Genomic DNA, 118,593 nt, shown 5'->3' with positions numbered 1-118,593 from the left:
CCTTCACCAAAGCACTTTCATCCCCAGCATCATGCGGCTCCTACCTCCTCAGCTTTCAGCCTTGTGCCAGCAAATCATTCACCAGCATTATGCTTTGTCCTGTATTGTTTTTCCTCCCCCAGCATCCTTTCAAGTCCTGTTCCTCAAGCACACTGTAAGCCTGACAGAACTCCAGTGTGCCATCCCTATGCCCCCCCCACATGAGCACCTGGGCACCGCACTCCATGCAGTCAGTCGTTCAAAGGGGTTTTAAGGAGGAACAGTCACAGTTCCTCCTTTGAAGTGCTTAGAGAAGAGCACAGAGTGGTTCCAGCCATATTCTTTTGCCTTTAACACCCAACAATAAAAAACATTCAGGATAGGGTTTTGCCATGATCTTAAAATATTTTATTGGTAGTACAAAGGTAGAAACATTAAAAGTCAGTAGATTTAAGCTGCAATACCGTGACTTCTGCATTCTGACCAAGACTGCATTTCTCACTTCTGCAGAAGGGGTACAGATTCCATTAATGCTACCACCGTGACAAGAGCAAACCATCATTTCATCACCTTGTTTAATACTGACAACAAACCAGGGACTATGAGCTGCACACGAGGGGTATGCAGGGAGGTAGCTCAAACATGTGGTTATTTCCAGGCAGCAAAGGAAGAAACTCTTGACCTCACAGAAAACATCTGACTGGGCTGGATTAAAGGAGCATTTGTCTTCTCCATTCCCAGACTCTTAAGAGATGGAACATCATGCCTCACTGGGGGAATGCAGTGCCCAACATCACCACTGTGAACTCACAGCTGAAGTGAATCTCTTCTCTCCCAGTAGGGCATGATCTCCTGAAAAACAGCTGCTGGAAAGAGGAAGAACTGGAACTGCATCTCAGCTGGAATTCAGGAGAAGATACGAAACATCTACTACTATCACCTATCTGTTTAGCAAGACTGCTCTCAGAAGTCAAAAACATCTTACAAAATCCCAATTCAACAGTTTGAGTTGCTTCCTATGGCTGAAATTCCTCAAGGCAAGTGCATCACGCTCGCCACTGAACACATGTTTGACAGCAGGCCATTCCATCTTCAGGTCTCTCAGGCTTCAACATTCTCAGCTTCTCTTTCTCCACTACTCCCAGGCTCCTCAGACAGTGAGGGGGTCACATTTAGGAAGCCAGCATCTTGCTTTACAGGTATCTGAACACAAGTTACTGGCTCTGCTGGAAGCTCTGCTTGTTGCTGTGGCTTTGCCTCACTTGCTGCAGTTTCTGTATCACATCCCCTGTGCTCATCTTCCAGTTCATGGAAGCACGAAACCCCGCTCTGTTCCACAGGCTGTGCACAGCACAAGCTCTCCATCCCCTCTGCAGTTCCCATAGTAGACTGGGTCTCTTGCTCTAGGAAGTCAAGCAGCTGGTTTGCTGGCTCAAGAGATGCCCCCTCTGGACACAGGGACTCCCAAGGCATTGCAGAAGCAGAGTTCATCTCAGCTGGGATTGCCAAAGCATCCACAGTCTCCCTGGCCGCCTGCATAGGCAGGGGAGATGCTGTCTCTACCTCTACCAGAGGTGGAAGCTCAGCTCTCTCAGCTGTCTGAGGACTTACTTCAGCAAGCTTAGTCCTTTCTGGCTCCTCCACATGCTCAGCAGAAAGGTCGGTGTCAGTCTCCTCCGCCATCCGCACAGCACATGGTGGCAAGTTTCTTTCTATGAGGCTCTCTGCAGTCCCTGCAGGAGGTTTGGGCTCACAGTCTTGGCCAGTTGCCGTCTCACTTAGGATTTCTTTGAAGCTGAGGACAAAGGGGAGACTATTTCCTGGGAGAGCACTTGGGCTAACCTTACTGCCAGCCCCTGCCTGCTCATCAGGCTGCTCTCTGGCTCCAACCAGCTCAGCATCCCGAGTGGTGGGTGCAACAACCTGGAGCTCAGAAGCACCAGGAACAGGTTTCATTTTCTCTTCCCTGTTCCCCACTTGCTCTCCCTCTTTCTGGTTGCCTGCTTGGGTTAAGACTTCAGCTTCTCCTTTGCTCTCCCCATCTTCAAGGGCTACCAAGAAGCCTGTGGAGCCCCAGGCTGCCTCCCACCCCTCAGTCATTCCCATGGCATCCGCAGCAGAGGAGGGCTCCGTGTTTTCCTCCACAGCATCAGCTGATGGCTGTGCATCCTGGCTCAGTGACTGCACCTCCTCAGAGCCTTGCTTAGACACTTGCAGGGCTGGTGCGGGAGGTGGTGTACCAACACACAGCGACGGTCCCCCTGAGGCCTGCAGAATTGGCTTGGTCTCACTGATCTCTTCGTTTGCTTCCTCCTGTTTCAGACATCTCCCACAAGGCACGCAGAACATCTGCCTGCTGAAGCTGCTCCCCATGTTGGCACTCGGCTCAACCTGCAAGAGAGAACAACTGGGTATCACAGCTGTCTGTCTGCAAGCAACACTGTGGGCTTGCAGGACAGGCCACCCTCTACAGAAGCAGCTGAGTATCACACACCAGGGAGCATCAGTAAGGTAGAAGTAACAACAGCACCACTGTACATTCTTAATTGTCACTTGTCTGCTTCTCTGCATTTGCAGAGCTAAGGCAGTTCAAAGCTTTGAACTCTGCCCTCCATCAGGGACTATCAGTCACTCAGGCATGGTTACTAACTGGCAAGGTGGAAATCAACACCAAGGAGTAGCTGGTGTTAATCCTGCCAAGTAACATAGCTCAGGTGCAGCCTATTGACAAGAGCAACTCCTTCAACTTGAAGGGGAAATGGCATTGTAACTTCCCGTGGGAATCCCTACTAAATGACAGCAAACCCAACCAAGCAAACACCCTTTGTTAAGTAGAATTAAGAGACTTCCACTGCCCAGGCTTATTCTGCACAGAGAAAAGTAGTTCCTTCTAGTTGAAACCACATGAGCTTGTTTTACTTTCCAGGGCTGGTACAGAAAAAGTCAGTGTCAGACCATGGAACCTTCTCAACACATAAGCCCACACCAGAATGCTCAATGGAAAGTTAAACCCATGAGTGTACTTTCATTAGAAGAAGCCTCAGTTTTGAATAACGCTGCCAGCATTTGGATACTACCACAAATACTACCACTTCAGGAGCCAAATTGAGCTAAAAACCACAGGATGATCCCAGCCTCTTCAAATTTACCCATCTTCCCAACACATTTGTTCTGGCAGCATCATTAACTTATTGAAACCAACAAACAAAAGACCTTATGTTCACATAGCTACTTACCAGCCTAGAGCAGAAAAGCACAAACAGAACACAAGAGAAAACATCCCAAGTGCCTTCTAGACCTCAAGCTCAACTTAAATAGCACTGGGGGGGGGTCACACAAAATCCCTTCCCCCAATTCTTTGAGCATCAATTCCCTGAATCTTTAGTTCCCTCCCATTCTCATTCCCTTCTGTTTCAGTTACATCCTTTATTTTCCAGCTGAAGGGCTTTTATTGGCCATTTTGTGTTGTTTTTCACCAGAGGGTAAAGTAAAAGTAAAACACAGACTCTGTTTATTGCAAATGAGTAGTCACTGCAATATAGTGTAGCAGCTTGCTGTTGTAAAGCAGTGTAATAGGCCAGAGAATGGTTTTCAGGGCACAGGCTGGGTCAGGCACCTTGGTATTTGCCTTGGCACCATCTGCCACCCTCAAAGGGAGTCACTTCCAAAGTGTTGCTGGCTTTGCCACAGTTGGGCATCCTATTAAACGCCTCTGGACTGATCCCACAGCGTTAGGAGGCTCTGAAACACTGGTACGAGGGTGATGTGTGAGACAGAAGGGCTGACTTCCCCAACAGAGCCCTGCTGTACTCGAGCCCCAGCGCCTGATGCACATTTTCCTTCTGCATGTTTGTATTTCCCAGGTGGGTCCCTGCGTGTTGTGCTTCCCCTTGTTGTGACTACAGGCAAATGGACAGTGTCTGAGGGCTTCTCTCCACCCCAGTGATCAGAAGGCTTGAAATCAGGGCTGTGGCTGCACTTTGAGTCCATGTGGAATGCTTCCCCTGCTCTAACATCTACTGCCTGCTAAGAAATAAAGACCAAATCTGTGTCTTCAGCGTTAGTCATGTCCTCAGAGACGCTGCCTGAATTACACACCCTTAGTAAGCGAGGAGAGGGCACCCTTGAGGCTTTTCTAGAGCTCCTCCTCACATATAGAACTGTTCCTCACATACTTTTATGCGTTTTCATAGTTCTTTGCTCAGGGAAGAACTTAACTACCCTGAGATGACCCTGACTGGGCTCCGCAAAGCTCTGGCTCGGTTCTTCCCCCCTTGTCTCTCAGGACAGCCTTTGTCTGTTACAAGTTTGGCTGAGCACAGCTCTCAGACTGTGCTCAGAGACTTCTGGGTGAGCAGGCATTCTGCCTCTTCTCATAATGCCTTTTTGCTCCCTCCGCAGGGCAAAGACACAGACATTTCCGAAGAAGCAGGTTTGGCCAGGCCAAAGCCAGCGCAGGACAGCACTGGTGATGTGCACAGTGATGGTGTAAGTGTACTCAGCACGTGAGACCTTAATCCTAAAACCAGATATATCCCACTGACACTAACCAGTTGCTAAAATAGACATAAAAGGTGGCCTTTAAAGTATGGTTCGCCCTCGATCTTGGTTCATAGGGGATGGGTAAATGAGCTTTTCCAGTGGGAAGTAAATGAGGCAGCTTCTGGCTATTTTACTGGGGTACCATCAACCTCCTTGCACATAAAACCACCAATAGCTTGGCCCTTGTCCCACATCACATTCACCAGCTATGATACAGGCTGCATGTTTGATGGGGATACCAGTTTGCATCTTGAACTAAATAGGAAATGGAAGCAAAAAGCTTTCACAAAGTACTGGTTTAATGTCAGCTGTGCTTAACATTGAACAGTGATGCTGTAGAAATAGAACAAGAGTATGAGAAAGCTTTTCTGTTGCAGGATTGGAAAACTCCCTGTCCTTTGGTCATTGATGCACAATGAGACTTCCTTGCCTTCAAAGAGCTTGGGTTTATTCAGAGGAGATGGGGACATGGCACACGTGGAGAGCTAAAAAATGCTTGTCAAAGGAAAATGAATCCTCATCTCAGTAAAGGCTAAAGCACTGAAGTTAAAACCACCTGGAACTGAGGGCAGATTCAGTTTGTGAACAGAAGCATCCACAGAACATATACCAGTGGGTTTATGTACAGTTACACCTTTAGTAACTTGGAAATAACCATGTCCTGCAGTTGCACATGCAAACACTGCTGTTCCTACAGGAGAAGCAAGGTGGGCATGGTTACAGATTTATTATAACCAACTCTGTTTCCTTCTTGACTGCAGAAATCCTTTGGCACTTTACACATAGACATGTATTGTCACCACTTATTTCTGCTGCACATGGGATGTGCTGTTTTCAATGAGTCTATCACATTTTATGTTCCTCCATCAAGATGAAGGTTCAAGGCTCTCGCTCATCACACTGGACTACTCCTGAGTGCTGTCTTTAGTCTCAGCACAGCTTCCTCAGGCAGGGGGCATTGCCAAGGCTCCTGGCACTCATTTTCACATCTCTCTGAGCCCCCCTGCAGCAGCCCAGACCGCTGGAGTCTCCTCTTCAGCCTCCATCACAGGCTCAGCTTCACAGTTTTTGACTTCAGTGCAGTCTCAGGCTCACACAGGAGACTGCTCAGTGCACTGACCACTGCAGCAGTTATACACCTTTGATGTCTCAGAGAACAGCAAAAATCCTGTTTTATTGTGTCGGCTCCCCACACTTTCAATACCACAACAGCCACATGCCTAGATGCTGAATCAGTTACAATATCATAGTGCACTTCACAGCAGAGAAATGGGTCTTTGGCTGAAGCAAAGCAGTTTCTGGTGACTAGACCAAGACTTATTTGCCCCACACAGATAAACAGGGCTTCACGAGCATCCCCATTCCCAAACCACTTCTGAAGAACCAGTTGCCTGGTTCCTTTGGGAAAGGTTCTGCTACCCGAGCCTGGACAATGCACACGTTTTGAAGTGGTACATGGGTTTTCCCTTTGTGGGGTGAGTAACAGCTTGAGAACTCACCTACTCCAGAACTGCCCTAACATTGAATTTTGAGAGGCGCTTAATGACAGCAGTGCTTCACCAAGCATTTCCCCTTGGCTGTTATATAGCAGGTGGCACAGGAATATACACCATGCCTATCACATAGACCACCACCACCACCACAGGCAGGATGTCGTGTAACGGCACTGAAAAGTGTTTACACATCTCTGTTTGGGACTTTATTTAAATCCTGTGACTTTGCTTTAGGAGTCTTGACATGTTAAAACTAAAACAAACAAGAGAAGCCTCATTTTACACGTTTCCTTACTCTTTGCATTTCCAGCACTGCAGGATACACTGACCCTGTCTGGTTAGCTGAATGGTTTGTCTTAAGCTTGGTTTGACAAAAGCTTAATGGCTTGACTCAACAGGCCCCCTGAAAGCACATCTGTTCCAGCAGCGTATGGAGAGATCCAGATGGATTTGACAGCCCCAGGCAGGGCCTGGTCACCTGCCAGGGTACTGCAGCTGAGTTCCTTGCCACGCAGCCAACCAGGTTGCCCACAGGCACTATGAGGAGGCTGGATCAGCAGAGAATCAGCTCCCAGCTCCCATGCCTTCTCACTCCACCTCTTCCTCCAAGTGTGCCCATGTACCCAGAATTTAGTGACCATAATCAATATTCCAGAGCTTTCAATAAGACAGAAGAAGTCCAAGAGCTTGATTAAATTGCAAACCGAGCCCCACTGCTCACCTTTGCTGTGAGATGTCTGCCTTAGGTCTTGACCTCGGTTCATTCTTTAACAGCTCCGAGATAAGATTCTGCCTTTTCCTCTCACAGAGCTCATATCAGACCCTGTTCTCACTCCTCTGTTCAAGTCCCCAGGATGTTTTGCATACACATAGTTCACTTGAGACCTGACAAAGCTTGGAAGCCAGGTCTGGCTGGAGGAACAGCAGGGGTGAAAGCAGACATCACTGTCTCTTTACACCAGTGACAATTATGGGTGACAGCGTGGTTTTCCCCCATCATAGTGATGAACTGGACTGAGCATGAAGAGGCTTAGCAACTAGATGAAACGCCTTTGAGATGATTTAGCAGCACATTAAGTGAAAGAAGATCTTTTTCAAGGAAGAGCCTGCTTTCAACAGAAATTAAGCTTGAGAGTATGTGGTTCAAAAGGCTCTGGAGAATGCAAGCTGCAAGCATCTTTTCAAGTTACAAAGTCAAGGCGCAGGTTTGACAGCCTCAATTAGAGAGCAAGACCTTTTCTCACCTTATTGCAGTGATTACCAAGGACTTTGTTGTTCCATCACTGCAAAGAGGCCACGGTAATTGCAGGAGAGCCGCATTAGCTCAGCTTTTGGACTGATCTTTTCTACCCTCATCCATTATCCAATGGGACTGCTTAGATCTCATTACAGCATCGCAGAAGAAACACTACACTGTTGTTACTGGGATGACTGAGGATGAAAACACTCCAAGTGGAGTGTCAGCCGCAGGGCTCAGGTTCCCTCAGGTCCCACACTGGTTTTCAGGACACTCAAGCTAACCCTGGCCTTCAAACCACTGAGTTCACATTAAAGCTGCAACACTGCTGAGTATCTAAGTGCCTGTAACTGAGTCTCAGTAGTACAGGGCTCGGTGCATTAAGGAACTTCACTGGCGGTCTGGAAATCTGTTCATTTTAAACTCAGTCATATCTTCAGCTTTCAGCAGACACGTGAGGTATTTACAGTTACATTAACAGGAGACAGAACAGAATCAGCCCTGTTACATCACACATCTATCATCAGGAGGAAGTGGCTCAAGTCACTGGAGAGGACATCCAGTCCAGGCAGGTGACATTGGCAATGCTATTTATGAGCAACGAGACACACATCCGCTCTCCTCCATGAGGCATGATGCAGAAGCATAAAGCATAATGCAGAAGGCCAACATATGGCTAAGGGGAAAGCCCAGCCCGCAGCTGAAGGCTACACAGTTGGTGTGAACCCCCTTTCTCCTCCAGAAATCAGTTCATCGAGCAGGCATGGCAAGGCAGGTGCCGAGAGACCGTTCAGTGACACCCATCATAAGCAGCTGCATCTTTCCCACTGCCTGATCTGCAACAGGAACAGAGCACAGACACTGCCTGCATGTCTCAGGCCAGCAGAGAACAGACTTGTACAGAAAATGACATCAGTTGGTTGAATCCCGAGCTTTCCTAAGAACACTTACCAGTTCAGGGCCCCTCCTCTGTTCCAGTTCAGCAGCCAGCAGCACTTGGAAGCAGCATTGCTGGCAGATGATTCCTGTTGTTCCCAAGCCTAAACGCACAACAAGTAGGTAGGTCTCCATCTGGGAAAGCAGCTATTGCCTTCTGCATGGTGGATATAAGATACCATGGGAAAACATATACAACAGCGTGGCCATTTCATAGAGTGGGGCAGAGTGGACGAACAAAATGAGCTGTCTGAGATCTGGTAAGACACTCAGAATGCTATTGCACACAACTGACTCATTTAATCCAACTGGGATCATCTTATAATTGTTGGAGAAGCTGCCTCTGGAGAACAATTGCAAACACCCATCAAGATCATCTTCATCTAAGTGAATGATGTTGGCAGCAGTACAAATCACCACCTACCAGTGCAGTTGCTAAATCTGTTAAGGGAATATACATCCTACTGCTGACAATAAAGGAAGTGCTAAATGCAGTTAGGCTTCTTTATTATTTATTTGTTTCTCCCTAATTACACTTATTTCTATACAACACTGATGGCAGTCCATCAGCATTTGTTCATTCACTAGAGCATTTCAAGATGCCAAGTCAGGCTTAAAAATAGACTCCTATGTGTTATAGAACTCAGTTTGGGTATGATTTCTTGCACAGTATGAATGGTTATATGGATGAATTTGTCTTACAGCTCTCCAGCTTGCTCTTAAGTTTCCCAACCCATCTAAAGCTGCATCTGTAATCATGCAGTCGATTGCAACAGGCTGTTTAGTTTAGGGGATAATCTGTTTATACAGTTCAGCATGCCAGGCCAACTTCCATGTGCATGCAGGATGAGAAATGATGCATACTGACCCAAAGCTCTGTTTAGCTCCTTCTGTTTGGCTCCTTTTCATTCACAGGCTTATGGACAACAATACTCCAGTTTGAGCTCTGACCCTAGAAAGGCAAAACTCCAGCTTTCAGCAAGGCAGAATCTCACAGCTGGATTAAGAACACATTAAGGCCATTTTGGGGGGTCAAGAAGAGGTTAAACTGCCTGCCCAAGATACAGCCACAACTAAGCAGCTCCACCACCGGTGTGGTCACTGTGCTGTGACCTACATTTAATTAAGAGCTGCTTCTGCAGGGACAAAGATGCTCCTGAAGTGAGGGTCCTGCCCTTTCACTGCTGAGAGGGCAGTGGTGCTATGTCAGAAAACAGCTTTATCCCAAATTTCAGACTCCTCTCCTCTTAGCAGCTGTCAAGTGTCAAGAAGGGCCATAAAGAAGTTGTCTCCATTAGTGAGATAGCAGCCTATGTAGTCTGTAGAAAGGATGACAAACCTCAAGCTGGGAATAGGATACTTATGCAGTGACATTTGGAAGTAATAATTATGTATATTTCCAGATTTGGGGAATAATTCTTCTTCCAGGCTAAGAAGAACCCTAGTCAAGTTCCCAAGTTTCAAAGACAAGGCAATACACAAGCTCTCCTCTCTGCGATGAGGCTGAAATCCCTTCTATTATCTTACCACTCATTTCAGGGCTGGAGAGTCAGACTCAGCATATGATGGCTAAGACCTGTACAACTCCATGAATTACACTTCCCAGAACATCCCACTTGCCTGGATCCATCTCCTGCCTCTCCAAGGGCTGCTGTTCCTCTGTTAACTGCCACTTTGCAACCACAGGAGCAGGATATTTTAAGGTAACTACTGCAGATGCATTTACATTGCTTGATTTCAGATTGATGGACCTATATTCCAATCCATTTAAAAACTCCAAACAGCTGTCACTTCAAATTAACCCAATCAAAAAGTTGATAAAAATCCTAATGCTGCCAAGAAAACATCTTGTGCCTTCTGTCTTCCGTAATGATTACTACTAATTCAGAAAGCCCATTTTCCCCTCGCTTAGAGTGATTACCTACATGGTAAATACCATTCCACCAAGTTGTAGAGCTTAGAGAGCAAGGAGCTAAGTGATAGACCCTTAAATGTGGTTGTCACTCAGTTGCCGCAGAGCCTGCACCCTCAGAACTCAGGTACATTGAGACCCAACATGGTGATAGGAATCACTACCTGATCAAGCGGCTTCTAGCAAGCTGAAGAGCCCAGCAGCCTTCTAGTATTGTCCCATCCCTCCAATATGTTTACCTTGCCAGATTGTTGCTTCTTCTAAATTTGGTCTAACACAGGTTAGTCAAAACAAGAGCATCTCTTCACAGCAGCACTGAATTCGACAGCCACTGGTTTCATGATCAAGTGGTTGTATCCTTCATATGCTTAACTCAAGTCAGAACAAGAAGAAAAATCAAGAGCTCAGACTCCTATATTCTTGTATATGGTGCTCCTGGGCAGCTAGGCTGTGACCAAGCCTTTGCTGCTTGTGATTTATGATGGAGGAATATTCCTTACTGGATGAGCACATGCTCAATGTATTCTTGGGAAACCACTGAACCACTGTGTTCCAATGTCAAATGGTAATAAAACCAAAGAGGAATCCTAAAATCCCCGTGATGGACATAAATGCACTCTGTGTTCCAGCAGCAGTAACACATCCAGCAGAAACCCCACAGCGTCCTACTATTGAGCTCTAAAATGTAACTGAGTTTAGGACTGCAGTGCTTGAATGCATGAAATCAAGCTGGAGGCATTGCCATTTCTGTCAGGCTAGAGCCTACCAGTGCCTGCTCACTCCTGCTCAAGTGTCACAACTTGCTTTAGTACAAGAGATGATACACATGATTTACACCAGAGCCAGGGTGGCACTTGCCCTATGAAAGCTGCAGTGAGTTCTCTGGAGAGCTGCACATCCAACCAGTATCACCTTGATAACGGGCAACCACCACTTGCAGCAATAGAAACATCTTCTCAGGTAGCCCCTAAAGTGACAGGGGATTACATGAACTGACAGTGCTTTATTTTGCTTTTCCCAAACTACAGTTATTACCATCCAGTACAAAATGCAAGGCAATTCATGAATGATTGATGGCTCTAGTAAGCTTTACAGAGCAAAACACCCAACTGAATTATGCCAGTGATTTTAAAAGAAAGACCAAAGAGAATGCCTACAAATACAGTGATCCCTCTGAGTCACTAACATTGGAAATCATTCCATAGCCTGCAGAGTCCCAGATCCTAATGAAAAATAGGAATTATTCAGCACAAACACATCTATCACTGACTCTGTTGCAGAATTGCTCCTGTGTCATGCCCAGAGATGACAGTTCTTGTTCATAAGCAGCATCTGAAAATGATCCTGCAGGAAGAGCCTCTCAGCAGGAAGAGCAGCAGGGAACAGAGAGAAGTATGAAGCAATTAGGCAGGGCTGTGAATATGCACCATAACACACAGCTTTGGATTCCACGTACCTGGAAGTGACAGCTTCAGGGAAGGAGGCTGAGGAAGCGGCTGCTCTTCTCAGCGCTGTCACAGCGAAGGAAGTTCATTGCATCTCTTTGAAGTCATTCATTCACTGTTCAGAGCAAAACTGCTGCAGCAGAGGTGGAAACAGGCATGATACAGAAGATTCTGCTATCAGGTAGAAAACACTCTTGTGATAAGAAAGATTGGGCTGTACTCGCCCAGAATCAAAACTTGAAGTTAACAAAATAAGCTAAGCTGACAGTCTTAAAGCAATAGGAAGTTCACGATCTACTCCAACCAGGCCAGAATGGTACCAACGGTTCTATTTTGGTGCAGTAAAATCAGCCATGCTTTTTACAAGAGGCAAAACCAACAGTAAAGCTGCATGTTGTCACGCAGAAGAGGGACATAGGATCTTTGCAGATAAAAGAAAGGTTACAGAGTATGCAGAAGCGGCTGCAGCAAGAAAGGAGACACCAAGGAAGACAGATTGCACAGAGGGGGTAATAACAACCAGTAGTCAAAGGATTGGGAAGCACAAACGGTGCTGAGGGAAGAGAGGAAAGAGCCAGCTCGCTGTTCTAGATAATATTAAAGGTAGAGGAAGAACAAAGGGAGGGAAGCACAGCTAGTGAGCAGACATTAAAGAGGTGGGACCTGCACTGTGAATGGCCTCCCGAGGACAGCACCGCTATCTTGGACTTTCAGTTGCCAACTTTCACATCCTTCTGATGCTTCGCCCACTTCATCTGCTGCCATTGAAACTGAATCTGAAGAAAGAGATTAAAACTCTAATGGGGAATGCATTGGTGAAAGGACCACTAGAAACAGTCGGATGGGAGGAGCCCAGAAACACAAAGGCTCCCAATTAACTGAGCACAAGAGTAATTGCCAGAACAAAGGCACAAAGGAGCCCGGATGCCTTCCCCCTTCTCTAGCAAACCAAATGAAAGCTGGCTTAGGAGAAATAATGACACAACTGCCAAGCACCTCTGGGAAGGAGAGTTGGTAGGGTGAATAGCGCTTCAAAAGGTAAAATGAAAGGGCTGTCATTCCCAAAGCAGAGAAAAACTGACTTTGAGGTCAGTGTGGAAACAAGGGGAGAATATGGTGACAAAGCTTTTAAAGCTAACTGATCAGTTATCATCGAACACCAAGCTCGCCTTTCCATCTCACATTGTTTGCAGGAAAGAGCTTCTTTCCGCTTAACTAATCTACAAACACTGAGCATCAAAAGTGGTCGGTCACTGTGAGCTCCGGCCTCAGTTCAGGATGGGTTCAGAGGCAGCGCAGGGCACCCAGTTACACAGCACTGCTCGAACAACACAGCGGCTTGACTGAAACAGCTCAACGAATGGTTGAAGTCTCCTGCAGTGACTGGTTAGTGAAGGCATCCCCAGACACCTCAGAAAGCCCTGGGATGCCTCTTCCCCGTATTTTTTAGCGTTTCTAACTGAAAGCATCCCATTCCAGCTCAAGAAAGCAGGGCTTTGCAGGCACCATTTAAAGCAACAGACACATACTTAGCTGCTAATTCAACGACTCCTCACCCGTAACTGCCCTTTAAAGAACAAGCACTTCATGTAGTTTATATACAGTTGTTAAAGAGATTGCTCTGAGCAGCAGCTGCATGCGGCTAAGCTCTGTTTTGTGTGATGAGGGGAAGCATTAACCAGCAGCTGGTATGGAAGGGACCGGATCTGTGTGTGCAGTTAAGAAGTTGTCTTTTTTTCTGTTGGAAACTCATTATTTTAGTGCATGGGGGGGTTGCAAGCCTTAGTTGGACTTTTAAGAGTTTTACTGCTTGCTTGAGGCATCTGGGGTAGTGTGAGGGGGTAAAAGCTTCTACTGAAGTAGTTCTGAGCTGGTAGGATTGGCTGTGATGAGCTGGCTTGCCCTATAGAGGAGAGCAAAGGGGGAGTATGCAAAACAGGAGAGTGTCTTAGAAGTAAGAATGTATTGATTTGATTGCGATATTTGCTGGTAGTTCTGTGGGTGGTGTGTATCTTTGTGTGTGTGGCTCTGCCTTGCTGAGCTCTCTAACGTGTCTGCTTTTGTTTCAGATGGAAGTAGGGCTCCTCTTTGTGAAAAAGGGAGGTCTGGGTTGTTTGAAGACTGGACAGGGTCAAGTGAGCAAGCAGGTAGGCAGGCAGATGGCTCATAGAAATATGTCCTGTGGCTGTGGAGTGATGCTAAGAATGAGCAGTTTGAAGTCAGGCAGGAGAGTGGAAGACAGGAGGCTCTTCTTGTCCAGGAGAGAAAACAAGTTCCCTGTTGCTGGTTAAGTTGTACTGGGCAAAAGTCAGTATATTCAGTTTAAGTGTAAGCATGAGAGCACTGTTCAAGGATTGGAAGCTCAAGTGTGACTAACTTTAGCTGAGGCATGAAGTGAAGATACTAAAACTGGTAAATGCCAAGATATGGCTGGTGAAAAAGTATGTTCCAAGTGTTATTAGAGACAGCTCTGCTCAGACCTTGAGCCTTGCAGTTCTGTGAACTCAATGTGCCTGCTGAATTCTGGCTTTAGCTTCCACCTGTGTGCAGGGTGAGGAGTAAAAAGTGCAAGGTGCTTGATTTTAGCTCTTCAACTTACAGGTTTATGGAGTCCCTGTGTGAAACTGCTGATGAAGTGGACTTGCTGTGTGTGCTCTTAACACAGATAGGCCTGGAACGGAGATCAAAGGTTTCGCCATGACAGTAACTCTTCCTCTTCTTCATGTGAGCCATAATTGAGGCTTATTTGGTGAAATGAGTTTAAAGACTCTTTTGTTCTGATTTGCAAACATACATTGAAATAAATCCTGTGTACCTGTCAGGAACTTAATCCTTCCCTAAGCCACAAGTATTTGTGCTAAGCAACCAGCCTATGTGCAGATAAAGCGTTATGCAGTGTAAGCAGTTACTCTGCTGGAGAAGGGGAGACTGACATCTCAAAAATGGACTTTAGATTGAATTACCATATGCTAAAGCCAGCCATAGATCAGGGTGCAAAATCAATACAGCTTGTAGGACAAAAAGCCAGTACTGATGTGCAGTTCTAGCCAGCCAGGAAAATCAAATTTCATCTCAAAGAAGAGTTGCTTGTGCCTAAATAGGCAAATGTATAGAAATCTGTGAAATACTGCCTGGTTTTTATGAGGTAGAAACTACTCCAAGTGGAAAGCGTCCTGTCATCTAGAAGGGACTGCAAAGTGCACTAAAATAACAGGCTTGGATAGATGAAGCTCTTGTGTAACTGAGAGAGCACTTTGTGCCAAGTAAGTGAGCTCTGTGCTGATTTGTGCCCCCTCTTTTGCAGCTTTCACCGCAGGCTGTGAGGTTGCTTTGGCTGTTGGTCAGAAATGATACCCTGCAGCTTCCAGATCACCTTTCTGCAGATGTAAACTGTGCACTGACTGCTCTGCTCCCCAGAAATACAGTGAAATTACCCAGCTTCCTGTCAGAAGGGGTTTGGGTTGGAGCAGTGACTAAGAACAGGATTCCTGACAAGCCACAGGTGAAAGGTTTTGCCCATGGTACATTGCTGCTCTGGTTCTTGGGCCTATTTGTATTTACTTAAAAGCAACTTGCCATGCATGCAGCTCCGTTTTCAGTCTTAGTCTGCTCCAGTGTGGGCAATGTGACAGAGCTCCTTTCCTTAGGACTTGGGAGGCTGAGTTTGGTGGAGTCACTCTTCCCTCTCAATCCTTGCTTCTTTTCTTGTGAGCACTGAGCCGAGTGTTCCATGTAAATCTAGTGAAAAACCAGTGAGGCTCTTCTTATTTCTAACTCCCTTGACTCTCCCTATTGTCCATAGAAGTTATAAGTTGGGAAGCTTCCAAACGCTTGGCTTAACAATGTATTCTGTGTGGGTGACAAGCTTATGCCCTTGCTTTTCAGTTTCCAGTTTGAATACAGATTAGTCACTTGTGCAGAGCCTTTAATGAAGTCCTGGTCCTGTAGGGAATTTGGGAGGCATGCTGCATGTGATTTCGGCTATCCCTGCTGGAACTGCAACAAAGATGTCAAGGTCTTTGTGGAGGTCCATAGAGGAGGCTGAAATGGCTGGTGGAAGGACCTTTTCCTTTAAGGCTGCTTTCTTGCAGAGAGGGAGTTTGGGATTTGTCACAAATGGAGATCCTGGTGCATCTCTGCAGCCTTTTCTGGGATGTAGAAACCTTGTCTTAATTCATGCTCCTTGTTCTTTGTGCTTGCAGAGACAAGGACCCATGTGCCAAGGAAGCTTGCAAGCCTGAGTGCTAGGGACGTTGGAACTCTTTTGTAGGTCATGACAACTGTTTCCTTGCTGTTAGTAGCTGTAATTATGACTGTCGTACTACAATGGCAGGTAGGTAACAGCCCCTAAGTTAAGGCTCAGCTATAGGAATCGAGTAAAACATGAGAAATACCTATAGAAGCCTCCAAATAAGACTCCAGAGGGAATCTTCAGTTTCTTTCTTGGCCTTTCAGAAGCCCCTTAGGAAGCAGAATTTAGGTACTTGATTTTAGGAGCCAGATTTTGATTTTTGTAGCCCTTTAAGCAATAATCAAAGCGTGCTCATGTTGCAGAACAGCAGCTGCGGATGGAACTGTTGAGATGAATGTTGCGTGCAAGTGTGGCACTTACTGACGGGTTTTAATTGCCTTTTGAAGGACAGTAAAGGTGGGGACCTGCATTTTCTCCTTCAGGGCACTTCATGAATAAATGCACATAACTCTCGAGGCTCTATACCTTAAGCAGCCACAGCTTCAGTAAATGCATTGTATACTTTGTTCATCTGTGAATAGTAATTGAGTCCTGGACTGCATTTGTAGTGCTGAGAGTAATACAACTACCATGATGTATAATAATGCTTAAGAGCTCCAGGGAGGCTCATTTACATGATAGTGAGGGAAATGGTCTTGCCAGGAATAAGAATTAAGAGGCTGGTATTGTGTGAATTATAAAGTGGTTTTCAGGTGGGGAAGGGTATATGGGAAAAGGGTGAATAATGGCATTGAAAATCGTTGTTAGGAAGATGGGTTGGCTTTTATTTCCCCTTTGACTGACTTGGAATAAGGAGGGATCTATTCCTCTATAGTCTTTGGAGAGCTGGGTGCTGCTTCTGGCTCTGCAAATCCCGACCATCGAGTCCTACTGAAGGGAAGTGTAACTCCAGTGGGAAATGCAGGCTGTTTGCAAGGCTCCCTGTGGTCACATGAAACTCTAAAACTCCAGGATCTTCTCCTGCAGAACCTGCCCTCACCCAGCTTTCACCTGCTGAAAGATGAGTTCAGTCACTGCTGGCCTGAGTTGGAGGGGCTTCATTAGTGGCATAGTCCTTCGGGTGGCAGTGTTGCCTCTTCTGTACTGGGGTGCAAACCCTTTCTAGGGACCCTTTGTGTCCTGTTTGAGTTCTAAACGCTCTGTGAACTCTTTTGTTTCGATAAAGAAGTGTGAAACTTGGGTAGTTAAACCTTCCCAAAGGTAAAGTTGTGTGGGGCTCCCTGTTTAGTCCTCGTTTTAGCGTAAGAGTGCCACAGGAAGGTTTCATGGCTTGCAGGCTATGGGATGGAGGAAAAACTTGGCTGGAGAAGAACTTGGTGAATTGAAGCGCCAGTGTGAGAAGCTCTCTGAGGAGTTGAAATTTGGGAATCTAAAGGTAGCTATTTGCTCATGCTGATTTTTTCCAAATGGCCCTGAAGAGACAAGCCCCTACAGGGAATGATTTGCACCAGTCCTGCTTCAGCTTCAGTCTCTGACTGCAGAGTTTGGCTTCCTTAGCTGCAGTTAGCCCCTGTGAATGCTCCCAGAGGGCTGCTGAGTGGCTCTGAGCCTCTGGTCCATCATATTCATAAAACAGACTGAGATTCTGGGTAAGAGATGCTACTGGAAAGCTAAGTATTACTATTGCCATAAAGCTGATGTTAGCACATCTGTGTGTGAGGGGAATGTGCTCTGAGAGCATAAAGTGACTTTGCCACCCTTACAAGATTGCAGCTTTTACAGCTGCACTCCCTGTGTTTATAAAACATATAGGGCCAGCACCAGCATCATCTTGAGCTATGACTTGTCCCAGCCAGCAGCTGGAAGCTGCTGTAGTGATCCAGTGAATTAGGGTGAGCACAGAGGTAGGAATTGCCATCTGGCCTGGCAAGTGGCTGATTCGGAGGTGGATGTGGGTATATTATGATGCCAGAACACCATGTGCTTTAATCGGGCTGCTTGCCCGCAGGCATTTAAACCTTTCGTTTACAAGTTGTGGGGCAAAGCAGTAACTGAGAAACCAGGCAGACACTCAGAGATGCTCTAGGAATCCCCAAGTGGCTTCAAACCCCAGAAGAGCAGGGGCAGACCTGATCTGAGACCTGCTTCTCTGTGCAGGTTTTGTTTCAGCTGTGAAGATGATCAAATATAATGAGGTTCAGCAGCTCAACGATGGGCTGCTTCGAGTGAGGGGTCACTTCCTAACGCCTGCTGTCACAAAAGCTCTTCATGCTGTTGCTGTCCCCGCTGACTGCAAGGGGGGGAAGCAGCAGGCTCACAGCTTGTGAAGGTGCTCAGCTCTGCAGAGGCTGTACCCAGCAGGGAGGCAGGGATGCAGCCACACGTGCAAATGCCCGAGCAGCTTAGAGACACGTGAAGCATTTGTCACTCCTTGCAGCCATCCATGTCACTCCCAACAGGTTTATATCCTTGCCATCCTTTTCATGCCAGGAATAAATAGGTGGAGACAAGTGAGGGCAGCTTCCTTGTCTTTTCAGAAAGCATTGTGGGGTGGGAGGAGGAAAGGCATCTTTGATCCTGGCTGTATCTGCTGCCTGGTGTGAGCTGGTACCCCAAGGTAACTGTTCTGCTCTTGGGGCTGCTAGCAAAAGTGCAGCAGGCTATAATAAGACCTTCCCCTCATCCCTGGGAGCTGAATGCTGGTGAGGCCCTACCTGAGCTGGTCCTGGTGCATCCTGTGCCACAAGCTAATGCCTCCGGTGCTGCCTGCAAAGGGCAGCAAACAGCCTCCTTGGGAAAAGGAGATGGGGATGTGGAAGGTCAGTCAGGCACTGCCGAGATGAATGAAACAACCCAGGCAATGGTAGGTCTCTAAACTTGGGTTACCATGTGTCTAGGCTAAAATGGTGCTGTCCCCACATCAGCTTTGTACTGGTGTGAGTTGGGATGCTGATGTGACGATGGGGCAGGACTGATGATGCTGGGTGCCTTCCAGCTGAAACAACTACACTATTGCATCTGAACACCTCTCCAGCTGAGAGCCTGCCAGCCCTGTACCTCTCTTCAGGATTTATGGATACTTGGAGTTGGCTGGGAGACCTTGTGCTGCTCTGGCAGCCAGCCCTGCCATAGGCTGCAGGTGCCAGGCTGGCACAGAGCTTGTGCCTGAGGGAATGGGGGTTTAAAATCCAATCTCCTCCAGCTGACAAGTGCCTGCTTAAGCCAATTGCTTTACAAGGACCAGCGGGCATCCCCATTGCCTTCCCTCTGTACTGTGCTAATGGGGTTGTACAAACATCCCCTCATTTGCAAGAGCTGTTTTCCTACTTGGGTTCTCTCTCTTCAGCTCCTTGTTTTCATTCTTCTTCTCTGCAACTGTAATATGCTGGGATTTAGATCCCTTTGGACCTGAGTGCATGAGACCTAAATTCTTCCCGGGATTTCCATGAGGTGAAGCTGGGTAGCAGTTACATTGACATTAGCATGGCCTGTTCTTTGTTTTAACTAATTTATGGTTAAGGCCAGTAGTAAATTGGACCCCTGTGCTCCAGGAATATGGAATATACAGGTGTGATGTGTACGATGAGGCTCAGAAACGGTGGCAAACGTGGCTGGTGTGCAACTCGAGTGGGTCGGTACTTGCATGGATGCTGAATGTTCCTTCTCTGCTGTGCTGGAGCAGACCTGGCTTGAGCCAAAGCTCCTCTTTAAGGCCTTGCGTGTCCCTAGGTTGTGGGCAGTAGTTTTGCAGGGAATAGCCAGTTTTGCCTACTACATGCTGAAACACCTTCTGCCCCAATGGTGTAAGGACAGGGAATGCCAGTCTCCTTGTTAGCTGGGTCACGAGTAGCTTCTAGACAGAACTGAAAACCTGCAGACGCTGCACCTTCATTCTTATGCACGCAAACCTGTCTTTCCTGCTGCTCCACACTGAATGGTCCAGTGAGCAGGACAGCAGCATCCCAGGAAGAAGGCAGAGTCATCCCAGCCCTCTGTTCTGTATGCTCTGATGAAGTGTTTCTGTCACTAGAGAGGACAAGGGCTCTTGTCCCAGTCTCCTGCTCTCTCAGCATCATGCTTTGAGTTTTCCAGCAGAGCTGCCTAATGTGCTCCTTGGACCTTGAAGGATTTGTTCCATGTCAGATGCAAGAATAAGCACAAGCTATGCCTTAGACTTCCCGAAGGATTCTCACAGGGATGATGGTGAAAAGCAGCTCAAGGTAGGTTGGTGTCCCTGCTTTGCATGCCGGAGGGATATAGCCCTTGTCATGGAGTTCCTGCTGGGATAACAGTGTTTCCAGGCAGATCAGACGATCTCCTCTTCAGTCTTTCAGCGTCAGTGGTAGTAATGCTGCTGTTTGAGATCAGAACAACAGAAATGGCCAACGCTGTGGAGGTGAAAAGATTGAAGATCGTCTGTAGCAGTTCCTGTAACTTCTGTTGTTCTATGGAGGAGGAGGAATCATTGCTCAGTACTGGCAGTGGTGCAGAGGCATGAAAAGGAATTAACCTGAGTGCTTTATTGTGCTGATCTTCATCCAAGCACCCAGCCAAAGGTGGCTTAGGAATATGTCTGTTTCTAACTGAGGAACCAAAGGGACATTACACTCCTAGATCTCTGGGGAGGAGAAGGTTTGAAGTGAGTGTGAGGACTAACCTGCTATGTAAGAACAAGTTGGCCTCATGTAGTACCCCGCAGGAGGGCTCTGCATGGGGAAGGGCTTGTTTAGGAGCTGCAGGTCTGATGCTATGGCAGGTCTCTTGTCTTCACTCCTCAAATGATGCACAAACGCCTCCCACACTGATCTAAGCACAGGCTCATGCATGGTTTTTGCAGTGAATGGCCAGAGCAGGTGAGTCCCTGTAGCAGAAGGGGCTGGCTTTTATTTAGAGCACAAAAAGAAACAATTCTCAGGCAAACGAGTCCCTTTGCTGGACAAGCTTTATAGTTCTGTCACCTGAAGGTGGGTCTGTTTCTGGTCCATAGCTGCCAAATGGAGGTGATGTGTGCTTAACTCTCTGGGATGTATCACATGGATATAGCTAGACTTCGAGGAATGCTTGGTGCTGCAAGCAGCATTGTAACTGCTTCATAAGCTTTTGTGGTGATCTAGTTGGAAGTGCTCAGAAAGCTTCCAACACAGTTGTGATTTTATATGGCCTTGTATCCAAAGGTTCATTGCTTTTATATAGGCTTGTAGCCTCAACTCTGTGCAATGCAGTCGCTCTAACAACATGAAGCTCTCTCTAGACCTGTATTTCCTCTTGAGCTGGCCAAGGAATGATGCCTTTAAAGGGGGTAGCTGACACCAAGCAAGCAGATAGTAGCAAAGTGGGTCACTATAGGTGAGGGGCTCCGTTGTTTACCCCTAAGGTGAACCTCTGGTAATCTCTTGCTCCTCTGTCCTCATCGCTCACGGTCCAGCTGCTGCACGTAGTAAATGGAAACTACAACTCACTGTATTGCCGGGCCTCTGCTCGCCCTCGGAAGTGAAACAGTGGAGAGGAAGCTCCACTCCGAGCTGTTCCACCGTGTTCCTATGGAAACTGCCAGCTCTCCAGCAGGTTTTCCAAAGGGCACAAGCTGTGGATGCCTTGGAGTAATTGCTACGTTCACATGCTTCTGAAGCTTATCCCTGAGCACCAGCAGGTCTCTCCAGCAGTTGCCTTGGTGACTGCTTTTTCCATGCTGTTGGACTGTAATACGCATGTTAGCAATGCTGAGGAGTGCTGCTGCTCTTGATGGAGTCTGCTCAAACCTTGGGGGCCACAGGTCCGGGGGTAGGGGGGGCAGGTTTTCTTCCTAAGGGAAGTTTTTAATGTCTGTAGCACACCTTGGAGGCTTGATGTGCTGAGAGAGTTCTCCTGATGGACGAGGGCTTAAGGAATTGCTTCATGTCCTGAAGATGAGACACCTCATAGGACATCAGTAGTTTCTCTGGTGCCTTAAAAGAGTTAAATGCTTGTCTGGGTACCTGAAGCCTTATTTTGTCATTGTCACAAATGCTGCCCCATAAGGGCTTTGCATTGGTATGCAACAAATCTTTCCACTTTGATCCAATAAACTGCTTTTGGGCTGTTAGTTTTCCTCGGCTGGAGTTGGTTGCATGGTGTTAAGGAGTAGTGTAGGTGGTGGGTCTGAAACACTTGGAGGTGGTCCTAAATGAAATGAACTTGTGTTCCTGCAGCTGCTGAATGGGAGCTTGAGCGTGGAGCAGGCAGATGGTCAGCAGTGCTTGGGCAGGATGAACCCATGATGCGCTCGATGCAAGCTAATACCCGTGCTTTTGTGGACTTCCAGACTGCAGCAGCGCTCCTGATGGGGCGGGCTCTGCATGGAAATGCATGGAGAAACATATCCAGAGGTGCCATAGATTGTGCTAACCACAACAGTCACCACTAAGACTTCCTGCTCTTCACAGGCTGTTTGATGCCATCTCTTCTGTATGGATAGAATTGTATACTGAAGTGTAGCATCCAGTAGGATAAATTATACTCATTGCAAGCATCAATTTTTAACTGAAGTGAAGGGGAAGAAAGTGAAAAGACAGCTTTTCCCTTAAGACTACAGCAACAGCTTAGGGAGAGTGCATGGCTTGGAGCTCTTGAGCTGCCATCTTCATTTAGTGACTGGGTAGTCAGGTGCGCACTGACCGGTCATTCTGTACTTCCAGCAAGGAAGGGACACCATGGGTTTAATGCTGTGTTACCGTTTGGGTTCCTGGGAAGGAAAAGCAGGAGGGAGGGAGGGTGCAAAGCTGCTGAGTCAGGAAGCACAGGTTGTGTAATTCACACATATCCCCCCATGAGAGCTCCCACAACTTCCTGGGAGGCTGCAGAGCACGTTGAGATACAAGGGAGCAGAGAGAGAATGAAGACAGCTTGTCTTGGTACTGCATGGAAGACTATGGCATTTCTCCAGGTAATTCCTGCTGCCCTGTGCCTTGTGTCTGGTGGAAGTGCCCGAGGGCAGCTGGATCAAGATAAAGCTTCCTTCCCTTTGAAAAGCTCCAGAGGGTTCCAGTCTCAGGCTGCATGTGCATGGTCTGGTGCTGAACAGGAGCAGAGCTTCTGGTGTGAGATGAATCTGACAACAGAAGTAAGAAATGGCTGTACTCTAATGTACGAAGAGTGTATGGTGGAATGTTTTTCCCATTGATGCCATGGTGCAAGGTAGGAATATTGCTTGAAGGGGCTTCTGCTGATTAACTACACTGTAGAATCGGACCGGGCTATATGCTTTTGGTGGAGTGGTCGTGAGTTACGCTGCTGAGTAGCTTTGGAGTGTAAGTTGCAAGAGGTTGGAATGCTATTAAAAGGTAGCGAAGAGAAAGCTGTATCTATCTGAGCATGAGTTCTGTTGTTAAGAATGGGGAAAACCAGGGTTAGGTAGAAATGAAGAAGGTTGCGGGAGCTCAGGGGTGGCTTCTGGATCTTATGCACGGTAGCAAACTGGGGCTTGCTTCACTGGGTTCTTCCCTTAAGGGGTTCTTTGTAAGTGTCCTTCTGCTGCCCATCCTGTGCCACCAATCACTGCTGAAGTGACAGTGGCTGGAGCAGAGCTGGCTGTTCAACCTGGGGCAGGGAAGGGTATCCTTGGTGGTGGTGTACAAGAGGACTTGTACTTGGAGGGAGGAATGTCCTTCTGCCTTTTACTGGCTCTGAGAAAGCTTAATACTGGCAGGGCCCATTAATTTTTAATTTAGGTCTCTCTGCTGCACTGCTGTTGTGCTTTACGAGGATATTACACCAAAATAAAGGCCTGTAAAACAGTGTTTGAAGGTTTGCAAAAGGCCCAGTCATTATGGATAATGTGCATGCTGAAGGAGAAATGAGGGGGTATTTATAGCACACCTCACAATTGTTGTTTTATTGGGATGTCACCCTTACAGGCTGACTGCAAGCTAAGGTGATTCCTAAGCCAGGAATCCTCAGACATTAATGTATCTGCATGAAATTTTCAAACATGCTTTGTTTCTACTGCTGCTTTTGTGTTTGAAATGGTTTCTTGTATCCCATCATTGATACGGCTTTATACATTATTGTGGGGAAGGGGATCATTCAGTACCACTGCCACAGAACCCCACGTACCTCACCAAAGGCAGAGCTGGGAGGTCTCTTCAAACCACCCTTTGTGCTTCGCAGGGCTGCTGTTAATCCATGCAGTTACTCCGGGTTTGTGCAGATACAGCAAATGCTAAAAGCATTTCCCTGCCTTGACTCTTTGCCAGCAGTTGGCAGTGGAGGTGAGCTGCAGCCTCTGTGCTTTGGGGGCAAAAGGAATTCTGGGCTCAAAATATTGCCTAAGAGGAGGGAGCTGAGACTCTCAGGCCTGCAGCTTGAAGTATGCTCCCCATAGGGAGCACTGGAGCGGGTTTTGGTCTGAAGCATGAATTCTGCTCCGTGAAGCACAGCAGCAAACCTCTTGCTGCAGCCTTGCTAGAGATAACACGATGCCTTCTGGCTACTCTTACCTTGTCCAGACTGAATAGCAGGAGCTTTTTAAAGGATCTGTAAGCTGGGGAAAAGGAAGCTGTGCCATGGGGAAGAAGCGTTTTCCCATCCTGATTTGATGTGTCTGATGGAGAGGTCAAGAGATAGCTCTGCAGACACAGATGGGCTCCAAAGAGCTGTTGCTGCAGCAGCTTTGATGTGAAGGTATTTACTTTCTGGGCACTCCTGACTGTTGCTTGCTCTCTACAGTTCATTTCCTTTATTCATCTTGGACTCAGATGCTTCTGGGAATGCGGTGGTTTAACTTTCAGCTTCATTGGCTTTGGTTTGCAGTGGGATAATTCAGGGTGGAAGGGACCTCAGGAGTTCTCTAGCCCAAACTCCTGCTCAAAGCTTTGTAGAGATTTCAGGATTTATCTTAGTAAAGAAGAAACCTTAAAGGTTGCTGGCGATATCAAAACCTCTGTCTTCTACCCTTCATAGGGCTCAGGTTTCTCAAAGGGACATTTTTGATTCCCTCTGCTTCGTTACAAACTGTGAGGGCAAAGTGTCAGTAAAATACTTGCTCAGATAGTTTTAAGCTTTGGGGAAGGGAGCTTTGTAAGACCAGGAGGAAAACTCTTACAGTCTTTGGAGTTATCTTGTACCTCCTGTGTGCCTATGTCCTGCAGGACGCAGCCTCTTGTGCAGAGAGCATGCAGGCTGACAAACAGCTTGTTATATGGATACATGCTTCTGAGCTAATCCCCTCTCTTCACATGAGGAGCTATAGTTTGTGTCAACGCTGAGGTTTGCCTTCTTCACCTCAAGGTGAGAAAACAGCCGAGTGTGGAAATGAGGAGCATTGGAACCGATGCTGTACAACTGGCTTACATGTTTGTAGGCAGACTGAGGAACAAGTAACATAACTCGTGGCAAGCCTTGATCTGTCTCGTGTGCTACCTTGAAGAGCTTGGTATAAGAGCCAGCTCCAGCTGACTTGGTTCTCACAAAGGTTGCTGCCAGAGGGTGACTGATCTGAGAGGTTCCTGCAGCATCTTAAATCCCTGAAGCTTCCTTCCCTCCCTCCAGACCCCACAGGAAGATAATGAAAAGTTGATGAAGCACAGGAGGAAGTTTCTAGTCAGCAGACTGCAGTGGTGGGGAATCGGCTCTTCACAGCTCACTAACCTCTCCAGTGCTTAATAAATCCAGGAGATCTGTTCCAGGGTGCCCCTGCTGTCGAAGCAGCCAGGCTGTACCCACTGTCATCCTCCTTACAAGTGACCCTGCACAGCAGGACCAATTACCCAGCTAACAAAGTGGAGACAAGTGCTTCCTTTCAGCTATCCTGGCCCCTGAGCTAAAGGTACCGTGGCGGTGTTGCTTTGCATGACAGCAGGAGCGGTGTGATGAACTGAGGATTGGGTCTGTAGGCTTTTCTCCTCCTTTTTCTATAGATTTTCTTGGTTAATCATGTAACCTTGCATTGACAGCTTGAGGAACAGGCTTCTCTGAGCAGTCTCCCATGCTGTGGGAAATTGGCAAGTGGAAAACAGAGTAGGATCCTAAAGACACCTTGGTAAAGGAGTTGTTGTGCGTAGATACCTGGAGAACAAAGCGATGCCTTTTACAGGGGATGAACTCCTTGGGCTTTCCTATAAGCTTGCTTTTGAAGCTGTCCCACCTTCTCTGTGCAGGTGACTTCGTGTTTCAGTCCAAGAATTCACCTTTCAGCTGCTCCTTTGGTGATTGTCCCTGGCCACGAAGCTGTGGATGTGTGCAGAGGAGGAGGTACAGAGCTGAGGCCCTTGCCAGCAAGGGGTACCTGGGGAGCTGCTGCAATCAGACAACTGATGTCCTAATCGGCCAGCTGGTGGCAGGAGGCCCAGTTGGCACCTCAGAAGTGATCTTGTGCATGAGTTGTTTGCTTCTCCAGTGAGAAGACTCCCTGTGGGGTATGTGTACTAAAGAGTACTAAAGGTCTGCTAAAGAGAAGTAAAGGTCTGGACAAGTTGGCTGCTTGTCCCTTTGGCTGGTGACCAGTATTCCAAGTTTGGAGTCCTTGGGGTTGAGCTCTTGTTTTCACAGCCTGGCCGTGTGCATACAATGATGAAAAGTGTGTCACCTTATCTGCGGCCACGTTGACTTGCATATATGACCAAGTCATATTTGAGGGAAGAGCTTAGAAATGAGGCCGTGGTGCAGGACTGGCAGCTGAACACCTTTATCCATACTGACTTGCTCAGGGATCTTGGGGAAATAGTGCTCCAGCTTCTTGCCTTGATTTGCTTAGTCTTGAATCACTGAAGTCTTTTTGATATGTTACAAGCTAGGGAGGGTTCAGAGGATGGCTTTTCTCCTTGTCCTAACCCAGGATGATTTTCTCTCCACAGAATGGGCACATTTAGTTGTGCGCTTTGCCTGTCAGGCTGGTGATTGATGACCATCTCTGTTCAAGCCCTCGTTTCCCATGGCTCAGCAGCTACAGGTCAGAACAAAGCCACCTGAGCACCCATATTTGGTAGGACTGGATCCAAAGTGATTTATTAACTTGTGTAGGAAATGGCATTTGTGCCCTTCAGTGAGGTGAACTGTAACTTAGTAGAGCTGTGTGAGGGCATGTACCTTGAATGACAGCAGGGAGACACTGATTAGCATATAGAAGGCAAAAGCCTTTACACAGTGCAGATAATGCACATTGTAAACCAGTTACAATAACATTCACTGCAGCCATGAAAACAATTTTACAGCAGATTAAACACACTTAAGGAAAGGGAGAAGATGAGTGAGAAAGCAATACTGACACTAAATTAAGGTTCAGACAGCAGCAGAAAGAACAGGAGAAAATGTTCCACCTGTCCTAATGCTTCGCTTTCTCCTAGGCCAACTCTGTTTGGCGTTAAGCTTTGGGGTGCAGTTTGAATTGAGAGGTTTTACTGCTTTCTAAGATTGTGCCGCTTCGTGAAAAACACTGGAACTGAGCTGTGCATTCACTTAAAATACTTGCATTGCTCTTGGACAGTGTGTTCTGTGGGTTTGGTCTCCCTTCTCTGTCGTGTCAAATAAACTGGGAGTGCTTGGGAGCGTTGGAGTCTGTGAAGCAAAAATGCCCTGATCACAGACATTTCAGTGGGACCATTGTCACCAGGATTGTGTGGTGGTTTTGAGGTGCATTATCAGCTGTGTGTGGTTTGGAATCTGTCAGTCCCATGCTCTTTGTGTCTATTATAGAAGTTCAGGCCAGTGCTGGGTTTTGGTTCAAATAGGATGGTAACAGACTGTAGGAGCAAAAGTATCCTGTGCTTAAAGGTGTTATAACTGTAGGGGATTGTAAACCACAGCCTGTTTCCCAGACGATGCACCAACTGCTGTTATCCTCCCTAATGGCTGAACCACGCAGGAATCAGGGGCTGTGATGCTAGTGGAGCACGTGCAGGTGATGGAGGCCTATGCTTTGCTGAAGGCTTTGAGCAAGTCCCCACTGTTGATTAAACTTGGGAGGTCAAACCTGTTTGCTTGAGCTGCTTGGCTGTGTCTATAGAATTCCCATTACTGAGCAATGCTTCTTGGCTTTCCATGTGTGCACGGGCCGATGGTGCAGGATTATCCATCTTCTGCAGCACAAACACCCTTGCTGAAAGGAGTAATCTCTTTAGGAGTGGAAGCTCATCTGATCATTAAACATGGTGTGCTTACAACCCACTTGGCAGCTCTGCTTAATTCAGCATGCAGGGGTCTGTCAGAACCTGTATTGATCCACTGGGATTCTTGGCATCCCTGTAGATATTAATCTTGTACATCTGACAAGCTCCTGGGCTGTTGCAGAAGTTGTGAATGCTACAGGCTATGTGGCCTGCTTGACTCTGTGTAGATGTCCTGACTCTTCTCCTGTGAGCCTTTCCAGGTGGGTATCAGTACTACGACTAAGGTGTCTGCTCCAGTCTCTGCTAGGCAGATATGTAGCTCTTGTGTTAAGAACTCTTTCTGTAGCTCCTGAATCTTTGGTGCCTATTCAGAGAACTCTGTGCCCCTGCTGCCCTGTGGCACTCGTTTGTGGAAGGAATGCTTGGAACGGTTTGGATATACATCAGTGCCACCAAAAATTCCTAAGAGAAGTGAAGATGTCAGGGAGTGCCTGCGGAAGACTTTAGTTCAGAGGCTTGCTTGTGAGTACCAGAATACAGGAGGCAAAGGGTCCTCTGAGCTGCAAGAAGGTGCATCCCTGGGAAGTGTAGAGGAGAGGTACTCCTTGCTGTAAGCATGTTGGCTTGTAACTGCATGACAGTGTTAATCAGCAGAGAAGCTCTCTGTGACAGGCCAGCCTCTGTCTTTATGTTTGCATGCGTTTATGTGGGGATGGCCCTGATGGAGCATTGCTCAAGTTCTAACTGGTGGAGGGGGAGAGGAGGTTAAATGGAAGCCAAGGAGCTGATTCGATCGAGATATCGTGGGGTTTTCCAGTCTGACAGGTTCATTTCCTTGCACATCGATAACTGAGTGTATCTGAAGAGGTGAGGGGAAGAGTGATTTAGATCGTGTCCATTACCTGTCAGCAAGCAGTGCTGCATGCAGCAGCAGGGGGTGAAAGCAGTGCATCTGACACCATCCGTATCTCTCCTGTGTGATTCCCAATGAGAGCTACTACTTGTGCTTGGATTTGACTCATGGGAGCTTCAGGAAACCTGGTAGGGAGAGGAACCTGTGGAATGTGTGCAGTGGTGCTTGTGGGTAAGGGTGCCCAGTAGAACACTTAGTTACACAGTACATTTTACTGCAGATACCAGTCCCTGCAGCGGCTGACAGAACTGGCATGGTCCAATATCCCAGTATTAATCTCTATATGGCAAAGAGTTGTCTGAGTTATCAGCTCCTAGCTCAAAGCAAATACCTGTATTTTTAAATTGGAAAATAGATGATAAAATAATTCCAAGTTTAGGGAACTTCTGTTTCTCTGTTAACAGAGTCATATGTCTGTAATGAGTCATGGGGAGAGATTTAATATTTATTTGAGGGGATAATTTACTCTAATTCCCCTTCCTTGCTTCTAAACACCTTCTATAGGTGTTTAGGACCTGGTGTTGGAGGGGAGGCATAGAAGTTGGGAATAGTGCGGTTCTTGTAGCTTATCTTCTTCTGACTTGCCCTCAGGATGTTGGCAAACCAGCTAAATCCTGGCTGGAAGAGCTATGGAAAGCACAGAATTCCCAGTGGCATGTGTGTATCAGATCGGCCACATTGGGATGTGCAAGTCTGCTGCTGGGTCTGGGTTCAGTTGATGGTGGGAACAGGAAAGCCAGTGCTGCTGTAACCAGTCCTTCAGCTGGTGAAGGTCCATGCTGTGGTGTGACTTGGTTATAACTTCTCTGCAGTTCACTTTGGGGTTCTGGTGCTCTCTTCCCGTCCCTGTCTTGCCTTTGCTGCTTGACCTTTACTTGCCAGGCCTTAGGAATTCCATTTATTGTGTGGGAATAGACTTTTAATCTTGCCATGTTAACCCACGTGCACTGAGCTCCATGGGAGATGCGGCGACAGCCTTCAGCCTGAGCGCAGTTAGGCTGGGGCTTAGATGCAGCCCTAAACGCTGCCCTGTCATCTTGCAGGACTCGCATTGGAGCTGATCCATTCTGTTCTGTCTGAATGCATGGAACTTGCCTCCCAGCTCTTTGGCAAGCCAGAGCTGTGGCAGTGCTGGGAGGCTGATTAATAAGTAGGGCTTGAAGTATTTTTCCAGGACTATTTTATGGGAATAGCTCTCAGCAATCAAGATATAAAGAGATCGTCTTGGTTGATTTCCTGATGAAATAAAATGCATCTTGTGCTCGGTGTTCTGAGGATGTAAAACTTGTTTACAGTGGGTGGAGGTTGTATGTGCAGCTTTACTTCTACAGTGTTTAGGGACTGAATGTTAATAGAAAACCAGCTTTAAATAGTCAATGGCATAATACAAATCAGTGTCAGGGTTTGGAGGGGTGTGCATGGGACTTATATTGAAGATGCCATAAAAAAAGACATCTTAGAGGGTTATGGATTGCGTCAGCCTACTAAAATGCCCAGAATTTGGGGTAGAGACTATCTCAGTGCAGGTTAGCAGGAGATTTCTCTTTTAGTAGTCTCTTATGGAATGAGCCCTGTAGCAAACCAGCCCTTCCACTGGGATCATAGAACAGTTAGGGTTGGAAAGGACATTAAGATCATCTAGTTCCCAGGGAATGTAGTGTTGAAGAACTGTTCCCTGCTGCATTTGGGTGCTGCTAGCACCACGTGGGCTAAGGAGAGAATGTGGCATATGAGGAATATGTAAGTAAGAAGCAGTTGTTCTCTTGCCTCGGGAGTCTTTGCTAAGCACAGCTGTGAGCCCACAGGGATTTCTTAGCTGACAACCTATTTTGCAGTTGTTCTCCCGTAGCATGTGCTTACAGTTCATGAGTGATGGTGAGAACTCCCGTTTCATCTGGTGATCTCAAATACTGGAATCGTGGACTAACCTTACCTCCAGAGTAATGTTCCCAATTCAGTGGCAAAAAATGGCATTGCAGAAAGAAATTGGCTGGTAAGAAGGTGGTGGCTGAGGTGGGAAAGGTGTTCCCATGCTCTTTAGCTTGTCCTATGGCTGTTACTGTCCTGTGCTGTAGAACGATGCTGTGTCTGTGCACAAAGGATGTTACGTAGCCTGTGTATGTCTCCAAAGCAGATGTTGAACAATTGTCCTGTTTTCCTAGTGAGGTTTAGATTCTTTCTTGTTCAACCCCAACTTTTCCAATGAGGAGACCAGAAATGAGACCATCTGAGGGGCTATGGGTTAAGAGCAAATAAAAAAGCAGAACACACGTATCTGGTTTTATCCTCTGAGTATCTGAAGGATGTTATGGTGCAAAGGTACCAAGTAGCACAAAAATGGAGGGTGGAATTTAGGGTTTGGGGGCACAGGACAAGATGGTCTGTGCTGGTGGCTCCTTCCAGCATGGCAAAGAAAAGTCAGTCTGGCCATGTATGGCTAGAAGGGGGCTCTCTCTGGTATCTGATGTATATGGTGTATATATATACATATGGCACCGCTTTGTAGTTAGTGAGCCTGAGCTGTTTGGCAGAGCTGAGGGGGAATTATTTACATGCAGTTTTATTTTCAGCCTTCTTCCTGTTTTGACACCTCTTGGCAATTTTCCTAAGTGCTTAAACCGCCTGTTACTGTGAAGCAGGTTTTTAAGCAGCTCCACCTTTAAATTGGGTAACGCTTATTTACTGTTTGACTCCTGGCTCTGACAGCATTCCTTTCTCTGACGGATTTCTGCTAAATGAGTTATTTCCCACACTTGCATCTTCTTTTCCATTTCCCTCCCTTTCTGTGGGTGTCAGTCACAGCTCATGAGGTAAAGGATGCTTTTAGAAGGCAGATGTTGCTCGACACTGTGTGTGTGATGGAAGGGGCAGAAAGCAGAAGGTGGCTGAGGAGAACCTCGCAGCTTTCAGTGGCTGACTGGCACAGGCAGCTGAATGAGAACTCTATTTCGTTTACCCTCTTGTTTTCCAATAGGAGAGACTGCAATGATAGGCATGTGCCCAAGTAATGGTACCTCTAGGAAGAGGCTTCAGGTTGCCAATGATAAATAGCTCTAACGCAAGGGGCTTCTCCATACTTGCAGTCTACACTGCTCATCCACAGGTTTGCTTGTCCCCTGCTCTATCAGTAGACTAGTTTTTATGTAAGGAAAACTGGTTGCATTGCTTGGAGATGATTTCTCCCCAGAGTGCTATGAGGACTTAATCTTCATGCCAACCTCTTGCTTATTGTGAAATAGCTTATTTTGCACTGCCTGAACTGAATTCCTCTAATCTTAATTCAAAGATGTGTGTTACCTAGCTCAGGCAAAAGTACACACATAGTAAGTCATGTTTGTTAAATGGATGAAATAAAATGAGCTGGAGTTCCCAGTGCTGTGTGAGACTTTGCCTCTAAATTGCTTCCTTCTGCCTGCGTAGTTCCAAATGCTAAGTGAAAAATACTGTATATTGACTTCTGGAGCACAGACTGTCTCATCTGAGTCCTGTCTTTATTCTCAGCTCTTTCTGCTCCTATGAAACACTTAGAAAGTCATTGTCAGGCTCAGAAACATCTTGAGATAAGGCTGGGTCTCTCGGAGCAGCAGACAGATGACATCCCTGTGCCTGAGAATGAAAGCTGGCTGACATGAAATTTGACCTGCTGTCCCCTTTTGGGCTGATACTGTCTGCTGGTGGCTGAGGTGTACTTAGAATTGTAACTCAAGTGATGCCTGGCTTGTGTTCTTGCCCACAATATCTTTATAGCCTAAGCACCGCTCGAGTGTTGCTTAGCAATGTGTTTCTAGAGTGTTGCATGGACCTGGCATCTTGTAAAGCTTTCTAGGCCTCCAGAAGCAAAAACCTGAGCAGAAAGAAAAGCTTTAAACCAGCTCCACAAACCCCAGATTTGAGTTCTTTAAGTTTGGTGGAACAGAGCTTAACCTTCGTACTTGAGGTTGGGATGTTTCCAAGCAGAGCGTGGAGAGCAGGGGTGAGGGTGATGCTCCTTTGTATGGTGATGCTGTTGCGATCGAAAGCTTGGAATTGGTGAGTGGCGACCCTGAGAACTCCCCTCTTAGATCTCCTGGTGACAAAGGGCTCTCTGTGTGGGCTGTGAGGCCAGGTCAGAGCAGCGCAGCTACTCCCTTCCTCCTGCTGAGCTGCTGCGGTGTGAGGAGCTGGTTCCATCAGTGAGCTGCCTGGTGTCGGGATGGGCAGCAGAAAACCCTCCAAGAATTGGACCTTGCCTGGATCTGGGTGAGGACAGTGCCTTCTTTCCATCGAAAGGAGTTTTGTCTCTTTAACACTGCTTTGCTGAGCAGAAAACTATTCCAAGCCAAGGAAAACAGGGCTCCTTTGGTAATTGGAAGTTTGCTTCCAAACAATCCATAACAAATGCCATAAAGTACCAATCTATTCAGAGAATTAATTGGAGACACTTAGGGGAAATTAATAATGAATGCTCAAGTGAGAGTTTCCTTTTGAGCTTTGCATCAAGAACACCAAGGCAAAGTAAACAGCAGAGGAATTAGAGTAAAGCAGACAAACTGTGTGGGGAAAATTAGGTATGCAAAGTAGGAAAGTACATAAATCTGCATGTTATTAATAGGGGGAGAGTTCCTGAAATTATCATATGGGCTGAATATTAAGCGTAATCAACACAAAAACGAAATGGAGAGGTGCTATTTGGGGGAAGATGGTACAGCAAAAGCAACTTTGGATTAGAAACCTCTTAAACATACACCTGTTGTTTTGCCTCCTACAACCCAGGGTTTGTCATAAGGTATTTTTAGCGTAGAAACAAGCAATTCACCTTCTGGCTTATTTCTGTGCATGCTGAAAACAGCTTCTTCAGGCCATGGTATCTCTGCTGCTGGAATCTGAGGTCTGTTTTTCAGGTGTTTAAAGCACTTGGAAGGAGATGATGTGAACAGTGCATTTTACAGAGGATCTCCTCTTAGAATTAGTGATGAACAAAGGACTAGAGGATGTTTTGAAGGTTTTGGGTAAACCTGTGTCTAAATCTGGATGTGTAACACTCACCGCTTCATCCCAGGGCTTGGGTAGTACTGTCAGATGGGGGACACCTGAAGCACAGGCTATAGCCTTCCTATATGCTGCTGTTACCTTGACTGATGTCATTGGGTGTCCTGGAAACGCTGGAGAACATAGTTGGTGACACTAAAATCAGCTGAATCTTAACTGATGGCTCTTAAATGAGTTGTAAAATTGCTCTGTCAGTTGTTAGTGCAGTAAAGTCATTTGATCTTCATCAGCCTGGCTGAGGAGTTAGCTACAAAAGCACCAGCTTAGGAGCTGTTCCTGCATTTTCTTCTCTTCTTCTTTTCTTCCTCCTTCAGGCACAAAGGTGTTTACTGAAATGCCCAAGGACTTGGATTTATTTCCAACCCATCACTTGGTGATAAACTTCCATTATTCATAAGGTAGCTTCTTCTACTCTATCTTTTGCAAATACTGCTCTTCAGGAGCATGTTATGAGCTATCCAGTAATGAAACTCTCGTGCTCAGAATTACTTGCAGCTTGCTGCTGTTAGGAAGAGTCTGTGAAATTGGTCCTACCTTAATTCTTGTGTGCTGAAGTTTGGCGAGGGTTTAGCTTTGCCCTCTGGAAATGCAACAGAGGGGTTCTGTGTTACTGCTCATAATACAGGGCATCTAAAACTGGGAGTCATACCAAGGTCTTCCGTGCATCCAGAGCCAAAAGTCTCTCCAGAGTGGCCAGAAAGTTTGGAGAGAGCTGTCTCACCAGTGCTTTTAGTGCTGGGATGCAAAGCTGTGCTGGTTCTCTGTGGCCTGGAGACATGCATCCTGCATGTATCTGAAGCATCTTGAGTCCTGTATTGTCAGCTTGGGGTGGGGGGAAGACGTGGAGTGTTACCTTCAGAGCAACTGGTGTCTGAAAGGATAACATTGGCCTGTAGCTGTTGGAGCTGTAATGACTTTGAAATCATGTCCTAGTTTATATTCTATGATTTTGAGTGTCCTTCTCCTGTGTTGCATTTGAGAGAATACCCTTGAGATGCTGCTGACCAGATCCTTGTTGTGCTGTTCTTGATTAACGGCATCATCTCCTTCCCTTGATGTCAATGTATGTTTGTGTTGCACAGCTTGCCAGTCTCAGTGCTGGGGCTGGAATTGTCACAAGGAATGCAATGTAAGTAAGAAGCTATTTAAGGAGCTATAGTGCAGCAAAGCAAACGGCAAATGCCTGCTTCTGTGCTCTCTCATACTGGTATTAAATCCCCACATAGTCTGTGTTTTTTCCAATTAAGTTTGAAGAATCACTTACATTATTCTCAAGCACGGATCTAAAAACTAAACTTGCCAAATACACGGCTTGACTGAACTGTTAAAGGAAAATCTTTGGGGCTTTCTGCATTTCCCTGGAAAAATTGCTCTGGAGAAGTATTATAATGGATGAAACAGGAAATTAATGTGTGGCTGTGTTAGTGTGAAGAGATGAAATTCCTGCTGCCTCACATTTTATTATGAGCTTGAAATATGACAACGTTAAGATGTTAAGGCAAATGACAACAGGATTTCTGAACAGGCTTCAGGGAGGATGGGGAATAGAGATGGGAAAGAATCCAAAAGGGACCTTTCTTATTAGCATCATTCAGTTGTGCACTTGCTCTCCCCTTTTCCAGCCCTCTCTGTCTGGTTCAGAATGGGTATCCTGCCTGTTGCTCCATCTCCTTATGGGCGTCCAAGAGCTGTGGGGAGGCATTCAAAGTGGTGATTATTTATGCAAGGAGAAGTCTCTAATCGGATACCTTGTTGGGCAGCAACTCCTCTTAAAAGAAACGATGGGGACTGCTAATGGAAAGAAGTTACAATCCCTTTACAAATCAATCCACTTGAACCACAGCACCTCTGATAGAATTGTTCTTCCTGGAAGGGCTTTATGTACATCCAACAGGAATGGCAGCACCAGCTGATGTGAGTCATGTTTGCAGGCTTGTGAGAGCTACCTGGCATCTCTTGAGTCAAGCTTTCACTTAGACCAGCCCTGCTTTGTCTCTACACACAGCACCAAATTGGCACAAGGTATGATAGTACCTATTCCTACTGAGGTTCCCAAGTGCTTCAGTGTCACTCTAAAATGTAAAACATCATGTGTGAGGACAGGGAGAGGAGACAATGTGTGCAGAAGACATGCTGGAACAAAGACAGGGCCTGGTAAGCAGCTGGCAGTGATGTCAAGTCATCACTCTATCAGCATAACTAGTTGCTGGTGACACCCGTGGATAAATGTCCCCCCCGAGGGACTGTGCCTTGCTAGTGGCACCTACCAGCTGGTGGTGTATAACCAAGATGGGAATCCTGACAAACCTCACCCTGTAAGTTCACAGTGAGCTGTAAAACCCCACTGCAGAGATGCCTTTCATCTTCTGAGGTTCACCTGAATTCCAGGCATGAAGAACAACGCAAAGGCAGAAGTTGAGCTGTCGTCATGCTGGCAGCACAGCTTTAAGACACCTCTGAGCCTTTAGAGGCTGTGGACCTGGAACCTCTCTTTACAGTCTTCTGAGGGAATGAAGGAATACTGCCACAGCACAGGCTTATGGAAGAGTGGATGCATAAGAGGTAAAACGTGTTATGTACAGCCTGCTCTAAGGCTTTGTGAGATGAGTGTTGGAAGCTCAAGTGCTCTCTCCATGTGCCCTATTTTTTGACCAGAGGCAGGAAGAAAGAATAAAGTAGGACTTTCCAAGAGTGATGCTTTCCTGCAGTTCCAAGAACTGGGTCATGAGTTGAGTTTCAAGCTTGCACCTGAGCATGTGATACAGTCAGAGCTGTACAGCTGCAAGCCTGGCTTTCACAAGAAAAAAAGCCTGTTTCCACTGTGGGGGATTGTATTTCCTTACATAAAAGATGAGATCCCATGCTACTCGTCTGGGAGATAAATCCTCTCGTGGCTCTGCTTTGACACTGATTGGGTATGGCAAGGCTTAACCTTTCTGTCTTGCCTCCAAAAGTGACTCTTAAATTGTTTGCCTTGGTATTGACTTTGTGGAGACTCAGTTACAAATGGGCTAAAGAATTTGCACAGTATCAGTGTGTGCTGCTTCTTGCCTTCAAATAGGAGCTTTTTTGCATGCTTTAGCTGGCTAACATGTCTCTTTTATTCTTGAACTAGAGATGTTGCATGTTAGTTGAGCCCTTCAGGCTCCAGCTTGCTTGAGATCTGCCCTCTGGTTTCTCTCTGCTGGGTCTGAAGGTAGTTTTTAATTTAGTGTTAGAGGTGAATGGGTCTTTCTGGTTTTGTTAGAATCACAGAATCAGCCAGGTTGGAAAGGACCTTTAGGATCATTGAGTCCAACCTTTACCTCAGCACTGCCAAAGCCACCACTAATCCATGTCAATGAGGGCCTCATCTGCACAGTTAGGGTTCTGTTTTCTGGCTGTGCCAGAGACCTGTTTACAGTGGGGAGATGCAGCATAAATATGCTGGTTGTGAGCTTCCTTCCTGCTGCAGTGTGGTCCCTTTGGCATGGGATTGCCCCTATGGAAGCAGGTGACCTATTAGCAAGTCCTGCAAGACTGTTTCAGAGCATCTCATCCGGTGTTGTGCCCAAGTCCCTTTGCTGCAATGCTGGAGTGTGTAATGCATCTGTGGGCTGCCTTGCCAGAGGTGGAACAAGGAAACAAAAAGCTTTGAATGTGTTGAGCACACTGCTTCTGTCCCCCTGTGGCCCTACAGCAGCATCTAATGTGTTTGTAGAGAGCTGAGCTGGGGCTTGTTCATTGGTGTCCCTGCTTGATCCCAATGGCTGGTGCCTGCTTGTCAGGTCAGATGGGCCGTGAAAGGAGGCAGAAGTGCTGCCTTTCCTAATGAGCTGTCTCAAATGAGTACCAATTACAGCATGAAACCAGCTCCACTCCTGAACCAGCCACATGCTGCTTTAGAGGCTACTACATTACAGACTGCAATGGGGAAAGAGCCATCAGCAGGGAGCAGTTGTAGCACAGTGGCCTTACTCTTGGTCAAGAGGGGGAAGAATGAATGGCATGAGTTCACATTTCCTTGCCAGGACTGGGGTTTATAAGCTCTTGAAAGAAAGCAAGCTCACCCACAGGGAGCTTTTGTTGGATACTTGAGTTGGGTGTGAGGAAGAGGAAAGCAAAGAGGTGGCAGTGTTTGAATGCCTCCTGAAAGCTCCATTTGAGGCAGGAACTTAGCTTGGGTTAAACTTCCCTAGGATGATAACTCCAGCAAACAGCCCCAGAAGCAAGAAGAGCTACTTGTCCTGATGGGACCTCTTCACAGGAGCGTTTTCCAGGCAAGGTTATATCAGTCACTCTTGCCCTTGCAGCAAGCTGCTAACAAATGCAGCAGGCTATATTAGACCACCAAGGAAGGGAGAACTGTGTGATGTTGGTTGGAGTCTATGTAAAATAACACTAGAAGCTCACATAAACAACACTCCTAGCTGTTCTATGCACTGCATAAACCTTGGTGCGTGCTGTGTGGTGTCTTTCTACATGGGTGCTAAAGGGATCATAGAATCATAGAACAGCTAGGGTCGGACAGGCCCTTAAGAACATCCAGTTCCAACCCCCCTGCCATGGGCAGGGACTCCTCACACTAAACCAGGTCACCCAAGGTTTTGTCCAACAGGGGACTGTGTGATTCCCCTAAATACTACCGTGTTCCTGTGCCTGAACCAGTTTGAAATGGGAAATTCTCTGGAATACCTCCCACTACCTTGGAAAATTGGGCACTTGAGACTATCTTTGAGTATTTTCCAGTATTAGTATCTTCTGTAGCTCCCTTTACTCCAGTGATCATCTGGGGGGGGGGGAGCCCAACCCACAACTAAAGAATTAATACCTGCACGGGGGAAGTAATTGTAAATTCCAGGGCTGAGATTTCCTTTCCTTTGCTAACACATTCCCTCGGAAATAAGGGACTGAGTGACTGCTACCAGAGCAGAATGCAGAGCGTGTGCCTTTAGTCCTAAAGGAATTGATTGTTGGGATGTTTTGTTCTTGGATTGCTCTGTAATTTGCTAATGCTGCTCCATACACAGCGGCTGCAGCGAGGAAATATGATCCCATTCTGCCTGCTTTGGTCTCTCTTCACTGGTTACCAGTTCATTTGCAGTTGATTTGGCAGTTCTTTTAATTTAGATTTGATTCTGGGTGCTTGTATTCTCATTTCTCAGTTGCTCTATTGTTATGCAAAACCACGCATTCATCAGCAAAGGACTTTGCTCTATTCTAGCAGTGGAGAGAAGCAAAAGCCTCCTTCAGGCTGTTCCCTTGACTTCTGTGGGCTGTCTGGAGCCTTCCCTGGAGTCACCCATTCTGAGTGAGGATTTACTCCATGGTTTAGGTGTGACATTGGGGATAGGACATGCTGAAAGCACTCAGGAGGGTTTGGCCTACCTGGTTGTGGCATAGGGAAGCAAAAGGAGCGGGAGTGAAACTTTGTGTTCTTGCTTGTCCTTTGTGAAGCTGATCTGCTGTGGTCTTAAGAAGTGCAGTCTTCATATGCAAGAATACATCAGCAGCCTTATTCTTCCCCTGAAGAAGGAATGCAAAGGTTAGAGTTCCCTAGGTTTCACTGCTCCATCATGCATTTCATCCTACTAAGGACAGCTTACTCTCTATTAGGTAGGATGCAGAGCTCCCTCCAGAAGTAGGACAGATTGGTTAATTCTCTTTGGGCCGCTTGCTGCTGTTCTTTCCCCAACCGCTGTGTCCTTTTGGTTATTAATAGTTGTTCTTATTGCCTTAAAAAGAGCTGGGTTTCCATACCTGCTGTGACATTTAAAAACGATAGCATCCTTCTTCTGAGCTTGTATTGCTCAGGCTTTGGTAGGAGTTTGAACTGTAATTTTCCTGTTCTAATGCATTTGATACTGAAATGGCTTTTAGGCTGGTGGTGCACGTCTTGGTGTTCAAAAGCACAGGCTGAAGAAGGAAATAAACCCCCCTGCTTGGAAAATGATTCTCTTCTCCCTGAATGCAATTAATTTGCTAGGGCTCTTTCTTAGCTGAGATCCCATGGCCCCAGCTCCCAGACCTGTGTTTTGCTGTTCTTGTCTCCATGTGGAACGTTGAGCTGCAGTTCAGTTTCCTGAAGGGGCTCAATTCTTACCTTTCCAAGACTGCAATGTCAAGAGGGACTCAGAATATGAAAGCAAGCGATTGGGAACATGAGTCACCATGGCAGCCCAGCCAGGCAGCATTAGTGCTTTGCAAACGGGCACTAGGAGGGGGAACTTGGTCAAGCATCAGTCCTTTTAACACATCATCTACTTCAGATTTTACAGGAACCTGTGGCAAAGCCAGTGCAGTACCAATACAGGTACTTTTTTGTAACAAGTACTTGTAAACCACCTGAAAATCAGCTTATTCTTCTGTTTGGCATCTTATGCTGCCTTGGCCTTTTGGCTTCTGTTTTCTTAAATACCAGTAGCTCTTCCCAGTGCCTTTAAAGGAAGGGGGAGATTTAGTGTGACCATAGCCTGGAAGTCCAGAAATCCATCTTCTTGATGCACTGTGGATACTCCATATGATTTCAGACAAGCCCATTTAATTCCCTGTGTCAGTGCCCAGCATGGAAAAGGAGGATAATAGTGGCTTGCCTAAACCTGTAAACCCTGTACCATGCTAGCTATCAAATGGTTTTCTTAATGTTTTCAGCTCTTAACCTCTTCAAAGATAAGATTGACAGTGCATCCATTCCTGATTTCTCTTGAAATCAGCCATCATTTATTGCTCCAAAGTATAAGAAGTCTGCCTCTTTCTAGCCTGTCAGCAGCCACTTGGACAGGAGCACTCTGTCCAGCCTGTGTGTGTCTAACTTGTCAGTCTGAGTGATCAAAGACTACTTCTGAACTTGAGGAGGGAAGGTAAGGCTTGGTTTATGTTTTCCTGAGTCAGCAGCAATAGCATTCCAGACCACTGAGTCTTCACTAGCTTTCATACCATGCTGTCAATCAAGTCTTCACTTTAGAAAGACCAAAACCTATATGCCAGGCTTTACAGAACGAGCTAGCCCTGAGTCTATGGAGTTCTTTGAAACACAGCGGACTTTGAATTGGATCCAACTTCATCATAATAACTTGAAATGAGGCCAGACTCAGTGTTGGATGGCTCAGGATGGGACTCTTTAATGCTGCTTTGGGCTCACAGTGCCCAAACCTAAAAACTTGGTGACAAGTATCTTCCAGATCTCAACTTCATACCCCAAACCAGAACTGTTATCCAAGAAATGTGGGATGTCAAAACCGGTGAGAATGGGAAGTTCTGGACATAAGCAGCTATTTAGGACCCAGATAGGAATCCTTGCTGACGTATTCTGCTAGTGTTCCACATTTCTATCTGCTTCACGTGGCTCAAAATGGCAAGATTAAAGCAGTAACTTGCTAGATGATCAAACCCTGCTTCACAATTCAAATGACTCAGTAATGGTCAAGGTCCCACTAATGAATTACTCTGCTCTTGTTCAAGCCAACAAAAGAGAGCACAGAAGACTTCTGGACAAGCAGAAAGGAATACTTGAAGAGGGCAGCCTAAAGAGCAAAGCTTGATATGGATCCTGTACCTTGGGCACCACTCACATGCCTGTGAGGTGAGGTTGTGATGTCCTGCTATCCCAGAACAGACAGCCTAGAGTAAAAGCTAATGGGAAACTTGGGATTTAGCCTTTTACCAGCAGATGTGAAGCCAGATGTGTAAAGATTTAGTCACTATTGCTGTGGGCTACTTCAGTACTAGTGACCATTTGCTTAGCAGCAACGTCTCAGTGCTGCTCCCTGAGCTCGTGAAGCCCTACCCTAAAGAGAACATGTGCATGTCACTTGTATCCTGCCTTGTCACCACTGTCAGTGCTGTGTAGATGGCCAAATGTGACGCTTGGAGCTGGGGAAAAGGAAAGGGAAAAGGGATAGACATTCTGTGCTTTCCCTGCCTTGGAGGCAGCACCAGTTTGGAGGTCAGTGCTGTGCAATGTTGCTGCTCAGTTCAGTTCAGCTGTTGGCTGCTGTGCAGCTAAATGCATCACAAAGGGGAAACTGGGGTTCAAGCCAAACTGGCTTCTCAGAACAAAAGCCCCAGCAGTTGGTGGTATCAGAAAGCATTTTGGCTGCGGTCTGGCTGCAGAGAGCCTTTAAAATCAATGCTAAACTATTTGTCAATAGAAAGACTTTAAGATAGGAATGGTACGTCCCTTACATCAGGGGCTGGGGGGGTTTAGTCTGGAGGAGGAAAAACAATGAGTGAAAAGCATCTTCTGGTAGAAAATGGTGTGAGTGACTGTGGCTTTTAAAGGAAACCTTAACACAAAAACCTAAATACAAAATGCTGTGCTTCTGAAGTGGAAACCAGAACGGGTAAAAAGCCAGAGAAAACACAGAGGTTGGGTTCAGGCCTTTTTCTCCCTACCAAATGTTCTTCGTTCAGTGGAATTTCACTATTATTTCTTCCTTGAAGTTCCAGTAAGGGAATCTAGCATGGGAGTTGGCATCAGTCTTTCCTCAGCAAGCTGGATGATGTGGAATGGGTCCAGCTATTAGAGGCACTGACACATCTTCCTAGAGGAGACTTGCTGCTGCGGTGGTGGCTGCAGGACTGGCACACTTGGAAGTCTTTCAGGGCTCATCTCCAAACAGGAAATTCCAGGTGCCATCCATCAGGTTTGGGGTTATTTTGACTGAAAGTGTCCCAGTGGAAAGCCCTTTTTAATAAACAAAGGTCCAAATTCTGCTGTTCTCGCTCGTGATGGAGAACAGAGCAGTAAAAGTAGATTATTGGCCCAGAATTGAGTTTCCAGGTGTTAAAGAATATGCCCAGGTCCATTGCCATGGGTGAAGAACAGTTCCAAGAGCTCCTGAAGCGTAGGAAAGGAATTCATTGCTACCTTCAGGTGTCATGGCCAAGCACTGGGGGTCTCTGCAGGATGTCCTAGAGGGGAGATGTGAGCCCTGTGAAATCTGTGCTCAAGTGGGGGCCTCCTCCCCTCATCACACCAAATCTCCTTGCGTTTTCCACTGGTGCCAGCTGAGCAGGCGTGGGAGAGCTGCTGGTGGCTGGAAGAAGCAAGGATCAGAGCCCCAGCAGTCTCCTGAGGGAAGTGGTGAGACAGGAATGGCAGCGATAGGGAGAGGCTAAATGGAGATAAATGAGGAGTTGAGACAAAATAGACAAAACCAGAAGAGTGTGAGGGGAAACGCAGGGGTTTGAATTAGACCGCAGTAACAAGGCAGCTAATCTAAGCTGGGGATCAAACACTGTCACAATGCTGAAAGGTACAAAACCAACCACAAGTCCTCTCCAAGAACCAAAGCCTGCTTTGTAAGCAAAGTGAATTGCTGTGAAAAGCTGTGCTTGGGTTTGGTTTTATGGCAAATGCAGCTCAAAAGGGAAAGAACTGGGGAGAATCAGGCACTGAGTTTGCATTTTACAGCGAACATGCAATGATAAAGAATGAAACCAGAAAGCCTTTGCAATGAAACGTTTTCTTTCTAACAGTCAGTGAGCCGACAGTTGTTCCTTCATGCTCTATGCTCGTCTGTCCCTGTTGTTTGAGGAGCTCCCCTCCTGCTCCAATCCCCAGGAACCAGTGAGATATGCCGTGCCAGGAGATGCTCAGAGGCTTGTTTGACACAGCTGCTATGGCAGTGCTGATAACAGGGCAGCTCTGCTTTAGTGGAGCCCTCTCAGACAAATGGCCCAGGAAGGGGGGAGAGTTGCAGCAGAATTAATTGCTACCTGGCTCACAATTTCATGCTAGGCTAAACAGGGATTAGAAACTTCCAGGGGCTGGTTCACAACCCAGGCTTTGGGTTTAGATGGGGGGGGGGGGGTGTGAGAGAGAAATAGCAGGAAGCTCTCTCAAGATGTGGCTACAAACCTCTCCTATAAAGAAGATGTAGCTTGAGGTGGTCTGAACCGAGCAAAACTCCTGTGGGACACTTTGCTACTGATAATCAATGAAGCACTTGGTTTCCTGCTGTGGTTTCCTGGGGATGTATGCAATTTGGGCATGGGAGAGGGATAACAGACTAGCAGGAGAGGGAATGAATGTTAGGGTATCTTAGTACCTTACAGATAAGGATGCAACATGGGGTCCAAAGCTGCACACAAACATTGAAAACAAAGGAATCTGCTTGGTCTCTGAAGGGCCGTGCAGTGTTTTAGCCTGTGACTGAATGTTTCTGCTTTGCATGATGCACTTTGGCATTTAAGCAGCACACAGAGGAAAGAGTCTTTTGAATGCAGCACTTCTGTGGATTAAATGTTCACGGATAGTGTCCTCTCTAGTGCTATCCTGATGCTTGCTGCATGGAAATAGCTATTTTAAAGGGGTTAATAGGGTAGTATGCATTTGATATTCAGGTACTGCAGTGGAACAGCAGATGGAACTGGGTACTTGCAGAGATGCTCATGTCGAATAGGAGGTCCTGAAGTCAGGGAGTTCTGGGACTCGGAATTCAGGTCCTGCTGTGCTGTGTGTTCTTTGAGCAAAGCACTAAAAGGAAGATCTGTAGAAGCTTTTAGTGTTGCAGCTGCAGCACTGCCACTCCTGGAAGGTAACTGGTCATGGAACGGAGCAGAAGCCACTCGACCCCAGGTGGCTTTTGCCTCCAGTTGAAGGCAAAGCCTTAAATCTGGGTTAAACCGTGTCAAAATACCCCAGCATGCTGTAAATGCTTGAATGGATAAGTGTGTACCTTGGTTAGCACATGAGAGCACCCCAAAAATGCTCTTCCCTTGGTGCTGACATCGTGTGCCTTAAGGTTGGTCCAGCTGTTCAGACTCCGTTCTTTCAAGTGGTTGAATTCAGACCTCTTTTCATTCCAATAGCTTCTGTTTGCTTTTGCCATTGATTTTCTAAATGTCACCCCTGTTTCCAGGGGGAATACAGCACACTCTCCAGGGCTACATCCAGTCTGGTTACAGGGAACTGAAGAGATGAAGCTTCTTCACTTGCCTTAGAGCTCTGAAGTTATTGTTAAATACCCCGCTCCTTTGAACAAAGGCTATGCTGTACGTAACAACCTTTCTTCTGTGCTGTTGAGTCACTGCCATGCAGGAAGTGGCACTAAAAAAATACATTTAAGTGATTTTTTTCATGCTTGCTAAACTGTCTGATGCTTACAGGAAGCAGAAGCAAGGCAAAGCAGCTATCCAGGGCTTTAAGCTTAGAAATGAGAAATAATGGGTTTGAGCACACTACGGAGGATAAGTCAGTAGTGTCTATTTAACACTGCTCTCTTCCAGGAGATCAATTCTAGCTGCTACAAGGCACCTCTTGAACTCAGATTGCTCTTGTACAATGCAAAGCTTCCAGGGATAAACAAACAGCAAGGTATCTGTGTCCATAACTGCAACATGAGTCCAAGCCACAGACTGAGAAGCCCCTGCAACCGGGATCCTGTGGTGGTCCATAGCAGCTGAAGGAGGCCAAAAGCAGGTTTTCCTGTCAGGGATTTGGCTTTAATAAATGTCCTTTTGTCCTGATCTCAGGGAAGTGGTACAATAGCTCAGGGGTGCAGAAAGAAACTAATGGGCAGCATCAGTTGCCCAAGGTCATCCCCTTTCCTTGGTGAGGTGCTAGCATACTGCTCTGCTGTAAGAGCCTGAGCTGCCCATTGAGCTAACTGTGCCTTAAACTGTTAATCCACCCCTGTCCTGGGTGGCCAGGCTCTGCTCTTGACTCTGGTAGGGTATATAAATTACACAGCCCTTAGAATTGTTGCAGCTTATGGTAAGGAAACCATAGGTGGGAGGGGAATGATGGTGCAGCGACCACCTCTGACACATCCTGTGCTGCCTGAAGAGCTGCAGTCTGCTTTCAGCTGCTCAGACACTGGGTGCATATGTAACGGTTTTGACTCAGAATGAAATTCCTGATGTGATGTGGCTGGCCTGAAGTTCCTCCTCCTGGATGGACATGTTTGTTTCATCTGTCCTGGCAAAGCCAGTCCTTGCTTTAATCTGAGGATTCCATCAGAAGCTTCTAATTCATGATGAAGAGATGGAGAAATCTCATGAGTTACATGAGGTCCCTCCATGCACCACTGGCAGCTTTTGATAGCTTACCAGCCTGATGGTTTGGAAGGCTTTGGTCTGTCTTGTCCACGTTCCTTTTCAATCACTCCATATTCTGTTCCTGGCACTCACTTCAATCTTTTTTCCTTTCAGCTGCTTAGTTTGGCCTTGGAGACTTCTGACATGGTCCAGTTCCCACAGCAAGCACCTTTTACAAGGTCTTGGCTGGGTGTAAAAGAGAGTTACTCCTGCTGCTTCTGGGTGACAGAATTGATCCTGGTTTCAAGATGATGTAGTAGGCTTTTAGCTTTTCTGTCCTCTGGAACAAGAGCCTTGCTTTTATGAAGGGGGAGCTGCCAAACTCTTTTCAGTGTTTAAATCTCTGATCATGAGGCTGTGCCTTCTGTCTTGGTGCCTTCTGCAGGCTGAGCTATGATTGTATTAAGAATCTAGATAACACAATAATGGGAGTGGTGGGGTCACAAATAAACCAGCAAATTTAAGTCAGCTCCTGCTGCTTGTCTGCTGTAGCAGCAATCTTGTTTGCCAATAAAATGCAGGATGGGGGCTCTCAAAAGAAGATCTGGTGCTGTTGGGAGCCTTAACTTGTGATCCCTTCTGGACTATGGCCACTTGATGCATATACAGAAGTGGAACGCTGGGGTTATCTGGACTCTTGTGTTTTGCTTTGTGCTCTTAAATCACAGTTACCTCTTCCTAGTACCATTCACAGCCCTTCAAACTCACACATGCAGAAAGAAGGGGGGAGAAACACCCCCCCCCAGCTACCATATTCAACTGACTCTAGTGTTTGAGTTCTACCTCTATGCCAGTGATTTCTCGGCTGCTCCTATGAAGTGACCACATTTTCCCAATATAGGGAACAGTGTCGTTTTCTCCTGTCTGCTGTATTGAAAAGGGGAATAGATGTGCATAATACATGCCCACTGTCAAGGATGGTGTTTCCAGATGTAGTCAACATGCAACACGCTAATCAGGCTACGCTATAATAGAAGAGTCAATATTGAGGTAACATTGCTTCTCTGCAACTGAGATACTCCTTCACCACAGTGTAGAAGCTTGTACAGATACAACAGATCTATGTTTGCTTACATTTGAGCTATGATTCTGCTGCTACAGTTTTCTGTATGAACTCCCCAGAGAGTTTTTAGGGGCTCCTGTTGTTTAAAAGCCAAGCCAAAATGCTCCCCCCCACTTCATGCTTTATTCAAAGCTAGCAAAGGCTTCAGCTATAGGGAGTTATCCTTTGTTTTCTTCCTGCCAGTGAGAAATGAAGCTCCACTGCTGTGCTATGCATGCAAACTGAGCAGGTTCTCCTAGGATAAGCAGGCACCACTTCACTAGCATTAAGTGTTTGTTATCCCAGCCTGATACCGGGAGAGATGGAATTCATCCCTCTGCCTGGGATTCCTGATACGTGTTAGTTGAATCAGTTCAGACCTTTCCTGATCTTCCAGCTTCCAACATGTTGATCAGCACTGCTTGTTGTGTTTCGCTCTCTGATCCTGTATCAAGCTCTGGGCACTGTTACCCTTGCTTGTTAGCAGGCACTGCCTGGGTGAGATACAGAAAAGCACTGGGGCCCTTGCTGAGGGACCACACAACCAACCACACTTGAAAACACAGTCTGAACAGGGTCATTTAGGTGCCTTATAGTGAGACTTTAGCATCCCTGTGTTGTTTTTCCAAACTGTTTTCTATGTTGCTGGTCTTATTCCAGCCTGAGATTGTCCTGGCAATAACAGAGCTGGAACCAGCCCTGTTTGTCATACTCTATACTCAAAGATGCTTCCCTTGGTCTCTTTGGCAGATGCTCTGCACATTTGTCCTGCTTCCTCTAGGTAGTTCCAGCATCAGCTTGGTTTGGTAGCTGAGCACTGGGTTCATTTTCTGAAGGGTTTCCAATCCAGCCATGCTGCTGGAGCAAGAGGCAGTAGCTCTAAGTCACTAACAGCCTTTAGGTGTTTGTCTGTTGATTTACTTTCTGGCAATGCACCAAACACATTTGTTAATCCACCTTCTCGCTGTGTTTCCCAGCACTGGCACCCTCACCGTTAGCTGTTGGGTGTGATTTCAGATGTGTCTTTGGACAACACATCTCTGGGTGATGTCCATCAGGAACTGGAAGACACCAGGAGTTATCATTGCTGCTGGGTGCAGCTGAAAGCAAAGGGTTGCGGGCAGCAGAGGTCAAAGGGACTTAGTCCTTCCTGTCCCCTTCTCACTAAGGACAATACACAGAAATAAGGGGTTTTCAGCAGTGTCTCACTAGAGTGTAATTGCCACTAACTGCACTGTAATTAGGTAATCACTGTAACAAACACAGCCTGAGGCAGGGTGCACCAACGCAAATGCAGCCTGTGGTGATGTGGGCTTTATGGCATTCTGGAAGCGTTGTCCGCCCTGTGACAACATCCAAGGCCAGCCCTGGGCTGTGTTTTGTACATACACGTTTACAGGGACAGCCAAGACGTGTGGGGAGAGCACGGCAAGACAAGGATCAGTCTGTTTTTGCCTTGTTGCTTTGGCTTATCCCATGATACAAGCATCTGCTAATCAGGTAGTCGGACAGATGCCCTGACCCGGTGTACAGCAGTAGGAAAGTGTCTGGGAGGGGTGGCTCAGTGCTGTGTGTGTGGCACCCTGACTGTGATGGTGTTTGCATGTATTGATCATGCCACTGAACTCGGTTAAACCTCGTGTTTTCTGCCATCAGTGCTCAAGTTGCTCCAGGGCTGTATGGCAGGTTCCTGATTCTATACAAGAACCAAGAGCTGGTTTGATTCAAAGTCACAGATTTCTTTCCTTTTGCATTGAAGAGAAACCTCTATAAGCTGTTGGTGCTATTAGGACTTATATCTATGCAAATAAACAGCAGAACTGCTCCCAGTGTGTTTTCTACCTCCTGCCTCTCCCCTAGTTTTGAGCTTTCTGTGCCTCCTTTTCCCCCTTCCTCTGGCAAGGCTTGCTGGGGCTGAAATATGTGCAATTTGGAGTCTTTCTGTATCTTCCATTTCGAAAACTGCTGCTTTATCAGCCTTGATGGCTGAGGAAATGGTTCCCAACACCTACATGGAAATGGTGACTGATTTCAGGGTGACTGCTTGCAGTTTTCTGCAAGGTTCCAGCTTGTTCCATCCCTCCTGGTGCATTCACCTGCCCTGAGGTGGGTAGTGCTGCTGCTTGCACATGCAGGAGTTTATCGCTGTTGGCTGTGAGCTGAGCAGAAGGGATTTTTTGGTGTTCAAATGAAGAAGAATGGTACTTTCCTCCTCTCTGAAGGACTACAGAGAGCTGTAGTCCTACAGGTCCTGCAGAGCTGGCTGGTTGCTTACGACTGACCAAACAGATGAAGAAAAATATGAGCTTTTCAAACAGGGGCAGGTCTGCTTGAAGCAATAGTCACGTTATTGGTGGAGGGAAGATGAGTGTATCTGTTCTGGAAGCTGAGCTGGTTTGTATCCCAGAGGAATATGCTGATACTTGGTAGGCCTCCAATGCCTGCAACTGAGAAGAGGACATGCCTATTGATTTTCCTTGCTGGTGACTCCGTGTTCCTGTGCATTGCATCCAGCAGCCCAGATTTAGAATTCAATCTGTGTCTGTTTGTTTCTTGACAGAAGAGGATGAAATAACAGCCAGGCTCTGTTTGCTTTATAGCCAGCAGTAGAGAGCTGTGTCTTACCATCAGCATAAACTGTGCAGGGGTTTGTGATGTTTCAGATGAGTGATGCTGCTACTCTGTGGAAGTAAATCGCAGTGCTCTGGAGTGAGCCCCAGGTTCTACTGTAGCAGTGCACTTGGAAAGAAGCACATCAGAGGCACATCTTTCTCACAGCACTAGGAGTGGCAGACACAGAGTTGTTCATTCAAGCTTGGTGCAGAACCCAGGGATGTCAGAACCTGTTTTGAGAGGTGGGGAGTTCACAATCTATACTAGAGGGGGGGAGTGATGTCCAGCAAGTCACTGACCCTCAGAGGTCCAGCTTGGCTGAGCAGAGGAAGGACCATCTCTTAGCACAAGGTCGGTATGGGACTGCAGTGAAACAGCAGATCCTTCTTTGCCTTGCTCTAGCGCATGCCACAGGAGTGAATTGGACCTGGGAGTTATCTCTACATAAATCTGAGGATTCTATAGTGAATTAGGGAACTGGAAACAAGGCAAAGTGAATGGAACCATTTGTCTTCTCGCTGCTGCCTTCTATTGCATCTTCCATCTTTCCTGAGCTTGCTGAAGTACACGGAACAAGCAGGTCAACAGGGGAAGAGAATGAGAAGTGCTTGGCCTGGCGCCTGCATTTACACTGTGTTGGTGAGCTTTGAATTGGCAATTCTTCTCTGCAAAGAAGAGAATTGCAGAGATTTCCAGGAATTGTTTGTAGAATAGGGAAAATACCCAAGACACACCTGAGTTCTAGTGGAGGAATTCGATGAAGGGCAGTGTAAATGCAGCAGATGGTGCTTGGCTAGGGAGGAAGGCAGGCATGGGGCCTCCTTGTACATGTTCAGCCATGGTGGTTTGAGTTCTCCCTGCGGCTGGAGATGCTCTGACATAACCTCCCATCAGGGGACTTGAGCAATTCAAGGATAATGTGGCCCTTATGTTCTGGTCCCAACTGGGAAGATTGAAGCCATGGAGTTCCATGTGTGCATAGGGGACTGCCCTTCCCACCAGGAGCTTTGTGTTCCCTGACCTCTGTAGCTGTCCTCAGCTCCCTTCCGGAAGGCTTGCAGAGGTGAGCAGACCCCTCATAGCTGTACAGGTTTCTTTAGGAGGTGGTATGGAGAAAGAAGGATCTGTTTGGTTTCCAGACCCCAGTAATTTCATGAGAGCCAGCAACCAGCCTTGGACTGGCTCCTGGACTGGAATTATATCAGGAATCAGACTATTTCCAAAGCCCTCATTGGTCTCTGGCTTCCAGGAAATTATAGGAAATATGGAACAAAGAGAGCGTATTGTAACTTACAGAGAAACAATCTTCATTGGAGCAGGTACTGAACTTCACGTTTTCCATATTATTCCTAAAAGCATTTTGCCTTGTGCCTCGTCAAAGAGCTGTCCAGGAATAGCAAAATTGACCTAGTGGGTAGGGGACATTACCAGGGAGAATCCTGGGGGCATTTCACCTGAATGGTGAAGAAAAAGAAGATACGTGGGACCCTATGGGGTCCTTTTCATGGGGTCATCTTGTTGGGCAGCCGGACAGGTGTGCAAGATGATGGCAAGTATATTCCAAGCTCCCTGCCTGGCAGATGTTTAGGAGGTATGGATTCATTATCTCCTGTTGAAATGGGTTTCCTCACTTTTAGCATCAGCAGTGCTGCAGGGGAGCTCCCATGGGATGAGCTCTGGGGCCATCTCTTCTTTCCACAGCTCGGTGTTGGTTTCACTTCAGGCTGGATTGGCAATGATTACCTGGGAGGGGTTTGGTTACACTGAGCTTCAACAAAAGCACCACCAGATGCTCAGGGAATGTTTTAAACATAAGCTCTAAGCCTGGTGTTGTTTGGAGGACTCTTTCCCAGTCCCCATGGCTAACGCTTGGAGTTGGCTGATGGTCTGCTGTAGCCTTGGAATCTTGCTGAGAGGTGAGTGGATAACTTTCTCATACAGGCAGACTTCTGGTTTAGTCTGGTTTGGTTTTACTTTGGTTTTAGTGGTGCTGATATGGTTACCTCCAGAAAGCTATGAGCTAACAGAGATGGTGGTTGTGTATATAAATATATATATGTACACATGTATATATGTGGCTTGTTCTGGTCATAAAGAGATGAATGTAGCTGCCATTCTTCCAGTCTTTTCTAGGAATTTATTCAGGGAGGAGGCAGGAGAAGGTGGGGGATCTATTCACCATGAGGTTTTAATGGTCTGAAGAGAGAAAAAAGCCTGAGCATGTCAGTGTTTTCAACATAGAAAGTATGGAGAGCAAAAAGGGCAATAGTAACTCAGGGTTTGTTCTGTTCTTTAAGTTCAGGTTTCAGCATCTTTGTATTCATCACCTTTCTCTTCTGGAACATGAAGTCAAGAGACATCCTCAAGAGGGCTGGGTGAAATGGTAGAGTGCTGTGTCCCATTCATAACCACCATTCTTCTATAAAGGCAAAGCAATGTTCTTAACAGTAAAAGTCATTGCTCTAGTACTATTAGTGCCATTGACACTGATGACAAAATAGTGCAGATACTACATTATGGTGTGATAATAACTGGGCATTAACTTAGAGTCATGAATTTGTACCTTCATTTATTTCTTCTGCTTTCTTCTTAGGGGCCTTTTCCCTCTCCCCAGGCTGTAGCACAGACTGCCAGACCCACTGCCTCATAGACTGCAGGCAGGGATATTACTACACAGCTGGAAACTGCTTGGAATGTCCAACAGGTTTCTAGTAAGTCTCCATCTTTCCTTCCCTCCTGCTCGGCACTGCAGGAAGGGAGTTGAACACTGGGGACATCATTTTTACTCAGAATATCCTGAGAGCAGTCTTATAATGCAGATCAGGAGGTGGGGCACAAAGTGAGGTGCCCGGTCCCTTATAGGTGATGAGGAATCCACTGTCTTTGACTTAAACTGCCATCCAGGGCTTTCTACAGCATCCGGAGCAACCCTCGAAGTCAATGGGAGTGGGGAATGTGCAAAGCCAGTTTCCCTTTGCTATTGCTTAGGGCAGATCTTGTGCCCTGTGTGTGTTTAGGAGGGGCAGGGATGTTGTTTGGAGTCAGGTTTCCAACTTCTTTATTTCTGATCCAGTTGCCCTGGGGGTCAAGCAGCTCCAAGGAAATGCCCACTGGGAACAGCCAATGTACTTACGGCTCAAACAGACATCACTGCCTGCCAGGTGAGCTGGGGGACAGGGGGAAAGAGCAAGCAGTAAGTAGTGCTTTCTACCTCTATTCCCACCTATTCTGAACCGTCAGGCTTCTTCCCAGATTTTACAGTCTGGTTTGACATTGTTCGGGATATTCCTGCACTGTTTGGCTCTGATTTGGCTCAGAGAAAGCGGCTTGCACTGGTCATGCAAAGAATGCGTCCCCGTGGATCTGATGCTCCTTGTGATCCTACTGCAGGTTTGTCCCCGAGGCTACCTCAGCCTTGAGAGTGGAGCTGGGTGCCGTGCGTGTCCAGAGGGATATTCCTGCCATCCCCAAAGCGGTGTGCAGAGGAGCTGTGCTCCTGGTCAGTACTCACCCGAGGGAGACTTGGAGTGCCAGGAATGTCCAGAGACTTACATCTGCCCGGATGGACAGAGCAGACAGGTACAGAATGAGTGTGTTGTTCTCCAAGGGTAAACTTGGGGTAGGCAGAAGTGAGTCGTCAGGACAAGTCAGGCTTCCCTGCTTTCATAGTAGGATATAACCTTTCTTCCTCAAGGAAAAGCATTCAGTACACTTCAGTGGTGTACAGTAGACCTAAGGCCTTCTACAAGTAGCCTTTTTTAATAGAAATAAATGTTTCCCATCTAAATTGTGAGGCTGTTAGTGCTCAGATTATCTGCCACCACTAAAACCCTCAGCTGAGGGCTCAAAAACCTGGAGCTTGAAGTACTGTTTTTACTTCCCTGGTGGTGGGAAGGGAAAAGGCAGACAAGGAGGAAGCAGGAGACAGACTGAAGCACTTTCAGATAGAATGAAGGGCTTTTTCCTGCCTCGGGCCTCCCTGGGACACAGCTTTGAGCAGCAATGGCCATTTGGACCTTGTGGTGGGATCAATTCTTGTTTCTTCCCTTTAGCATTGCGGGGCTGGTGAGCAGCCGAATCCAAGCCGCACTCAGTGTATAACCTCCGCTCCCGGCCCTTTCCCAAGGGAAGACTCTCTGCTGTGCCAGCCCTGCCCAGCAGGTAGGTACATCTCACCGCGTCCTCTATAGACATTAGACCCTAAGGAGACTGCCATGGCACTTTGCTCTGGTAAAGCTTAGCTGGCAGTTTGGGAACAGAGATTGGTTCCTTGTGGGACAGCAGCACTGGAGGTTAAAACCAGCAGGTGCCATCAAGAAGGGTTCCTGAAAAGCAAGTTCCTCAAGTGCTGCTGAGCCATGAGGAAAGCTTTGGCTTCCCCTTCCCTCCCAGAAAGCTCTTCCTCTCTGTGGGTTTTAACTGATCATCTGTGAAATTGATTCACACACAGTTATGTCTTTCTCCACTTCAGGGGCTGGATTCACAGGCTATCACTAATACCCATTTATAGTGGGTGCTGTAGCATTCAGAATCAAATAAGGCCACGCTGTGGTTTTTTACCTAATTCCTCTCTCTGCCTGACACTCTCAAAGACATGCAGATAGGCACATGTTTAGGTGGTTGCAGTGTGTTGTCACTGGTGGGGGTACAAATTCCTCACTGAGATGCTGGTGCAAAATTAGGCAGCAGGGGAACAGAATAGGAGGGACTGGGCAGAGGATGTCATTTCATGTGATTCCTTAGCCAGAAGGAAATGATGGAGTAACTGTGAAAGCACCTTAACTTACAGTCTGTTAGCATTTGTTTGGGGATAATCCCAATACAAAACCCCAAAGCTTTGTGTTTGTCCAGGCTGGGAGCGTGCAGCTCTTCAGTGACATTGGAGGTTAAGCTGTCCTGGTACTGAAGGGCTGCTTGGCTTAGTTTCCCCATAAAAAGAGAGCTTTCTGCAGCATTAAAACCCCTTATACATCCAGGAGAATGAGTATAAGCCTAGAGAGGATTTGGTAGCCCAATATTAGCTTCCTGTTGGGCTTGTCTCCTGTGATACACTGCAGTGCTTTGGTGTCCCTCCAAGGTCCTCAGCATCAGTTCAGTTCCATTCTTCACCACAGTCCTTGGTAAGAGGGAAAGTTGGGTGCTGCAGTAGCACGAATATCATTGAGAGTTCCCTCCTCACACCCTCAGACTTCATTTCCAAGCACACTGGCCTTACAGGGAGAGCATGGGGTAGCTGTTACTACAGAGATGCAGTTGTGATCTGCAGTCCTATCATGCTTTTCCTTCTCCTGTAAGCCCTACACAGCTCCAGGTGCCTCCTGCAGAGTCACTCAACTCAGTAACTTAATTCTTGTGTCTGTAATTAGAATCCCTCTTATTAAATAATGAAGAGTTCCTGTGCTCTGGATACCTTACGTGTTGTGCAGTAGAAGGAGAAATGGCGAAGCTAAAGAGATCATGCTAGAGCAAGACCTCAGGAGTTTAGATTTAGTTATAATAGAGAGACGAGAGGACAGAACAGAGGATTTCTCTACCTGCCATGCACAGGATCAGCCAAAGGCTGCAGTCAGGTTTCACCTCCAGTCTATCAACCACAAAACCTGAGAGAGCAAGTGCGAATCTCCTGATGCTCAACACGTTCAATATATGCCAAGGATCCCAAGGTGAAATTCAGTGTTAAATGAGTACCTCTTGTGTCCTTCAATTAGAATAAGTCATCCAGCCCAATTGCAAAGCCCCTACATGATAAGGAGTTTGACTACCACCACAAGCAGGAGAGGCCTGAGGATTCCCAGTGGGATATTTCATGGTTTGCCTGAGTTTAATTCCATATAATCTGTGTACTCAGCATCATGCGCATGGGAATAATGTGTCATTGCTATTCTAATACATAGCAACACATCTGCACTTAGCAGTGGCACTTCATGCCAGAGGTAAATCCTTCTTTTCACTCTTCAAATATCCATCTAGACTTTAGAAACTAGTTGATACTCAGGGTTTACAAAGCATTACTTGGAAAGAACAATTCATTGTAGCTGGATATGAGCATTTCATCACTAGATGTGCAACTGGCAGGAGGATCTCAAGGGAAAGAGGAATGTGGTCCTTAGAGCAGGAACACTTCAGCTCATCTTTCCATTTTGGAAAGAGCAGAAGAATTGGAATAGAAAGAGAAGAATTAACTCTGATGATGCCAACTAATAAAACTAACTGGGATATTTAGCTGGAAATGTCACTGTATGCTTTGAATTGAATTTGAGTCGCCAGCTCAGGTTTTACCTAAGGAAGAAACACTTTTGGATGGGAAATGGATGAGAATTTACCAAATCTTGTCAAAATTTCCAAACTCAAAGATTTGGGCTATCTCTAATGTGCTGCTTCTCCCTGAAGTGACCTGCTGGTTTCTTCCACTGATTATGCCCATGCATCTCTGCTTCTATTGCAGAACCAAGCCTTCAGGGTGCAACGTTCAGACACCATGGTATGATTTAGCCGTGGATACTTGAGCTTTCCCTTTATCCCCTGCAACACAGACATGCATCAGCGTGCAAGAAACCCAGCAGCGCTCTGCTCTGACTTACAATGTCATTGCTAAACCACAGGTTGTTTTCTTCTTCTCTGTAGGTCACTTCTGTCCTGATGGCCTTGCAGTCCCTCCATGCCCAGCAGGGAGTTTCAAGCCCAAAGAGGAGCTTCACCCCCCCAGCAGCAGCAGCTCTTCATGCTTGCCAGGTCTGTGTCATAAAAGATCTTCATTTTGGGCACTGGGGTTATAATTCTCACTGTAAATCACGCTGTTAAAGCACATTCTTGTGAAGGGGCTGGCAGCTACAGTACGTGTTTACTAGACTCTGGCTCGGGCAGTCCTAGAGCTCTGCATGAAAGGACCACCTATGGAACTGCCTATGAATCACCAGATTTGTGGTGAAGCATTTGGGGATTACAAAGCTGTTACATCTAGAAGTTACTATCCCCTTATTTCACTTCACTTACATCACTTATGGACTTGGACCCTGATACTTAGATCTCTGCCCTATGCAGACACTTGAAAGAAGTTGCCATGGCAGGGAAAAGTGATGCTTGTACTTAGAGCAGAAGGAAAGAAAACCAAGGAGCAACCTGACACAGTGTGCTAAAGGCATCCAGCAGGTCAGCTGTGAAGCCAAAGTCAGCAGCTGCCTGTTGCTAAAGCTTATTCAACTGTGTCAGCTTTGCATGAGTCACCTTTTTTAGCACAATTCTTGTAGCAAAGGGAAATAAGGTTACAGATTAGGCAAAACTTCATTGTATCAGTCAAAAAACAATGGAATTGAAGCCTTGGGAAGCTGTAGAAGCCCTGCCCTTAAGAGTGCCACTTTCTTATAGTGCCAAGTAGATGAAGCAGCATGTCGTGTTCTGAAATGCATGCAAGGAGGTAGGCACAAAGCTTCCACAGGTTTCCAGCTCTCTTCTGTGACCTTTCCTTTGGTTTGCACCCAGCAGGGCTGAGTTCCTGGGAAACCTGTGGAAGGTGATTGGATTTTGCAGTTTAGTAATGGGTAAATGAATCGAGAAGGACCGAATAATGGAACATGGTAACTACATCTTTGCTTAGACATGCAAAGGGAGACCTGGCTTTCTGCTGCAGCAATTGCATGCTGCTGAGGCAAGCTCTGCCTGGGTTTGTGCCCTGCAGAGTAACTCAGTGTCTCACAGAGGTGTAGAAATTGCTGCTTCCTCCTTCACAGTGCTGTACAAATGGGGAAAGAGAGACAATCAGAGGGATGCTCAGGGGATGAGCTCAGTTCACTCGAGTAAACTTTGGTCCAAGTCCAGGATGTTTTATCCAGGGTCACAAATCACCGTGTGCACTGGTAGGAGCAGAAACCTTGTGTTCAGCTGCTCAGTGGTCATGTTAGGCCTGTAGTGCTTTATGTACTGAGTCAACTATCCTAAGGAGCATTTGGCAAAGGCAGGACAACACCTGCAAAGCAGGGGACATGTGAATAAACCCTGAGTATTTTGTGTACGCTATCATGAGGCAGGTGATGGCTCATATGGTTTAGCTAAGTGGTGTGGATTCTGGTTCTGTCATATGGCATTCCCACTGGATTTGTTGCTGGGACAGACCCCCATCATGCAGCTGTTTTCATCTTAAGGCAATGCTTAAAGTTCCATGAGGTTGCAGCCCCCCTTCAGCTGCGTTGACTCCGTTGCTGTGCTCAGAGCTGGGGGATTTTATAGCCTTGAGAACTTCAGACCTGGTTCTAGCAAGCTTTTGGACCCTTGTGTTCTTCTGGGCAGTGTGGAGTAAAGGTAAGGGGGAAACAATGAGGGTTTTGTGGGCTGGGAATGAGCAAGTGGGTGGAAGGCAGAGACCCTTGAACTTGCTTTGCACCCTGAGGAATCCTGATGTGGACCTGCACCTTCCCTCTGTGGAGGGGGAAACCTGGGCTTGAATAAATCCTGGTCATTTTGGGGTGCTGGAGAGCTCTATTCCAGCCTGCAGAAGCACATACACACCGGGATGTGCTTGAGCCTTGCCTCAACAAGCGTTTGGAAGGCAGCAGGGGTTCAACCTGGGAGTACTCCATCAGCCAGTGTTTCCCTTCCCCTTGAATTGCTCGAGTTGCTTTGTGCAGGAGTGACACTCCTGTGCTAAAGTTGTGTTTCCTCTTCACCCACTGAGACATCGGGGGGCACCTTGTGATGAAATGCACTTTCTGAGCATGGTAACAGCAGGAAGGAATCGTTGGTTTATTACGTCTTGATCTTACTAGCGTTCCTCTAAGTCACAGTGCACACCTCCTGTTTAACAGCCAGGATTTTAGGGGTGCTCACAGCTCACTGCTTGTCATTCAAGCCAGGTATCCACGTGTCCTGAGCATATCTCCAGTCTGTGAAGCATGGAAAACCCCAGGCTGTCTTCCAGCAGAGGCCTGAGCATGAGGGTTATTAAATGTACCTGCAGCAGAGCATGGTTTAAGGCTGATGGTTTTATGTTTAATGTGTCTCATTTCTTGTCCTGTTGTCTCAGAACACAATCCAGATGGTTTTACTGCTTGCCTGAGCCACTAAACCTCACTAGCTTTCAGCTAATCCAACAGCACCACCTTCTGGCATTGCAGTGATTTTATTGTTGGTACAAGCAAAGGAAGCACACTCCATGGGACCCTCTGTTTTGTCAGCACATCACGCTTCCTTTGGGGACCTTAAATGCCTTCTTTCTGTCTCTCTTCAGGACTTGGGTTGTGCTGGAAGTGCCCTGCTGGGTATTTCTGTCCTGCTGGAGCAAGTCACCCAGTGCCGTGCCAGCCAGGCACACACAACCCTCTGCAAGGCCAGGATGAAGCCACTGACTGCAGAGCCTGCCCAGCAGGGAGAGCTTGTACCCAGGCTGGCTTAGCCCAGCCTGATGCTGAGTGCTTACCGGGGTAAGCCTGGCTTGGTTCCTGTGCTGCTGCTGATGTCTGTGCATGTATTTCACCTCCCCTGGTTTTGCTTCGTGTGTCAAGAGGTGCAGGTGGTGCTGCTGTGTCAAGACATCACTGCAGTTCCCATTGAGTCAGTGTTGATGTAGCCTGCTCTGGTGGAAAGCGCTGTTGCCACTGAGTAGGTTATAAAATTAGCCAAGGATGAAGCCAGGCCTCACATCCCATGGCTGTGAACAGCACAACCTGGCTGCATAACCTACTTTTCTTTAGATGAAGGGTGTGTGACGCAACCAGTCCGTTCACTGTGTTTCATCTTCGGGATTGCTGCATCTCCCCAGCTGCAGCGCTCACCCTAATACTGTCACAGGGCACAGAGTTTGTCTCCTTCTTGCACCAAAGCTTAACCTGCTGTGTTTTGTCAGGTACGTGTGCCCAGCAGGGTCATCCAGCCCTCATTCTCCCAGCAACGCCTGTCCTCCAGGAACAGTCAGCAACGATTTCAACCTCTTTGAGAAGTCCCAATGCGAAACATGCCCAGCTGGATTTGCCTGTGGGAGAGGTAAGGAGAGGCTTTATGGCCAAGTGAACTGTGTTCTTTGGTGTCACAGAGCCCACTGGGACATCCTGGAACAGGTCAATGAGGTATCACAATGACGGTAAATGGGAAAAAGATGCCCAAAGTGGTACTGCAGGGACTGCTGTGCCCTATGGACAAGGTAAATTTATTCTCAGGTTCTCTCTTTATGCCACCCAGAGTGACTGTTTTAACTTCATGGCCTCAAAGTGGCCAGCTTTTAATGTCTTCAAAGCTTTTCGCTTATTGGTGGCTTTAATACCAGTGTCTGCTTTGGACAGGGACACCACACAGGATACTTAAACTGATGAAAAGCTGCTTTAGTAACCAGTTCTGACAGAATCTCTCGTGAGAGGATGTAATTCTTGTTACCCTGTTTCAAATAGAGGAAAGGTGCAAAATGAGGGGAAGACTTCACTCAGGGTCACCCAGCAGAGCTGAAAACAGACGGAGAGAACTGGGCTTTGTAAAGCCAGCTTTAGGCTACACTGCTTGTCTTCAATGTGTGTTACAGGAACAGGGGGGAAGCAGAAGCCCCCCACTCCATGCCCAGCTGGTCACTACTGCCCACCAGGCACCAAGCACCCAACGCAGCACAAGTGTGCCCCGGGCACCTGGAGCAACAGGACAAGCCTGACCTCAGCGGAGGAGTGCTCCCCATGCCCTGCAGGCTGGTTTTGCTTCGGAGGAGCCCGTTCTCCTACTGGGATGTGCAGCTCAGGGCACTACTGCCCTCAGGGTAGGAGTGAAGGAGCTTTAGTGTGCTTCTGTCCTTAGAAATGTTGTTGGACTCTGATAACATCACACCCTGCCTTTATCAGCGGATCTTCTGCGCTGGGTTTTCAATGTGGAGTCGGTAACAAAACGTCCCTTCTGTCTAGTAAATACACTGTTTGCACAGAGCACATTGGCATTGTTTTCTTTCCCTTCATTGGCAAAGAATTCAGATGCAAATATCTGCTGCAATTGTAAATGGGAAACTTCCTGCAGGGATTCGGCACTCTTTGCTAAGTGGTGATTTTGTCGCTGTTGTTCTAAGAGCTGCGAGCAGTGATTTTTGTATATAGAAATACATATTTACATGTAACTCATGTAAATACCAACAGTGAAGAGCAGGGGGCTTATTGCGTCCTGTCTTTGAAGATGTATTAAGAACTAAGGCTGGTCTTCTCCTCTTTCTGGCAAGGTACACAGAGGGGCACACAGTACCCCTGCCCTGCAGGAACCTATGCCACCAGGCTGGGAAATGGGAGAGTGGAAGACTGTGCTGCCTGCCCCGCAGGAGCTTTCTGCACCAGTGGGACCTCCAAGCCAGCTCTGTGCCCAGTGTAAGTGCATCCCATGTGCTGCAGTAGCTGTGCAGGTACAAAAGAAAACACTTCTACACGGCATTTCAGAACACTTGTGGGTTTAAGTAATAGCTTTCTGCACCAGCAATGTTCCTTTGACCTTGCGTGTTACTGGCTGGTCCAGGCAGGATTTTTCTGAATCAGGGAGTTTCTTGCCTCCAGAAATGGTAGATTTCCTCTATACAGATGACTGAGGATCCAGACCAGAGGTGTGCTGTCATAGAATCAGAGAATGGTTTGTGTTGGAAAGGACCTTAAAGCTCAACCAGTTCCAACCCCTACCATGGGCAGGGACACCTTCCACTGGAGCAGCTTGCTCCAAGCCCCTGTGTCCAACCTGGCCTTGAACACTGCCAGGGATGGGACAGCCACAGCTTCTCTGGGCACCCTGTGCCAGCGCCTCAGCACCCTCACAGGGAAGAGCTTCTGCCTTATCTCCAACCTGAACTTCCCCTCTTTCAGTTTTAACCCATCAACCCTTGTCCTACCATTCCAGTCCCTGATACAGAGCCCCTCTCCAGCATCCTTGTAGCCCCCTTCAGATACTGGATCGTTTTGCTGCTGTTGTGACTCTCTCTTCTGTGGGATTTTCTGCTGCAGAGGAACCTATCGCATAGAACATGGTGCAGAAGTGGCTGCAGACTGCACCCCTTGTCCTGGAGGGTATTACTGCCCTGAGCTGGGCACTGTATCTCCTCAACCCTGTGGTGCTGGCAACTTCTCAGTAAGTAACAATAATTTTCTCCTGGCACCTGCTGAGCAGAAGGACTGAAATTTGGCAGAAAGGGAGCTTCAAGGCGAGCTTGAGGCTTTGAGTGCCTCAAAAGGAGGCACTGGAGTGAGTTCATCTCCTTGCGAGATGGCTCCGATTTGGGGAGGTCGTATCCAGTGCTCTGAAGAATACTGGCCACATGTGCTGACTCTGCAAGTAAGGAGGGAAAGTGCTAGCACAGAGAAGGAGTGTTTCTACACAGTCAGGTCTGGGTGTGCTCCAGACTTGGTGCTGAAAGTGCATACCACGTGTGCAATGCTGCTTTTGCTGTTATTCCCACTCCAGAGGCTAGCACCAGCAACCTGAGTACATCTGTCCTGTAGCTGAGCAGGGACTTTGGGTTTTCATGGCATATTTGACCCTGGCAGAAAGGAGAGCTGGTTCCTGCTCCAAAGGATGCATTTGATTGCAGTGGAGTCAAGCCGTCAGTTAAACAGCAAGATGGAGCCACAGCAGAGAGTAGCAATGGCCCAATTGTTCTCACAGGCAGGTGCTGAGGCCTGTTTCTGAGTTGTCTACCCCCAAAATGGCATCAATAATCGTGCTAATTGCCATGTTTCCCCATTGATGGGAAATGGGCTCTTCACTTCTGTCAAGAGACCCCAGTATCTTCCTCCAGGCCAGTTTTCCATCACTGCACAGTTTTGGTAGTTACCACTGGAACCCTTACTAAGGTCAGAGAGGAGGGAAATGGTGAATGGAGATGTATGTACAGCAAAGAGATTCCTTCTTGTTTGTACCTTGGAGTTCCGTGTAACAAAGAAAGAGGAGGGGACATGCCTGTGTTCTCTGCTCCTGCTGGCAAAGGGTGTTGGACTGTTCTGAGGATCAGAACCTTTTCCATGGATAATCCACAGAACCTGCTTCTTATTTGTGAAGCCCAGGTTTCCTTGCCTGCAGGGTGAATACACTGAATTGCAAGCTGCCTGCTGCTCACAGGTTAGCTTAGGTGGGAATTCTTTTTGTCTCTGGGAGCATTACCAATTGTGCAAGGATTCTTTTGCCCTTGAGAAGTAGAACCCCGTGCTTTCCCTGTTGTAGGACCAAGGTTCAGCCTCCTGCTTGCCATGCCTGGTGGGACATTACTGTGCTGGAGAGCACACCAGCTGGGAGGTGATGCTCCTAGCCATGGTTTGCCCAGCGGGTCTCCTGTGTCCACAAGGACAGGCTGCTGTTCCAGACACCAGTGCAAATGCCTGCCCAAGAGGATACTACTGTCCCCAGGGAGACACTGTGAGTGAGTCTGCTTTGGTCCTTGGGACTGGGATCGAGTTGGCTGTGCAGTTACAGTCTGCACTGGGCTTTGTCTTGCTATAGGAGCCTTTCCCAGTAGTCTCTGAACTGGTTTCTGTACTCTTTTGGGGTTCACAGATCCTAGCAATATTTGCCCTCCATACAACTGTTGCTAATACTGGGGTAATGTTTTCTGTGCACAGTCCAGAGCATTGGATCCCCATTCCATTGTACCATCTTTTCAGCATTCACCCCAGATTCCTGGTGCCTCTTGTCAGTGTTTGTTCCCAGTCATATTAGTATGGTAAAGGTCCATTTTTCTATTTCATTTCAAGGGTAAGCCTTGTCCCAATGGGACCTATGGTGAGCAGATGGGTCTAAGCAGTGTTGCTGAATGCTTGCCCTGTCCCATGGGGAAGTACTGCTACAGAGATGGGATTGAGCCTCCAGGAATTCCCAATCCTGTAAGTAGAGCTCAGGTCATCCTGAATTTTATTTCTCCAAAGGCTACAACTGTAAATGGAGTGAGCTTAATGCATGTTTTTTGTCTTTACTTAACCTTCTGCCTGTCAAAGCAGGCTATGAAAGAGGGGACAGAGATCAGGAGCTGGTGCTGCTCTGTATCTAATGAGTTTGGGGATCTTTCAGGGTGATTGTTCTGTCTCTAGAAAGAGTGAACTCTTCCAATATTAATAGCTGTTAAAAAAAGAATCCTCTTCTCTTCCACATGGGTGAATCTGTGCTTTCATTTAGGAGCAAGAGGATAACTCTTATCCCAGTTCCAGCCCTTTTTCCAAGTGTGGAAGAAGAGCATCTTCCCCACAGCTGTATAGAGAACATGTAGGGCCTATCTCAATGACAAGACTTTACCTTCCAAACCCCTCACCTAGAATAATGATCCTACATGGTCAGAGTTTTACTGATAAGACTGTGAATTCCCTCCCTCCCCTTCTTTTCTGCCCCTTTTTCCTGCATTAAAAGATGCCAGGTTATTCAAATTATAGATTAAGCTTGGTTCTTTTGGAGTTGAATCTTAAGAGGTTCCTCTTCCCTACTCAGAAGAAGATAACAAAGCCATGCCTGAGTGTGTATTCTGCTTTCCAGACAGGGGATTGCCCACCTGGCTATCACTGCCCTCCGGGGACTGGGTTCCCTTTCTCCTTCCCCTGTATGCCAGGCTTCTTCTGGGATAATTCCAGCACAGAGGGTGAAGACCCTTGCACACCGTGTCCACCTGGGTACTATTGTGACTCTCCTGCCATGCCAGAGCCCAAAGCTTGCCCAGCAGTGAGTTGTTCTTTCTTAGTTACCTCGTGGAAGAAGCTGGTATGTGGGGGTCTAATAGAAGAGCTTGAAGTGCTGTATTAAGCTGACTTTGGTTTGCAGGGCTTTTACTGTGTGGAAGGCAGCTCTAAACCTGAAGCCTGCCCTGAGGGGACATACAGTGGCAAGAAGGGGCTATCTGGACCCTCGAAGTGCAGTCCGTGTACCCGTGGGTTCTACTGTGCTGCTCCAGGGCAGACTGGGCCAAGTGGTCCCTGTGAGGCTGGATTCTACTGCCAGGGCAGAGCCCTCACTCCAGTAAGTCTCGTGGCAAGTTCTTCTCCTCCTTATCTAATTGTGCTCCAATGTGGTGGCTCTTTCCCCACTGTGGTGCTTTTTATTAGCTCGGTGACTTCAAGAGTCACAATTCTGTGCTGGTCACATAGAGTCATAGAATCAACGAGGTTGGAAAAGACCTTCAAGATCAAGTCCCCAGGTTGGTGGCATGAGGACCACTTGCTGCCCTCAAAGGGAGTGCAGCCACGTCATATCTGTCCCTCTCAACACCAACATCCCCTTAACTAAAACCAGAAGTTGAGTGGATGTGAATTCCAGCAGGATGCTGCTGTGAAAACATCCATTTATTCATGTTGTGTTTACTGCATTTCCCCTAAGTTAGGTATTGTCTGTGCTCTGCACAACAGAAGATGTCTCTGTTTTCCTGTCTTGCCTTGGGCCCAAAGCAGGATGATGCTGTAAACACCTGAACCCTGGTTACTCCTCGTTTTGAATGATGCCTTTTCCAATTCCAGCTGCCCACAGATGGTGTGACAGGAGACGTGTGTCCTGCTGGGGCTTACTGCCCACCTGGCTGTGCCTCACCCATCCCCTGTCCTGCAGGCACTTACAGCAACCTCAGTGGGTTGAGGAGCCTCCAGGAGTGCTTGGACTGCCCCCCTGGGTGAGTGTCCTCTTCAGAGAACATGGCTCAGCCCTGTCCCATTGCAAAGGGATTGTTCAGCCTTCAGCTTAGCTGCCCCAACAGCCCACCCTTACCTTGCAGAGCGAGGCTCCTATCAGTGGTGCGGCATGGTTTCACCCAGCAGCTCCTGCCTAAACATCCTCCCTGATACTGATGTTATGTTAGCAGACAGTGTAATTCACCACCCTGTTGCGTTCCTTTTAACGGCACCAAAATGACATCACTGATTCGGAAGGCAAAGGAATGGATTGTGGTGGCTTTCGCCTCCCCGTGAGCGTGCATTGAGTACGTGCAGCATAAGGCCAGTGAGGGACAGTGACTTTCAGGTGCAGTCCAGAGCTCTGGGAGAATCCAAATTCAAAGAGCTTATCCCTCTGTTTTTTTACTTCACTCTGTTTTCCCAGGAGAGGTAGGCAGGAAAACCGAGCAGGAGACTGCTCTGGAATTCCTGTTCTGTGCAGAAGCTGGAGGGAATGCCATCAGAGTGGCTTTCTTAAGTATTTTTAGCCCAGAGCTGCAGAGCAGGTTTGAAGGAAACCAACACTTGGGTGTTTGTAAGGCCTTTAGTCAGAAGTAGATGCAGATGCTGCTCCCTGCTTGTAGAGGGGAGGATTCTTCCCAGGGTACAGCTACTGAATCTGAGAGGTTATGGTCCTTAAAACACGTGTGAGAAGTGGCATGTATCCTCTGTAACTCCCTTTCAAGAAACAGGTCTCCAAGATTCCAGACAGACAGCAGGGATATTTTTGTACTGAGACTGTATTATGCAGTGACAAAAGGAACTATTGTACCCACGGTGTCTGTTTTTCCCCACATAGCCTGTATTGTGATGGGACAAACAACCAAGCTCCCTCAGGACCCTGTGAAGCTGGCTACTTTTGCACAGGAGGTGCCAAAAGTGCTCTTCAGCAAGTGGTGATGGAAGGGCATTATTCCTTACCAGGAGCTTTCAAGCCAGAACCATGTCCTCTTGGCAGCTTCCAGCCTGTAAGTCTGTTAGTATACCCTGTGTAATGTACTTGGGGGGGGCATCAGAGCCCTTGGAAACTGTCCAGTGTGGGAACAGAAACGCAGGAGGTGGTTGTAAGTGGTCACCTTAAGAAAAGTGGACCTGGGTTTTCTCCTGCATTGGGTAATCACCACCTCCTTTGCTTTTACCCTACAACAGAAGAGCTCTGTGCTTGCCACTGCTTTAGTGGTGGAAGGTGCTCTTCAGATCCCACAGGTCTGTTGCATTGGGACTGACTGCAGTTCATTTGCTTCAGGGTGCTCATTCCGTAGTAGGGAGCTGGGAGAGTGTGCAAAGTTCACTGATTCATGGGGCAAGCAGCAATACCCCACATCTGCCAAGTGCTTTCTGCGTTCCCCCTTTAGGCTCGTGCTCAGGCTCTTTGTCAGGACTGTCCAGAGGGTACATTCTGCAGTGAGGCAGGCCTGGCTGCACCCCAGGATTGTCCCAAAGGGCATTTTTGCTTGGTTGGCAGTTCCTTCCCTCTCCCATGCCCAGTGGTAAGAGTCGAATGTGAACTTGGGTCTCAAGCAGTGATTTTCTGCAGGCTCCCAGCCCCTTGGCAGAGGACATTCACTGGTTCTCTCTGTGCAGGGAACCTACACTGATGTAGCCAGGGCAGGTTCTTGCAAGCCCTGCCCAGCAGGCATGTACTGCAGCAGGGCTGCTCTGACAGAGCCAGAAGGACATTGTCAGCCAGGGTATTACTGCCTTCAAGGTTCCAGCACCTCCTCACCCGTGAGTACTGAATATCTCACATTGCATCACGCCTTTTGGCACTACAAAACCTTTTGTAAACCACATTAAGGTAATTTTCCTCGCTTCAGATGGGGCTGCCAGTTGGAGATCTCTGCCCACAAGGACATTATTGCCCTGCTGGCACAACCCACCCAAAAGAGATGCCATGTCCTGCTGGCACCTGGAATGCACAGAGAGGAGCCCAGGATGCCACTTGGTGCCTACCTTGTGCCCCTGGGTTTTTCTGCAACATGTCTGGGCAGGCTGCTCCTGAGGGACTTTGTGCACAAGGTGAGACAAAGCCAGACAAAGCTCCTTCAGCTTCTAAAAAACTCCCTTGGCTCTGGATCAGAGACAGGACTCAAATGTCTTCTGCTTTAAGGCTATTACTGCACAGGAAGGACAAAGACTGCAAAGCCAGAGGATGGGATCACTGGAGATCTCTGTCCTCGAGGACATTTCTGCCCTGCAGGCTCAGCAGCCCCTTCTCCCTGCCCCAGTGGAGAATACAGCAATGCAACAGGTCAGGAACCGGAGCTTTGCAACTTGTCTGTGACCTGGGGGATGTAGAAAACACCAATTGTGTTACTTGTCTGCATCCAAGAGTGTCCTGAGAGCTCCTGGCCATTATCAGCATTCAATGGGGGGGAGAAAAGAAAGGGGTCGGGGAGGTGTTGTTTTTTCCCTCGTGTCACACGGGGAATGTATTTCACCCTGGCAGACAGCTCATGGGTGAGGATTGGAGCAGTAGGTGCACAGATAGCTGGTAAGCGGTTCACTGCCTTTCCTTGCTGCTCTGCCTGCGGTGAGGTGTGGAGGTTACTGGCACTCTGGGGCTGGTGGAGTTAAGAAGCTGAATCAAACTCTCCTGGTTTGTGTTGGAAGGGCAGTTATAGCAGGAGGGCTTACGGAATAACTTCGTTTCCATTCCTGCTTCCTAAGGCAGAGCGAAGCTGTGTACGTGGTGTTTTCCTTCCACTTCATTACATGGTTCATTTTAATTCCTCTCCTTCCTTCGCAGGTCAAGACAAATGCTTCCCTTGCCCTGCTGGGTTCCACTGCTCAAGTGGATTGCGCCGTCGCTGTCCTCCTGGCTTCTATTGCCCTCAGAACACTGGAATCAGCTTTTATCCCTGTCCCCCTGGGACCTACAACCCCTCCTATGGCCTCAGCCAGGCTGAGAGGTGTCAGCACTGCCCTGCAGGTGAGGAGATGGCTCTGTCAGTGTAGAGCAGTGTCTAAGAGGGTGATACCTCTGAATATCCCTTTTCCTAAGCCACTGATGCATGTTTCAGCTCTAGGGAATACAGACATCAAAGTACACAGTCCAGGAGGTTCCTTATCCCACTGACAGTGTCCCCAGTGAGCCACAGGTTTCCCTGAGGCCCTGCAGAAGGTTGGGTTACACTCAGGGTTTCCCAGAGGAGCATGAGCTGGGCTGGGATGTGGTTCTGTCCCTGTTGTGCTGCTGCTGAGGGACTGGCTCTCTCAGTCTTCCCTTTTGCTCCCGATGCGTGTGTGCAGCACAGCAGCCCTCCTGGCTGTCCTCCCTGTTTACCCATACTTGATGCTATTTTCCCTCTGTGGTCTTCTAGGGATGTTCTGTGGAGAATGGGGATTATCCTCTCCAAGTGGTCCCTGTTGGCCAGGATTCTTCTGCACAGCAGGTACTGAATTTAGAGCTCACAGGGCAAAAAAGAGAAGTGAAAAGGAATTCCCCGTAGGAATCAGGTTTTGTACATTCTCTGTACAATCTTTCCCATGTTTTTATTACAGACAGTGCCAGGGTGGTCCTGAGGAATAAAGCAACGTGATAAGGTTATCATCAGTCCCATCATAAGTTTCTCTATTTAGATACCTGCTTTCTGAGCCTACTAGAAGGACTTGGGGAGGAAAACTACAAGAAGCAGACTCAAGAAAGTCATTACCATAGGGATTTGACTGTTGTGAGCAAGTTTCCTGGCAGCTTGCAGTTGGTGTTTGCATAGGATAAGGGCTTGGATTTGTAGGGACAAAGGACTACAGACAGGAAGATGGTGGCAACGTCATTCAGTCCTCCTGCACCATATTCAGCAGCACTGAATGTTCTCTGTGCTGCATGCTGTAACCACGCTGCTGAGGATTAGTGCTTGATACCTCTCACGGAACCACAGGTCCTGAGTTTGGGTGATTTCATAAGGATCCTGACATTTACTTTACTTCTAAGTTCTTATGTGCTTGGAATTATTAAGAGAAGTCTGAGATGAGAACTGAAAACCACACAAATACAAATTTCCTAGAGGCCTTGCTCTCTGGTTGTGGCTGGTTTGGGCAGCTCATCCCTTCTTTGGGATCTCTTTCAGGTCAAGCGCAGAAGGCAGTCAGCTCTGCTGTGATCAGCATTCAGATCCATGCTTTGCAATGTGGATGGCAGGCTCCATAGATGCTCTCACTATTCCCATATAACTTAAATAGCTTCTGTACATACTGGCCCTTCAACAAACAGATGACTCTCAGTTTAGCATGGAAGGTGGGCATTTGGGGTCACTTTTAGTCCTGGTTGCAGCAGTGGGAACTCAGATGAGTTTATTCTCTTCTGAGTATGTTTTCCTGGCTATACACTGGAGAGTGATGATACATGCTAGGGAGGTATTTTGTGAGCTATAGTTAAATCTGTATAGGGGTTTAAGTGCAATTGTATCATGTATGGTCATTGTCTCCTTCTCCCTGACATCTCAGCTTTTAGAGGAGTAGGTCTGTGGTGGACTAAGCCATCCAAATGGTTCCGTTCCCCTTGGTACTTGCTGTTAGTTATTCCATTCCACTATAGATTGGCCTAAGCAACAATCACCAGCTGCTCTCTTCTGTCAGCTGTGGAAATGTTTCTTTAGGCAGGAACAGTCACCCGTGTCATTCAGGACACCTTTGGTTTACCTCCCTCATGTAGGAGCAAGTGTCCCAAACCCTAATGGAGCCACAAACACGAGCACTGGTGGTCCATGCCCCCCTGGCCACTTCTGCCCAGCTGGCACAAGCATCCCCCAGCAATGCCCTGTGGGCACTTACTCTGACAGGTAAGTAGTCTTCTTGGTTCTGCTGGTGCTCATTGGTGTTATCCTTTTCCTTTTGGTTTCTCCCTTAGTCCTTTAAGTAGCAAAGTACAACTCAGCAAGGCTCATTAGACACATGGCATTGATCACAAAAGCCTCCTGGGTGCTTTCACTTGTCCAGAGTTGTAGGTATCAGTGGTCTACTGCTGAACTTGTGCTCCTGCCAACAGAAAGCGTGCTTGTGTCCCTCACCAGGCTCTACAACAGGCAGGACTCCAGCTGCACAGTGTGTCCATCTGGCTATTACTGCAGCTCTGCTGGCCTCACAGCACCCTCAGGACCCTGCTCAGCTGGCTACTACTGCTCGAGTGGAGCTTCCTCACCATCACCACATGGTGAGCTGCCCTGGCTGAACGAACGTCGGTGTCTTCATTTGTCTGTGTGCAATGCTGAGGGGGCTTGGCACCAGGCAGTTCCTGTTGTGCCTGTAATGGACGTAGCCTGGTTGCTCCTGGTCATTTTATTGTGTCTCAGAAATAAGAATTTCCAGGGAAGAGTTACAAATCTCTCACAGCGAATTCCATGTTCTCCAGAATTCTTGGTGGATGCGAAGCAGAGCATTTAGAAAGCTGATCTGTTCAGTATGATTTGTTGTGGCTTTGCCTGTGAAGCAAGGAGAGAAGAGGCATGGTAACACAGCATCAGAGAGTTCCAAAGTGGTCATTCTAGTTACTGTGTTGATCTGTCTTCTGGGATCCCAGAGAAGACAACATCTTTCTTGCTGGACCCTTGTTAGCATTGTCCCTCCCTCAGCAGCTCCCTTTGTGGGCCATGTTTTTGTGCTTTCTGTGCTCTAGGTATGTGGGAGAAAGGAGGTCCTTGTCCTGTGAGCCACTTCTGCCCAGAAGGAAGCAGCTTTCCCTTGCCCTGCCTTGCAGGGACTTACAACAACCTCACCAGACAAGCTGCATGCTTCCCTTGTGCTGCAGGCTACTACTGCCCAGAAAACTCCACCAGCTACAGTATGAACCCTTGCCCAGCTGGCTTTTACTGCCCCAAAGGTGAGATGGGTCCTGGGGGACACGGCAATCCATGGGCCAAGAAATTGTCTCTGTGGACCAAAGGTTTAAGTGTCAGTCTGGTTCTTCACAGGAAGAAACCCCAACCCTGGAAACCACAGCTATGGCTGTTGTTTGAGCCTTAAAGGCAAACCAAACAGCACTGTCTGCCTGGCCGTGAAGGGCAAGCTGTGCACTGTGAAGGTCAGCAGTGACATAAATGGGCAAAGATGACCCCGAACCATAGGATGCTACATGAAGTGATACAGCAGGATTGGTAGCCAAGGTAGTATTTATAGTCCATGAAAGCTATTTGCTCTTTTTATTCCAAAGGAACCAGGTTTGCTACTGAGTTCCCCTGTCCACGGGGCTACTATAACCCTGATCCCATGACACAGAGCTTGGATAGCTGCTTGCCCTGTCCTCCTGGGCACTACTGTGGGAAGGAGAACTTGACAGCTGCCTCAGGCATGTGTGATGCAGGTGAGACTGTATCTCTGTGGCTTTTGCATTGCCCAGCGCTTGGGGACAGCATAGTTTTGGGAGGCTGATGCTTGTGTCCTGCAGCAAAACCATCCAGGATGGGTTATTCATGAGAATTCCTGGAGCTCTGTCATTGCTAGAGCTTCTCAGTGGCGTTGTTTGTTCTCAGGTTGGTTTTGCATCTCAGCTGCTTGGACCTCACGGCCTTTTGATCTGGATAACTACACCAATACCAACTGCCTCTGCCCAGCCACTGCCACTGGAGGGAAGTGCACAGCTGGTTTCTATTGCCCCAAAGGAAGCCCAGAGCCACTTCCTTGTCCTCCAGGGTTTTACTGCAATGCCTCAGGTCTGTGTGTTTGGAGAGCAGGAGTGATCTGGTTTGAGGGGAGTTAAAATGAAGGCATTGTGTGGGCAGGGAAATGTTTGTTATTTCAGAACTCACTAGAGGACCCTAAAGCTAGTTTTGTTTCTGGATGATAAACCTGGTTTTCCCAGAATTTGCTGTGTGTCTTCAAGTGAGTCACTGCCTCCATGGCCATCTTCGAGGACCGATGGGAACGCAGGTGGCTATAGGTTCATAGACATGGAGTATCAGGGTCTCCTGACAGAATTCCCTGTGTTTTGTGCGCCTGCAGATGCTGGGATACAGACAAAATGCTGCTTCATTTTCTCTTGCTCCTTTTCCTTCCTTTCAGTATTCCTTCCATGTGTTAAACAGGAGCTGATTTTATCCTGATATTTCTGTAGAGCTGTGATGGTGCTTGTGAGATGCCTTTGGTGTCTTCCAGAGGGATGCTTCGAGTGGGTGTTTTTCCTGCTTTCCTTCCTTTATCTAAGTGCTCTGAGTGCCATTATCCCCTCTGTCTTCCAGGTCTGCCTGTGCCCAGTGGGGAATGTACTGCTGGTTTTTACTGTAAAGCTGGAGCAACAATCCCTAACCCAACAGATGGTGTGACTGGGAATATCTGCCCTGGGGGCACTTACTGCAGTAGGTATCCAGCAGGAGTAAAAATTTCATGTCACTTAATGTCTGAAATACAGAAAATTTCATGTCATGCAATATCTGAAATCACTGGGGCTGATTTTGGAAGTGTGGTGGCCAACTTGCTACTGCCTAAAGACTCTGAGTCTTCCCCTAGTTTCCCCCCTGGCCTGTTCTTTGAAAGTGGGGAGTGATAGATTTGTCTCAGCACCCAAACTCCTCCATCTTTGGATTGTGAACAGCTGCACCTCATTTTCCCTTGTTAAATGAAGCTCCTAATGTCAGTCCTCTCCCACACAGCACTGTTTGAGCTCTGCATGGCTTCCCTGACCCTGTTTCCATGCTGCTGCACGTCCATCCAAGCCCTGAACGCAGCAACGACCTCCTTCATCTTTCACTGCTCATTTCTCTCTGTCTCGCTTCTGTCCTCGCAGCTGCAGCATCAGCAGTACCCAAGCTCTGCCCTGCTGGCACCTTTTCCAGCCTCCAGGGGAGGAGAATGCTTTCTGAGTGCCAGCCTTGCCCCTCTGGCTTCTATTGTGAGGAACCTGGCCTCACTGCTCCGACCGGAGAGTGCTGGGAAGGTAAGTCATGGATAAACAGACTGAGCCTCTGGGCACATGCTCAAAGGAAGGTGTGTTTGTGTGTATTGGACAGCTTCAAATGAATGTGTGAGCCAGTGGTTTAGAGAGGAAAAGCCAAAGGTGGAAAAGCCATTCCCCGGCCGGGAGATCTGCCAGGAGTCGAGAAGGTGCTGTAGGCTGTGCAGGCACCCAGAAAACAGGAGTTCTGTTTTCACAGTCTCCAATTGGAATTCCATGCATCATAGAAGAGACGGCTGCTTAACTGCTGACTCCTGAGCCTTCCTATGGGGGCAAGTTTAGAGTCTCGCTGCCTGTCTTGGTGGTTTCCCTCTCCTGACTTGGAGAAGAGCAAGTTCTGGCTTTGTGTGAAGAGGCCACTAGAGGTTAAAGCAATTCAGACATGTGTGCCTAGGAGAACCTGCTCTCTCCTAATGAGCAGCACCTCAATAGCTACTATCTCCTAGTAACTATCTCCTAATGTAGCTTTCTTTTCCCCTGCAGGCTATTACTGTAACAACCAGCAGGGGCCAGTTATTGATTTTACCCTTTACCCATGCCCACGAGGGTTTTACTGCCCAGCAGGAACAAACAGCAGCACTCAGTACAGCTGCCCTGCAGGAACCTTTGGACCAAGGCAAAAACTGAAAGCAATCACAGAATGCCAAAGGTGCCCACCAGGAAAATACTGTGAATTCTCTGGGCTTGCTGCCCCAACAGGTATATTGCTGCTCTTCTGAGTGTATTCAGTGGTGTTAGAGCCATGGCAGGGGCTGATGGACTGGTGTTAGGACTTTAGGATGCTGATCTAGGTGAACTATCCCATTCGCTTATCAAGAACTTCTTGGTATCTTTTAATAGATTCATGTATTTCATATCAGTTACTCTGTTTTCTAGGAGATTGTGCTGAGGGGTTTTGGTGCAAAAGTGGTGCCCGAGTAAGAACCCCCCAAGATGGAGAATCAGGACTTCCTTGTCCTCCTGGTCATTATTGCCCTGAAGGTAAGAGCGCTTTGCTAAAGCAGAGCTGTTGATCAGTCGCAGAAGGCATGAGGTGGTGTTTCCTCACTCCAGCACAATGTATTTTGCCAGGTGCCCCGCTTCCAGTGCAGTGCCCTCCTGGCACATGGGCTGGTGGTGAAGGCAGCAGGAGCTTGCAGGAGTGCCAGCCTTGCCCTGGGGGATATTACTGCAATAGCTCAGGGCAGAGAGCCCCCTCAGGACCCTGCAGCCCAGGGTGAGTAGAAGAGCACACACATTTACATGCTGTGTTGTAAGAGAGGAGGTCTACAAGGGCTCTTCTTAGCCTTGTGGAAATGAAGGATGTTTTCTTGGCTGCAGGTACTACTGCATCTCTGGGGCCCAGTCCTCAGCTCCCACTGATGGCCTCTCAGGAGCTCCGTGTCCAGGCAGTCACTTCTGTCCTCTCGGATCCAGCAGTCCAGCTCCATGCCCCCCTGGCTCCTACATGCCACACACCCATGGAGAGGAGTGCCGTGCTTGCCCGGAGGGGGAACACTGTGTCTCTGGAGAGAAGCCACAGCCCTGTCCCCAAGGTGAGTTGATGTCCTGCTTAAATGTCTGAGTCGTCTTTGACGTTCCAAAGGCTGCTGATTCTGGTCTGTTCTTTCTTTTCCAGGGTATTTCTGTCCCAAGGGCACAGCTCTTCCTTTTGCTTGTCCAGCAGGGTCCTATAACCCTTCACCAAGGCAAGGCAGCTGCCTCCCCTGTCCCAAAGGGTAAGGGTGAGACACTGAGTCCCCTACATGTGTGAGTCCCATACTCACACATTTTAGGTGTGAGTAAGGGACTATTAGGCATAATTGTTTATCCAGTCATCGTGGAGAGGAGTGTGGTGGGAAAATGAGTTCTTTTACCACTGAAAAGCACTTGTCTCTGTGAGGAAGCAGAGCTCTGTTTAACCACGCTACAGCTGAGTGTGGGAGCAGGCAAAGTCCTAAATCCAGGTACAACTACACTGGAATTTAGATCCGAAAGTTATTCGGAGCAAGGAAACCACTAGCACCATAAACCTTTCCCATGTCTAAAGGAAGAGACTGTTCCCTTGGCAACAAGCCTGCTGAAGGGGAAGAGGATCTTGGGTATCACCTGATGCTGAGTCTGGCTTTTTCCTGTGGGGATTCATCTCCAATTACTGCCTGGATTTGACCTTGATTAACTTTTACAAGTTGATGAATCGCAGCCTGGATGTGTTGTGACTCAAGTTAAGGAAATTATGTCTCTGTGGCTTTTGCAATTATGCCATCAATTTGGCAGAGGAGGAAACAACTCAAAATGTAGTAAAATATGCATAAGTAGGTCTCTTGTGGTCAATACACCACATTAGACTGGCTGGTCCCACCACTAAGTTGTTATTCAGGTATTTGTGGATGGAATGTTGCTAGAAAATGTCTTATTTCTTCTCTTTTTTTTTTTTTAATGTCTCTTTGCACTAGGTTCTTCTGCCCCCCAAATTCCTCTTCCTTTATGGAGAATGAATGTCCAGCTGGCCACTACTGCCCTCCAAGTACTGCTTCTGCCACTCAGTTCCCATGTCCAAAAGGGACTTACAACCCCCAGACTGGAAGCAGCCTGAAGGCTCACTGCACCCCCTGTGACCCAGGCAAGCAGCAAATAAGGACATCTCAATATGACAGGAGAATGCATGAAAATTGGGAGTGTTCTTGAGCTTCAGGGGTGACTTGTGTAGCTTCCTCTCTGGAGTACCTGGGGTGTTTTCCTGCCCCTACTAACAGCATTGCATTGCTTTCTCAGGGCACTACTGTGCACTTGTGGGGCAGTCCCATGTTACAGGACCTTGTCTGGCTGGGTTCTACTGCAGAGGAGGTGTTTCTGTTCCGACACCTACAGATGGTCTTCTGGGGAACACATGCCCAAAGGGGACTTACTGTCCTATGGGCTCTGCTTTTCCACAGCCATGTCCTCCTGGTTATTACAGCAACTCAACTGGGAATACTAGGATCAAGGACTGTCTCCTATGTGATGCAGGTACAATATCAAAAGAAAGGATGAATGAGATTCTAGCCAAGCACCAGTATTTCCAGGGCTCCTGAGACACTTTGTGGTTCCAGAGCAAGCAATCATGAACAACTGCTTTCATGGAGAGAGATACAGGGTAGAGCATAGAGGGACTGCATCTGCACTGTGAGCTTCCCTTTCTCCACCCTTTCTCTAGGTGGTTTTGTACTAGGAGATCATAAAGTCATAGAATCACAGGATGGTTTGGGTTGGAAAGGACCTGAAGATCATCCAGTTCCAACCCCTTGTAGATGATACAAGGAGTGCTGTTTGTTCAGGCATGTAAGCTCTGTACTTGCAGCTATTCCCAGTGACAGCATCTCCAGGAGAATAGATGTTGGTGCCATCAAACATGATGCTTCAGTGATTATTTCCTCATTGCACACTTGCTGTTTGTCTGTCTCATGTGACCAGTATCATTATGGTCCTTTTGTGGTTCCTCTTCATTTCAGGGTATTTCTGTGATGGGACTGGACTTGTTTCTCCAACTGGATTATGTGAGGCTGGGTTTTACTGCAGTGGAGGAGCCATTTCTCCTAAACCTCCCAGGGTAAGCTGTGCTTGTACTGTGAATAGTGTAAAATGTATCTGTGGAACTGAAGACCATAAAGTCACCTTAGTTCTTCTGCCCCTGATTGAACTGTCCCTTAACTACATTATGTTGTGTATTGGGTGCATCGGTGCATCTGGTTTCTTGATAGCAAAAGGGGCAGTTGGCCTTCTTACAGCTTTTACATCTAAAAGCTGACCAAAAAGAACTCTCTATTTGCATACTGATTCTGCAAAGCAGAGTGAAATGCTGTATCAGATTAGAATTCCAGAGGTTAGGAGTGCAGGAGTTTGACGAGAACATTGCATCTGTCAGCCCCCCTCCTAGGCAAAATACAGTGAGAATCTTTAAAGGTGATAACTCAGCAAACACTGGGTTATGCCTCAGCTTTCTGCAGACTATGGATGGTGAAAGGGTGATGCCACCTTCCAAATGGCCATCCCAGCAAGTTATGGGCACAATTCTGATCCCTTCTTTTGGGAAAGGAATAGGCGTGCAGCCTGAGGGGTGAGCACAGGATTTGACAAAACACATCTGGTTCTCATTGGCATAAGAGCTTGACCCAAATCACTTTGCAAGGGCCACCCCTGAGTTGGTAGCCTTGTAACTGGGGTGTTCTTCTTGCAAGACAACGGTCAGAGGAGGACCCTGTCCACCGGGACATTACTGTGAGGTGGGGAGCAGCAGAGCCCAGCTGTGCCCTGCGGGGAGTTACAGCCCATCCTGGAGCATGGCACAGTGTTTGGAGTGCCCAGAAGGCTTTTACTGCACGGCTGCTTCCGCAAACTACACCGACTGTCCTGCAGGTGGGTCTGGTCGTTCTGCCCGCTCATCCTGGCACAGTTTGGGATTGGATAATCTGAGATTAGCAGATGCCCCGGCAGCTGTTTGGAGTGGATTTGCCCTTGGACTTGGTTGCATGATGCAGCAGATGGACAGGTCAATGTCTTTGGTCAAAGCACTTAAGCTCCTTTGAGATTCGGCTCCTGTCTGAATGAGGAAAATGGTAAATAGAGCATCAGCTTTGACCTTTATTGTACACTTTGAGACCTTCTCACTAAAACTGAGAAGCTTGGGATCAGTCCTTCTCAGATGAAGAGAATGCTGTGTCTAGGTTGGTGATTCTCCAGCACGTGTTAACCTTTGTGAAACCTCTCTCTTCTTTCCTAGGTCACTATTGCCCCAGGAATACAGAATTTGCCACTCAGTATCCCTGTCCCCCTGGAACCTACAGTGAAGCTTTAAATATCTGGGATACTTCCAAGTGCCAGCTGTGTCCTCCCGGAAGGGTCTGTTCCAAGCCAGGCCTGACAAGACCAGATGGACTGTGCATGCCTGGATGGTTTTGTCCACCTGGATCCACATCAAGCAAACCAGTGTTTCTTGGCAATCACTCTGGTACAAAGGGGAATGGTAGAGCATGATGGCTGTTGTTATTGAGAAGGTGGCATTACAGAGTCACCTGTAGGGTCCAGGCAGTTCAGGGTGGGTTACTTTCCTGTTTCCTTTCCTTCCTTCAGCACTCTGGTTCTGTTTTCCTGAGCTGTTTAAGTACTCTCAATTCTTCTGTTTCAACTCAGTCTATGTCTTTTCCATTAGCAGGTATGGCAGCTCCAGCTTCTGGATCTCTTGGCTTGTGCCAAGCAGGAACCTTTTGTCCTGCTGGGTCCTTTCTTCCTCTTCCCTGCACCCCAGGTAGGAGAAGACTGTTTGCTTCCTGCAGAAATGGGGTTTTGCCCATGTGTGCTGCTCTCCCTTTTGCCAAGAGCAGTAGGCAATTCCAGTCTTGTGCTGGGACTGGTTCTGAGCACTCTTAGATGGCAGCCTTGCTTCTACCCCTGCATCAGGTTCATACTGTGCAACAGCAGAGCTCTCAGCTCCATCAGGTCCCTGTGAGGCTGGCTTCTACTGCACAGGGGGCTCAACGCTCCCAAACCCCATGGATGGAGCAGGAGGGAACATTTGTCCTCGAGGCCACTTCTGTCCTGCAGGGAGTTCTTCTCCATCTGCATGTCCTCCAGGTAGGTTTGATGGCAGCTGCTGCATTCAACCATTTCTCTTCCCAGTGCACTGCTGAGCCTGAGGCTGTACCATTGTCCTGCTGCCCCTTTATTTCCCCAAGGGACAGCTGCTATCAGCACAAAGCTCATCCTCTAATCCAGTGCTGTTGTATTGGGAAAAGCAGTCCTAGATGTGCCCTCAGAGAGTAGCTGCAAAACTGCCTCAGAAGCCTCAGCTTGTGGCCTACATGATGCTGAAGGAGAGGTCACACAGCCCAGCACACCACTGGTGCCACCCTCCCTGCACATCAAGAGCTGTCCTTTACCGTCACCATTCATGAGACAGATGGTTAAGTTGAAGGAGAAAGACTGTGGAATGTTTGTTTCTTTCCTGTTACATTACACAAGTGGTTGCACTGCTCAGTCCAGACCAGAAATAAAGAGGAATTCAGCGCAGCCAGCACTCAGGACCAACCTGTCATCTACTCTCCAAGGGGACTCTACTCCCTTTGGATTCCTTCCTTGCCAGCATCCTCTTGGCATCTTCTGCAGGAGGTTTCTGGGGCTGGTGTAGTTAGTTACTGTGTGAGCAGCTCCCGCTCTTTTCCTTTAGTCTAGGATGACAAGAGGATGTGCTTTTGATGGCTTTTTCTTTCCAGGCTCCTTTTTGGCTCATGATGGGGGCCAGTCAGCACAGGATTGCCAGTCCTGCTCCCCAGGGTGGTTCTGCTCTCAGCATGGCCAGAGCTCCCCAGAGGGCTTGTGTAAAGAAGGATGGTTTTGCCCAGAGGGCTCTGTGTCAGCCCAGCATTCAGGTAGGAAATCTTTGGGTCGTTCTTTACCTACAGGAGGCACAGGGCTTAAAATCTGACCTTAGTTACGCTTTCAAGTCTCGTTTAGAAATGACTAGTTCTTTAGATTAAAACACGTTTGCAACACAGGTTTAGTGGTGTGTAAATTGTGTGTAAATGTAGTAGGAAAAATAGGGGATCTTACCAAGGCAAAACCCAAGCTGAAAACAATATCCCAAGAGAAGTTTATTCCATGCGATATTTTCACCTTTGTTAGAAAGAGAGCAAGAAGATGCATAAGCAGTTGTCTATTCTCTCTTTCATAAGAGTGATATACGCATAAGTGTAACTCAGATTCTGATGGATTAAAAACATCCATGGGGCTCTGAAGGGGAAGTTATTGAACCATGTGGCAGTGCAGAATGGCTTTATAAAGATTTTATATCCTATTAAATCTTCCAGTTCTAGGTGTGTGGTGGTGCTTCCCCTCATGGCACTATAGAGCTGTTCAGCACATAAGCAGAGCAGTGACATTACAAGTGTGTTTCTTTCTTTGTTCCTAGACTATCTGTGTCCTGTGGGTCACTATTGCCCCACTGGCAGCCCAGAGCCCATACCCTGTCCCTCTGGAAAATACCAGGATCAGGCTGGGAAAAGCCAGTGTGAATCATGCCCAGCAGGGATGTAAGTGAAGTGGATTCTCTCCTTGCTCTTGATGCTTTCCTTAGGAATTAGCATGTGCATTTCCCTCTGCCTTAGACTGCTCTGTGTGTTGTATCCTTTGATACACAGGGCTGGTTTTCTTGTTTCTGTTATCACCTTTCCCTTTACTGTGTCATTTTTCTGTACCACAGTCTGTGAACCATAGAAAACCCATCCTGGGAGCTCTGTCTGCTGGGATGGACAAAATGCCCCTGACAGGTTGCATCTTGGTTCTCCATTTACTTCCTTCCATGTAATTGACTTTCCTTTTATTGTGGAGTCTTAGACTGTCACTGTTGTGCACAAGTTTCTTGGCCTCTGGCAGGACTTCTGGCCTGAGGCAAGACTTGGGCTCTTTTGGGCAGGTTCTGTGCCCTAGAAGCCCATCCGGGTGATCTCCAGAGCTTCCCACATGGTGTGGTCAAGGCAGTAGAATGCGCAGCAGGGTACTACTGCCTGCCAGGAACAAAAGCTGCCAATCAATACCCATGCCCAGAGGGCACCTACAGCAACCAAACTGGGCTGGAAAATGCCAGGGAATGCAAGCCTTGTCCTGGAGGCATGTTTTGTGCCAGTGCAGGTAGGAATCACCTATGGGTTACATAGAATCCTAGGCTGGTTTGTGTGGAGCAGAGCCCAGTTTCTCCAGTGGGTGCTCTTCTGTATGCGGTTTATGTGACTTTGAAGTAGCATTTGCAGTGAGCTCTGGGACCCCTTGAGCAGGATTCTTTGTGATCATGCCCAAGACTTTTGCAGTCTTTCTTTTGTAAGCTGAATGAAAGAGGCAGATTGAGGTGCATCTGGTTAAGCAAAGATGATGGAACCACAAACCAAGCAGCTTGGGTTCTGGGACTCATTAGTTTTCGGTTGCCTCTTAGTGGATAGAGCAAGCCCCCCCATCTGTGAAGATGATCTAGAAAGCTCTTTAAGCCTTTAGCTACCTGGTAAGTGAATACGGAGACCCTGGATTGAGCTTTTAAGGGGCCATCAGACTCTGCAATCATTGTGCTGACAAGGCTTGGCTGGGTTGTTTAGTCCAGAAGCTGTGATTTACATCACGCCACTGGCTTATGTTTTATGCTCCTTGTCTTTAGGACTCTCCTCCCCAAGTGGTCCTTGTTTGCCTGGGTATTACTGCACTTCAGAGGCTCGAGTCCCCAATCCTGCCCATGAGGAGGCAGGCAGCCTTTGCCCAGCAGGACATTACTGCCCACCAGGCAGCAGCAAGCCAGAGCCGTGTCCCGCTGGCACCTTTCTGCCTCAGGCTGGGATGGGTCATGGTAATGCCTGCGTGCCCTGCCCTGCGGGGAGGTTCTGCCAAGGAGAAGGCCTGGCCAGTGTTTCTGGTGTGTATTGCGTGCATCTGACATCTTTCTTGTCTCCCAGGATTGGCTTTCTTGATGTTCTCTCATTGCTTAAACCTAATGCAGGAGCTTTTCTCCCTTGCAGGAACATGTTACGCTGGGTATTTCTGTCACCGTGGAGCCACGCAGCCAGATCAGGAGCACTGCCCCCCTGGCTTCTACTGTCCTGAAGGCTCTGAATCCCCAGTCCCTTGCAGTCCTGGAAGCTTCAACCCAGACAGTGGGAAATGGCAGCCTGCAGCCTGTCAGCCCTGCCCAGCTGGGTACTTCTGCAGGGGTGAGTTACACAATGTGAGCCAAGATAGACACCCACTGCAGCTTTATCCTTACAAGCTCATGCTTAGCAGGTACAGAAGAAGAAACTCGGTTAGTGCCACACATCTTCTTTGGTTAGCAGCAGTTTATGCAGGATGTACACCAATATAAATGCCCCAAGTCATTTGTCTCCCAAAACTCACGTTGGGATCTCGGTAGCAGTCTCAGGTCACCCGTAACACTTCTTGCTTGTTATCACACCTTTCTCCCTTGGCTCAGCCACCTCTTCTAGATGCCTATTGTGTCTTTGGCCTCAGGAAAACAAAATAGCTCAGCAAACGGGCCCTTGGTGCTCGCTAACAGCCAGGGTCTCTGCAGCTTCTTCTGAATTCTTCTGATGTTCTTACCATCTGGCTGTGCAAGATGTTTCTGTGCTCCCCAGCCAGCACTGCAATGTCTGTGGTCACGCTGACAGTAAGAGCTTCACCCACCACCTTCTGTGAGACAAAGAGGCTTTGACTTTCTCAGGTGAGGAATTGAAGCAGCAGGAAGGAAATGACTTGACTGAGCTAACACAAAGCTTCTAGCAGAGCTGGAACCACAACTGAGAGCGTCACTCACAGCTGAGCATTGAATTGGAAGCCTGTGTTAAACCAGGCAGATAATTCAGAGCTTACTTTCCTGTACAATAAGATGTCCTTTGTCTGAGGCTGAACTTCAGAGAATTGCTGCTTTCTGACATGTATTACAGGCATGTATGTATGATGGAGATGGTGATTTCAGGAGCTAAGGGTTTCCATTGTCTTTGATCTGGCAAAGGAAGAGGAAGGGGTTTGCTTTTGTCATTGCAGAGCTGGGTAAAACCAGTTCTGAAGGACCATGTTCTGCAGGCTACAACTGCACCCCTGGCCAGACTTCTGTAACCCCCATCACTGCCCACGGGGCTTTTACTGCCCAGTGGGATCTGCCTTTCCTATACCCTGTGAGAATGGGGCGTAGCAGTCCCAGGAGAGGAAGGACTTTGTGACCTCTGCCCAGCAGGACTCTCCTGTGAGGAGTGTGAAGGGGGGGCTGTGTGTTGTGGTAAAAGGGATTCCATGTCGTTTAGGGCTGAGTCTGCCTGTTAGTGACACAGACAATAAAAGGTTATTCTGAATGCTGCCTTTCTTCTGTTAAGGTTCTGCTAAGTCAGTGTGGGTTGGACTGGACATGCAGGGGCAGCAGTTTCTGCCAAGAATGGAAGGCAAAACCCGTTTCAAAGCCCATGGGGTTGTTGGGTGAACAAGTAGGCTGAAGCCAAATCTTTCTCGAAGCTCTTACTGTGTCACTGCTCATGCATGCAACAAGATGAACCACACGGAATGGGGCTGCACAGCTCCCTAGATGGGATTGTGCTCCTAAAGCCATAGGCAGCTCCTGTCACCTCCCCTGAGCAAGGTGCTGTGCTTGTGTCCTAGGCTCTGGAGCGCATACTCCTGAGGTGTGTCCTGCTGGGTACTTCTGCCTGCCCGGCACCAACTCCAGTTTGGAGCACCCATGTCCAAAGGGCACCTTTGGCCCCAGAAGTGGTGCCACCAATGAGTCTGACTGTGAGCCCTGCCCCACAGGTGAGCAGGGAGTTGGCACAAGCGGCCCAGGGCCATACATGGGATGGGAAGGATGAGGAATACTTCTCCCTTCATGCTATTTGCTCCTCCGCTGATCTTCTGTGCAGGCCCTCACACTGAGATTGCTTTTCTGCTCCTTGCAGGCATGTATTGCTCAGCACCAGGCCTGTCACAGCCATCTGGATTTTGCTATTCAGGTTATCATTGTGCCAAGGGAGCCATCAGCCCAGCCCCATTCAAACACAGGGTGAGTAAGTGCCAGGCAGCAGCACAGTAAACCCGGTGACATGGGGACCTGTCCCTTCTGGGGCAATGTTTTCCAAGCATTTCTGCTCTCTGTGGGGTTGCTTGTGCCTTTTATCGCTGTCCTTGAGAGCTCCTCAGATGTTGTGACATGCCGCTGCTCTTGATGTCCACTGCAATGTGTTGCTGCCCACAAATAAACTCTGCTCAGACCCCTGTGTAGCTTGCACTGAGGTGTCGTGTCTAATACATCCTCCAGGAGATGACACAGGGATGGGATAGCCACATCTTGGCAGCCAGTGCCAGCTGTGGTCTTTGTTTAGTTCCAGTAGCAGCAGACTTGTAGGACCTCAACATCAGAAGGACATGGAGCTGTTGGAGGAGGAGGGGGCCAGGAGGATGCTCAGGGGCTGGAGCACCTCCTGTATGGAGCCAGGCTGAGAACACTGGGGCTGTTCAGCCTGGAGAAGAGAAGCTGTGTGGAGGCCTAAGAGCAGCTTCCAGTGTCTGAAGGGGGCTACAAGGATGCTGGATACAGGCTCTTCATCAGGGACTGTAGTGATAGGACAAGGGGTGATGGGTTCAAACTGAAACAGGGGAAGTTCAGGTTGGAGATAAGGAAGAAGCTCTTCCCTGTGAGGGTGCTGAGGCGCTGGCACAGGGTGCCCAGAGAAGCTGTGGCTGCCCCATCCCTGGCAGTGTTCAAGGCCAGGTTGGACACAGGGGCTTGGAGCAAGCTGCTCTAGTGGAAGGTGGCCCTGCCTGTGGCAGGGGTTGGAACTGGAGGAGATTTAAGGTCCCTTCTAACCCAAACCGATCTGGGATATTATAGTTGATTGGACTAGATGATCTTTTGAGGTCCCTTCCAATCTCCAGCATACTGTGAACTCTGCTCCTCTGTGCCCTTTCCAGAACCTTGTCTGTAGCACATGGTGCCAAGTCTCTCAGTAACACTTCTCTCCTCTGTGTTTTATTGATGCAGGTGGAATCTTCCAGCCTTGGGCTGCCCGGGAATGACATCTGTCCTGCAGGGCACTTCTGTCCCCGTGGTACAGAATACCCTGTGCCCTGTCCTCCTGGCTCCCTCTCCAGCATGGTGGGGCTGGAGGCAGAGGAGCAGTGCCAGCCCTGCCCGGCTGGACGCTACTGCAGTGGGGCAGGACTGTCTGATCCGGCCCAGACCTCGCCGTGTAACGCAGGGTATGGGCAGACACTCGCTTCCTGGGGCAAAATAGCAGGATTTGTCTTAAAATCTTTGAAGTTATTTCACTGGTTTTATCAAAACTGAAATAACCTGGATTTCCAAGGGATGTTTCTTATGCAACATGCTATAGTGCAGGGTGTCCCTGTTCATTGAAGGGGGTTGGAACAGGATGAGCTTTGAGGGTCCCTTCCAACCCAAACCCTCCCATGATTCTACTGTGGTGACCCTTGGTTCTTGATTATTGCCTCCCCCGTCTATTTCCCCAGAACAGGGCTGTGAGCTCTTTGTTTCAGGTCTGAATTCTCTCTCTACAGCTATGTTTGCCTGGAAGGAAACTCTGCTCCCTGCCCTTCTGATGGGATTCATGGATACAGATGTCCCAGTGGTTTCTACTGTCCTGCAGGCACTGTGCTAGAGCTGCCCTGTGAGCCTGGCACATTCAGCCCTGTGCCTGGGGCCAGTGCCTGCCTGCCTTGCCCTGCTGGTATGGCCTGCAGCAGGGCAGCCACTGTTGAGCCACTGAGCTGCCCCAGAGGTGAGCAACACGAGTGTGCAGCAATGGGAAGAGGTACTGATGCCTGCACAACTGCTGGCACTGGTTCACTCCGGGGGATGGGGTATTTGCCCTTGGAGCAAGCTCAACGTGTCCACCTCTTCTCCTTTCTTTTTTTGAGCAGTGCCTCACTCCCCTCTCCCCATGTTACAGGTCACTACTGTCCAGCTCAGACTGCTGTCCCCCTGCCGTGCCCCGAGGGGACACTGAACACTGTGGAGGGGGCATCGGCCCGCAGCGCCTGCAGGCTGTGCCCAGTGGGGAGGTACTGCAGAGGAGATGCCAACTGGGAACCTGATGGTGAGTTTGGTTCATAGCAGACACCCACCACAGGGGGGTTGGAGAGTCAGGGCTGAAGGATGTGGGGAAGTGGAGAACGTATCTCAGTGAACAGAGGTAGTGAAGGCTATAGAAGCGCACGCCCTGCCCTCTGTCTGTGCCTATCAGTCATTTCTGTTTCATTCTTCGAGCTGAGCATTTGTTTTGGATGTCGCTTTCATGTAACTGCATCACTTCTCTTATCCCCCTTAGGTTTTTCCCCTTTCTCATTCTGTTTTTAACCCTTTTATTGCTCTTTTCTGTCCTCCAAAATCCTTCCCTTCCCATTTAAGCATGGAGTAGGTGTCACTGGGCCAAAAGCAAAGGGTGGAGGCATGAAGAGCAGAGCCACAGCTCTTCCCACACAAGACAGAATATGGGGAACCAGTTAGAGAAATGAGGAGAATAGGCAAATGCCAGATGAGGTCAGTGCAGGTCAGGAAGGGCAGTGATAGAGGCCAAAGATGGATGGGAAGGAGAGAAGGCAAACCAAAGGCCCAGGATATCACCAGTGATAACACAGGTTCTTGTGGGGGTTTGAGGAGGTGCTCCCTCACTGACCGCCGTGCCATGGGCTGGTGACTGCTGCCCTCTCTGTCCCCCCACGGCAGGTCTGTGTTCAGCTGGCTACTACTGTGAAGGAGGAGCCACTGATGCCATTCCACGTGGGACACCTGCATTCCCGCTCAGTGGACCCTGCCCACTTGGGCACTATTGTCCAGAGGGCACCCATTTCCCAGTTGCCTGCCCAGCTGGGACCCTGAACAATGCCACGGGTGAGTGTGGCTTCACCCACAGGGTTCTCCTGTGGTCCACAGGCAGCCAGGCCTGAGGGTGGCAATGGGTTATCAGTCCAAAGAAGCGCTGACGATGCTGTGGCAGCACTGGGTGTACATTCATCATCTCCCTGCTGGCCTTCACTTCTGGTTTGCTCCCAGGTGGTGCCTCCCTGGAGAGCTGTGTGCCATGCTACCCTGGCTCCTTCTGTGCTGGTGTTGGGCTGAGCTCTCCAACAGGACCTTGTGCTGAGGGGTTTTACTGCCCAGTGAACTTCAGCTCCGTCAGCCCCACAGCTTTTCTCTGCCCTAAGGTACTGCTTAGTGAGAGGTGGGTCTCAGTTCCAGGCAGGAGGTTTCATTTCCCACAGTCGTGAAAGGCCATGGAATTATTGATTACATCCCCACAGGACGCTGCTTGGGCAGTTCTGGGATCACCCTTTACACGGATCCTATCCCCATGCAATCCGCTTCCTCCTGTCATTGCCAGGGTCACTTCTGCAGCTCCGGGGCAGCCCATCCAACGCCGTGCCCTGCTGGGGAGTACCAGCCAGCCAGCGGCTCTGCAGCCTGCATCCCGTGCCAGAGAGGATTCTACTGCCAGGAGCTGGTGGCAGGAGACCCCAGGAGCTGCCCCCCACATTCCTACTGTCCTACAGGTACACTGGAACTTGCACACCAAGGATCCCAATGTTGTGGCTTCACTGTGACCCAGGAGTTGTACAAACCTAATGTGTGTCATCCTGTAAGCCAGGTGATGGGAAGTGGCAATGAGCAGATGTGGTGTAGTTGGCATCTTGCTTCCTGGGAGTCAGCTCCTCCGTTATAGAGTCTTGTCAGAGCAGAACAGGGGTTTTATTGTCTCTGTGGGCTCCCTTTCAGGCACAAGGGTTCCTCTCACATGTCCCGAAGGCACCTTCACTCCTGCAAATATGACTGGCCTGTGGAATGAGAAGGAATGCCTGCCTTGCTTACCTGGTCACTACTGCAGGTTAGGATGCATTTCGATCTGGCATCTTTCCTCTCCATTTTAAGCAGTTTGGCATCTTGTTTTGTGCTGATGAGTCGATGCCAGGCTCCTCCCAGCTCTCTACCACATCTCTCGTTCAAATGAAAGAAACAGAAGCTTAGACACAGCTTTGGGGTACAGAGGTGTTGGACCCATGAATTTTGGGGGCACCTCAAAGCAGTCTGATACATCTGAAAGGGATAGTAGGTAGTGCTTGTGAAAGCATGAAAGTAATACAGGAATTCCAGCCCCGTGGAAAGTCATCCACAATTGCATCTAAAGCACTTTGCCCATGTTCGTGGAATTTGAACTGGGAACTGCCTGGTTCAAGCTATCTGCATGGTTCTGTAAGTGGCAAAATGGGTCTGTTTTCTCTCTCGTATCAGCATAAGAAGGTCTTTTTTACTCCCAAGTTCATTGCATCTCTTTCTGCACCAAATCATTAGCAGCAGGTCCTACGAAGCCTCTTCACTGCCCTCTCTGCTCCAGGCATGGGCGGCTGGAGGGGAAATGTGCTGCTGGATACTTCTGCCTTGCTGGGAGCTCCCAATCCACTCCCCAGGGCCACAGCTTCTCCTGGCGCTTGCTGACTGGGTGCCGCTGGGGTCAGGAGTGTGCAGGGCTGTGTCCTGCAGGTAAGTGAGGATCTCAGTAGTATGTTAAGTGTAAGCACAGTGACTTGCTGGAGAGTATCTGTTATCGTGCAGAACATATTGTGATCCCTTCTGCGAAGCTGTCATTGCTCATTGGTTTCCTCTGGGTTTGTGCCTTTTGAACAAAGAGGTGTGCCTGACCTAAAGGCTGCCTTGAATTTATAGTGCTAGACTGCTGGTGCAGCTGTTTTGGCTCTCTAAATGCGCAGCAGCATCCCCACAGCTGTGTAGGTGTTCATCCTACAACAACAGGAGGCTCTTGCTGAGCCATTTTTGCCATTAGAGGGCTTTCAGATCTTATTTTCATCTCCTTCCCATCCCTTTCTGTAGGTTTCTACTGCCTGGAGGGATCTGAGGTACCAACACCATGTCCTGCGAATACTATTAGAGGTGTCCCAGGAGCTGCGAAGAGAGAAGACTGCCTCCCCTGTCCCCCAGGCCACTGGTGCAAAGCAGGTAGGAACTTGGAGCTGACCAGGGAGGGGAGGGAATGGGCATTGTTTGTAAGGAGAGTTTGTATCCTTGAGTCTGGTGATGGCTTTGGAAAGCTGGCCTAGGAGAACGCCTAGGAGACCAGCTACTGCAGTGGGGAACAGTCCTTGCAGCAGGCACACTGTCTAGTGATGAGCTCTAGTGACTGCAGAGGAAGAAGGCACTGAGCTCTTAATACAATGTGCTGTTCCAGCAAACACTGGAAATGTGGGAGAGCCTGAAACCACAACCAGGCTCCAGATGTCTCCCTGTGTCAGAGAGGATTGGATTGTGAAGGTGGATTATGCACATCTGTGCAGGAGTTCAGGAAGGACCCAGCGAGGACAGAGAAGGAAAGTGTTCCAACTACAGTGCAAAGCTGACTCCTTAAAGCCCTGCTTTCTGCTTGCTAGGGGACTCAGAGGCCTATGCATGCCCATCAGGACACTATTGCTTCGGAGGCAATGGCAGTGAGCACAGCAGTCTCCTGGCACCTCAGAAATGCCCTCCACAAACCTACCGCAAGCTCCCAGGAGCTCAGAGCCTGACAGATTGCCAACCCTGTCCTCCTGGCTACCACTGCCCTTTGTCAGGTGAGTGCCAGGTGAAAACCAGCCTTTTCCTTCCTCTGGAGCTGGTTACAGGATTCCCTGAGATGCAGTAGCGCTCAGAGCCCTTCTCTAAACCCCCTCATGGCCCTGCCTTCATTCCTTTCTCTTCCTAACAGGTCTGACCGGGTTTGAGGATTATCCCTGCCCCCCTGGATACTGGTGCCCAGGTAAAGGGGATGCTTTCCTTTGTCCAGCTGGCACTTCCAGGATCCAGCCTGGTGCAAAATCATTGGAAGAGTGTGCTCCCTGCTCACCTGGATACTTCTGCCCGGATCCAGCAGAGACAGGGCTGCCTAACACCCAGGGAGTACCTTGTAAACCTGGCTATGAGTGCCCAGCAGGTGACGTGACCATGCTCCTGTTTTCTTTATTTCCAGCTATTTCTGGCTGGAATCAATCACTGTTTCCCCTTGTTTTCCACCAGGTTCAGTAAATCCAAAGCCTTGCAGGCCTGGCCTGTACTGTGCTGCTCACACAGCCCTGCCTTCCGTGTGCCCTGCTGGGTATTACTGTCCTGAAGGATCATCAACATATAACAGCCCTGAGCAGCTGTGAGTACCTGGGGTGCTTGGTGCAGCCAGCTTTAACTTTCTAAGGACTGAATATTGTGAAATGTGCCTGTGCTAAAACCCATTTTAATGCTTCAAGCATGGACTTTGTGCACTGTGCAGAAGCAAAGGTACCTCTGGAATAGAAAACAGTCATGGATTTGGTGGCTGCTAAGGCTGAGAAGGGGGATTTATGATTTCTACTTGTTAGCTTGAACCTGGAACCAGGTGAAAACCACTTTTAGTTTTGCCCTCGGTTAGCACTGGCCATGGAATCCGGAAATCCAAACCCTTCCAGACACTTTTCCTTCTTCCCTCCTTGTTTTGCATCCCAGGTGTGTGTTTCCCTACTACTGCCCCCCAGGCAGTGCCCATCCGCTGCCTTGTGAAGGAGGGTACATGGCTCTCAGCTTGCCCGGTCCAAGGGATTCACCTGAGAAGTTCTGCAGGATCTGTGATGCAGGCACCTACCGCAGTGACCCCCTCATCATGTCACCCTGCCAGCCCTGCCCTGCAGGCTTCATATGCCCACAAGGTAAAAGAAGCTGTCACAGAGGAAGGAGGCAAGAAACAGCAGCTTAAACTGCTAGTTTTAAGTTCTGTGTGGGCAAAGCTCTGCTGCTCCGCAGTTATAAACCCTGGTGTGGGCTGTCACATCACTTTGTGGAGCATTTATTGTGGTAGGTGGTTATGTATGAAGAGAAAGGAGCCCAGAGTGGTTTGGGTACCCATGTCCTGTCTCCCAGGGGATGACCCCTCTGGCCCTTGGGAACCGTGTTCTCCCTACTTCTGTGGCTTAGCTGAGAGGTTCAGAGTTAATGTATTACCAGAGGAGTGAGCCTAAGGGCTCAAAGTCTGTGACAGCCTCTGCTGCTTGCAGCCTGAGGGGTTAGGAACAGCTTTATGAATATGGCACGCTTGTTGGCTGGTATCCTATGTGAACTTCACTGATGTGTGTTGAGCTCCCGTGAAGGGGATCTTGTCTGCTCACTCTTGCCATTGGATTTGTCCAGTGAAAGAGGCAAGACAAAGAAATGAAGATTTATATTTTAGTATCAATGAAACAAATTGAATGTTTGTGAACTTTACATACAGCTGCCTATGGTAAATGCCCCATCCTGGGCAGTGTCCAGGGCCAGGTTGGACAGAGCCTTGGGTGACATGGTTTAGTGGAAGGTGTCCCTGCCGACGGCAGGGGGTTGGAACTGGATGATCTTAAGGTCCTTTCCAACCCAAACCAGTCTGGGATTCTATGATAGAGAGGTGTGGATATGCACAACAGCAATAAGTGGCCTCTGCCTATCTCTTGGCACGTGCTTCAGTCTCTATGCAGTGTCTGTGTCTCCAGGCAGTGAGAGTTACCACAAGAAGCCTTGTCCCAGTGGCCACTACTGCCCTGCCCTGGCATCTGCCCCTCTGCCCTGTCCCCCGGGGACCCACAGGAGCAGCAGCTTTGCAAAGCACATAGAGGATTGCCAGGCCTGTCCTGCTGGCACCTTCAATCACCTCCCTGCCCAGGCTGCCTGCTTCCCCTGCGGCAGCTCTTCCTCCTCTCGGCCCGGTGAGTCGCTGTGTGTGATTGAAACTTTCACCTCTATTGAGAGACCAGGAAGGAAATCACCCAGAAATGTGATTCCCCACACTGTGGTTCCGTGATGGGCCACAAGTCCTGGGATCCTCATGATGCTGTTGGTGCTACCAACTGCTCTGCCTCTGTCCCACCCAGAAGGAGAATTCCATTTCCAAAGCTTTTCTTCCTCTTACACTCTTAGCCAAGGGGATTTGTCTCCTTCAAAGGAAGAGGTGAGCAGCCCTACTAATTCTTGTTCTATCATTGCTTTGAAAACATTGGAGCTTAGCCAAGAGTACTTTTGCCCTGCACTGGGGAGCTTGCATTAAGTATAGGGTGTGCCAAAGTTGGGCACTGAACCATATCCAGCTTGGGAGAAGGCTGGAAAACTGGAAGGTAGGTGGCAAATGCCTTACCTTGTGTACTGTGGTGGATTTGAGGCACAAGAGACAGGCTTGGCAGCATTGACTAAGTCCTTACCCTACCTAATGGCTTAATGTACAAGTGAGTGGAGCGTTTGTCAATGTGCCACTGCTGCTCTTCTCTAAGGTGCAACCAGCTGTACCTGCCACGGGCTGAACCGGGCTTTCCAGCAGTCGGATGCCTCTTGCATCTGCCAGGCAGGTTACATTTACTATGATGAGAGAGGCAAGATGGACCCTGACAGCAACAGCGACCAGGATTGCCGGCCCCAGGTAAAGCTTGGCTTCAGAACAGAGCTGCTGTGTGATACAAAGGGGAGGGAGGCTGATTTGGTGCTTCAGTCCCTGTCTCAGGGTGCGTGCATTCAATCTGAGTTCAGTTCTCTGGGCTGCTGCAGACACAAGCCCTTTAGCTGCTTTGTTTGACCGTTCCGTGTAGGGTAATGGCACTTGCTTTTGCCAAATTCATAAGAGTTGGAGGCAAAGGATGCTTCTTTCATGCTGTGGCAATGGGGAGCAACACAGTGTCACAGACAAATGACAGATGCAGGAATTAAAGCTTCCACATGGCTCCTATGGAGTCCTTCGTCAGCCCTGCTTGAGGAGCTTGGATGGGATGCCATGGTCTTTCTTCCCTGCTTTCCAAGTTGTCTTTATCAGCCCTTGCGGGGTTACCTTTACTTGAACGTCAGCAGCTTGCAGGGGGAGGATTTGCGGGGTGCTGCCCCTCAGTGGGAGCTGCTCGGGTGTCCCTCACTGGCGGGTGTTGCTCTTCCAGGTGGATGAGCTCTGCGCTCCAGGAGCGGTCCGGCTCGCAGCCACACGCCAGTGCGTGCTTCCCGAGCGGTACGACTGCTCCCCTGCCTGCGGGCCCGCGGGGGGAGAGGTGAATGCAGAGCTGGGCATGTAAGTGCCATCCAGAAGGGCCTCACAGTGAGTTCTGAGTTACTGATCCCATCAGGGCATCCCGAGGGAGGTGTCAGGGGCAGAGACACCAGAATGACACTGAGGGACAAGGTGAGGGTGGGCAGAGCTCATGTTTTCCGAGGTAGACCTTCTCCATGTGCCTCAGGTTGAGGAAATCAACCCTCATTCCCCCCCTACCTTTAATGCCAACTAAAACACTAGCTTAATGCCAACTAAAAGCTAGTTCTTGTCAAATTATACTTCTAAGCTTTTTGTGGAGGAACTTCCGTATTGCAAAATCTCCTCCTGACATGGACTGCACAGAAATGAGGTGTGTTAAAGTTAAACTCTGTTTCTTTCAGCCATTGACTGAAAGCAGAACTTTAGGGAGGGATGCATAACACTGCCACAGGACTGAACTTGATCTCTATTAGATACCTGTTAGAGAGTGGGGTATTACATTTTGGCCTTTCACAGGCACTGAATAGCAGGCAGCGCTGGGTGAGGTGGTCTGTAAGCTTGCTCCATCCTGGTTTCCATGGACATAGTGTAGATTGTAAGATACTGGGGTCAGCCTGACCATCAGTGTGTTATAGCTGTTTGCTCAGGGATCGGAAGTGATCAAGACCTTTTGTCCTCTGCACAGATGTCACTGCAAGCAGTATGTCTCTGCTGAGGAACTGTGTGACCAACTGTGTCTGCTGAGAGCCCCACGGATCTCCTTGGGATTTGGCATCAATAGAGAGCTGCTGCTGAGGATGAATGGAGGAGAAGTGTGGGTAAGTGTGAGGTTACACAAGGATGGAAAGCTGCGAGTAGAGAAGAGAGGCTCTCACTGCTCAGGTTCTGCACTGCTGAGAGATGACAGCTTCTGAATGGCTGGCGAAAGCCCTCCGTGGAGCAGTCTGGTACAGCTGACACTGATCACAACCCAGGCTCGAATCAGTGCCAAGTGTTGCCTCTGCTTTTAACAGGAAGTGGCAAACGTTCTGGGCCCAGATGAACACGTGCAGAAAAGCCAGCGGGTGCATTTGGTTCTGTTCAGTCCCACTGGAGTGCTGGGTTTCATTGCCTCCAGCACAGATGCTCTGGGTGCATTTCTCACAGGTAAGGCTTGAGGGTGACCCAAAGTTCCAGTCAGACAAAGCCATTCATTTCCTTCCAAGTTGGCACAGGGGGAATTTATTGTCCAAGTTATTTACAAAGTTGGGAGAGATCTTGTTCTCTGTGGGAGTAACCAGTGGTGACCTGCACTGGCTCTCTGGGAGCAGGTCAAGTACAGCCTGTGGAATGATTCTGGCCTTCCAGGAAGCTAGAAGAAAACTTCACTCAAAGGCAGGTCTGTTGCTGGCTCCTAACTCCAGTTGCTGGCTCCTAACTCCAGTTGCTGGCTCCTAACTCCAGTTGCTGGCTCCTAACTCCAGTTGCTGGCTCCTAACTCCAGTTGCTGGCTCCTAACTCCAGTTGCTTCTCATTTATGGTAGTGTGACTGAGAGCAGAATTTGACCTTGTGAGCTGTAATTGCCCACAGATACAAAGAGAGAGTTCTCTGTTTTCAAGAGCTCCTCATTCTGCAGAATTCATTCTGTTTCTTGCCCATGCCAGGAGACTTTTCATCACATCAGTTGCTACAGAAAGGTCATCGAATCCAGAGGGCTTCCTCCACAGATACCCACACCTTGCCCCTTGTTCCTAACCCAGTAGTATGCCTGGAAGCAGGAGACACGATCCTTTTCCAGCTCAGCATCCATTCCCACAGTGAGTGTTGTTGGGTCTCTGTGCTCTTCGTGTCCAGAGCAACGACTCCACATCTGGGAGCACTGCATATATGAGCACATTCCGATACCTCCCTGTCTCTCCTGCCTTTGGAGGACTCCAGAGCTTTAGCCTAGTGACTTACATGGTGCTTTTTCACTTTTTGACTGGATCTCTACAGAATAAAAATATCATTTGTCCTCTGTTAGAAAGCAGAAGATGTTGTTGGGCAGTAATGCACACCTCAAAGGAGTTGGCCCTGCATGGCCCCATAAGAGAAATGCAGCTCCATAGTTCTTTGCCAGACCAGTATTAACTGTCCTGACTGAAAGTGGGTCACTGTTGCTGACACTGTGCTGAACCATTCCTAGATCGTGCATCCAGCCATTACCCTGTCTATCAGAAGCAGCATCTCTATAACAGCAACCCAGGCTGGGATTTTGGAGCCTTCCGAAGGCTGGACCACCTCATCCAGGAGACTCACCTCAACATCTCCTGGTAAGAATGCCTGCTGTGGTTAATATGCACATGTCATGGTCAGGACTTGAGGGTGAGTGTGTCATGGGATTGGTGAGCAGTGAAAATGCCAGCTTGGTGTGTTCATGTATTTGACTGTCAGCACAGCTGGAGGCTGAAGGAAGCTTGGATCAACCTTCCTTCCTTTTCTTCCTTACTTTCTCCCTTCCAGGTTTGCCCATGTTTTCCTGGAGTCTGGGACATACGTTTTCAGGGATAGGACCATTCAGGAGCACTTCCTGATCGTGACTGTGAATGAAGCAAACGTGGGTTGTGACCCCCGAGATGTGTCCTTCCAGCCCTCTTCTCTGTTCCAGCTGGCCAGACATGGAGTTCTGAAGCAACAGGACCTGAACTTGGCTCCTAACTGGGCCACTATCACAGGTACAGCCAAAACACTGTGAGAGAGGGAAGGACCAGTTGTGCTTCTCCCCACTCTCTGCTTGAAGAATTCAAGTGAGGGCTTTGTTTCCCTTGGCTTGAAGGCAGAAAGTGCCAGAGTGTTTTAGTGCTAAACTCAGCTGAAATGAAAGACATCATTTATAAGGCTGCTCGAGGCTAAATACAAGGGCAGTCGAGGTCTTTCCTCAAAGCTGTGCCTCTTTAAGTGCTGTGCACATACCAGTCCCATGTCCATCAGTGGGAGGACAGTAAAGCAATAGAAATGAAAGTGTGGCTTGCATCCTCCTTGCCATCCCTCTTGGCTTTCCCAGCCGTTCTCTTTGTTCTGGGCTCCTTAACCGTGGTGCTGGCAACCCTGGCTGTAGTGCTCCAGCCTGCTGTGCCCATCATCAGCCCCCTGAAGGGTTGGAAGCCACGATGGAGGAGCCTGGGTGAGCCACACATCCCACCGGAGTACATCCTCCTTAAAGACAGGTAAACCCCCTTTGCATGGGAGCTATCAGGACACCCTGATGGTACAAAAGCATGTCCTGTTGCATTACTCTCAGTTCCTGATGCTGGACCTCTTGCCAGCTCTACAGTATGCTGTGTCTCTAACTGCACAGGGAGCTCGTTGGTGTTACCAGCAGCGTGGTGTGTAACAGCTCTGTTGTGTCCATCTTTGTTTTGACTTCAGAATCTAGCCAAGAAACCTATCCTCCTGCTTGGACTGGGCTGGTGATAGTGCAGGATCTGATTTTACTGAGGACGAGATACTCTTCACCCTCTTCTGTCATTCCTTTTAGCCTTCAGTTCTATCAGACAGTCGGTCCTCGTGCTTCTGGAGAAGATGCTGGCTTTGAAGAGAAGGGAGCTGTGCATAATGCAGGTAAAGTGCTGGGCCAGTTTACTGCCCATCCTTTTGTCTTCTGTTAGCTCTCTAGTGTGATACTTTCATACCTACTCACCAAGGTCACACAGCCACTTTGGCTGCCCTGTACTCATGTGTGCACATTTACACACACCACACACATTTCCATTCTAGGTTCATTTGATCTCCTCAGATGGGGACTGTAACCTCCTGTCATGGAATGGGTCAGTGTTTTATTCCTTAGGAGGGCAGTGGCCAGCCCTCTTTGGCCTTGTTTGCCTTTGGGAAATAAACCTCATCTTGGGAATTTCAGGATGTTCACAGGGTACAGTAAAATCCAGAGCACAGCCGATGGTGATGCTGAGAACAGAGGAGCAGAAACCCTGAGTTAGGAGGCGATAGAAACACTCCTCCCCCTCACTAAGGAACGGGACCTTCTCTTACATCTCTTGCCTCTTCTGCTTTCCTCCTTCACACTACACCATGCTGTTGCCTCCTATGGACAGGCAGTGCCCCTTGTGGGAAATAAAGACAGACTTGTGGCCACTCCCCAGACACTTTGTGTTTCAGAAGAGCATTTGACAGGGAGGCTTCTGGAGGATTTCAGTGTTCGCACCCTCTATGATAAGCTGGAAGATCAGAACTTGCACCTGGCATCTCAGCTGGCCAAGCACAGGATGGACGTGCTGGTGTTCTACAATGGAGTCAGCCTGCAGATCCAAAGTCTCATGGTCAGTGTGGAAACAACTGAGGGAAGGGAGTCTTGCAACTGCGACGTTTCTAAGATAAATGGTTCCCCTGCAGTGGCAGTTTGCTCCTTTCAGTCCCTTCTTTTGGCATAACATAGTTGTGCTAATTCCTGGTTTTATACAAGAAGCAGAATGGGTGGACTGTGGGACTTGCAGAGTTGAACACTGCTGCTCTCTGTAAGCAGGACATGCTGCAAGCACTGGACCCTGAAGACTTGAAAAGGGCTCATGAGCACAAACCTGCAGAGAGCAGCGGGGCAGCAGCGTGTGCTGAACAATGCGATGGGCACTGTGGACACAACTCCCAAGCAGGTGAGAGAGCCAAAGTGCAGAGCAAGAGAGCAGCAGTGTCAGGGAGCATCGGTGGGTGGCACAGTGCGTGAGGTGTACAGTGGATGGCTCATACACATGAGAGGACATCCCACAAGACCTTGTCTTCCAGTGGTGCTGTAGTTCTGTAGGAGCTCTGTAAGAGCTGACAGCCTGTCTTCGTGTGAGTTCATTGAGAAGCCAGGCACAGCTTAGGAACAGGTAAGCACAGAGTTCTTTGGAAATGCTACAGCACGAGGCAGCTTGGAGGCACTGTGTGGCATTTCCAAAGGTTCGTGCTCTTGGTTTTGCTCTGGAGATCATTGCAGTTCTTCATGTGGTTCTGTAGGAGTTCACTGAAAGTGCCTGTTGGGTTCACATTAGGTGCTCCATGGCAAGAGGCAACAGAGTTAATGAAAGCTCTGGAGATGCTGCTGGGGAACGCTCTGTACAAGAATGTGTCCCTGAAGCGGGCCATGGAGCAGAAGGTCCAAGGGCAGGATGTGGTGGCAGTTGTGCCCTCCCTGGACAGCCTGGCCAGTGAAGGTAAATCAGAAGCAATGGAAGGGCAGGTGAGTTGCAGGTGTCTTGTTGGGCCATCTCTCACCTTCCTGCTAGTTTTCCCACTTGCCCATTTCTTTAACTCCTGGGCCCTTTTTACCCCACAGGATCATGAACTACTTCAGCAGTGGGAGCTCTTCAGTGGGAAAGATGTTTTTTTCAGCTTCCCTGGACATGAAGAACATGGTAAGGGCAATGATTTGGTGTCCTGGGTTTGGCTGGGGTAGAGTTAGTGCTCTTCCTAATGCTGTGCTGTGAATTTAGTGTGAGAATAACGCTGGTAACACACCGATGGTTTAGTTGTTGCTCAGTAGCACTTGCTCAGTGTCAAGAACGTCTCAGTGTTCCATGCCCTGCCAGTGAGGAGGGGCACAAGAAGCCAGGAGGTAGCAGAGCCAGAACCTCAACTAGCCCAAGGGATATTCCATACCATGGAACATCATGTTCAGGATAGAAACTGGGGGGAGTCGGCCAGGAGGAGCTGATCACTGCTTGGGGCTGGGCATCGGTCAGCAGGTGCTGAGCAGTTGAACTGTGCATCGCTTCCCCCCTTGAGTTTCATTCCTCACGTGTGTTGTAGATTCCCAGCCACGAAGAGCCTCTTCCTCCTTTAGGCTTAAAAGTGCCCCCGTTTCCTTCAGGTTTAGATGTCCAGTTGGCTTACCTGAGCGAGTTGGAGGTGGAGAGCCTGATAGCAGCTTCTCCCCTTGCCAAGACTCTGTGTGAGATCAAGCAAGCTTTGGTGAACCTGCAGCAACCTGCAGACATTGGTAATGCAGGTAACATACCTTGCTCTGCACTGCACTGTTTCCCTGTAGTGGATAGGATATAAGATTACAGAATGGGAGAGAAGTTGTCTCTCACCCTTGGGAAAAGCCACACACAGATATCTGCTGTTGAGCTGCAGGTCGTTAAAGAGAAGTCACCTTTGATTAGCCCAAAGTGCTTGATTAATTCACATGTGCACACTGGTTTCATTTGTTCTGTCACCAGGGAATGTCGTTTCTTAGAGCTTTTTCTCTTCATCACAGTCTGGGAACACTCAAATTCACCCAAGATCAGGGTTAATTGCTTGGAGAGCAATTCATCACCAAGGCAGCAGGTTCTCTTCGTGGTTTATAGCAGCATGCACTGTGCAGATAGAGCCCAAGTCAGTGTAGAGTGCTTGGAGCCAGTTCCTTGGCCTTTGGACCAGGCTGCCTTGTGGTGGCAGAGCTGTCCTCTGGTGCTGTCCCCTGAATGTGCACTCTGCTTTTGGATTGCCATACAGATGGCACCCACCAGACCAGCATGGGGGGCTCGCCCTCTTCTGAGCCCTTCTTTTGGGTCACAAAAGAGGGATGAAGCTTTGCTGCTGGAGATACAGAGGAGCTGCATTGCCCAGAGAAGAGGCAGAAACAGGAGTTAATCTTCTGCAATGAAACAGCCACCAGCTCCCTTGAGGAACCTGGTCCTTAGCAACTGCTAAAGGTGGATTACAGGAGTGTGTAGCTTAGAGCTCCCACACTTCTACCTGGCATCCCTGCATTGCCTCCGTACACTCACACTGATCTCAGCAAGAGCTGCTGGCACACACCTTCAAGGTTTCTGCAGATATGATTTGAGGAGAGAGGACACTTAAACTATTCCCTCTATGGTGACTGCAGGGATCGGGGTAGCTGCCAGTGTCAGCTTCACACAGGATGCTGAGAAAGTCCTGGATCTTATGGAATGGGAGGGATCGATACTCTAGCCCACTGAACACTTGGAGCTTGGGGTTTCTTCCCCCAAAACCTGCTGTGAATGTAGCTGGATTCAGGATTTACCTTTATGAAATCACTGCATGAACAGCCCTGCTGCTCCCCACACAAACCGGTAGCGTTTTCCCCGTTCATTCCCTTTCATCCTTCCAGGATGCAGCATCTGAGGAACTGCCTCATCCCAGGACCTGAGTCCACAGCTCCCAGGCAGACTTGATGGGTTTTTTGCCTACTTAAAGTTCCACTTCTTTAGTCTCTGTCTTTATTGTGTAAGTTTTGTATGAGGAAGCTTCTATTAAAAGCCTGTTCACTGACCTTATGGCTGGTGGGTGATTCACTTGCCCTCTCCAACCCCTCACCCAGGGTTTGTCTCCTCCCTACCCCCAAGGAGTGAGCAGGTCCTGCCTGGAGGCGAGTTATTTACACACAGAGGACAAATTATGAGGTTTATTTCATATAAATTATGTCTCTGAGCAGACAGCATTCAACTTATTGCACTGGAGCACATCTGCGATATGGAGCTACAAGACATTGTAACAGAGGTTTGTATTACTCAGTGTAGCACTTCAGACCGGGCTCAAGAGGCACTCGAAGGGGGAGAACACCAAAGCCACCACCAGTATCTGCCAGTATGAATTGGGTTTTTCTTCCTATGCACCAGCAAATACCATCCCTCCTCATCCTCCCTCAACTGGTCTAAAAGAAATCCAAAAGCAGCTCAAAGGAACCAAAGCCTTCAACCCCCCAAAAAAAGCACAGCAGGTCCTCGCAGCATGAACAATACAAAGCTCTGGCTTCAGCTTCCCTGCGAGGGAGCCTGTACCACCTCAGCCAGAATGAAGGAATCCAGGTGAAGGGCTTTTGCTGGATAAAGGGAATTTTACCCCCAGGACCATTCCCTTCATGCTGGCATCCCTTCATTGTGGGAAGGACGAGCTGGGAACAGGGTAAAGCATGTTCTTCTTGGACATCTGCAACAGCCATTGGTGGGGTTCAGGCCTTCATGAGCGCTGCGACCACGGCCTTGGCGTTAAGGCTTCGCAGATCACAGTAGGTCTGTCCGGTACCAACGAAAACGATGGGCTTGCTTGTGATGTAGGTCATGGAGATGGCAGCACCGACCTGCCAAGCACAACAAGCACAATCAGCCACTCTGCCTCCTTGCTCTTCACTCAGCACATCGCTGAATTGGGTTGCAATGCAAGAGGAAGGGAAGAGATGCCACCCGAGACAGCACCAAAGCACCCTGTGTTGGACACTTCCTGCCTCTCCAGCGGGAAGCTCCATGTGGAGATGTCTCAACAGCCTCCTTACCTTGTCATCGATGGTATCAAACTTGGTGAGGACAATCCCATCAATGAGCCGTGGTGTCTGGGCCATGGAGTGATCAGCCAGGGCCTTGTTGAACTTGACCTGAGGGAAAAAACGGATCCAAGAAACTCTTTATGGTGCTGCCCCTGTCCACATGCCTGATAAAACCCACAGAAGCAGAGTTTTCCCCCCATAATCACAGACTGGTTTGGGTTGGAAAGGACCTTGAGATTATCCAGTTCCAACCCCCTGCCATGAGCACAAACACCTTCCATTAGAGCAGCTTGCTCCAAGACCTGTCCAACCTGGCCTTGGACACTGCCAGGGATGGGGCAGCCACAGCTTCTCTGGGCACCCTGTGCCAGTGCCTCAGCACCCTCACAGTAAAGAACTTCTTACCTCTAACCTGAACCTTCCCTGTTTCAGTTTGAACCCATCGCCCCTTGTCCTATCACTACAGTCCCTGATGAAGAGCCCCTCTCCAGCATCCTTGTAGCCCCCTGCAGATACTGGAAGGATAACAATGATGATGATACTCTATTTCCAGGACCCAAAGCCTGCTCCCTCACCAGCTGATCCACCGCCTCGTTTCCCACCAGTGCTTCCCCAACGAACAGGACCAGGTCAGGAGTGTTGACCGCGATCAGTTTGGCCAACGCCGTCATCAAGGGCGCGTTGTCCTGCATGCGGCCCGCCGTGTCCACCAGGACCACGTCGAAGCCCTGGTTCCGAGCTGGGGAAGATGAAGAGGCACCAGTGAGCAGGATGTTCCCCCAGAACAACGTCTCCCACCACTGGTTCTTGGCATGTACCGTAAGCGATGGCCTCCATGGCAATCCCGGCCGCGTCCTTGCCGTAGCCCTTCTCGTAGAGCTGCACCATGGTGCGCCCACCGTGGCTCTCCGGAGGGTGCAGGGCGTTGAGGCGCCGGGTGTGGGTGCGGAGCTGCTCCACCGCTCCAGCCCGGAACGTGTCACAGGCAGCAATGAGGACACTGAAACCATTCTCAATGAGCCAGAACGAGATCTGAAGCAGTAAAGAGAGGAAGAAGGAACACCCGTCAGCAACTACAGCCTCACCTCCTCACCCTGACCTCCTCACCAGGAGCACCGTGTCCAACCTTGGCCAAGTTGGTGGACTTCCCAACACCATTGACGCCACAGAAGGTGACCACATAGGGTCGGCGGTGGCGCTGGGCATCCATGACATCCCGGAGGACATCCACCCGGCGCTGGGGCTGCAGGATCTGGACCAGAGCCTCCTGCAGGGCCTGCTTCACTGTCGAGGTCACCGCTGGGAAGGAGGAGGTGGAATGAGCTCTCACCATCACACCCGGGAACGCTCCTGAGCCCCATACCATGAGCAGGAGGCATGGCCACTTACTGGTGAATGTTCCCATCACTTTCCCTTCCAGTTTCTTGGCCACTGACTCGCAGAGCTGCACCGCGATCTCAGCTGCCACGTTTTTAGCTTCAAGAGGGAGACAGAGAGAGGAGAGTGAGTGCTGCTGAGGTTACGCGCACCAGACATCAGCGTTGGGGGGAGCATGGAGTCACCACGCAGGATCCCCACCAGACTAGACCATTGACCCCCCCTTTTGATTCGCTGTCGAGGGTGAGACAAGAACCCACCACAGTCCCTGTGGGCAAGAACATCCCAAACCATGGGTGCTACCCCATGGAGCCACCACAAATTAACCTGCTTTCAGCAGACCCAGACCTACCAATCAAGTGATCCTTCATCTTCTCCAGTACGGGGTCCATGTCCCCTCTTGTCAAGCTCTTGGAGCCCACCAGGCCTTTCAGCATGCCGAACATGCCCCCCAGGCCGCCTTTCTTCACACTGTGGAAAAGAGGGGTCACCTTTCGGTTCAAGGGGCGAGCTGACAACCACAGCTTCACTTTGTCCCTACTTCTCAACCAGTTAAGAGTAGAGGAGTTACAGGGTAGAAACCAAGGTGTGTGACACATGGGGGCTGCAAGAGCCTCTACCTGGGCTTTGACGGGTTGTGAACAACCTTCTCCTCTTCAGCTTCCTCATCGCTCTCATACTCAAGGTCGTAGAGGCGGCCGGGCTCCCGATTCCTATCCCCCAGGGCCTGTGAGGAGGGGAGAAGACACCCTGAAAACCATCAACTGCTCCCCCTCACCCTGCTCCAGCCACATCCAGAGTCTCCATGGGCTGGGATCGCAGCACCCAGCTGATCCCAGCACAACCCAGGACACAGTGACCTGGCTTTTCCTTACTGCATCAGGGTCAAATTCTTCCACGGGACAAGCCTCGGCGCTCCCGTTGGTAGCAGAGTTACTGTAATCCAGTACTTTGGCATTAGAGTTCTCCAGATCCCACACTCTGGGCTTCTTCCCTTTCTCCTTCTGTGCCTCGGGCTTTGGAGATTTGCTGGAATAAAGACAGGAAATGTGGTTTGTTCAGTGCAGGGCAGCAATGACCTCCTTGCAAAATGTGAGAATTACAAGCCTGCATTAACCCCAAAAGGCAGGAATTAAGGCTAAACCTGGTTGATTTAGTCTCCACAGTTTCATTATCTGATGTTTGATCCTGTACCAGATCCCTTCACCTCAAGCCAGGCACCAATGCATCACTGCCCTTTGCTCACAGCACTCCTGGTTCCTGGCTCTTCCAGGGAAAGAATGGCTCAAGTGCCATTATACCTCCAGGACCCAGAGTGTGCCCTCTCCCAATCCTCCCAGCAAGCAGGGAAATAAGGAAAAGGGAAAGCAAGGTTTGAATTTTGGGACTCCCCAGAGGCTGGAGGGACTCGGCCACGGCTGAGGGACAGCGGGTTTGGACCACAGGCCGCCTGAGCGCGTCCTTGCCACCCACCTGGACTTCTCCCCTGCTTTCATGTGTCTCCTGAAGAATTCCTCCCGGTTCTTCTGCAGGATTTCATCCTTGGTCAGCTCCTCCCTGTCCCCAGAGGACTGCTTGTCACCTGCAGAGGCTTTGCCAGACGCTGCAACAGCTTCAGTTCCTGATGGAAAGAGCCCAACATGAGCTCAGGCCAGCATTCCAAAGCACAAGAGGACTGGGAAAGACACAAAAGTCTGGAACGTTTATTCCCTCCTGGCCCCGGCTTTCTTTCCCACAAACTCACCCTCCTTTTTGGAACCTTTGTTCTTCTTGTTCTTGACTTTCTCCTTTGGTTTCTCCCCCCGGGTTTCAATCATACACTTGACAGTCTTCTGAGACTTCAGAGACTGCTCAAACGTCTTCATTACCGTGGGAGCTCGGACTTTACTGCTCTCCTCTGCATCCCTGTGGAGAGGACACCTGTTAAGAGCCTGGATTTCAGCTCTACCTGCACTCTAAACAGGGATTGTGGGAGGAAAAACCAGGCTCTGCTACCGGAGGAGGCGCATGAAGTCGTCTTTAAAATCAAAGGTGCCATTTAGGAGGCCCAAGGTGCCCTTCTGCTGGAACTCATTGCGGTACTTGTCCCGGAACTCCTTGTGAACGTCGTCTATCAACTTGTCCACGTAGGTTAGAGTCAGGATCTTCTGAAACCCCACCTGGGAAGCAGCACAGGGGAAAGACGTTGGTCTACCACCTCATTTAACAGTCTGCCTGGCGTGGAGGGGAAAACCTCTCTATTCAATACAGTGCTCTTCACTTTAAAAGACAACGCTGATAAAAGCAGGTTAGCTGTTTCACAGCAACAAAGCTATGTGGCAGACCAGGGAAGGTTTTGCTTATCTTCAGGTGCAAATGGAGGCTGTGTAGATTTAGAGAGTTAAGGTCAGCCAGGTGACAAGGAAGTGCACTAAAACACTCAGGGCCAGGCTGGACTGGGCTTGGAGAAAGCTGCTCTAGTGGAAGGTGTCCCTGCCTGTGGCAGGGGGTCAAAACTGGATGAGCTTTAAGATCCCTTCATCCCAAGCCATTCTGTGATTCATTCTACAACTCCCTAAAGTAAAGAGATGGCCCAGGGGTCGGTGCTGGGAGTGATCCTGTTCAACATCTTTGCAGCAACATGGACAGTGGGATTGATGTGCCTTCAGCAAGTCTGCCAAACACACTTAAGTTATGTGGTGCGGTTGATACGCTGGAAGGAAGGGATGGGACCCAGAGGGACCTGGACACACTGGAGAGGTGGCTGATGCCAACCCCATGAAGTTCAACCAAGCAAAGTGCAAGGTCCTACACCTGGGTCAGAGCAATCCCAGGCACAGCTACAGGATGGGCAGAGAAGAGATTCAGAGCAGCCCTGTGGAGAAGGACCTGGGGGTGCTGGTCAATGAGAAAATGAACATGAGTCGGCTTCAGTGTGTGCTCCCAGCCCAGAAACCAACCGTATCCTGGGCTGCATCAAAAGGAGCGTGACCAGGTCAAAGGAGGTGATCCTGCCCCTCTGCTCTGCTCTCATGAGACCCCACTTGCAGCACTTGTGTCCAGTTCTGGTGTCCCCAGCATACTGTTGGAACAAGTCCAGAGGAGGCCATGGAAATGCTGCGAGGGCTGGAGCACCTCCCATATGGAGCCAGGCTGAGAACACTGGGGCTGTTCAGCCTGGAGAAGCTGCGGGGAGACCTCAGAGCAACTTCCAGTGTCTGAAGGGGGCTACAAGGATGCTGGAGAGGGGCTCTGCATCAGGGACTGCAGTGATAGGACAAGGGGTGATGGGTTCAAACTGAAACAGGGGAAGTTCAGGTTGGATATTAAGCAGAAGCTCTTCCCTGTGAGGTTGCTGAGGCGCTGGCACAGGGTGCCCAGAGAAGCTGTGGCTGCCCCATCCCTGGCAGTGTTCAAGGCCAGGTTGGACAGAGCCTTGGGCAACATCGTCTAGTGTGAGACATCCCTGCCCATGGCAGGGGTTGGAAGTGGTTGATCTCAAGGTCCTTTCCAACCCAAACCATTCTACAGTTCTGTGATTTCTGGCTGGTTTTAAACAGACGTGGTCAAAATCAAAGGTTTCATTAGGGCAGAGCAACCCCTGCAGCATCTCCTGGAGGTTTAATGAATCTAAATGATGATCAAAATTAGCGGCTCCACGGCAGTGTGTGGCCAAGACCCCCATCATCCCCAAAATCCTGCAATCTGGGAGCCAAGATAGAGCCCATGGCAGTCAAAGCCCCCTTCCTGGGGTACCCCCTCTGTGGGGTTTTGGGGTGACCTGGGGCTATCCCTTACCACAAACACCAGCTCAAACTGGTTGTCCAGCTTGTACTTGAGCGTGAGGGCTTCATGGGTGAAAGAGTTGTTGCCACCGCGCTCCTGGGGACAAGGAGACATTGGAAAACTGGTGTCAGCAGTGAGCAAACACCCCCCTCCATCATCCTTAGCCCCCCCCCCCTTCCTCCCCCAAAATGGTCCAGCCCATACCCCTGGGCAGGAGATCCCATCCTTCTTCCCCCTATGGCTCAGTTCTCCATATGGGTCAGCCCACCCCCAGCACGGGTCATTTCACCCCCGTCCCCAGGCAGGCGGGCTCGCCCCTGTCTCCCCCCTTTCCCCAAGCAGATGGCCCCATCCATTTCCCCCTTAACCCCCCTAATGGATGATCCCACCCCCAGTACATGACGATGCCCGTGTCCCACCCGCTCCCCTCCAAGCACTCCCCGTTCAGGTCCCCCTCTGAACGCAGGAAGCCACCCCCCCATCACCCTGAAATGGTCCCGCCCGCCTCCCCCCCACCCCCTCAGGCAGATGGTGCGGCCCCGCTGCCGTCCCCCCGCCGCCGTTCCCCCGCGGCCGCCGCGCACCTGCAGCAGCACGGAGCGGATGAGGGCGTTGACGGGCGCGGTGGCGGCGGGGCCGCCCTGGAAGCACCACAGGACGAGCCCGCCCTTGCTGAAGATGGTGAAGAAGTCCAACATGGCGGCGGCGGCGGCGGGACCGGCTCCCGCACACGTCGCCTGCCGGCCATGCTGCGCGGGGGGAGCGCGCTGAGGCGGGGGGGGGCTCCGTGCCGGGCCCTGAGCACCGGGGACATGTTCCGGGGTGAGAGCGGGGCTGGGGCAGAGCCCGGAGGGGCTGCAGGGAGTCCGGGGGGTCCTAGAGGGTCGCAGGATGGTCCCAGAGGAGAGTGGGAGGATGCAGGGGGCACTGGAGTCCATGGGGGGGGGGGAATACAGTGGGTTCTGGTGGTTCCAAAGGCCCCGGGATGCTGAGGGTGCACCCAGGGAACGGGGGACGGGGGGGCGTTTGGGGGGTCCAGGGTGTTCCGGGGGATGCAGAGGGCACTGGGGTGTCCCAGGGCTGTCCCCAAACCCATCATATACACACCCCCCGTACCCCATCAGAGCTGGGTCTGAGCCTGAGGCGCCTGGGGCGGACCCTGCAGGCTCAGCTGCCGGCGCTGGAGCCCGGCACAGGGGGCTGGGTCCCCCCGGGAGCGCCCCAGGACCCGCGGCCCCCCGAAGAGGCCGACGTGGTGGTGGTGGGGGGCGGCGTGGTGGGCTGGTCCGTAGCCTACTGGCTGAAGGCGCTGGAGGCCCGGCGGCACGGCATGAGAGTGCTGGTGGTGGAGCGGGACCCCACGGTGAGCACCCCCTCCTGGGGCAGGGCATGACCTTGGGCCCCCCCCCCCGGGAACCACTCTATGCTGGGGGGGTGTTTCTCTCTTTCAGTATTCCCGAGCTTCCACGGTGCTGTCGGCTGGGGGCATCCGGCAGCAGTTTTCCCTCCCGGAGAATATCCGCATGTCCCGTTTCTCAGCCAGTTTTCTCCGCAATATCAACGTATGTGGGGTCACCGGGAGGGGGGGTGGTGTCAGCGCGGGGAGGTCCAGCCCTGCTCAATGGGCGCCCCCTCTCCTCACAGGAACACCTTGGGGTGCCGAACGAGCCGCCCGTCGACATCCAGTTCCAGCCTTCAGGATACCTCTTCCTGGCCTCCCCGCAGGATGCTGATGGGTTGGAGGCCACTGTCAAGGTCCAGAGGTGGGACACGCACACAGAGTACCCCCCATCAAAGGTTTTTGGGTTTGGGGTTCTCATCCTGACACCGACCCCCCCCCCCCCCCATGCTGGCTCTACCCAGGGAGGAAGGGGTGCAGGTGACACTGCTGTCACCTACTCAGCTGAAGGAGAAGTTCCCATGGATAGACACAGAGGACGTGGCTGTGGCATCCTATGGTACGTGGGGACCCCATCACCACCCATCCTCATCCATATCACCATCTCCATCCTCACCCTATTTCCTGTCCTTATCCTCCTCTGAATTCTTATCCTGTTCCCCATCCCTATCACCATTCTCAACCCCATCCCATCCTCATCCTTATCTGTATTCTCATCCTCATTCCTATCACCATCCCCATCCTCATCCCATCCCATTCTCACCCCCATCCTCACCTTATTCCCCATCCTGATCCCCATCTTCATCCCTGTGCTCATCCTTATCCATTCCCACCCTCACCCCCATCCCATATAATCATCCCCATTGGGTGCATCATTCATCCCACCTTAATTTGGGGAAGGGGGCTCTTCCCCTCCCCCCCAGACTCAGGTGTGTTTGGAGTGGTCACACCGGCATCCCCCATGCCCTGTGTCCCACCCAGGTCTGGAGGACGAGGGCTGGTTTGACCCCTGGACCCTCCTCACCGCTCTGCGGCGCAAAGCCACGTCCCTGGGGGTGCTCAGCTGCGCCGGGGAGGTGCGAGGTGAGGGGGGGGACACGCACAGAGCGGGGTGTCCCCTGGGGGCGTCACGCCCTCACCCCCCCGATCCTCCAGGTTTTGTCACCTCAGCTGAGGACTTGATGCCACCACAGGGACTGGACCTGTTGTCCGCGCGCATCAAACACGTCCATGTGAGTGTGTCCTATCCCCCCCCCAGAACATACCTGAGAGGGGGAGTGACACCCCACGGGTGTGCAGGACCCCCCCCCCGCTCATGTGGGGTATGTGTCCCCCCAGGTGTACATGCAGGACAGCCTGGAGTACCAGCCCGTGACCTGTGCCATCGTGGTGAATGCAGCAGGTGCCTGGGCTGGGGAACTGCTGGAGGCAGCCGGGCTGCCCGAGGCGCTGCGCCAGCCCCCCCTGCCCATCCAGCCCCGGAAGAGGTGGGGAGGGTAGGATTTGGGGGGTCACATTGTGGGGTTCACATCCTGGCATCACCCTGGAACCTGTTTGTGCTCTGTGGGGATGGTGGCTGTGTCCCGGTACCCACCATCCATCCCTTTGCAAAGGGGCTGTGAGGCCTTCAGTGGGGTTTTGGGGGGGATCTCACACCCCAGCACTCACCACTCTCCATCTTCAAAGGCTGGTGACCCCTTGGTCCTTCTTTTGGGGTGCCCCTCCAATTGTCAGGAATGCTGTGAACCCTCAGTGCTTTCATTTCCACGCACCCCTTGATGCTCTGAGGCAGAACCCACCCCCCCTCATCCCTATGTTTTTTGGGGGCGGGATCTCCTTTATCCCTATAGGTACATCTTCTCCTGGCACTGTCACGATGGTCCTGGCTTATCCTGCCCATTCCTCATTGACACCACTGGTGCTTACTTTCGCCGTGAGGGCATTGCCGGCAACTACTTGGGCGGCATGAGCCCACCCGAGGTGCGCCCAAAGGGAGGTTCCTCTCCATTTATATTGATGATTTATGGTATTTTAATACGTTATTTACGTGGTTTCTCTCTGTAGTTTTCTTTCTAACTCCCTCGCAACCTGTTTTTCCTAGGAGGAGGAGCCGGATCCCAGCGACCTCTCCGTGGATCACAGCTACTTCCAGGACCAGGTCTGGCCGCGGCTGGCCCGGCGCGTCCCAGCTTTCTCCTCCCTCCGTCCCGGCAGCTCCTGGGCAGGTTACTACGACCACAACTCCTTCGACTGCAACGGGGTGGTGGGACCTCACCCCAGGCTGGAGAACCTCCTCGTGGCCGCTGGGTTCAGCGGTCACGGGCTGCAGCACGCGCCGGCGGCCGGCAGAGCTGTGGCTGAGCTGGTGCTCAAGGGTCGATATGAGACCTTGGACCTGAGCAGGTTGGGCTGGAGGAGGCTGGTGCAAGGGGAGCCGCTGGTGGAAGGCGGGGTGGTGTGATGGACGTGGGGAAACTGAGGCACGGGTGGGGGCCCACACTGTGCCCTGCAGCAATAAACGGGATGATGTGGAGTGTGCTGGGGGGAGTACATGGGGGGAATGGGGACACCCCTGCTGCCGTCCGGCTCTGCCCTGCACACAGCAGGCACGCACCAGTGCACCCCCTATTGCTCACGCAGTGCTCCCCAGCCCCGCTGCCCCCCCATTCTGGTGTCTTCACTGCCCACCCCCCCAGTGTCCCCACTGCGTTCCGTTCCCACCCAGGGCCCCCAGTGTTCCCCCATTGTCACCCAATGCCCCACCTGTCCCCATTACCCACTATTATCCCCCCATGACCTCCCAGCCTCTCTCCCAGTGCTCCCCAACATCCTTCCCATTGCCCCCATTACTCCTCCATGTCCCCATTACCCCTTAATATCCCCCTATGATCCCCCAACATCCCCCCCCACAGTCCCCATTACCCCAACATCCCCTTATGACCCCCCAACATCTCTCCCACTGTCCCCAATATCCCCCTATGACCCCCCAACATCCTTCCCATTGCCGCCTATTACCCCCAATATCCCCCTATGATCCCCCAACATCCCTCCCATTACCCCCAGTATCCCCCTATGATCTCCCAACATCCCTTCCATTACCCCCAATATCCCCCTATGACCCCCCAACATCCCTCCCATTACCCCAGTATTCCCCTATGACCCCCCAACATCCCTCCTACTGTCCCCATTACCCCCAATATTCCCCTATGACCCCCCAACATCCCTCCCACTGTCCCCATTACCCCCAATGTCCCCCTATGACCCCCCAACGTCCCTCCCATTGTCCCCATTACCCCCAATATCCACCTATGACCCCCCAACATCCCTTCCACTGTCCCCCTTACCCCAATGTCCCCCTATGACCCCCCAGCATCCCTCCCATTGCCCCCCATTACCCCCAATATCGCCCTATGACCCCCCAACATCCCTCCCACTGTCTCCATTACCCCCAGTGTCCCCCTATGACCCCCCAACGTCCCTCCCATTGCCCCCATTACCCCCAATATCCGCCTATGACCCCCCAACGTCCCTTCCACTGTCCCCATTACCCCAATGTCCCCCTATGACCCCCCAACATCCCTCCCATTGCCCCCCATTACCCCCAATATCACCCTATGACCCCCCAACACCCACTATCCCCATTACCCCCAATATCCCCTATGACCCACCAACATCCCTCCCATTGCCCCTCATTACCCCCAATATTCCCCTATGACCCACCAACATCCCTCCCATTGCCCCCCATTACCCCCAGTATCCCCCTATGACCCCCAAACATCCCTCCCATTGCCCCCCATTACCCCCAATGTCCCTCCCATTACCCCCAATATCCCCCTATGACCCCCCAACATCCCTCCCATTGCCCCCCCCATTACCTGCAATATCCCTCCCATTGCCCCCCCATTACCCCCAGTATTCCCCATGACCCCCCAACATCCCTCCCATTACCCCCAATATCCCCCTATGACCCCCCAACATCCCTCCCATTGCCCCACATTACCTCCAATATCCCCCATGAACCCCCAATATCCCTCCCATTGCCCCCAATATCCACCATGACCCCCCAACATCCCTCCCATTACCCCCAATATCCCCCATGACCCCCCAACATCACTCCCATTACCCCCAACATCCCTCCCATTACCCCCAATATCCCCCTATGACCCCCATCCTCTCCCAATCTCCCTCCCATTACCCCCAAGTGTCCCCATCACCCCTCGCTCACATGCCGCCCCCTGGCGGTGTGGCGGAATGGCTCTCCTCCGGCAGCGCGCCTGCGCGGGGCGGGGAGGGCGGCTGCGCGGCGGGAGCCGGGCGCATGCGCGGTGGCGGACGGGCCGCTGGAGCTGGGCCGTGCGCGCCGTGAGCCTGGCCCGCGGTGAGTGGCGGCAATGGGGGGGGGGGGGGGGAGATGGACGGGACGTGGGGTCAGCGTGTGGGAACCGTGCCCGGAGCCCTGGGGTGCTGCGGGGTCTGGAGGGATCCGTGGGGAGAGGCTGAGGTAACTTTGGGCCCTGCGGGGGCAGCGCTGAGGTAACAGCTTCAGGGGATCACGGGGGCGGCGGTGGCTTCAGGCGCGCGTTGTTGTGTGGTGGTCTGTGTGTGTGTGTGTGTGTGTGTGTGTGTCTCTGTGTGTGTGTCTGTGTCTGTGTGTGTCCGTGTCTCTGTGTGTCTGTGTGTGTCCCGCCTCCGATTCCTGGGGCGATCGTGCGAACAGCTGCGGTGAAGCAGTGCTCCCCACTGGAGTTATAGGGGTGGCCCCAGTGCCGCAGGTTTGAGGTAACTCTATCCCCCAGGTAACGGGGGGGGGGGGAGATGATGCCCGTGCCCCAGCGTTGCTGTGAGGCAGCTCCGGGCACCTCTGGGTGCTGTGAGGATCCCCTCTTTGCACAGCGATCCCCACCGCTGGAATCGCCCATCGGGAGGAGCTGTCTGCAGGAGCAGGGTCTCACTGAAGAGGTTTCCGTGCCCAAGGTGCCGGGAACAAAGAGAAAACTCTTTTGCTTTTGTTTCTGCTGGGGCTCTGCCAGTGTGACCTGGACCATGGACACTTCCTAAAGCAGAGACACCGTCACCCCCTCACACACAACCCCCCCCGGGATCTGAGTGTGTCTGCTCCAAAAGCTTCATTTTGGGGTGGCAGTGCCTGTGATTAACCTGATGTTTGTAACGCTGGAGGCTGGTTCTGCTTCCACAGCTTCATCCCAACTGGAGTTCGTGCTTCACGGGAGTGGGGTTCTAACCCTGGCAGGGTTTATCTTGGAATAACCCAAATAAAATCCGGTTTTTAAATTAATCATTTCAATCGTTTATCCCCTGTGCTGCACTCTATAAAGCAACAGCACCCATGACATGTTGGGGCTTGTGATACCAGCCTGCTCCAGAGCTGTGGGAGCTCTCGCCTAGGAAAAGCGATCAGTTTGGATCCCATTGGAAAAGCTCCATGTGCTTTATATTTTCTTTTCCTTAACTCAAAAACCTATTTCTGCAACGCTTCACAAGAAGCAAGAGACTCAGCACAAGGTTTTTGGCAAAGGGCTGTTGAGAGTTCTTACTGCTTTGGGCAAAAGCTGATGGGACAGCTCAAAGAGCAGCCCTGGGTTTGTCAGGCTCCTGAGTGCAAACCTGGAGTTTCTTCCCTGCCAGAGGAGGTGTGGAGCTGGATGGTGTTAACTGAGTGCTGGGCTTAACACATATGTTTTCACACCTCCCTGGGCTGGCTCTGCTGGCTTTTCTCTTCCCAAAATGAGTGGTGCAGTGAGGTGTTAGCATAGAACTACAGGCCATGCTGTTCCTGAAACTGAGGTTTTTAACATGAGGTACCACGACACAGGATGGGTCCTTTCTCTGCCTGTGTGTTTGAGGGGCCTGTAAGCCTGTTGGTGGGAGTAGCTTGGAATCCCACTGTGTGGTTAATGCCTGCCATGATCCTTTGTGTTTTCTCTCTCCACAGGCTCCATCCATTTCCCATCCCTCCAGGATGAGAGAGGTTTGGGTTCGGCTTTTCCCCTCTCCCTGTAGTTGATAGTTTTGGAACTGGAGGTGATGCTGGAGTCGAGATGGCAGACAGCGTGAAAACCTTCCTGCATGACCTCGTCAGGGTGAGTCCATGCACTGCAGCTCCTTTGTCATGGGGACTGGTCCTGTTCCCTTCCGTGGCTTCGTCCAAGGTGAATTAAAGAATTGGAAGGAAAAGGGGCTCTCAGTGTATGTTAATCAAAGACTTCAGTTTAGTCAGGCAGAGATACCTGTCAGCAGGCTTTCTGCTGTTAGAATTGAGGTAGCTCTGTGGGATGTGTTGCTTCCCAAGTGTTTTCGCAAGCTGGCTGCAGTGTGTCTGTTGCAAAGAGTCACAGTGATAAGGCTTCATGTGACCTCAGTGCTCCCACACCATCTTGTATCATCCAGGCATAAACACAGGCTCAAAAATGTTGGTGATGGGAATGCTAAGAAGTAATTCATGTTCAGAAACTGGTGTTTACTGGCCATGGCCTCAAGCAGAAGGATTTGGGTCCTAGAATCACCGAATGGTTTGGGTTGGAAAGGACCTTAAAGCTCATCCAGTTCCAACCCCTGCCATGGGCAGGGACACCTTCCACGAGAGCAGCTTGCTCCAAGCCCCTGTGTCCAACTTGGCCTTGAACACTGCCAGGGATGGGGCAGCCACAGCTTCTCTGGGCACCCTGTGCCCCCACCTCAGCACCCTCACAGGGAAGAGCTTCTGCCTAAGAGCTCATCTCAGTCTCCCCTCTGGCAGGTTCAAGCCATTCCCCTTGGCCTGTCCCTAGATCCCTTGTCCAAAGCCCCTCTCCAGGTTTTCTGTAGCCCCTTTAGGCACTGGAGCTGCTCTAAGGTCTCCCCTTCAGGAGCCTTCTCTTCTCCAGGCTGCCCCAGCCCAGCTCTCCCAGCCTGGCCCCAGAGCAGAGCTGCTTCAGCCCTCGCAGCACCTCCATGGCCTCCTCTGGACTCGCTCCAACAGCTCCAGGTCCCTCTTGTGCTGCTGCCCCCGAGCTGGATCAGGACTGCAGGGGTGGTCTCCCCAGAACACAACAGAAGGGGAGAATCCCCTCCGTGACCTGTTGCTCATGCTCCTTTGGGTGCAGCCCAGCACACGGGGGGATTCTGGGCTAAAGTGCACTGAAGTTAGGTCATAGGGAGCTTCTCATGGACCAACACCCCCAAGTCCTTCTCCTCAGTTATTTCACAATGTTCTCACAATTCATTTTGAAGTGAAATGTTTGATAACAAATGTGTCCCAAAGGTGGAAATAAGTGCTAGAGAGGTGTTGCTAGAAGTCTTTTAAAGCAGGAGCTGAGGCAGAGACTTCTTCACACTTCTCTGTTAACAGGTTTGCACAGATGTGGCTCCGAGGCTGTTTCAGGGATGCTGTCATCTGTAAAGCCACGAGCATCACACTCAGATGTATGGTCAGGCCACGAGGGGTTTGCACATCCTGAATGTTTGATGTAATTCTATTTTATTGGCCTGTAGTGGCTGGCGGGGGGGGAGAAGGGCTTTCTGCCAGGCAGAAGAAATGGGCTGTGAGAGATGTGACTCTCTGGGTTATAAATAGTGGATTTTGGATGAGAAATCACACCTTCAAAGAGAGGCTGCTGCTGGAACAGGCAGTGATTTAGGTCACCAGGCTATGGAGAACAGGCAGCACTCCAAACCCTGGCTCTGCCTGAGCCTGGTGCTGCCTCCTCCGCTCCGGGCAGCAAGGCTCATCCCCTTCCATAACCAGGAGGTGGGAAGGAGTGTTTGCAGCCTCTCCTCATGTCCACAGGGAATTAAGGACTCCATCTGGGGCATCTGCACCATCTCAAAGCTGGATGCCCGCATCCAGCAGAAAAGGGAAGAGCAGAGGCGGAGGAGAGCCAACAGCGCGCTGGCCCAGCGGAGGTTTCACTTGGAAGAGAAGAAGCAAGAGAAGTGAGTGTGGGGCCTGAGGACTGGTAATTCCCTTCTCCCAGTCCATCAAGGGTGAATCCAGGTTCTTTTTCCCCAGCTGTGCTGTGTTCCACAGCCATCTCTACCAGTTGCATCCACTAAGGATGAAAACACTGGGATTAAATCTCGACTGTGCTCTTGGCATGTCCATAGGTACATTGTGAGGAGAGAGAAGCCAAAACCAGCCTTTTCCAAGGACAAAATGCTCCGAAACCCCTCTAGTTTTATTACACTGAGAGATTTGAGGCAAACCAACCCTGAGCTCCCCTGTAAATGCTTAAAACTCAGGAGGAAAGCTCTGCTCTTCCATTCCAGCATGGATACAGGGTATTACCAAAGGTCCTTGATGTGTCTCTCTCCCGTTGCTCCACAGTGAACCCCGGATAGTGAGCCGGATATTTCAGTGTTGTGCCTGGAATGGAGGCGTGTTCTGGGTACGTGGGAATTTTGTTCTTACTGTGTTAAACCCCTCTGTGGAAACCAACCCTTGTGCACCTTTGGTGGTGAGCCATCAGCTGGGCTGCAGGGACCTGTGCCAGCTGCCATATTCCCAGTCCCACCACTGTATTTTAAGGGAACTGGAATATAGACCTGCTTGGGAAAGCCCACATGTTGAACTCAAGCTGCTTTGAGACAGCTCTGTGCAGGATATTGCTTCCCCAAGTTGAATATTGATTCCCCAGCTCTGACCTTGCCGTGAGGCCGATCCACATAAATCACCAGCTTCATTTTCCCATTAGGCAGAGGAATTGGCCCAGGAATGTTAAAGGGAATGTGCTCAGTTGTAGATTTGGGGTGGGTTTACGTGCCTGTCCTGGGGTGTTCCTGGATCCCCACGGGTAGAGGGTCTGGTTGCAGCAGCCCAAAACCTGACCCAGCAGCACCAAAACTTCCTCTTCCCCCAGCTCAGTCTCTTCTTGTTCTACCGCGTGTTCATACCTGCCCTTCAGTCCGTCACGGCGCACATCATCGGTGAGTTCCTTCCCAGCACCCCATGAGCTGCCATCTCCTCGCCTTGTTCTTCTCCTCCTCCCCAAGCTAATTAAGGCTGTTGTTAATTATCCAGGGGTAAATCAGAGATGGAGAGTGCCACTCACGGACTGTGTGGTGGGATCCATGCAGGGTTCTGCCACACAGTTGTCGCTGTGGTTTTGCAAATGCATGAAAAGCAAGTGGGATTCCTCCTGCTGGGGGCTCCCCTGGGAGCAGAGATGCCAGGGGGAATTTCTGACGGGAAAAGAAGGTTCCTCCAATTGAGGAGCTTCCCAAAACAAGGAGTTTCCTAAGATGAGGTTCCTTCAATGAGGAGGTCCCTGAGAAATGTAGCTTCCTGTAATGAGGAGCTTTCCAAAGCAAGGAGGTTCCTTCAGTGAGGATCTTCCTCCAACAAGGAGTGCTCTGAAACGCTGAGCTTCCAAAAGTAAGGAGCTTCACAAAACAAGGACGTTTCGTCCAGTGAGGAGCTTCCCAAAATGAGTAGGTTCCTTTAACATGGAGCTCCCAGAGACAAGGAGGTTCCTCTAACGAGGAGCTCCCTGAAACGTGGTTGTTCCACTGAGGAGCTCCCTGAGCTGAGGCACTTCCCTCGCAGAATCCTGACGTGTTTCCCTGTTTCCGGAAGGTGACCCTTCCTTGCACAGCGATGTCTGGGCCTGGCTGGAGTTCATCCTCACCTCCATCTTCAGCGCCCTCTGGGTCCTGCCCCTCTTCGTCCTCAGTAAGGTCGTCAACGCCATCTGGTTTCAGGTGGGTGCCCAGAAAACAGGCTCTGGGTGTATTCCTGGTGACGTAATCCCAGTGGATTTTGGATCCCCTCTCTCCTCTCCATCAGGACATTGCAGATCTTGCCTTCGAAGTCTCCGGCAGGAAACCTCACCCGTTCCCCAGCGTCAGCAAAATCATCGCCGACATGTTGTTCAACCTCTTGCTGCAGGCGCTCTTCCTTATCCAGGTGAGGATTTAATCCCCCCAAACAACCACATCCCCCCAGGGCCACCTTCTCCAGAGCTCCCCTCATGCTCTCACTGGGATTTTATCCATAGGGAATGATCGTGAGCCTCTTCCCCATCGATCTGGTTGGCCAGCTGGTTGGGCTCCTCCACATGTCACTACTGTACTCGCTCTACTGCTTTGAGTACCGCTGGTTTAACAAAGGTGGGAGACACTTCCAGATGGTATGTGTTGGGATGGAGGCTGCTCCATGCCAATGGTTGGGTTCGAATGGGCTTTCTCCCCCTTTCCCACCAGGAATCGAGATGCACCAGCGCTTGTCCAACATCGAGAGGAACTGGCCCTACTACTTTGGCTTCGGCTTGCCGCTCGCCTTCCTCACAGCGATGCAGTCCTCCTACATCATCAGGTGAGGGGAGAGCTGCCATTCCACATCCACGTCCTTCCTCACCCCAATGCCCTCTTTTGTGTAATTTTATCATATTTTGTTCTTTTTTTTCCCTTCAGTGGTTGCCTCTTCTCCATCCTTTTCCCCCTCTTCATCATCAGCGCCAACGAGGCGAGGACCCCTGGCAAAACCTAGTGAGTGAGACCCTTCGTGCCCCCAAACCTTCAGCCTCACCCCCCCCTCAAACCTCCATCCGGGAGGAAGCTCACGGTGTTCTCTTCCCTTTTCCAGCCACTTCCAGCTCCGGCTCTTCTCCTTGGTGGTTTTCCTCAGCAACAGACTCTTCCACAAGACCGTTTACCTGCAGTCGGCCCTGGGCGGTGCTTCCTCCTCCTCCGACCGCCCCCTTCCCCCTCAGCCCTCTCCTACCAAACACACGCCAGCTCCGGGGCACTGAGCCCCGGGTGGGGGTCCCCCGTGTCCCCCGGTGACCGGCAGCCCCCTCCCCCCCCCACGGGGGTGGTTCGTGGTTCTTCGCCCCGCCATGGGAATTTTAGGGGGGGGCGGGGATATACTTTTTAAGGAGCTCCCGTCCCCCTCCCGGTGCATGCGCCGGTTCCGGTGGGGTCGGGACGGAACCGGGACGGGGTTGGTGGGTTTGGGGGTGTTTTTTGGGGCGGTTTATCAACTTTTCTCTAGTATTTTCACACGGAAACATTAAACGGACGAAACACGGCTTGAGCCCCTCCTGTGCCCCATGCGCTTAAACGGACGAAACACGGCTTGAGCCCCTCCTGTGCCCCATGCGCGGTCGGTGTCCGCCGGGGCCTCCCGTTGGCACCGCCCCACGTGTCACCACCCACGTGGCGGGACCGCAGCCTGCTTCCGCTTCCGTCCACGTGATGCACTCCCAAGCTCCGGGGGACACGTCGCGGCTCGTTCGCCGTAGCTTTCTCCCCGCCAATCAGGAGGCGCCGTACGCGGCACGCCCAGCCCCTCCGCCTGAGTGCGCGGCGGCTCGGCCAATGGGAGCGGCCGTGCTCAGAGTGGCGACCAATGGCGAGTGAGGGGGGGGTGCGGCGGA

General features: G+C 49.6%; 6 protein-coding genes and 3 long non-coding RNA genes across 9 annotated transcripts; 7 read left to right on the top strand and 2 right to left on the bottom strand.

Annotated features, from left to right (window-relative positions):
- Positions 1 to 352: 352 nt before the first annotated feature.
- On the bottom strand, positions 353 to 3,325 carry LOC134164303 (uncharacterized). The gene is made up of 2 exons (XM_062619903.1): positions 3,216 to 3,325; positions 353 to 2,370 (listed from the first exon to the last, which is right to left on the bottom strand). The coding sequence occupies exon 2, from the start codon at positions 2,350 to 2,352 to the stop codon at positions 1,081 to 1,083; it is 1,272 nt and encodes a 423-aa protein (XP_062475887.1). The 5' UTR covers positions 2,353 to 2,370; positions 3,216 to 3,325; the 3' UTR covers positions 353 to 1,080.
- A 10,286-nt stretch (positions 3,326 to 13,611) lies between these two features.
- LOC134164339 (uncharacterized) lies at positions 13,612 to 15,570 on the top strand. The gene is made up of 3 exons (XR_009965111.1): positions 13,612 to 13,691; positions 14,690 to 14,807; positions 15,430 to 15,570. It is a non-coding gene; the product is annotated as an uncharacterized LOC134164339 (long non-coding RNA).
- An 18,504-nt stretch (positions 15,571 to 34,074) lies between these two features.
- On the top strand, positions 34,075 to 36,664 carry LOC134164338 (uncharacterized). Its single transcript, XR_009965110.1, has 2 exons — positions 34,075 to 34,155; positions 36,146 to 36,664. It is a non-coding gene; the product is annotated as an uncharacterized LOC134164338 (long non-coding RNA).
- Positions 36,665 to 52,024: 15,360 nt separating this feature from the next.
- LOC134164337 (uncharacterized) lies at positions 52,025 to 56,168 on the top strand. Its single transcript, XR_009965109.1, has 5 exons — positions 52,025 to 52,144; positions 52,507 to 52,594; positions 52,824 to 53,012; positions 53,486 to 53,594; positions 56,058 to 56,168. It is a non-coding gene; the product is annotated as an uncharacterized LOC134164337 (long non-coding RNA).
- Positions 56,169 to 58,624: 2,456 nt separating this feature from the next.
- On the top strand, positions 58,625 to 80,261 carry LOC134164315 (multiple epidermal growth factor-like domains protein 6). Its single transcript, XM_062619916.1, has 38 exons — positions 58,625 to 58,846; positions 59,269 to 59,405; positions 59,935 to 60,159; positions 60,607 to 60,748; positions 61,370 to 61,493; positions 62,583 to 62,774; positions 63,110 to 63,238; positions 63,879 to 64,061; positions 64,161 to 64,355; positions 64,850 to 64,998; positions 65,838 to 66,006; positions 66,394 to 66,528; positions 66,623 to 66,766; positions 66,856 to 67,057; positions 67,149 to 67,289; positions 67,788 to 67,970; positions 68,362 to 68,433; positions 69,693 to 69,819; positions 70,051 to 70,190; positions 70,653 to 70,856; positions 71,187 to 71,336; positions 71,506 to 71,685; positions 72,211 to 72,327; positions 72,756 to 72,905; positions 73,407 to 73,622; positions 73,800 to 73,904; positions 73,995 to 74,139; positions 74,244 to 74,458; positions 74,542 to 74,641; positions 75,359 to 75,525; positions 75,678 to 75,911; positions 76,394 to 76,491; positions 77,120 to 77,297; positions 77,662 to 77,889; positions 78,094 to 78,186; positions 78,339 to 78,512; positions 79,151 to 79,306; positions 79,846 to 80,261. Exons 1-38 carry the CDS (start codon positions 58,629 to 58,631, stop codon positions 79,968 to 79,970), a joined length of 6,042 nt encoding a protein of 2,013 aa, XP_062475900.1. The 5' UTR covers positions 58,625 to 58,628; the 3' UTR covers positions 79,971 to 80,261.
- A 142-nt stretch (positions 80,262 to 80,403) lies between these two features.
- On the top strand, positions 80,404 to 99,631 carry LOC134164317 (multiple epidermal growth factor-like domains protein 6). The gene is made up of 34 exons (XM_062619917.1): positions 80,404 to 80,564; positions 81,079 to 81,330; positions 81,434 to 81,625; positions 83,061 to 83,210; positions 83,354 to 83,457; positions 84,436 to 84,653; positions 84,972 to 85,192; positions 85,364 to 85,510; positions 86,140 to 86,304; positions 86,467 to 86,618; positions 86,795 to 86,963; positions 87,187 to 87,295; positions 87,803 to 87,948; positions 88,297 to 88,422; positions 88,851 to 89,030; positions 89,165 to 89,389; positions 89,473 to 89,599; positions 89,932 to 90,131; positions 90,945 to 91,157; positions 91,716 to 91,861; positions 92,367 to 92,494; positions 93,141 to 93,273; positions 93,469 to 93,601; positions 94,100 to 94,252; positions 94,621 to 94,747; positions 94,938 to 95,149; positions 95,479 to 95,641; positions 95,953 to 96,035; positions 96,588 to 96,748; positions 96,952 to 97,078; positions 97,460 to 97,647; positions 97,744 to 97,822; positions 98,278 to 98,415; positions 99,529 to 99,631. The coding sequence occupies exons 1-34, from the start codon at positions 80,546 to 80,548 to the stop codon at positions 99,540 to 99,542; spliced, it is 5,100 nt and encodes a 1,699-aa protein (XP_062475901.1). The 5' UTR covers positions 80,404 to 80,545; the 3' UTR covers positions 99,543 to 99,631.
- A 177-nt stretch (positions 99,632 to 99,808) lies between these two features.
- On the bottom strand, positions 99,809 to 106,553 carry SRPRA (SRP receptor subunit alpha). Its single transcript, XM_062619928.1, has 14 exons — positions 106,407 to 106,553; positions 105,835 to 105,918; positions 104,053 to 104,216; positions 103,802 to 103,962; positions 103,531 to 103,678; positions 102,933 to 103,086; positions 102,678 to 102,784; positions 102,410 to 102,528; positions 102,070 to 102,156; positions 101,807 to 101,979; positions 101,499 to 101,712; positions 101,256 to 101,419; positions 100,690 to 100,788; positions 99,809 to 100,497 (listed from the first exon to the last, which is right to left on the bottom strand). The coding sequence occupies exons 1-14, from the start codon at positions 106,518 to 106,520 to the stop codon at positions 100,369 to 100,371; spliced, it is 1,917 nt and encodes a 638-aa protein (XP_062475912.1). The 5' UTR covers positions 106,521 to 106,553; the 3' UTR covers positions 99,809 to 100,368.
- Positions 106,554 to 106,568: 15 nt separating this feature from the next.
- Positions 106,569 to 109,746, top strand: FOXRED1 (FAD dependent oxidoreductase domain containing 1). The gene is made up of 10 exons (XM_062619962.1): positions 106,569 to 106,644; positions 106,881 to 107,185; positions 107,274 to 107,384; positions 107,467 to 107,585; positions 107,686 to 107,780; positions 108,203 to 108,304; positions 108,377 to 108,453; positions 108,560 to 108,708; positions 109,072 to 109,201; positions 109,323 to 109,746. Exons 1-10 carry the CDS (start codon positions 106,569 to 106,571, stop codon positions 109,680 to 109,682), a joined length of 1,524 nt encoding a protein of 507 aa, XP_062475946.1. The 3' UTR covers positions 109,683 to 109,746.
- Positions 109,747 to 111,485: 1,739 nt separating this feature from the next.
- EI24 (EI24 autophagy associated transmembrane protein) lies at positions 111,486 to 118,017 on the top strand. Its single transcript, XM_062619902.1, has 11 exons — positions 111,486 to 111,599; positions 113,175 to 113,322; positions 115,008 to 115,153; positions 115,545 to 115,605; positions 116,077 to 116,143; positions 116,793 to 116,917; positions 117,003 to 117,122; positions 117,214 to 117,325; positions 117,419 to 117,530; positions 117,629 to 117,703; positions 117,801 to 118,017. The coding sequence occupies exons 2-11, from the start codon at positions 113,281 to 113,283 to the stop codon at positions 117,964 to 117,966; spliced, it is 1,026 nt and encodes a 341-aa protein (XP_062475886.1). The 5' UTR covers positions 111,486 to 111,599; positions 113,175 to 113,280; the 3' UTR covers positions 117,967 to 118,017.
- The last annotated feature ends 576 nt before the right edge of the window (positions 118,018 to 118,593 follow it).

The sequence above is a fragment of the Pezoporus occidentalis genome, unplaced genomic scaffold (assembly GCF_034315485.1).
Source record: "Pezoporus occidentalis ecotype Australia unplaced genomic scaffold, CSIRO_AGI_Poc_V1 ctg216, whole genome shotgun sequence".
Taxonomy (NCBI): Eukaryota; Metazoa; Chordata; class Aves; order Psittaciformes; family Psittacidae; genus Pezoporus; species Pezoporus occidentalis.
Note: the sequence above shows the minus strand (reverse complement) of the source record. Positions and strands in the feature narration are given on the sequence as shown.

What these genes read in the sequence shown, in the direction of transcription:
- LOC134164317 (XM_062619917.1), top strand. An exon ending in ACCAGGATTGCCGGCCCCAG is followed by an intron (nt 91,862 to 92,366) that starts GTAAAGCTTGGC and finishes TTGCTCTTCCAG; the next exon opens with GTGGATGAGCTCTGCGCTCC. An exon ending in ACTCACCTCAACATCTCCTG is followed by an intron (nt 94,748 to 94,937) that starts GTAAGAATGCCT and finishes TCTCCCTTCCAG; the next exon opens with GTTTGCCCATGTTTTCCTGG.
- FOXRED1 (XM_062619962.1), top strand. Translation starts at nt 106,569, where the DNA reads ATGCTGCGCGGGGGGAGCGCGCTGAGGCGGGGGGGGGCTCCGTGCCGG. An exon ending in CTGCGCCGGGGAGGTGCGAG is followed by an intron (nt 108,305 to 108,376) that starts GTGAGGGGGGGG and finishes CCGATCCTCCAG; the next exon opens with GTTTTGTCACCTCAGCTGAG. An exon ending in GCGGCATGAGCCCACCCGAG is followed by an intron (nt 109,202 to 109,322) that starts GTGCGCCCAAAG and finishes TGTTTTTCCTAG; the next exon opens with GAGGAGGAGCCGGATCCCAG.
- LOC134164315 (XM_062619916.1), top strand. Translation starts at nt 58,629, where the DNA reads ATGCCTTCTTTCTGTCTCTCTTCAGGACTTGGGTTGTGCTGGAAGTGC. An exon ending in AGGGCAGAGCCCTCACTCCA is followed by an intron (nt 64,356 to 64,849) that starts GTAAGTCTCGTG and finishes TTCCAATTCCAG; the next exon opens with CTGCCCACAGATGGTGTGAC. An exon ending in GTTTCTTGGCAATCACTCTG is followed by an intron (nt 77,890 to 78,093) that starts GTACAAAGGGGA and finishes TTCCATTAGCAG; the next exon opens with GTATGGCAGCTCCAGCTTCT.
- EI24 (XM_062619902.1), top strand. Translation starts at nt 113,281, where the DNA reads ATGGCAGACAGCGTGAAAACCTTCCTGCATGACCTCGTCAGG. An exon ending in CGTCACGGCGCACATCATCG is followed by an intron (nt 116,144 to 116,792) that starts GTGAGTTCCTTC and finishes TGTTTCCGGAAG; the next exon opens with GTGACCCTTCCTTGCACAGC. An exon ending in AGGACCCCTGGCAAAACCTA is followed by an intron (nt 117,704 to 117,800) that starts GTGAGTGAGACC and finishes TCCCTTTTCCAG; the next exon opens with CCACTTCCAGCTCCGGCTCT.
- LOC134164303 (XM_062619903.1), bottom strand. Translation starts at nt 2,352, where the DNA reads ATGGGGAGCAGCTTCAGCAGGCAGATGTTCTGCGTGCCTTGTGGGAGA.
- SRPRA (XM_062619928.1), bottom strand. Translation starts at nt 106,520, where the DNA reads ATGTTGGACTTCTTCACCATCTTCAGCAAGGGCGGGCTCGTCCTGTGG. An exon ending in AGTTTGAGCTGGTGTTTGTG is followed by an intron (nt 104,217 to 105,834) that starts GTAAGGGATAGC and finishes GCTGCTTCCCAG; the next exon opens with GTGGGGTTTCAGAAGATCCT. An exon ending in ACGAGGCGGTGGATCAGCTG is followed by an intron (nt 100,789 to 101,255) that starts GTGAGGGAGCAG and finishes TTTTTCCCTCAG; the next exon opens with GTCAAGTTCAACAAGGCCCT.